We start from the raw sequence: 121,896 nt of genomic DNA on the forward strand, positions 1-121,896 counted from the left end.
AGGAGGAAGTGACAAATACAAAGGAAATCTTAGTTGGGGGACAGAAAGTCAGGGGGAAAACTTAGAACTTTATCCTAATAATAATGGGCCACATGTAAATGATGGGGGAGTTTGGGGAGAGTAAAATGACAAAAGGAGTTTTCATGTCACTATAATGTTTTTTTAAATGAGTGAAGGGACATTTGCATGTTTTTATGATTATTGCTTGGGACTTCCTTCACATAATCTCACAGTTGACTGAACACTCCCCTCTGACCTCTCCCTCCTTGGGGACCAACTCAGGTTTAATTTAAGCTTTTGTTTCTATCTCTGCCTTTGACAGCTGAGAGATTAGCAGGGACTTGGCTAATTAGTATTTAACTGTTCGCTAATGTTCCAGTGGGTTTGTCAATCACAATCTAGTTTAAAATGGATTCAAAGTTTTCAAAATCTTGAGAAAGGATGCTGTGTCCGAACTGATTCAATTTAAGGATTAAAGGATTAAAGCAAGAATCAGATCTACCTTTACCATCTTTTCAGTCACATTCCCGCACAAAATGATATTTTGAGTTGGAAATATGCCCCAGTCCTCCTTAAATTCAGGGCTATGGAATGGGAATAAAGAATGACTTGAAGGGTCTTCATGGAGATATGCCTCTGAGGGGTCTCTGTTTATAGTTAGGCTCCTGTGACGTGCTCCCTTAGGCTTCCCAGGTAGCTTCAGAGACACACCAGCAGATAAGCCTCATTATGTGATGTTTAGCCCCTGAAGTTCACTAAGAGATACCATTAAATTGGATTGCCTTTTATTCATTCAGGCAGTTAGTCATTCAATAAATACTTCCTTTTCTTGTGCCTGGCAGTGAACTGGTGCTGAGAATAGAGATGGAAGGATTTGGCCCCTAAAGAAGCTGACATTCTAGAAGGGAGTCAGGCACATAAACAATTACCATGCTAAGCACCATACACAAAAATAAACTCAAAATGGATTAAAGACCTCAGTGTGAGACCTGAAACAAGAAAAATCCTAGAAGAGAACATAGGTGGTAATTTCTCTGACCTTAGCCATAGCAACATTTTTCTAGATTTATCTCCTCAGGCAAGGGAAACAAAGCAAACATAAACTATGAGGACTACATCAAAACGGAAGGCTTTTTTGCACAACAAGGGAAATCATCAACAAAACAAAAAGGCAACCTATTGAATAGGAGAAGATATATGCAAATGATACATCTGACAAGGGATTAAGATCTAAAATAGATAATGAACAGATAGAACTCAACACACACATACACAAATCCAATTAAAGAATGGGTGGAGAATCTGAATAGACATTTTTCCGCAGAAGACATACAAGCAGCCAACAGATGCATGAAAAGATGTTCAACATCACTGATCTTCAGGGAAATGCAAATCAAAACCACAATGAGATATCACCTTACACTTGTCAGAATGGCTAAAATCAAAAAGACAAAAAACAGTAAGTGTTGGTGAGGTATAGAAAAAGGACACTCATGCATGTTGGTGGGAACATAAATGCTACAGCCACTCTGGAAAACAGTGTGGAGGGTCCTCAAAAAATTAAAAATAGAAATACCATCTGATCCAGTGATTTCACCAGTGACTATCCAAAGAAAACAAAAACACTAACTCAAAGAAACATACGCACCCCTATGTATACTGCAGCATTATTTATAATAGCCAAGATATGGAAGCAACCTAAGAGTCCACTGATAGATGAATGAATAAGGAAAGATGTGATACATGCACTCACATGCACACATACACGTGTGTACATACACACACACACAGGAATATTATGAAGTCATTAAAAAGGTTGACATAATGCCATTTGTGACCACATGGACAAATCTAGAGTATATTAGGCTAAGCGAAGGCTGAGAAAGACAAATACCATATAATCCACAAATAGCATATGTGGAATCTAAAAAAAAAATTAACAAACACACAAAAAGCAGAATGAAGCCTATAAATACAAGGAACAAACTGATGGTTGCCAGAGGGCAGTGGGGGTGGGGGTTGGGCAATAAAAGTCACTGGAAAGGGAATATAGTCAATAGTATTGTAGAGTAGTGTCATATGATGACAGATGATAGCTACCCTTGTGGTGAGCAGAGCCTAAGTACAGAGAAGTTAAAACACTGTGTTGTTAACCTGAAACTAATGTAACATTGTAACATTGTGTGTCAGCTTTACTCAAAAAAGTTTTTTTAAACCAATTACCATGTTATATGTGACACAATGTCTTAATAAGACACAGCCTAGAGAAATAGGAGCAGGGAAGGAAGACCTATTTTTTTTTTTTAAGATTTTATTTATTTATTCATGAGAGACACACACACAGAGAGAGGGGAGGGGGCACAGAGACCCAGGCAGAGGGAGAAGCAGGCTCCATGCAGGGAGCCCGACTTGGGACTTGATCCCGGGTCTCCAGGATCCCACCCTGGGCTGAAGGCAGGCTCTAAACCGCTGAGCCACCGGGACTGCCCTGGAAGACCTATTTCATGAGACAGCTGTTTAGCAAAACTTCAGAGAAGAAAATACTTCCACTGGGTCTTAAAAGATAAGTGGGAATTTTCCAGAGGAAAAGTAGGGCAGAGAATTTCAGGCAGAGGGAATAAATGGTTTCAAAAGTGTAAAACAAAATATAAGACTCAAGAGATAAGCAATAGATAGATCGTGGGTGTTTTGTATGCCATACTAAGGAATTTAGATTTTTATTCTGATAAGGCAATATGCTCTAAAGTCAAGCCATGCTACTTAAGGGGCTGTGTGATCTTAATTAACTAAGTTTTCTGAAACTTAAGGCTTCCAAATATCCAAGTTCCACACATATGGAAGGTGCTTGAATCCTATTACATATAGAAGTAGCTCAAATAAAATAGATGTTTATAGCGCTTCCACATAAAAGTCCAGAGGCAGGCACCTGAGAACTGATACTGCAGATTTTGGGGATGCAGGCTCCACTACCCTAGGATATGGATTCTGTCTTCAGGACGTCCTTATGTCCAAGGTCGCTATCAGAGCTCGATTCATGTCTGAGCAGCAAGTGGAAGGAAGAGCAAAAGGAAGAACCTCCCAGTGAGGTCAACTTTAAGTAGTCTTTCTAGAAGCCCCATATGACCCTTCCACCTTCAGCATACAGCTCTCACGTGGCCATACCTTGCTTCAGGAAGCTTGCAATATGGAGACTTTAGGGGGAGGGGGACACATATTCATACCAAAAAAACCTAGGGCTTGCTATTTAATGGGTTTTTTTTTAATTTTTATTTATTTATGATAGTCACAGAGAGAGAGAGAGAGAGGCAGAGACACAGGCAGAGGGAGAAGCAGGCTCCATGCACCAGGAGCCTGATGTGGGATTCGATCCCGGGTCTCCAGGATCGTGCCCTGGGCCAAAGGCAGGCGCCAAACCGCTGCGCCACCCAGGGATCCCTAGGGCTTGCTATTTAGAAGGGGAGGATGGATGTTGGGTGGCCCCTAAAGTTCACTGCCATGATGTGCAACACGTCTTCATTTGAGCAAAAGATTAGCACAATTTAAAAGGAAAAAGTAAGTTTTGAAGTCAAACACACTTGGTTCATTCTCTAGATCTGTCACTCATTCACTGTATAGGCTTGGGTAGTGATACTCTGGGCTTTAGGTTTATCACCTACGGAATGAAGGCAGTAATGCTGACCTTCCAGGTCGTCGAATACTGGACACACGCAGGGCACTCTGCAGATCAAGATTCTTTTCCTCCATTCCTCTCTTATAACCCCAGCAGAAACATGGGGCATCAGGCCTAAGTACAGCGTGTCAGTCGGCTGTGCGCTTTCCTCCTTGGGAGAGGCACACGGGAGCCAGGATCTTATGAGTGAGCCAAAACCAATGCCAAATTGCAGACTCCAGATTCAGGGTCTGAAAAGGAAGGCAGAGGAGGAGGCTCAAGGTGAAAGGCAAGAGAATGCAAACCAGAGAAACAAGAGCATAGTGAGAAAGTGTGGCAGACAGACTCTAGAGACATTCCCGCCAATGGAGAAGCAGGATGTGAGATCCCACAGGGTGAAGAAACTCTAATTTGAAAAGATTAAGGGGCACTATTAAGGACTAGGTTATATTAACTAAGGCCTGGACCCCTTGTGAAATGGACCCGATATTAAATGTAATTCTTACGTTCACGATCTGTCCCTGGTAAGCTTCTGGGAGAGGGCTGAGTGGCCCCAACACGAAAGCATCTGGTAGTGGCATCCAGCGCCCAGTGACCTTGAAGAAGTCTGTAAACTTGTGTAAACACGGAAAATAAGCAATACACTTCATGAATCTCTTAGTCTCTGTTATTTGGTTGTAAGAAACAGAAGCCCACACAAAGTAATTCCAATGAAAGGAAAGTTTGTGGAACCAGCAATTTCATGGTCACCTAAGATCAGGATGGACTCGGATGGTCTCTTTGGGAATCCCCGAGGCCTGGGCCTTATCAGCTAGGAAGGAGGCCGCTGCTCTGTCTCTCATTTCCTGTCTTTCTCGGCAGATTGCTCTTTTCTGCTTATTCATAACTTGTGAACTCTTTCTTAACCCTAACCGTGTGCAGCATTTCATCGCCATGGTGATGCCTCAGGCTCTGGCTCCACAAGTCTTTTCAGTTCAAGTATCCACATCTCACAGCTACAATTGCCAAGTCTGTTAAATTCTAGAGGTTGCAGGTCTTCTTAGCTCAAGGATTGTGCTCCTAAGGCTGACATCCACTTTGAGCATAATCAACTGTGCCACAGAGTAGGGCAGGGTTGCATAGCTCTGTGGACAGCCAAACCTTCTTCTGTTCTCCTAAATTCATGATATGTGTAAAGAAGAGTAAGCTCAAGACTTAAAGTCGTAGTTGCATAGGTAAGATGTGCCTCCCACTAGCACACCCTACCACAACCCCCAGTATTGCCATCACACCATTGCTGCTAATCTCACCACCATGACTCGCTCCAACAGTACAATCATCCACCATGATCATCACCATAGCCGCTGCTACCATCACCAACACCTCCATTCTCATCCTCACCATTATCAGTACCACCCTTGCCACCATAGTCCCCACCACAATCATTTGCCACAGTTACCATCAGAACCACCACTACAACCCCCCACTACTATTTCCTCCATAGCTAAAACTATCTGTAGCTTCACCACCCTCATCACACAACTGCTACCACCACCACCAGCCCCCTCCATAATTACTACCACCACTATTCCATTACCACCATGACAACTGCCACTAACACCACCTCTGTCACTACCACCGGTATTACCACCACCACAAGCACCTCCACTATTTTACCCCAACCCCACCACAATTATCATTACTATCACCATTAGTACCACTACTACCACCACCTTCAATATTACCATCACCACCATCACTACCACCACCATCATTATTATCCCTGCCACTACCTCCACCACTACCACCACCACCATCACTATCTCTATCGTTATCACTATGCTACCACCACTGCTACCAATATCTGTAAAAAACCTAGGCTGGGAAACAAGGATTCTACTGTGAGTAACATACTCTCAGCAGAGTGAAGAAGTAGAAGCGTGATGGGTGCATATGAATTTTCCAATTATATCAATGCCAATAATTCTCTATAATTATCTAGTCCTGAAAACTTATTGATCTTCTACATCAAATGATCCAAAACTTATCTGATCCTCTATATTCAATCAGTCACTAAGTATTATAGGTTCTTATTCCTAATTCGCCTACATCTCTTCCTACTTTTACATTCCTGCTGCCATCATCCTTCATTTCAAAAATGGGTGATTACTGCTATTTCTTAACTGGCCCTTTGCCTTCCATATATCTCCCTTCCAGAGCATATTTCATGTCCTGCCAAATGAATCTTTCTAAAATATTGATTTCATTGCTTTTTTTACTCTTTCAAAAGAGCCAAACTTTTCCATATAGAACCGAAAGCTCTCAATCCAGATTGTTCTTCACATCTTATATTCTGTGACTCTCCCCCTAAAACTCTGGGATTGTTAGGCTGAGTAACTCATTATTCTTTATTTTTTTTCTCATTATTCCTTAAACCTAACATAGTCATACCCATCTCCACTCTGCCACTCAAATGTGTTCTCTACATGGTCTGCTACAATCTTCTGTGTCTATACAAATTCTACTTTATATAATTCTTTATACAAATTTTCAAAACGGGCCTTAAATCAAATATCTTCCATGGAGTTTAAGAGATTCTTCTAACATTAAGGGACTTGGCTTCAAGATGATAGACTAAATCCCCATGTTAGAAAGTAGTTTGGGAAATTGGAAATATGATTGGCGAAATACAAATTCAATAGGATCAATGAGGCAGAAGTCTAGAAAACCTGTCAGAGCATAAAAAGGGATGAAAAATATGAGCAGGATTGCTTTGACTATTCAAGATCTTTTGTGGTTCCATACATATTTTAGGATTGCTTGTTCTAGCTCTGTGAAAAATGCTGGTGGTATTTTAATAGGGATTGCATTATATGTGTAGATTGCTTTGGGTAGTATAGACATTTTAACAATATTTGTTTTTCCAATCCATGGCATGGAATTTTTTCTCATTCCTTTGTTTCCTCTTCAATTTCTTTCATAAGTGTCCTATAGTTTTCAGAGTACAAATCTTTTTTTTTTTTTTCTCAGAGTACAAATCTTTTACTTCTTCGGTTAGGTTTATTCCTTGGTATTTTGTTTTTGGTACAATTGCAAATGGGCCCAATTCCTTGACTTCTTTTTCTGCTGCTTCATTATTGGTGTATAGAAATGCAACAGATTTCTGTATGTTGAATTTGTATCTTGCGACTTTGCTGAATCCATGTATTAGTTCTGGCAAATTTTTGGGAGAGTCTTTTGGGTTTCCTACATAGAGTATCACGTCATCTGCAAATAGTGAAAGTTTGACTTCTTCCTTGCTGATTTGATGCCTTTTATTTCTTTTTGTTGTCTGATTGCTGAGGCTAAGACTTCGAGGACTATGTTAAATAGTAATGGTGAGAGTGGACATCCCTGTTTTGTTCCTGAACATAGAGGAACTTTGAGGGGAAAAAGGTGTGGATCTTTGGTATATGGCTTTTATGATGTTGAGGTATGTTCTATCCCTACTTTGTTGAGGGTTTTTTGTGAGGAATGGATTCTATATTTTGTCAAATGCTTTTTCTGCATCTATTGAGAATCATATGGCTCTTATCCTTTTTTATGTTAATGTGGTATATCACATTGATTGATTTGTGAACATTGACCCACCCCTGCAGCCCAGGAATAAATCTCACTTGATTGTGGGGAAAAATTCTTTTAATGTACTGTTGGAATCAATTTGATAGGTATCTGGTTGAGAATTTTTACATCTATGTTCTTCAGAGATATTCTGTAATCCTCCTTTTCAGTAGGATATTTGTCTGGTTTTGGAATCAAGGCAATGCAGGCCTCATGGAATGAGTTTGGAAGTTTTTCCTTCCATTTATTTTTTAGAAAAGTTTGACAAGAATAGCTATTAACTCTTCTTTAAATGTTTGGTAGAGTTCCCCTGGGAAGCCATTGGGCCCTGGACTTTTGTTGGGAAATCTTTTTTTAAAAAAGATTTATTTATTTATTCATGAGAGACACACACACACAGAGAGAGGCAGAGACATAGGCAGAGGGAGAAGCAGGCTCCTTGCAGGAACCCAATGCGGGACTCGATCCTGGAACCCAGGACCACTACTTAAGCTGAAGGCAGTCACCCAACTGCTGAGCCACCCAAGCATCCCTGTTGGGAGATTTTGATTACTGATTCAATTTCTTTGCTGGTTATGGGTCTGTTCACATTTTCTATTTCTTCCTGTTTCAGTTGTAGTAGTTCGTATGTTTCTAGGAATTTGTCCATTTCTTCCAGATTGCCCAATTTACTGGCATATAATTTTTCATAATATTCTCTTACAATTGTTTGTATTTCTGTGGTATTGTTTGTGATCTCTCCTCTTTCATTCATGATTTTATTTATTTGGGTACTTTCTCTTTTCTTTGTGGTAAGTCTAGCTAGGGGCTTATCAATTTTGTTAATTTTTTCACAGAACCAGCACTTAGTTTTGTTGATCTACTGTTTTTGTTTGCTTGTTTGTTTCTATATTATTTCTCCTCTAATCTTTATTATTTCCTTTCTTCTACTGGCTTTAGGCTTTACTTGTTGTTCCTTTTCTAGGTCCTTAAGGCATAAGGTTAGGTTGTGTATTGAGGTTTTTCTTGCTTCTTGAGGTAAGCCTGTAATGCAATATACTTCCCCCTTAAGACTGATTTTTGCTGCATCCTAAGGGTGTTGGACTGTTGTCTTTTCATTTTCATTTGCTTCCATGTATTTTTTTTAATTTCTTCTTTAATTTCCTGATTAACCCATTCATTCTTTAATAGGATGTTTTTTAACTTCCATGTATTTGTGGTCTTTCCAAATTTTTTCTTGTGGTTGACTTCAAGTTTCAGAGTATTGTGGTCTAAAAATATGCATGGTTGGATCTCAGTCTTTATACTTATTGAGGGCTGATTTGTGACCCAGTATGTGATCTATTCCAGAGAATGTTCCATGTACGCTTGAAAAGAATGTGTATTCTGCTGCTTTAGGATGATGAAATGTTCTGAATATATGTGTTAAGTGCACCTGGTCAGTGTGTCATTCAAAGCCACTGCTTCCTTGTTGATTTTCTGCTTAGATTATCTGTCTGTTGCTGTAAGTGGGGTGTTGAAGTCCTCTACTATTATTGTGTTATTATCAATGAGTTTCTTTATGTTTATTATTAACTGATTTGTATATTTGGGTGCTCCCAAGTTGGGGACATAAATATTTACAATGTTAGATCTTTTTGAAAGATAGATCCCTTAATTATGATATATTGCCCTTCTTCATCTCTTGTCACAGTCTTTGGTTTAAAACATAGTTTGTCTGATAGAAGTATGGCTACTCTGGCTTTCTTTTGGTGTCCATTAGCACAATAGATGGTTCTCCATCCCCTCACTTTCAATCTGCAGATGTCTTTTGGTCTAAAATGAGTCTCTTGTGACTAGCATTTGAATGGGTCTTGTTTTTTCATCCATTCTGATACCCCATGCCTTTCCATAGGAGATTTTAGTCATTTACAATCAGAATGATTATTGATAGATATGAATTTAATGCCATTGTGTTACCTGTGAAGTTGGTGTTTCTGGTGATGTTCACTCCTCCTTTCTACTCTTGGTTGCTTCTGGTCTTTTTTTTTTCCCCACTCAAATATCCCCTTTAATATTTCTTGCGGGACAGGCTTAGTGATCATGAACTCCTTTAGTTTTTTGTTTGTCTGGGAAACTCTTTATCTCTCCTTCTATTCTGAACGACAGCTTTACTGGATAAAGTATTCTTGGCTGCATATTTTTCTCATTCAGCATGTTGATTATATCATGCCACTTTCTTCTTGCCTGCCAAATTTCTGTGGATACTTCTATTGCAAACTTGATCTGTCTTCCCCTGTAAGTTAAGGATGTTTTTTCCTTTACTGCTTTCAGGATTCTTTCCTTGTCTGTGTGTTTTGTGAATTTAACTATAATATGTCTTGGTGATGGCCAGCTTTTGTTGAACTTAATGGGAGTTTTCTGTGTTTCTTGGATTTCGGTGTTTGTTCACTTCCCAGATTAGGGAAATTTTCAGCTGTAATCTCCTTAACTAAACCTTCTGCTTCTTTTTTCTTCTGCTTCTTGTTCCAGGATGCCTATGTTATGAATGTTATTATTCTTTAAGGAGTCACTGAGGTCTCTAAGCCTACATTTGTGATCCAATGCCTTTCCCTATTTTTTCAGCTTCATTATTTTCCATAATTTTATCTTCTATATCACTGATTCATTCCTCTGCTTCATCCATCCTCTGCAGTATATCTACAGTAAGGGATTCTCTAGTGCCTTCTATGCTATTCTCAAGCCCAGTTAGTATCCTTATAATTATTGTTTTATATTCTGGTTCAGATATCTTACTTGTATCTGGATTGATTAAATCCCTGGCCCATGACTTCTTCCTATTCTCTATTCTTTCTTTTGGGGTGAATTCCTCCATCTTTTTATTTTGCCTGGGCCACTGTTTGTGTGTGTGTGTGTGTGTGTGTGTGTGTGTGTGTGATTGTTAGGAAAACCTGTTGTATTCCTGTTCCTGAGTGTAATGACTACATTAATAAGTTCCCTCTCCCCACTCCCCAAAAAGGAAGCTAGGTCCTACGTGTGTGTTTTGGTCTGCGTTTTTAAAGAAGCTAGGTCCAGAAACAAACAAATGAAAACAAAAAACCCCACAAAAACCCTAGATTCTATTTCCCCTAAAGCTAAAGCTTTATAGCACTCTATAATCAGTAGGCTTGGTGGGCCAGGGGTTTGTGCTGGTCTTCTGGGAGTGAGACCTGTTGTGCTGCTTCTTTGGAGGACTTGCCCTGCAGGGTGCAGGGGAGTGAGACTTGGTGTAAGCAGCCTCCACTGGGTGGTGATGTGTTGCTCACTGAAGGCAGTCAGTGCTGACGTGGGAGAAAATAGCGGTGCCACTCTTCAGGAAGCCCTCACAGAAAAGCAAACAATCACCTGTTTTGTGTCCTCAGCTCTGCCAAATCCCTGCTTTTACTCTGCCTGCATCTGAGCTGTCCACCTGCTAGGTGGCACAGCACTCCTGTGTATCATCTTAGGCATGGGGCTGGGTTTCAAACCCTAAATTTTAGAAATTCCCACAGCGTGGACACCTATACTGGTCCCCATGGAGAATTTCTTGCTGTGCTCTGGGCAGTGCTGATTTGTCCTAGAATTTGGTTGCATGACCATGCAGTGGTTCAGAGTTTATGGTAAGGTGCAGCAGCTGAAAGCCTACATGGAGGTTTGCTGCCCATAGCCAGTGTCTCTGTTTCTATGCCAGTGAATAGGGCAGCACGTTGGTGCCACCAGTTCTTTTGTCCCCACAGAGGTCATGCTGCCATTCCCTTATGCTCTCCAACCAGGGCAACTGTTTCTACCTGTAAGACCCAGAGGATTCTCAGACTGCTGCCTACTTCCAGGTCTTTGCCCTTCTTCTCCACTGGAGCACCACCAAGCCTGCCACGGTTGATACTGGCAATGGCTTGGATCTCCAAAACTGCAAACTGTGCTCTGGTGCTTATAAAAACTTGTGGTAGTCAATCCTTCTCCTTTTTCCCAGTCAATGGTTTTAGGGGAGAGTTTTTATTGAGCAATCCACTGTGAGTGCTTTTGCTCTCTCTCTTTCTTTCTTTCTCTTCTCTTTCTCATTCCTCTTTCCATAATCAGGGCTCCCTCCCCTTCTTAGCACCTGCAGTTCTTCCTTTCCCCAGATCAACTCTCCACAGCTTCTACTTCCCATAAGGTGGTCGTTTTTCTACCTGTCAATATGCAGTTTTGTTATCTCAGTCCTCAGATCAATTTCTTGGGTGTTTAAAATGACTTGATATTTGTCTAGCTGTGTTTGAAGAACAAAGCAAGCTTAGGGTCCCCCTACTCCTCCACCATCTTATCTCTTCCTCAGTAATGGCAGTTTTAAATAATTTTACCTTTTATTTTCTTTTCTTGCTATTACACTGGCTTGAACCTTTAGACCAATGTTGAATAGAGGTGAGAATAGTAGCATTTTGGTCTCCTTTCCAGTCTCAAAGGAGAAAATTTCAACATCTTCCCATTAAGTATGATTTTGCTGCAATGTTTAGATATCATTTATCACATTAAGGAAGAGTCCCTCCATTCTTAGGTTGCTAAGAGGATTTACATGTATTTTGTTGTTTATTATGAAATGATAGTGAACTTGTAAAATACTTTTTTCCCTATGCTTGTTGAAATAATCATATGGCTTTTCTCTTTTATTCCATTAATTGATTTTGGAATGATAAAATTAATTTTGGCATTCCTGGAACAAATCCAATTTTACTGGAATGTATTATCCTTTATTTATTGCTGGGTTCAGTTTGCTAATACTTAGTTAGCATCTATTTTTAAATTTTGCATCTATTTTCTAGAGTGAGATTGATCTATAGTTTTTCTTTTTGTGCTGTTTTGTCTGATTTTGGTATTGAGGTAATGCTAGCCTCATAAAGTAACTTGGAAAGTGTTGACTCTTTTTCTCTTCACTGGAAATGTCTGGGTTGATTGTTCTTATGTTAAATGTATCATAAAATTCTTCAATTTTATTTTTGGAATATTTTAAATCATGGATTCAATTTCTTTAATAGTTACCAGACCCCTCAGGACTATTTAGGTTGTCTTTAAAATTTTTAATCTTGTCTTTTACTTCCTTAAATATATTAGCTTATGAGTCTTACATATAAATTCTGTATCTGATAATTTAATCTGGATATCATGTGACTTTATTTCTATTATAATTTCTCTTAGTTTTTATTTGTATTGTTCAGATATGTCTGTTTTTTTTCTATTGCATAATGGACATTGTATATGAAAACATAAAGGCAATTTAGTCTAAAATGATCCTATTTTCCTCCAGAAAGGATGTTTTGTTTGCCTCTGGTACTTGGCTGTGCTAGGGAAATCTATCCATTTCTAGTACCCACCCCAATGCAATCATTTCATCTAAGCAAGGATTGAAGTTGTTTGAACTCTGTTCAAACAACTGTTATGCTCCTATGTATACCCATCCCAAGGAGAGGAATGTTATGCTCCTATGTATACCCCTTTTAGCTCACATGTTAAAGGCTTTTTGGTAGGTGCTAAACTCGAATTTTGTCCCCCTAGCCCTATGACTCTGTCAAAAGTTCTACTAAGTTTGACAACTTTTAGCTACCTCTGAATTTCCAAAATACTTCTAGGGACTGGTCACCTCTCTGAGTTTCTTTCCTCCAGTATCTAGCTCTGTAATCCTCCACTAAAGCCTTCAAACTTTTTTTTTTTTTTTTTTACATTTTGCCCAGTTTTTTCAAGTCATTCTCAGCGATAGGGTCATTCTAAATCTAGACTAGTATTATTGCAGTGAGAACACTTCCATATTATTCAATTTTTAAACTGTGTTATTTTGATTTAAATCAGCAATGAACACAATGAGGAATCGATTTACAGAATCAGAATCTCTGTGGACAAAAGCCTAGAAATTTACCCTTTAAAAAAAAACCTAACTGATCTTTGTATATAATAAAATTTGAGAAGCATGTTTTTAAACCATCATTATCCACTGGTAGCTAAACACTGTGTTTGTTTCTCAGGTAAATTATTTGGAAGTAAAGCTCCAAAAGTGGTTTGGGTCACAAGAGACAGCTTGGCAATGTAGTCAGGATTCTTTTCAGGAAAAATGGGGATGAGGTGGGGCCGAAGGGTCATGATGAAAGGCCCTAGTGGAGGAAAGACCTGAGTGTCCAGCAAGTGTATTGATGTGTATTTGTATGTAGAGAGATAGAAAGGGCTGTGCTTGTGGTAAAATGCCCCAAAAGACCTAAGTCATGGAATGAGGTCCTGTTCCTAGGGAAATGAAATCTGCTCCCTGTTACACTTGATACAAAAGTCTGTACGGTGGTAGTTGGTAAAGCATTCTACACTGATAGGACAGATTAGTTCTCTCCAGTTAACCATGATTCCTTATGTATATATTTATTCAGTGGCTCCAATAAAAGGTCCATGACTAGTTAACAGAAACTAAGTCCCAGTTAATGACAGTAACTCATACCTCACAGATGGGACACTACAATAATGAGGTTTGGCAGGGAGTGAGAACCACACCAAAACAAGACAAAAATAAGCCTACACCCAAAATAAATATTGGACACCTTAATAAACAGAACAGAGGGCATTTTTGCTGACAGCCCCCAGAACAAAGCTCAGGGCTACTGAGATAGAAATGACTACTTTTTCACTGCTCCCTGGGCCATGTGCCATATTTGGAGCTAGCCCATTAGATCTGCTTTTTTCTTCAAGAGTCCTGCTCTCTCCTGAATATTTGATTTTGCTATGACTCTCTTGGAAACTGGCATTTTGTACTCTCACTTAGAAGCACACCATTGCTCTAACTTGGTTCATTCCTCTCCTTGGGATGGGGGAGAAGAGGGATGAACCAGTTTTGATGTTACATATAGCAGGAATTAGGTGTAATCACACTTGGTGTTTTTTTCCCTTTTCTTGCCAGGATTACATACAGGGAGGAGGTATGGAGATAGAATAAATATCTATCATAAAAATCTTATTGAATTTTTTAAGCTGTATCTTTCATTCATAAGCAAATACATCCTCATGCCCAGAGACTGAGAGAGAAGAAAATTGCTCTGTGTGCCACACAGCTACTGGCCTGCTTTAGCATCTTACTTGCAGACTTATAGAACCCTCGTGGGATATAGAAGGTAATAGACACAAGATGCTACCTGATTTCACTAATACTTTTGGGTGCAAAATTTTAGCTAAGGCTGGGAACATCTGAACTGCTGTGTCCCTTTATTTCCCTTCTTTAGTTAGCTAACATGCCTATTTTGCATACCTACAGAGAATTGTGGAAATAAACAGGATTACTATACTAAAGCAATGTCTTAAGCTCTATCAAAAAGCTGGCTGAGAGAAACAGTATTAGTGACTACTGCATGAAGAATATGCTCTATATTTATTCTTCTGGATATTCTTTAAGTTATCCTTGAATTAAGCTATCTCACAAAAGAGAGCATTTGAGCATTAGTATATAGCTCCCTTGTCCCCACCTACCCTTATGGAACCACTCTTGCTGAAGGATCCCTTTGTTGTGCAATGTGATTAGCCTATAATGAGGGAAGAGTATCCAAAATGGCATCAAGAGTAATGTGGTCTCTCCTTCAATGATGATGTTCATTAAGCAACACTGCATTCTATTTCAGAAGAAGTTCTTTTCTGGTTTTAGTATCAGGAATAGTTTATACTAAATTGTTTTATTGTCCTGTTACTAACATTGAATTAACTAATCTGGTTTCCGTTTTCATTTTGGTTACCAGAAAGCTTAGGTATAAATTGGAGGTCCCAAGGCACAGAGGATAAAAGCAGAGACTTCTGGAATTGGGCTGCTAAATGAGAAGTAAGTCTCCACCACTTATTGGCTGTGTGATTTGGGGTCAGCTACCTAACCTCTCTGTGCTATTCCATCAACAATAAATGGGAATGATTATAGATCAAACCTTAGAGGGTTATTACAAAGAGCAGTGACTGGTATATACTATAGTTTGTTAACAAAATAATTCTTCACTATGCACCTCTATATTAACCTCACTCATAGCTTCATTGTATGTCCTTATCTTTGTTTTTTTTAAACAGATTATTTATTTATTTATTTATTTGAGAGAGCACAAGCACGGAGGGGGTGGAGGCAGAGGGAGAAGCAGGCTTCCCACTGAGCAGGGAGCCCAGTGTGGGGCTCGAGCCCAAGATCCTGAGATCATGACTTGAGTCAAAGGCAGATGCTTAACCGACTGAGCCACCCAGGTGCCCCTGTCCTTATCTTTGTTTTACCCTTTTGTTTTGTCACCTAACTCCACCACTTCAATACCTAATATGCCATTATGAAAACAGTGATTTATAAAAATAATTTCTCTATTATTGGATCTTTAAGTTGTTAATAATGCTTCTCTATATTTCATTGCAAGTGGCACCTTTGGACATAACACTTTTGTATTTCTGGTAATTTCCTTGGAGTAGAACGCTCAGAACTGAGATCACTGTGTCAAAGCATACGAATGCGTTTAAGGTCTTTGATTAGTATTCCCAAAATGACCCCCCCAAAAAAATTGTATCATTTATTTTTCTTCTATCAACAACAAATAAAAGTGCTGATTTCATCATATTCCCATCAATATTGAGAATTATCTTTAAAAATAATATAAGATCAGAAGCTATATTAAAATGAGATTTTCTTCTAGTATGGTCAGTGTTAGTCCTCAACTTTGGAAATTCCAAGGTCCAAAGGATTTGGAACTTTTTTCCCTCACCAAAGAAGATATGTATAATGCAAGAACACTTACAAGGGGCTAGAAACTCAAAGGTGATGTTATCAATTGCTATTTATGTTACAGTTTATATAACTTTCATGTTCCTGCTATTTTCTAATAACAGTAGATTAGCATTTTCCCAGGTTAATATAAGGATTTGGGGGAAAAACTCATTGATATAAATGATATAATATCTTACCTTAGTCCTTAGTCATTGCCATATTGCTAGTTATTAAAGCTTGTCCAATGTTTTGCTGTCATAAGTAATGCTGCAGCAGATGTCTTTGTGCATAAAGCTCCTCCATAATCTAGGTACTTTTCCTTAGACCAGATTGCCAAAAGTAGAATTAGTAGGATAAAACATGAATGCTTTTGGGCTCTTGATTCACTGTCAAGTTGTACAAAGATCATTTGAAAAACATTCTTGGAAACAAAATAATTTGGAATGGAAAAGTTGTGTTTTCATGTTTTTAAGAGGAAAACATTCCTACAGAGGTAGATTTACAGTGAAACTAATGAAGCATGTCCTGCAGAGCTCCTCATTTACACAGGCTCCCTCCCAGGCCTTGGACAATTACCAGTAATGTGCTTATATGGTCATATGTTGCTTGATTGTTTTTAAGTTGTTAAAGTAAGACATCTTAACCCAATTTTCAAGATTGTTGTCTTTCTCCACTCCATCTTCTACTTTATTACACCTCCCACCAGGTTGGTGGTTTGGAAATGTCATTTTGGGAATATGCCCAAGGGGAAGTTGAATACCTAATTTTATTTTTATATTATATAATTTTTTTCCTAAAGAGAGCCCTTAAAAATTGTACCAGATTTCAAGCCTCAAAAAACCTGCTTCTGACCCTGGATTTCTACTTAACATAGGCAAGTTGAAAAATGCCAGTATCCATATACTAACCCCTATGGAGTTCATATCAAGCAGAGTTGGTTTTGAGAAAAGCCAAGAGCTGTGCTCTGGGCCAACTCTTGGATGCAAGAGCAGGATAAAAGCTCTGAAAGCTGTATTTGTTGAAAGCTGACTTTCCTGGACAGATGGAAAAGAAGTCTGCCAGTGGCTGGGCCTTTGAGAGGAAGAAAAGACTCCATCAGGATCCTTGCTCTGGATTCCAGGAACAGGATCTGAATTCCTTTCATCTGGGTGGTTGTGTTCATAGTCCTCGGCACCATTCCAACTATCAGCCTGCAAGCATGGCTCACTATGGCACTATGCCGGGGCTAGAACTCAGTGGCACCAAGAATGCCAAACAGAGATCAGGAACTACCCTAGAAGTGACAGGGATGGTTAAGACCCAAGAAATGGTCTACTGCCACCCACCAACTCCATCCTTTAGGCCTTGATTAGGGAAAGCGAGTAAAGAAAACTTGTATCTGCACATGTAACTCTATCCCTTATACAAAGTCATTTGTTTTTCCTTTGCTTTTACAGGATCGTAGTTATAGGGATAAAGATAGATTAAGGAAGAAAAATGATGATGGGAGGGATATCTGAGGTCTCTTAGAAGTGGAATACAGGGAAGAGGTATCTAAAGATAGCCAAAAGGCAAACATATGCCCTTGATTTGGGGTGAACATTCTCAATTCTTAATATTTCCTACTATTGTCTTGATTTAGAGTTCTGAACTGATGGAACAGGTCTCTCTGCCTCTTAGAGCCCCATCTTTGCTACAAAAAATAAAGGGGGTCATAAAGAAGAGAAGATAGGATCTGAGTTTGAACAGAAAAGGTAGTGAGAGAACTAAGGGGGCTGAGGGCTTAAGAAAGAGATTACAATCTTCACAGAGTGCAATGACAAAGCCAAACCTTCTGGTTCTTGAATTTTGATTCACACATTGAAGCAAAGAGATACTTCAAGTCTTTTAAGTCCGAACTTTGCACATACCATAATAATCAATAAACAAAGCTTTCCAGGGACTGATTTCAAAACCCTATTGGAGAGCAGCCTCCCTTGTCTCCTGTAGCCTGCTCTGCCCATGCGCCCCAGAAGCTGGACTACAACACTACACTGCCACATGTGAGGAAGAATCTAACCCAGACTTGAAGGACGCTAAATCTCTTCTAGTCCATGGAATGTAATTATCATTAAAGTTGAAAAACGAGGGCGATGAACAGTAGTGGCAGGTTTTTTCAAGTTTATATAAACACTGGCTGCAGGGAGATGGCTGGAACATTGGAATCAAAGCATCCTTGTCACATCAGTGCTTTAAATCTCTAAGCAACTCCTTGAAGATCATTCGGCCTCTGTGAACATAGCAGCTGATAAAAGGCCCCTCTAAGCTCACTTCTTATCTTCTCCCATAAGCACAGACTGCCCTAAAGTAGCATCCTAGGGAACCCAGCCACCCAATGTTGCCTGGGAAGTGCCTTCAAGCTACAAGACTGGGGCAGTTCCAGAAGCATGTAGGTGTACTGGGCTCGGGAAGGCTTCCAGACTGTGAAGTTGTCCCACAGTAAATCATGCTTCAACCTCCTCCTAGGCCACATTTATTACATTTGACCAAATGAATTCCTAGGCTACCAACAAGAAGCAAGAGGGCTACATCCTACTTGAGGAAAGTGAGGAGGAATGTGTCTGTGTCCTTTGTCTTAAAGATCAGGAAATCTGTGACTTGAACAAAAGCAAAAACTGGGCCCATGAGACTTCTCCAGGTCTTGTCCACCAGGGAGTTCTCTGAAATCCTCTCATCTTTAAACAATAAATATTGATGTGAGCCCAGCATTCTCTCTGTCCCTTATGCAAGGGCCCTCTGTAGGCCTTGTTTGGTGGCTAAGCTCCCTGACACTGCTCTTGAGTATGACGTTAAATCATGAAGATAAATATGAAAGGGGAGGAGAGGTTTCTTAGCCTCAAATCAGCAAGGATCCAATAACCAGTAGCCCTGTAGATAGTTCAACTGAGTAATTTCAGCCAGCTAATCTAATTTTCCCTCAATTAAAGGCCGTTTCAAAAAAACAAAACCATTATAAATTGCCTATATAGTGCCAAGCATGTCATGGTCCATCAATAAATGTTGGTTTCCATTTAACACCTGCCCTGCATTTCTTCACTGTGGATGGTTCCTGAATCATCTATGCTCAAAGGAAGATATGGTATACAGAAAAGCCGTGCCAGGATATGAAGTTTTACTCCAGCTGTTAAGATTGGTATTATTAGATCGGTTACTAAAATTAATCTTGGGAAATTTTCTAAAAAATGAAAAGAAGTGAAAATCAGAAGTAATTTCTTCACAATGGTATGGTGTCTGTTATTCCTAATAAAAGAATGCGAAAAATTTCTGATGACACGAGCAAAGCAGAATATAGATGGCATAGATTTGTCCATGAATCTGAGACAACTTGACAGATTCTATTTTTGCTCTATGACACCCATCCTTGACTTTGAGATATTAAATTTGGGATTGTATAAGGAGCCTTACTTGGACCATTTTCTTATCTTCTTTACCTTCTTTAAGAACTACACCAAAGCCATACCAAACACTCTTAAGCAAACTACCATTGTAATTTAACCTACTAAATAATAAAAAAGCAATGATCATAAAAAAAATTTGAACTGATTTGTTTAGTCAAAGCAGGCAACATTGATTCATTTGTTCATCTACTGCTTTATTGATTTAATATGTTCTAGGAACAATTTTAGCTTTTGGGCATAGAAATAAATAAGACACAGTCTCTAACCTACTGTCTCCCACAGACACACAAACACAGACACATACATCTAGAGGACACTACAGTCAAAAGGGGACACATTCCTATAAAGAATGAATCACAGTACCAATCTGTTAAATAGCTTAGCAGAGATTTATCTGCCCAAAGTACTCTAAGATCACAGGAGAAAGGATTGTCAACCCATCCAGTCAAGAAAACTTTACTGAAGAAGTGAGCTTCCTGATGGTCCTTAAAGCAATCAGTCTGGTTTGCATGTCTAAACACCTATTCAATTACCCAACAAAACTGACCAACACCTGATGTCCAGAGGGAAGCTCACTTCTTTTTTTAAAATTTAATTTAATTATTTTTTGGGGGGAGAGCTCACTTCTTTGTGTCATGTGAATATGGTGACAAAAAGAAAGAAAAGAAGAGGAAGGCAAGTCAGAGAAAATGTATTGTCATTTTAAAAGTACCTTCTAAGGTACACTGCTGACTGTACCTTCTTTGGAGATACATCAAGAAGAAAAGAAAAATTTATTGATGAATAAAGGAATGGATAGATACAAAATAAAGCAAACAGAGTTAAATATAATTGTCAAAACTAAGTGAGTATATGGGTGTTCACTATTCAATTCTTTCAACTTCTCTCAGTGTTAAAATTTGTCATGGGTGCCTGGGTGGCTCAGTCCATTAAACATCTGCTTTCAACTCATGTTCCTGGGATCGAGCCCACATGGGACACCCCGCTCACCCAGAGTCTGCTCTTCTTCTCCCTCTGCCCTCCCTCCTGCATGTGCTCTTGCTCTCTGTCAAATAAATAAATAAATAAAATTGTTTGAAAAGATTTGTCATATTTTAATGCTAGGGAAAAGTCACATTGTGTAAAATTTTCCTGAACTGTGCAGTTTTAGATTTTATTGTCCACTGCTATTTTAATTAGTCCGTGAAAATATTTTTTATTTTTTTATTTTTTATTGGTGTTCAATTTGCTAACATATAGAATAACACCCAGTGCTCATCCCATCAAGTGCCCCCCTCAGTGTCCGTCACCCACTCACCCTCACCCCCCACCCACCTCCCTTTCTACCATCCCTTGTTCATTTCCCAGAGTTAGGAGTCTCTCATGTTCTGTCTCCCTTTCTGATATTTCCCATTCATTTTTTCTCCTTTCCCCTTTATTCCCTTTCATTATTTTTTAGATTCCCCAAATGAATGAGACCATATAATGTTTGTCCTTCTCCGATTGACTAATTTCACTCAGCATAATACCCTCCAGTTCCATCCATGTCGAAGCAAATGAAAATATTTTTTTTTGAAAATATTTTTAAAAGGGCTTTATTCTAGTTCTTTCTCCTGAAATCCCCTAGAGAGTGGATTAGAGATTTCATTTAGAAACTAAAAGATAATTTAAACTAGAATCTACATAGTGGTGGCAGCTTCCATTTGATTAGCCTATAGAAACCTTAACTGTGAATGAAAAATAGGTGAAGACTTTTATTTTAATATGGCAAGCTAAGCATACCTGTTTATCTCCACTCTCTGTCAAAATCTATTTTAGATGACAAAAAGTATATAATATGAAAATGAATTTATAACAATGTGGAAAACAGGAAAGGACACCACCAGTAGACCATATAGTTTAGAAGATTTCTAAAAGTTTAAAAACTAGTAAGATCAGAGTGATAGAGAAACCAGAATAAACTATAACAAAAACAGAAGGAAAAAGCCTGCTGCAGAGCTGTTCTTCCCCCAAAATAGCTCTTCAATTTTCAAACTGAAAGATTATAAATACAAAACTACAGGACACCCTGGCCATGGGGCAGTTCTCAGGACAATTAAGTAAGGGATTGCCTGCTGAGCCCCGGGGTCTGTAGTCTCCATTCACCCCTACATATGAACAGGGAGGCTGGTCATAGTGTTTGCTTCCAGGACAAAGCCTTGAGAACACTTACCCTGGTTGCAAATCTTCCTTTGGGGGCTGAGAGGACAAGATGTCCTAACATTTTTGACCTGAAAATAGAGAAAAGTTGAACAGAACTTAAAGAAATTCTAGTCCTACATAATGGCCATGCAGAAAAAAGTGGGTAGGGAAGAAAGGCAGCTCTTCCAGAAATGAAAACACTAAAGTATTCTAGTAGCAGGGTAAAGTCTTCCTCACCTTGGCAAGGTTTTAGGACCCCACACTGCCTCCATCCTCCATTCTATAGAGAAACATGCATGCCAGCAGGCCCTTCTAGTTGGGGAGAAACCTGTTATGGACATGGATACACATAAAAAAGGAAATCTATACCAACTTCAAACACTCCTCATCAGTATTTCATTTATAAAAACAAATAAGTGTTAAAAGATCACCAAACGTTTGAGAAAACCAAGAGTGACAAAGAGCAAAGATAACGAGGCAGAATGATCAATTTTGAAGAAAACAAAAGGTAGGAAAAACGGAAGAGAAGTTTTAAAATATGAATTAGCATCCTCTAAAACTTTTAAGAGGATTCATGAAACAAGAACTAGAACTAGGTGTTATTTGCAAAGTAGAAGTAAAAAAATAAGGAGCAATTGCTCAAAAGAAATGTTAAAATTGGAAGCAATTAAAATTTGGCCCCCTTTAAAAGCCAAATTAGAGACCTGGAATATAAAGCAAAGAAATGTCCCATATAACAGAACAATAAACAAAGAAATGAAAAATATGACACAAAAGACTTAGGGCATATATTTAGAAGATCCAACACCCACTTAGTACAAAAAAAGAAAAACAGACTGGAGAAGTGAGAAGCAATAGATGAAATAATAGAAGATAATTTTGTTGAGATGAACAAAGATTTGGGATAGACCACTGGCCAAAAATAATGAATAAAGATGTTTATTTAGAAATCCCAGAAAATCTATTAACTCATTCTAAAATGAAAGGAAGAAATTATTTACAAAGAAACTAGCATTTGAGCAATTTCCAACTTTATTTTACAACACAGAATGTGAGAAGACAATGACAGTATCACTAATGTGTAAGGTAAAACAAAACAAATGTATCATCAATTTTCAAAAAAATTATGCAAGAAAATTCTTGAGAAAGATTAAAGAAAAATGAATAAAGAGGAAGGCTTGAAATAAAACCTTGGCGATAAGTAAAAATAGTTTAAAATACAAGGCTAGGGGTATCTGGGTGGCTCAGTGGTTGAGCATCTGCATTTGGCTCAGGTTGTGATCCTGGGGTCCTGGGATGGAGTCCTGCATCAGGCTCCCTTCAAGGAGGCCTCTGCTCCCTGGCCTATGTCTCTGCCTCTTGTGTCTCTTATAAAAAAATAAGTAAAATCTTTAAAAAATAATGAAGTGCATGGCTAAAGGATTTTACTATCGTCATGATCTTGATGCAATTATTATGTAATACTGAGGCAAAATATGAAATAAAATTGAGCAATCTTGAACTACAATTAGATATAATTTCAACTAAAAGAAATTTGTGGTTACAGGGAAAGTAAAATAATCATATTTTTGTAGAAAACCATGTATTTATTTATTCATCAATACATCTGAAAGTGTAATATTTATTAATAACTTTTCCAGAGATATGAATGGACTTTCACTTTTAATGTTTACACTTCCATGCTAATGGAATTTTTATAGTAATTTTGTGTTGCTTTTATAATTTAAGAAAGTAATAAATACATTTCCAAAGATGTTTATTAAAAATTTAGGAACAGTCACTGGAATAATAAGATAATGCTCACCAAAAAAGATCTATAGATAACAAGCATTCGAAAAGACATTCTATATCATATATCATTAGGGAAATGCATATTAAAACAATAATAAGATACCACCACACAACTATGTTAATGGCCAAAATTCAAAACACTGACATAACCAAATGCTGACAAGGATGTTGAACATCAGGAACTCTCATTCACTGCTGATGGGAATGCAAAATAGTACAGGCACTTTGGAAAACTGTTCTGCAGTGTCTTACAAAACTAAATATACTCCTACTGTACGATGCGGCAGTCATGCTCCCTGGCATTTAGCCAAATGAGATAAAGACTGTGTTCACACAAAAACCCACATATGAATATTTATAGCAGCTTTACTCATAACTGCCAAAACTCAGAAGCAACCAATATGTCTTTCAGTAGGTTAATGGGTAAATAAGCTGTGGTACATCCAGACAATAGAACACTATTCAGTGCTAAAAAGAAATGAGCTACTAAATCATAAACAGACATTGAAGAAGCCTAAATGTATACTACTAGGTAAAAGAAGTCAATCTGAAATGGCTACATACTGTATGATTCCAACTACATAACATTCTGGAAAAGGTTAAAGCATGAACACAGAAAAAAAGATCGGTGTTTGCCAGGAAAGAAAAAGGAAGAAGAAAACAAAACTGAAATTATAAACTAGCAATAAGTGATTGTGTTGAATGTATAGGTTGCTCTGGGTAGCATAGACATTTTAACAATATTTATTCTTCCAAACCATGAGCATGGAATGTTTTCCCATTTCTTTGTGTCTTCCTCAATTTCTTTCATAAGTGTTCTGTAGTTTTTAGAGTATAGTTCTTTTACCTCTTTGGTTAGGTTTATTCCTATGTATCTTGTGGTTTTGGTACACTTGTAAATGGGATTGATTCCTTAATTTCTCAACATTCTTCACAGAGCTGGAACAAATAATTCTAAAATTTGCATGGAATCAGAACCCCAAATAGCCAGAGGAATGTTGAAAAAGAAAATCAATCAATCAATCAATGTTGAAAAGTTGGTAGCATCACAAAGCTGGACTACAAAGCTGTGATCATCAAGACTGTATGGTATTGGCACAAAAACATACACACAGGTCAATGGAACAGAATAGAGAACACAAAAATGGACCCTCAACTCTATGGTCAACTAGTCTTTGACAAAGCAGGAAAGAATATCCAATGGAAAAATGACAGTCTCTTCAACAAATGGTTTTGTGAAAATTGGACAGCCACATGTAGAAGAATGAAACTGGATTATTTTCTTACACCATACACAAAGATAAACTCAAAACGGATGAAAGACCTAAATATGAGACAGGAACCCATCAAAATCCTAGAGGGGAACACAGGCAGCAACTTCTTTGACTTTGGCCACAGCAACTTGCTTGACACATCTCCAAAGGCAAGGGAAACAAAGGCAAAAATGAACTGTTGCGACTTCAAGATAAAAAGCTCCTGGATGGTAAAGTCAACAAAACTAAAAGACAACCAACAGAATGGGAGAAGATATTTGCAAATGACATATAGATAAAGGGTTAGTATCCAAGATCTATAAAGAACTTACTAAACTCAACACCCAAAGAACAAATAATCCAGTCAAGAAATGGCAGAAGTCAGGAACAGACATTTCTCCAAAGAAGACATATAAATGGCCAGCAGACACATGAAAAAATGTTTCACATCATTTGGAATCAGGGAAATACAAATCAAAACCACAATGAGATACCACCTCATACCAGTCCAAATGGCTAAAATTAACAAGTCAACAAACAGTAAATATTGGTGAGGATGCAGAGAAAAGGGCACCCTCTTACACTGTTGATGGGAGTGCAAATTTATACAGCCACTCTGAAAAACAGTATGAAGGTTCCTCAAGAAGTTAAAAATAGAGATCCTACAACTCAGCAATTGTGCCATTAGGTATTTATCCCAAAGATACAAATATAATGACCCAAAGGGGCAACTGCACCCCAATGTTTATAGCAGCAATGTCCACATAGCCAAAACGTGGAATGAGCTGAGATGCTATCAGCAGATGAATGGATAAAGAAGATGTAGTGTGTATATATATATATATATACACACACACACATATATATAATTGAATATTACTCCACCATCAGAAAGGATGAATGCTTGCCATTTACGTGAAAGTGGATGGAATTGGAAGATATTATGCTGAGTGAAATAAATTAGAGAAAGATAATTATCATATGGTTTCATTTATATGTGGAACATATGAAACAATGCAGAGGGGAAACAATCATAGGGGAGGGAAAGGGGAATGGAGAGTCAGAGAGAGAGAGAAAAAAACCATGACTCTTAAATATAGGAAACAAATTGAGGGTTGTGGAGTGGAGGTGGGTGGGGAGATGGGGTAACTGGGTGATAGGCATAGGGAAGACATGTGATGTGATGAGAACTGGGTGTTATATACAACTGACGAATTATTGAACTCTACGTACTAATGAGGTACTATATGTTGGTTAATTGAATTTAAATTAAAAAAATTAACTAGCGATAAGTGATAATGAAAACACTACAGTTTGATATCTTTAAAATGTGACCAAGAGTACTCAGAGAAAAATTAACAGCCTGAAAAATAAATAAACTAAGCATTCAATGAATGAAGCTTAAAAAAAACTAAATAAGGAAGAGATCAATTAAAAATAAGAACATAAATTAATAAAATATAAAACAAACTATCCATGAGTAGTTTATTATAAAATCAAAGGCTGTTATTTTTTTAAAGGTCAATTTGAAAGTTAAAGTTCTCAGAGAAAGACAAAAACTGATTTCACTTACATATGGAATCCAAAAAAAAAAAAAAAAAAAAACAAAAAACCCCAAACTAAAGATACTGAGAACAAATTCATGTTACCAGAAGCATGGGGTGTAGGAATATATGAAATGAGTAAAGGTGATCAAAAAGTACGAATTTTCAGTTATAAAATAAATAAGGCCTGGGGATCCAATGTACAGCATGGTGACTGTAGTAATAATACAGTATTCTATGTTACAAAGTTGTTAAGAGAGTAAATTTTAAAAGTTCTTGTCACAAGAAAAAAGTTATGATTATGTATGATGATGGATGTCAACTAAACTTGTGGTAATCATTTTGCAATATATACACATATCAAATTATTATATACCTAAAACTAATACAATGTTACATGTCAATTATATCTGATTTTTAAAAAATTAACTTTAAAAAGTTAAAATTCTGATATATCTAATCAGCAAGGAGAAAATATGCAAAATTTAGAAATTAATAGGAAGGTGGTTAAATTTATTAGTGAATACCATATGTGAATTTATAAAAATATAAATTACTAAAATTGTTGCAGGGTTTGAAACTAGATAATGCACAGGTATAAGAACAATTAAAAAGTGTATTGATTTGAGACAGGGGAGAGACCAAAGTGTTTTTTTAAGCAGACGTTACAATTCTCTAACTATAATATACAAAAAAAAAAAAAAATCAGTAAAAAAGTTATTAGAATAAAACAAAAATGTAAGTAGGTGGCTGGATATAAGAACAAAGTGGAAAAGTTAATAGCTTTTCAATATACTTAACAATTTAATATTTTAAAAATGTTATTTCAATACCAGAATCACACGAAGATATTATTACCAATATCTCCCCTGAATATGATGCAAAAATTTTCAAGAAAACATTAACAAATCAAATCTACAATCAAATCTACAAACAAGATATACACCATGACCAAGTGGGGTTCTTCCCAGGAATAGCAAGTCTGGGAAAAAATCAACTTTGGAAACTATTCAGTGTGATTCATTACATTAACAGATTAAATAAGAAAAAACATACAATTATATTGATAGAGGCCAAAAAAAGGCATTGGACAAAATTCAGCATTCATTATTATAAAAGTCTCTCGGCAAACTAGAAACAGAAGAGAATTTCCTCAACTTGATAGTCTACAAAAATCTTACAACTAACAGTATAATGATGAAAACTTGAGTGTTTTCTCACAAATATATTAAACAAAGCAGAATATCAGCTTTAATTATTCCTTTTCAACATAATACTGGAATGCTTAGCCAGTTTCATAAGGCAAGAAAAGTAAATCAAAGGCATACAGTTTGGAAAGGAAGAAATAAAATTTTCTCTCCTTATAACATGACTATTTATGTAGAAAATCCCAAGGATTCTCTAAAAAAAAAAAAATAAAAAAAAAAAAACACTAGAACTAATTGATTTAGCAAGATTGGAGAATACAAGATCAAAAAACAAAAATCAATCATATTTCTATAGCAGGTGAATGAATAAAAACTGAAATTAAAAGCACAATACCATATACAATCACTCCAAAAATAACATACACGTAAATCTTTTTAAAAATGTGTGCTGAAAATTACAAAAAGTTGATGAAAGAAGTCAAAGATCTAAATAAGTAGATATACCATTTTCATGGATTGGAAGACAATACAGTAAAGAGGTCATTTCTCCCCAGATTGATTCATAGATTTAATGCAATTTCTACCAAAAATCCCAGCAAGATTTTTGTAGGTATAGACAAGCTTATTCTAAAATTTATGTGAAAATACAAAGGAACTAAAACAATCTTGAAAAAGAAAAAATAAAGTAGGAGAAATTCTACTTTATAGATTTACTACGTAGCTACAGTAACCAATAGTATCTCCCTATTAAGAATATTTTGAGGGCTATAAAAGATAATATATGTTAAGAATTTAGGTAAGTATCTTGCACAGAGTAAGTACTTAACATACGTGAGCTATTACTCAAACATTTGACATCTCAGGAAATGACATTTAAATTAAATAAAATGCCCACATTCATACAGATAATAAGTGTTGGAACAAGAATTTGAGCAAAGTTCCACTGACTCCAAGTCCCAGGTGACTTACCACTGAACTATAAACATCACCAAAAAGAAACTACCTTGCTATAGGACACTCCAAACTTCCTACTCAATTCCTATTTGCCTATGGAGGATAACACTCTGAGAGCTCTTCAGACTATCCCAATCTGCAAATATGAGAATCATTTGTGGTGCCAACTGGTCTGCCTATTCAAGTCATTTTTTTATATTAGTTTTCTTCCTTGTGGGGAAGTCAATCCCATGCTTATCCTTGACTCCTTCAGGAATGGGACTTTGATAGATATTTAAGGACCCAAAGTCCCATTTTGTAAAACATAAAATGCCTTGTCCCCTTCCTATAAATTATTCATCACAAGTATTATCCCAACATGCCTATGATCGATAGGAACATCTTCATTTGTGTGTAAATGACACCCGTCTTCTTGGACCAGTGCTTTCTCTCACTCCTACACCTGCAGAAACTAAAGAGATTAAGTGGGTCTTCTCAATACAACCCATGAAATATTGATTAAAGGTCTAGTTGAAATAAGTGTATTAATGTAGACTTAAAGCACTCAAGTGAGTAAGAACACCCCAGGGGGAAACATTTTTACAGAGCAAGTGAGACAAAAATTGGATACTTTGGAAATGGTGAGAATGTTCCTGGGTATACAGATCCTTTTTGCAATGTCACACAACAAAGTAGGACTTTTATCAAATGATCCCAGTGATAAAAGCCTGGCCCTTGGAGAAGAGCTAAGATGAGAGAGAGGAGGGGAAGTTAAAAATGAAACAAACAGGCAAGAAATGACATTATAAATTATTTCTCAGCAAATTCACTTAAAATCAGGAAACTTTTTACTCTCTTTCTGTTTAATCTCCTTCGCATCCCTGTCCCCCCCCCCCCCAAATGCCTATGTTTAGTTTCTTTGGAGAAAATCATTCAAGACTTAGCTTTCTCCTGTGATTTGGGGGTACATTTCATCTCTTTTTTAGAATCCAGGGAAACCATTCATATTTTTTTTCCTTAGAAATTATAGATTCAGTGGATGTAAGAGCTGAGAGAGGTCTTACAGAACTTCTAATCCTTTAAATTTTCAAACGAGGAAAGTAAGGTCTATACAGTAAAAACTTATCTAGAGACTCACAGTTTGGTAGCACTGGAATCGTGCCATCAGATTTTCCAATCTGGGATAGAGGAAGGGAAAATGTTGTCATCCTTCAGAAGGAAAATCTCCTTAGATAAATACCAAAAGTAGAAATACCCCTCTCCCACATCACAGCTCCTCCTCTGCACAGAAGGTTGAGAATCTGCACATGGCCACTTTGCTCCCAGTTACCAGGGATCAGAGAAGGAACGGAACACCCCTCAGGGCATCCTGGATGTCAGGGCAATCAGCCCTGGCATTTGTTGTGTGTAAGGAGCCAGGGTAGATGGCGCTGAGCTGGCTGGCCAGGCATGTTGCCTCTGCCTCCCACCCCTTGTGCTCCCTCAGATAACAGGACTCTGAGAAACAAAAAGGAATGCCTCAGAAGACCGTTTCTTATGGCTTGTTTGGGTACTATCCAGAGACACAGAAAGGAGTTTCTCATACAGTGGTTACAAACAAGTCGTACTGTCTACAACCTCAAAGCCAAGCTGCTAAATTGGGTCTGATTTTTTTTTTTTTTTTTTTTTTTACAAATTTAGCCCTATTAATTTTATTATAATGAATGGATGAAATAGGTTTAAGAAGAAAAAAAACTCAGACTGGGTTTAAGAAAAAACAACAAAAACAACTATATATGGCTTGTAAGATGAACACCTAAGATATAAGGAACAAAAAAGGTAGAAAGTAAAAAATAATTACATGTATAACATAAGTAATATTTTTATATAGTCTATGAAAGCAACAACCACATGAAAGCTGGGGTGGCCATATTAATATTAACCTAGGTACACTTCAGGTCAAAAAAGTTATTACAGACTAAAAATACGCTATATAATGATAAAGATTTGGTTCACCAATATATATACACCTAAAAATCTAAAGAGAAATTTTGACAGAGCTAAAAGGAGAAACAGACAAATCTACAAGACTCTTCTGTATCCTTAGTGACAAAGGTCAGGAACCTGGAAGAAAAGACAGTAACAACATGATTATGTAATCTAACTGACTGACATATATAGAACATGGCCAAATGCATAACTTGAAATCTAAAAAGAAAAGGGGAGGCAACATGTTTGTGATTCTAAGTCATAAAGAAAGTCATATCAAATTTCAAGTGATTGAAATGTGGAGAATGATCTCTGACGACAATGAAATAAACCTAAAAATGAGAAAATAGCCATATTTTTGGAAATTAGAAAATACACTCCTCAATAACTGTGTGTCAAAGAATAAATCGTACTGGAATGAGACATCAAGTTTGAATATAATGATAAAAAAATCTACATTTAAAAAGGCTGTAGGGTGCAACCAAAAATGTTTTTAGGGAGGAAAATTATAGCCTTAAAATGCCTATATTGGAAAATAAGAGAGGCCGCTCTTGTTTTTCTTGATCAGTTCTGCTAATTGATTTCTTAAAAAAAAAAAAAAAAAAAAAAAAAGGTTTATTTATTTAAATAATCTCTACACCCAACACGGGGCTTGAAGTCACAAACCCGAGATCAAGAGTTACATCTCTACCAACTAAGCCAGCCAGAAGTCTCCGATTTCTTGATCAATTTTAATAGTCTTTTCCAAAAAACCAAACTTTTGGTTTTGTTGATACGCTCTATTGAATCTGTGTTTTCTATTTTATCAATTTCTGTTCTCAACTGTATTTCTTCTACCTTTTTTTTTTTTTTTTTTAGTTTATTTTGCTCTTCTTTTTCTAACTTCTTCAAATAGATATTTGTTTAGGTCAAATTGGTTCCTTATCCTCCCCTGAAAATTAAACTGTAGTCTCCAAAGGAAGCCAATTTGAGAACTAGACAACATGTCAACTGGCCAAGTCAAATTAAAAGTGTTCATAAAGAATGTTATTCTTTCCAAAAATTTCTATTTTTCTAAGTTAAAAATAAGTGATATGAAAAGACTAAAAGTAAAGTACCTTCATCAGTCTGAAAAATTTTTAAGTCCATCAGAAAAATAACAGGGACCAAAAAGCCCTAAATCACTAAAAAGTTGAATATCCCGGGGTGGCTAAGTGGTTCAATCGGTTAAGTGTGTGACTCTTGATTTCAGCTCAGGCCATGATCTCAGGGTTCTGGGATGGAGTCCAGCATCAGTTTCCATGGTCCACAGGAAGTCTGCTTCAGATTCTCCCTCCCCCTCTGCCCCTACCTGTGCTCATGCTCTCTCTCTCTCTAAGCAAATAAATAAATCTTAAAAAAAAAAAAAAGGAAAAAACTTTGAGTATTCACAAATAGGAAATAGGAAACAGAATTCACCCTTTCTGGCACAGTGGAGTATACCCATGAGTCTACTACAGTGGCTGGAAGTAGCTACCACATTCTCCCCACCTCCCAATAAATGTGAAAGTAAGATGATTCTGGGGCTCATTTGTGAATTTACGGAGACAGGCCATCCACAGCTTATTACGACTTCAACTTTCAATCAACAAACCAGAGAATCAAGTGGAAAATTCCCCACCTATGCTCCTTTTAGTCATTTTCTAAGCTAATGATAAGAATAAAAGGAATCCCTAAAAACAGATGAGACCATTTTCCCCAAACAGATTGAGTCATATCCCTTGACTCCTGAGAAGTTTCCAGAGGTTGCTAAGTTCTTCCATATCTTCTAAGCAATCAAAAACACAGCTCATTGTACTTTGGACAATGGCTCAGCCATCCATCAGCTGCATCTAAAAGAACAAAAATATACTCTACTGGGAGACAAATTGAGAACTCTTAAGTGTGATCACATCCACATCTGTCAGCTCAGCTTTACAAAAGTTAAGCTTCTCTTCTCTTATTCAATAAGAAAAACATTCCTTGTAGCCTGGAGATAATTTCTGCCTACAGGAGGATATGTAACTGAGAGCACAGACAGGGTATTAGAAATCCTGTTTTCAGCTTTGTCACCACCAAATTATACCAGAAATGTATCAGTCAGGATAATTTCATTAGCTTCTGTAACAAACAACAAGATATTAGTAGTCTAATGCTATAATTTAGCCCATGTCATACTCCACTCAGGTGTCAGCCTTTAATGTAGTATTTTAGGGATGCCACTTCTTTTCATCTTGTGCTTCTATTTTCTAGGATTTCCTAAGTCCCGCATGAGATCCTTTGCCTTCATCTAGTGAAAGAGAGAAAAGGATTGTACCTGGCTCAAAATAGCACACCTCACTTGGGCCCACGTCTCAAGGGTACTAACATAACTCTAATCTAACCACAAGTTTAGTAAATGCAGTTGAAGTAATGAGACAGATGAGCATCTAAGCAGTCTGTCCTAATGAGGAGTCACATCATTCGAATACTCTGGTACTCACTTTATAATGATACATAAAATGAGGTAGTAAAACAATAGAATCTCTAAGTTCACCCCCAGTTTTGGCATTCTGTGATTCTCAAATAGGCGAATATCCCTAGCTTGTGTTCACAGACATGGTCTACACATAAGAGAAGGTGTTTTACCACTCTGCTATTATCTGAGACTTTCCTTCCACTTCTTGATATGACATTTGTCTTTAGCACTTTCAGTAATGTCCAAAAAAGTAAGGGAATGCATGCGATAAAGCTGACCAAGCTATCAACAGCAAATTAGGAGGCCTTCTAGCCCTAACATTCTATAATCCATTATGTCGTGCTCCTCATTTAGGAAAAAGTTGTCCAAGAATCCCTGGGACTGGAACAACCATATGGCTTCAGTAGCAGTTCTTTTATACAGGCCTAGCTCCATGGTTATTGCTATGGTTGTAAGAGAGATTAAGAAGTTAATGATGTTAGTGGATTTAATATGTGTGCATTTTTCTGAAGATCTCCATGGTTGGGAAAGATTGCTGACATGAGCATAAATTAATAATCTGTCATTGACGTGAATCTGATTATTGCTGTCGAGAATTGAATAAGCATTTAAATCAATAATATATTTGAAACAAACTGGGGCACCTGGTGGGTCAGTGGTTGAACGTCTGCCTTTGGCTTAGGTCATGATCCTGGGGTCCTGGGACTGAGTCCCACATCAGGCTCTCTGTGTTTCTCCCTCTGCCTATGTCTCTGCCTCCCCCTCTGTGTCTCTCATGAATAAATAAATTAAAAATCTTTTTAAAAATTTGAAACAAATTGGTTAACTACCAAATAAACCAGCCAGATGTCATTTGCTTTGATGTCTTATATTCTTTGTTTTGCTTTACATTATCCAGATGAGATAGAGAATATTAGTCCTGATGATGTTTTCTACTTTATCATGACAATTAGTCCAGCTTTGTTGTTTAAATATTCTAAATATTTAGAATTCTAAATATTCTAAATATTCTAATATTCTTTGTTTTAATATTCTTAAATATCCAATTTGAAGAAAGGTATAGATAAAATACCACATTTTTCAACTCAGATCTTATGACAAAAACAGGTAAGTGTATTTGTTAACAGAGATCAGATGTGGTGTTTCCACAGCTAGAACTGTAACTGAGTATCAGAAAAAAATATATATATATATCAGTATTTCATTAAGTGGGTTTATTTAAGGAGAATTTGCAAAAATAATTGCTAAAATTATGTTTTTAAAAAATACTATTTTTATTATTTTATAATTTGACCTTAAACAACTTTTTCTATAATCTTTGTTTTTTGTACAATTAATATTTATAAAGTGAGATTTACATGACAGAATTTTCTTCATCAGATCCTCAATGCAGATCGCCTATGTTTTATCAGATTCTATGCATGCATGGCTGAATATTCTAATAGATTAACAGTTGCCTGATATCACCTTGAATCAGAGTTGGGCAATTCAGTTATGTAAGGGAACTAAAGCACCCTGGTATAATTTGGTGAAATTTCCAATAGTACAAATCTATATTGTTTTAAGTGTTTTTGTTAATATATGCATCTAATTAGTCAGCTGAAAGTCAGTAATTATATTCAGCTGAAATTCTCAAATCAATCAAAGCATCATATTATATCATGACCAAGTTACCATTATCCTAAGAATGTAAGGGTAATATTATCATTGAACAGCATTTATTAGTAATTCAAAGACGAAAAGATCATGTGATTATCCTCATAGAAGTCAAAAAGGATCTTCAGAGTCAATAGCACTATCTATAAAAAAAAAATCTTTAAAAACTGTAAGTGAAAATAAGACATTTTCTTAACAGAGTAAAGGACAGCTTACTTAGATTAATAGCCAACATCAAATTAATAGTAAAACACTACAGTGTTTGCATTAAAGTCAAAAGCAAGCCAAGGAGTCCTACTATCACTGCAATTATTCAACATTGTACAGTGACTTTTTGCTAGACAGGACAAGAAAAAAAAGAACTAAGTTTAAATATTAGAAATGAAGAGAAAAATATCAAGTAGGAGAACATCAACACAGTTAATGCCATCTCCTTTTCATTTATCCCCGGTGTTAGAACTGCCTCTTTGGATCACTGATTCATTTAAGTCATAGGTCTAACCCCTCATCTCTGAAGATTTTATACTTGGGATTTTAACTTTTTTTTTAAGTCACTAAGTATTGAAGTTGGAAAATAAAGAGATGAAGTCCACGGGCCTGAGTTACCCAAGGTGATCCTTTGGAGTACTGGCATTAATGAGTGTGATGTGGAAATGGAGTTTGGGCTAAATAAAGTGAGCAAATTCTATATAAAATGGGATTTTTTTCCCCTGCAGGACTCTTCAGAACTGCCATGTGCAGCTCTGTGTTATGAATATACAGCAAAGCATACAGCATAGAATGTTCCCAAAGTACCTGGCCATGGAGACTCTCCCTGCCCTTTTCCTGAGAAGTGTCTCAGGGGTTCAGGATTCCATGAAACACATTTTGAGAAACAGTCTTCTAAGCTTATCCTCTCATTTCACAGATAAGAAATCTGATGTCCAGAAAAGGAAGTGACTTGTGGAAGGTTATTCAGGGACTCCATAGCCAGTCAGGGACTACCAGCCATGTTTCCTCCCCTCACTCTCACTCTCCTAACTCCTACTCTCTGTTTGAGATGCTCCTGTAACTACTCTCTCTCCACACCCTGCCCAGTACAGTTAGGTGCTATATTAGTTTTCTAGGGCTACTATAACAAAATACCACAGGTTGAGTGGCTTAAATAACAGAGATTTGTCTTCTCACAACTCTGAGGCTAGAAAGTGAGATCAAGGCGTCAGCAGGTTTGGTCTCTTCAGAGGCCTTTCCCCTTCTCTCTAGTTTCATCCAGGTCACAAACCTAAGCCACTTGACATGTGTGCACATGTCCATGGCCAATCTCCTCTTCTTAGAAGACACCAGTCATATTGGATTAGGACCCAATTCTATGACCGTATTTTACCTTAGTTACCTCTTTAAGGCCCCATCTCCAAATGCAGTCACATCTGAGTCCTGAGTTAGGACTTCAACATATGACCTTGGGGAGGACACAGTTCAGCCATGACAGGTGCCATTTCTCATGTCTGTAGTGCCCTGTGCTTCCCAGTCACAGCTGCATCTCACTGAGTATAGACAAATATGGTATGTGTCTTCCCTACTCATCTGTGGACAATTTGACAGGAAGTATGTTTGTATTACTGTTAAATGTTACAGCTCCTAGAATACTCTAGATGCTTGGTGAATGTTTGTTGTTGAGTTCATGAATTATGGAGTCAGAGGACCTGACTCCAAGCCTGTGCTCTACCACTTACCAGCAGTACAACTGCTGAGACAAATGGTGATAATAAGCACCTCCCATGGTTTTGGTGAGAATTCAATAAAGTATGTCCCTGGCAAAGTGCATATGGAAGGAGCCCCATAAATGTTAATTGAATCTGAGGTTGTATCTTCTTCCCAGATCTCTATAAAAAACTAATTAATAACAGTGATTGCAAATGCTTAGTAATTAAATTTCTCAGTAAAAACAATAATAATCAGGTGTGCCAATCTGGGCCACATAGACACATAAAGAATGTGCCATTGACAACAATATTCCATAAATTTTGTCTCAAGGGTTAAAGCCAATTTCAAATCTAGGTAATTAAAGCCTTTTAGCCAAGGACTCTGTTTCCTCCTGGCATGGTACAGAAGACACCATGTGACACCTTCTTGGGCAAAGTAATGAACAAAAAAATACTCTCTGGGGGTGGAATATTGGGTCTCTTGCATTTTTGTCAGAACATTCTAGGTCTAGGTGCTACAGTTGGCCAAGAACATTTTAAAACTTTGATGTTATTCAAGGAAAAGTTTCTGTTCTAGTTTTAGTCAGAGACATTTTTAGGATAAAGATAGGTAGAGCTCAGGCCACAACACAATTCTCCAGAGGCATGGAAACCTATTTGCCCCCTGTATGAGTAAGCTATTGTCCCAGTAACGCTGCATAACAAACTGATCCAAGCTGCTCAGACCTCCTACTCAGGGAGTATAACTGAGTAATAGCCCCAGCTGCTGCCCTTCTGGATCCACCCCCAAGTCAGTGAGGCCACACTTCCGATGACAAGCACAGTAGTGGCACTAATGCAGACTCACTCCTTTCATAGTGGACTCAAGGGCTCCCCATGAGGCTGGTCAGAACTTCCGTAGCCCTGTGCTGTAGCCTGGGACTCCACCTACTTACGCCCCCCCTTCCCTCTTTCTTATACACAGGCCAGACCCGTGTCTCAATCTGAAGGATCTCCCTACCTTCTCCATCTCTCTCCTCTTTATCCTTCAACAGCATTTCCTCCAATATATCTCCTGTACATCTACTTGCATCTTGGCATCTGCTTCTCAGAGGATGCAGCCTAACACACACCCCAAAGTTTAATCACTTAAAACAATAAGCATTTGTATTTGCTCGTAAGTTCACAGGTTGGTTGAGTGGTATTTCTGGACCGAGTCATGCTGGGTCGACCTCGGCTTGGCTTGCTCATGCATCACAGTCAGGCGGTGAGTCAGCTGGGCATGGAATGATCTAGGATCACCTCCACTGGGATGCTTTAGCCTTGTTTCACGTGAGCTCCCATCCTTGCACTTGTGCAAATGGCATTCTCTCAAGAGAAGAGTGTAAGTGCTCATGTCTCTTAAGTTCTGGGGTTGGAACTAACATCAACTTATTTCCACTGCATTCAATCAGTCAACACAAGTCAAAAGGCTGGCCCAGATTGGAGGGTGGAGCAGCAGACCCCACCTCTTGATAGAAGGAACTTTCTAAAGGGCATGGCCATACGGAGGGGTAAAGAATTGCAGCCGTTCTTGCACTCAATCTCTCACACCCCATTTACCAGCATTATCCCCAAACACATTGCCATGTTTGTGCCAATAACCGCCTTGGCTTTGGAGAACTATCCAAGCAAACCTGGCGGATAAGTACCGCTGATCTCTTCACTTGGGCTTGGCTGCCCATCACAGAGGCTGGCACTGTCCTGGGAAGAACTCCCCGCTGGAGTGAGCCATGTTAATTGATAAATGCAGCTTCTGGAAGCTGCTTCTAGTGGTCTAGTCTTCCTAGTGGGGAATTTGAAAAGGTTTACTCTGAGTGCAACAAGGAGTCTCTTTCCCGTCTGTTCCCTGTCACCCCGCATCAGTTTCAGGTCAGGAATGCTAAAAGAAAACAGGGCACATAAGCATTTGAACTCAACCTTACTTTCCTGAGGAGCAAACTGACAATTAGGACCAGGACCTGCATCAAAAAAGAGCAACCCAGCATGAAGTCCGTCTAATTAGTCATATGAACGGAGAGCTTCCCCTCCGCTTCCTCTAGAACATACGCTTGTCAGATCTTATAAGGGAGCCTTTGCTTCCTGACAGGCTATTGAAAGCGGGTTGGGTACAGGTAGCTTCACATGAAAACCATGAGTGCCCCCCTCTCCGGGCCACAAAATGTTCTTTTCAAAATTACTTTTACATTTCTTTTTGGCCTTGTGAGCTGCAAATTAATTTGTGACGTGAGGCTTTTAATTATGTCTTGAAGATAGACCTATAAAGAAAACCAAGCCCACAGTCTCTGGTTCAAAACCCCGACCTTTTTAATACCTTGTCTCGTGTTAATGGGAAACTGAGCAAGATGAAGAATTCAAGGTGAAGGCTGGACATGGTCTGCTAATCCTGGGAACTGGATTGTTTAGACTTCTGTACTTTATACTTCTTTTGCCCCTAAAAAGTTTGTGTGCCGCTGAAGGTCACCAGGCCTGTCATCAGAAAAGATTAGAGAAGACATCCACATTGCACCTTGATCCAGGCATTGCAGAAATGACTTTCCTCTTTTGAGAGTCTGGCCAGACCCAGACCTCGAGGAAGACGAGCCCTGCCAGGGTGTGATATCTTGTTGCTGCCTGGATTCGCACAGTGGGTTGGCCTGGCTTTCTGCCGTGTGTCTGCATTTTATGCAAGTGTTAGCTTTTGGGGCAAGTCACATCTCTTCTCTGCATGCCGCTCCTGGCCCAAACACATTGTGACCACATGACTGTTAATGTGATTTGAGTCCACTACTTTCCGTTTGGAGTTTGTGCCCATATGTATAAAACTATTCTCTCTACAGTAGCCATTTGCATATAATCACACTTTTATTTTCTCTTTAAACCATTGGACAGAGATGCATATGGCATGTCTAATAGTGTGGAGAATGAGAAGTGGGACATAAGCTCTGCTGCTTCTGGCCTCCCTTCACGTGCCCAGCTCTTTCCCATCTGGGGAAAAAAAAACAAAAGCAAAAACCTCTTGTTTTATCAATTCTAGTGGCCTCTGTTATTTAGCTGGGTCGTAAACTCCTAGCTGCCCTTCAAGATCTTCTTTAAGAAGCCTTCCTAGGCAACATTCCAACACTTGCCCCATGTTTCTGGTGCTGATGACCTTGCTGTGACTATTCCCTTTCATGCCTGACTCACCTCTGTGTCCTGGAAGACAGAGCCTCTATTGAGCCAGCGCTTCAGCCCAGACACCTGGAAGCTCTCTGTACCTTTGCCCAAGGAAGGAAGAGAGGGGAAACCACTACACATAGATGAGACTTTATCGTTGCAGAACAGAAATCATTTAGCCTGAAGCCTTTCCATAGCACTGCCCAATATTTGGTAAAAGGTAAGCTGCATAGACCTCCCCAAAGAAGGTGAGTTACTTCTGTCTGAAAGGATCTCATGAGAAAGTAGCCTGGTGCTGCGACCCCTTGGATAATAATAAAATGGAGCTCTCGGGCATCAGCATGGCTTTCTACATTCTAAGCATGATGCCTCAGCTGTCCCAGAAGAATGATCCACCTTAGGGAGGGAACTTCTAAAGAGGCAGTTCATACCTGCTGCTCTCATTTGCTGGACACCCAGCCTCACACTCACCCCTGTGATCTGGCCTCAGCCCCAGCTACTTGCACAGACAATTCTCCCAAAGGTCACCAATCACCAAGCTCATCACCAAATCCAACGACCCTTTTCTTTGATGCATTTGCTGTTATCAGACCCTCTTTACTCTCTTGAAATGCTCTGGTCTTGTGAATGTGTCCTTCCTCTCATAGCCCCCTCCCTCAGAGGGCGCTGCTCTGTGGTTTCAGCTTTTACTTCTTTGGGACTGCCTCCTGTGCAGTCATTTTCTTTAAAATACTTCTGTGTATGATGTGCATGTGAGTTAAGCTTAGTCTATACCCTAGGCACTGGTTAGCTAGCAAGTGAAGAGCCCCAATGGGGAATCCACATCCCTCTGTGTGCCTGTGTGACAAGCACTTTTAACATGATTTAAACCTACATTAGAAGGAGTGTTATTTTGTATGAGGACTGTTAAAAATCATTTTAAATCAGTGCAGAGGGTGGCATATATGATATGTAGTTGGCTAGAGGGATTTTATGAACTCTGCCCATACAGAAAGAGGTACAGTAAACTCTCTGGCTGACCCTCCGTTTACCATTGGGCTCACCCTATGCCTATTCCTCCACCCCACACGCACTTAACAGGTGACTCTGTTGCCTGAAATGACAAAAAGATTGTTTGCTCCTGGAGCGAGAATATCCTTGCGTCTATCACATGGAGACTCTATCAGGCAGGGTGCTTGTTGGAGGGCCTAAGGACAGACAGAGCCAGGCTTCTCCAAGCTTGCAGGAACAGGTTGCATATCTGTTCAATATAAATGTTCATAAGTCAAAAGTTCATAACGCAAGTTTCACTTGTGTATAGAAAGCCGTGGGAAGGGGAGAAGGGAGCCCTTTACCTGCCACTAATTCCTAGAAGTTACTCCAAAATACTAACAACTCTTATCACTAGTCCTATTTATGTGGCTTTGCTCTATTCCAGCTCTGGCTGTGGGTCATTTGCACACAGATATTCTGATATTCACAAACTCACAAACCCTGGAATCAAACTCATCGTCTCTTCCCTGACTTTCATGTCTCTATACATAGTAAAGTCATTTTTCTATCTAAGGAAATATAAACATTGAGAATTTTCTGGGACTTCTATCTTTCCACCCTCCCTCTTCCTTCAAACTTCACCCACGCTCCACGAAGACATGTTTGTAGCCAATGGTTATCAAGATCTGTTGGCCCTTCTTTAGAAACTTCCCTCTCATCTATCCCTTGTGTGGCTCCAGGGCCTTGTGTCTAGACCATCAATGGCTACTGTGTGTCCATCCACTATGTCTCCTTTGTCTCTCCCTCCTTTCACCACCACTGGATTGTCATAAAGCCTGCAAGCTTCCCAACTATCCTTTCCTACAGAATAAATCTCTATATGAAAGACCCTCCCTCCTCAATTTGTCCTCAACAATTTGTCCTTTAGCCTTGTAGTGCTTCTGTGATTCTTCTCTGGAATTTCCTTTCCCCCCATATAAATCCTGTTCATCCATCATTTCCAACTGGATCCTCATTTAGGACCTCTCAGCCTCCTCCTATAATTTGGTCACATTCTAATGGGATACTGCTAGGTGTTCAATCATACATCCCCCAAGGGCAGAAGCCAAGTCCTACCCCTTCTTTGCAACCTCAGGTGCCCAGTACATTTGCAATTTATCAATTATTTACCCAGAAAACATGCTGGTACTTGAGATTTGGTTTTATATAATTCATATAATTCCAGATTCATATAATTCATATTCATATTCATATAATTCTTCAAAAATTGACACTGCCCAGTTCTGAATTATCTGGCGGGCATGTCTTAAAGAGTAACAATTTCCATACACTAAGGCTGCTATCATTTTCCTTTCATTAATAAGTCACTGCTATTCATTTGACAGAAGGGGATGGGATGGATCCATCTCATTGTGAGACAAACATTTGCAAGAGAACTTTCTTAGCACTAATTAGCAGCATTCGTGGTATTGCACTGACTGTTCTAAGAGAGCATTTTCCTAGGGAATGTTCAATAAAGGGAAAGGAAAAATCATAATGTCAGAAATTCATTCTGCACAGCTAGCCTGCTTCAGTCTAGATACTGTTGGTAGTATCTATGAAACCAAAATGGATAATAACCTATCTCTTTAGATAGTGGGAAATATTATACATGTAAAAATATTATACATGTAATAAATAGCATAATCCAAAATTATCTTATAAATGGTATTATAGTAATTCTTGTCATCATTAATAGTTACCATATATTGAGCATCTATTGGGTGTCAAGTACTTTATGTATTTATATAATTTTGCTCATCACCACAACTCTATGAGATGTGTTTTATTATCCTCCTTGTATAGATAAGATAATTGAAGTTCAGAGAGGTTAAGTAACTTAGTTGACTAGCAAGAAATGGAACCAGGTTCAAACTCCATTGTATCTGACATCATATTCTTTTGAATGTGTTATTTATCATTGCTAATGATTGTATTTTTTCATTACAGTGTGAAGGCATATTGAATGTGAGAATGGCCTGGCTGGAGTAATTTTTGCCCTGTTGATTGATAAGGTTGTTTCATACAGCCAATTACATTATCATTCAAGATCTGTTGGCGTATAAAACAAGCTTGTTTTACAAAACACCTTTCTTGGGATGCCTGGGTGGCTCAGCAGTTGAGTGTCTGCCTTTGGCTCAGGGCATGATCCAGGGTCCTGAGATCGAGTGCTGCTTTGGGCTCCCCACAGGGAGCCTGCTTCTCCCTCTGCCTGTGTCTCTGCCTCTCTGTATCTCTCATGAGTAAATAAAATCTTCTTAAAAAGCAAAAAACCAAAACAACCTCCCCCCAAAAAAACTCAAAATACCTTTCTTGATCACAAGAGTTGATTTAAAGTACTTATTTACCATGACCCTGTATATTATTTATTTTTCATGACTATGATATTCAACAAAACATATGAGTCTGTCTTAGGTCATATAAAAATAATAATTCCTTTATTTTAAAAAAATTTTTAAAGATTTTATTTGCTTATTCATTACAGACACACACACACAGAGAGAGAGAGAGAGGGAGAGAGAGAGAGAGAGAGAGGCAGAGACACAGGCAGAGGGAGAAGCAGGCTCCATACAGGGAGCCTGATGCGAGACTTGATCCCGGGTCACCAGGATCACATCCTGGGCTGAAGGCGGCGCTAAACCTCTGAGCTACCTGGGCTGCCCAATAATTCCTTTAAGTGATATCTTTCTCAATTTATTCATACTATTGGTTATAGAGAGAGGTCTGGAACTAAGTCAGTAGACTCATTATATTAGCAAGATTTGTTTTTGAATGATATTTGTAATTCTTTTTTGGAAATATACATAGAGTGCATAAATCATATATGTATAGCTCCATTAACTCTACATGATTATACTCCCATGTAATTGTTATCTAAGTCAACACACAGAACATTTCTAGTACTTCAGAAGCATTTCTTATGTCCTTTCCCAGTCAACATACCTCCCCTGCCATCCCCTTTTCCACCTAAGAAACTGCTATATAGACTACTTATTACCACAAGAAGAGACTTCTGCCTAACTTTTCATAAAAAAACTATAGATGCCAGAAGATAAGGAAATAACATCTTGAAAGTTATAAATGAAAAAACTAGTGAAAATCACATTCAAAAAAACCAATGAAACTGTCAGAGCCAGGGAGAGGTTAACTGTGACTATGTGGAATGGAGGATTCTGGATGGGGTCCTGAAAAGAAAAGGGGTGTGAGGTAAAACTACAGGAATCTGGATAAAATTTCAGTTTATAATAACATACTAATAATAATGGTGGTTATATATCAATGTGCATTAATTATTTATAACAAATGTACCGTACTAACATAAGATGTCAATGATATGGGAAACTATGGTGTATTTGGAAACTCCATACTATCCATGCAATATTTCTGTAAGTGTAAAAACTGTTTGAAAACTAAAGTTCAGAAAATTAAATAAAGATGAAGTAAAGACATTTTGGACACAAATAAAAGCGAGGAAAATTTATTGTTAGCGTACCTGAGCTACAAAAAAATGCCAAAGCAAGTTATTCAACTAGAGGAAAGTAACCTCAGATGAAAGTGTAGAACTTCAGGGATGAATGAAAAGCACTGGAAAATACAAATGGGTGGGTTAGTTTTTAAAATATTAGTTGTTTAAAATGATAACAATAGTTATGTATTATGGAGTCTATGAAATATGTAAAGTAAAATATGGTAACAATGGCATAAAAGGTTGGGAAAGGATAAATGGAGTGAGATAGTTATGAAGTTTTTGCATTGTTCAGAAAGATTCCATAGCCACTAGGAAATGGAGTATTGATCACATGTGGCATGTGGTGACATTCAGATTACTTTAGTTATTATATGTGGTTGCTGGTTGAAGGCAAGTCTTTAAGAGATCAAATGGCCACTACATCTAGCCTTTATGGTATTAGTAAGTATAGCAAAGACTGTGGAATGGGCTATATATTTCTAATAGCCCTGGAGAAATAACAGAAACAAAAGTATAAGCACGGTGATTTAACTCTCAACTCAAGGCATGTTCAGAGAATCAGAGAGATTCGATAGCAGCCTTAAAAGATAAAATTTCTTATAGCCACAGGGAAAACATAGTTAATTATCAGATTTGAACCTGTGCTAGGTTACTGAAAGATGAATATATAGCATCAGCAAATCTCTTCTATTAAGGTTAAGATCATAATTTCTCTGTTTGGGGTTGTTTTGCAAGGAGATACCTTTTCCTTGCAAGACCACTCCCCAGTTGCCTCATTGCCTCCAGATCTAGAGATAAAGTCAGATCCCAGCATATCTAAGGAGGAGAATTGTAAAGTTTATTCTGGAAAGATATGCCTTATATACCAAAACATTTTTAAGTTATTGATAGATAATTTATATTGGTAAGAACCTGGAGAGCATATGGGGAATGAATAATTATTAGACCAATTTCATATAGGCTAATTTATCAAGAAGGATATTTACCCAACTTTCTGAATTTAATATGCTGGCCCACCTGGCTGCAAATAGATCTAATATTGTCTAATATTGATTGTTTAGATCGATGAATGTATAGGTTGATGATCTATATCTAATGAGATCATGATGCCAGAACTTCTCTGGTACAACATGGAAGAAGGAATCAAAAAGCTTAGGGAGATGTAAATATTGCAGTAAATTTATTGTAGGCAATTACTCCTGTGTATCCTGGGAAGTGTCAGGACATAGTCCATTATAGAATTTAAAATGCACTGGGGAGGGAAAAACGAGCATCCTTAAAAAGCTCTATGGCAGCCATAGATAGCTGAAGATACTGCAACTAAAAGGTGTGCTGTTTCAGTGGAAATGATGGCGTTTCAGAGAAAGAGTAGTCAAATGGCAGCATGAGGGGTGCAACTGCCATAATGGGTAGCAGGGTTGGTTGAGTGGCAATCAGAGTGTTTAGGCACATAAAGATCTATGATGGTGATTAACTGATCATGGTGCTTCTAGAAATGAAATAGACTGCCTAGCAAAATATTACTTGATTTATTGTATAAGAAAAATTGTAGCTTTAGGAGCATAATCCTAACTTGTGTTCCTACAACAAGAGATAAGGAAAGGCCATTCACCCGCTTCATAAACCTAAGCCACTTGACAGACCCAGAGCCTTTGCTTTGAGAGAAAAACAGGTCCCATTGCCATAGCATGTACTGTAAACCTTTCTCTACACTTTCCCCAAAGGGACCTACGACCACTTAATGAAGTAACAGTACATCAGTATTTACTATTTACAATAGTAAAACTACTATTTTACCAAAATAGTAAACCAAAAATAATATCACATACCTGGAGGCATTGCAAAAGTTAATGCTAGCATATAAAACTTGAAAGATGCAGAGGTGGTGATTCCTACCCTTCTCCATTTTAACCTACCTTTGTTTGGCCAGATAGAGAATTATTCTATTTACAGAATGATAGGAATTATTGTTAAGTTAATGAAGTGGATACTAATTGCAATTGATACTTCAGATGTGTGTATATATATAAATGTAACAGAGTGCCTAGCACTTATTATACAACTAATGATTTGACAAATGCTTTTTCTTCTTTATCAATTAGCAAATGCAATCAGAAGCAGCAGCTGGTAGGAAGAGCAGCATACCTTCACTGTCTTGCCTCAGGGTTATGGTACCTCTCTTGCTCTTTGCCAAGTATTGTCCATGTTCCTGATCATTTGGACATTCCAGAGAACATTCCATGGTGGCCCACCCATTGATAGCATCATGTTGACTGAACTTGGTGAGTGGTAAGAGCAGGTATCTTAGATGTCTTGGTAAGACACATGTATTTTAGCAGGTAGAAGGTAAATCCCACAAAAATTCATAAGCCTGCTGCTTGGTGAAAGACAAGTAGAAACGTTTGGTGAAAATGAAAGACAAAGTGTTCAATTTTTTTATCCTTTGGGTAAATACCTAGTAGTGCAATTGCACTATGATTCAGCAGTTGCACAGAAGATACAAAAATAGAGATTCAAAGGGGGTACATGCACCCCAATGTTTATAGCAGCATTATCAACAATAGCCAAACTATAGACAGAGCCCAAATGTCTATCAACTGATGAATAGATAAAGAAGATGTAGTATATATATACAACAGAATATTACTCAGCCATCAAAAAAATGAAATCTTGACATTTGCAACAACATGGATGGAGCTAGAGAGTATTATGCTAAGCAACATAAGTCAGTCAAAGACAAATACCATATGATTTCACTCATATGTAGAATTTAGGAAACAAAACAGGTGAACATATGGGAAGGAGGAAAATAAAAGAGAGGGACTCAAATCATAAGAGACTCTTATTCACAGAGAACAAATTGAAGGTTAATGGAGGGTGCTGGGTGGGGGATGGGCTAGATGGGTGATGGGGATTAAGGAGAGTATTTGTTATGATGAGCACTGGGTGTTGTATGTAAGTGATAAATCACTGAATCCTGCTCCTGAAACCAATATTGCACTGTATGTCAACTAACTAGAATTTAAATTAAAAAAAAAGAAAATGAAATATAAGTTGTTTCATGTTGCTTGGTGATAGAATGCTTAGTGGGCCTCTTTATATTTTGAAAGCAATAGGCTCCTCATTGGAATTTGCTACTTCAAGTCTTTTATGGAATTACCTGGAAGACTGCTAGTTTTTAGAGACCTTTTAATTTCTCCAAGCTGTGATACAAACAACTCTGCAACTCTCAGATATTCTGACCTTACAGATATAAAAGTGTTTGAAGTGTCTATTGCAAATTGGGATGCTGTATGGGCCCCATGGCAAGGCACAATTGAAAGATTCTACGCAGACTCCTAAATTTTGGAATATACCATATCTTATTCTGCTGATAATTTTTTTTCCCGTTTTGAGAACAGCCTCTGGCTTACTACTGGGCCCTGAACTCACCAAGTGGCTATGCTACAGAATCACCCATATGAAACTTGAGTGTTATTTGAGCCATGAAGCCATAAATTAGGGTGTTCACAAAAATACTCCATCATCAAGTAGGAATTATATACATAAATTTGCACTTGTGCAGATCTTGAAAGCTCAAGGAAAATGCTTGAAGATGTAGTTGATTTAGACTATCCGGGACTATCTTCCATGCATCACCACCTCTCCTTCAATCTATTCCTACAGTCATATGAGGCGTTCCCTATAACCTGTTCTTGAAGGAAGGAAATACTTGGGCTTATTTTACATATAAATCTACATGATAAGTTGGTTCCAACTGGAAATTTTAGCTCATAAAATTCTAATCTGGGGAGGCCTTATACAAAATGGAGAAGGAAGGCCTTAGAAAGAAAGTGAAAAAAATCTTTAAGTGCAACATCTGGTTGTCCATTTTGCCTGAAAGGAGAGAAGTCCTAACATATGGATCTACTCTTATTTATAGGCAGTGTTTAAGGTTGCCAGGTGATCAAAGGCTTGGAAAAAATGAAGCTGACTCTAAGAAAGTACAGGGAATAGGTGGCTGCATTACCTAGAATGGCCAGAGTGAAGATATTTGAGTCCCATGTGAATGCTCTGTAAAGGGTCTCCACTACAGAGAAGACTGAATATTCAGGTGGACAAGGTGGCCTGTTCTGTGACTGACCTCTTTCTATAGCTACCCTGGTGCTTGCTTGCTCGTTCAGTGGGCCTATATGCAAAACTGCCATGGGCCCATGTACAGAATGGCCACAGTGGTATAGGAAGAGGCGGTTCATGGCACTTACCTTCATCCAGTGTGATAGGGATACTCCATGGATTGATTCACCTTCTCTGCTTACAATGTTTCTGTCAACAACACCACCTGTGGAATTATGAAATGCTTAATTCATCATTACATGTCTAACCAAGGAACTCATTTCATGGTGAGAAAAATCCAGTAATCGAATCACTTTCATAGAACTTACTGATCTTACAATATAGCCAGAACTCAAAAGTATCTGGCCAGATAAAATGGGAAATAAATATAAGTAGGAAAGTGAGAACAGATATTGAGTACTCAAAAAGGTAGACTGTGCCAGCTGTTTACTTGCTCTCAGGTCCATTCCCCACATTTCCCCTGCTGTGATTCACAAGGCGATGACCCCAGCAAACTATATTTCCAAGATTCTGTTTCTAAATGGATTCTGGTTAGGTTAGCCTTGGGGGACTAACAGACCATGAAGGCCAGTGGAGGGGACGGAACCACAGCATCCCTCCCAGTTACTCTCCACTGAGGGTAACAACTCTGGAAATAGCTGCTGCTTCTCCAGCCATTTTGCTTTCCTTGTTGTTCTAGTCCCTGGTACAGGACCCTGGTTTCTCCAGTCATAGGGGCAATAGCAGCTTCTCAATATTGCTCGTCTGAGTTGTCTCCCCATTTCCTTTGGCTTTTTAGCTCCCTCTCTGTGACTGGATCCCCAGCTTCAATTCTCTCTACTGAGCTATCCAGCAGGGGCTGTTATCCTGAGGAGAGCCCAACTCAACCATGTTGCTTCTCAAAGGCTCCTTTTCTCCTCATGCCGCATAGTTGCTTCAACTGTGTGCTACGATTTGTCAAAGGCAACATCAAGACCAAAACATTCATCACTGGATTAAATTGCTGTATATGGACATTTTGCCTCTCAAATCCTTATTAAAGTGACAAGTAAGGAAATGTGTGTCCAATAGGCTTTCTTGGTCAAGTTCTCTGAATTTAAGTAATTCCTCATCAGCAGCTCTGCCTCTTTCTCTCCCTATTAAAACTTGTATCTTGTATAGGTTATCTATCGCTGCCTAACAAATTACCCCAAAACATAGCGTCTTAAAATAATGAACATTTATTATTTCACACTGTGCCCATAGGAAGAGAATTTGAGAACAGCTTGCCTGAATGGTTCTAACTCAGGATCTTTCACCAAGTTGCAATCAAACTGTTTGGAAAATAAAAATAAAAACATCTAGAAGTCTGGCTTGGATTGGAGAATCTGCTTCCAATTTTGGTTATTTGTGGGAAAGCTTCATTATCTTATTACCTGATCTTAGAAGTGACAAATACTGTTGGTCACACAGGCCAACCCTAGTACAATATAGGAGGGAACTATACAAGGATGTGATTCCAGGATATGGGTTCATTGAGAGCCAACTTGGAGGTTGGTTACCACAGGACCTACGATCAGTCATTAAGAAAGATCAGCTTCCTTCTCTTTTGGGTATTTTATATTTAATTTTTACTTCAAGAAAGCTGAGGCTAGCAGGGGAAAAGAGGAACATGGAACATGATTTAATGTTAAAATGGTCATGACAATGTTGTTATAGTGTCACTACACCTATCTCAACCATCTGAAATATCTTTTGTTAGGATTTAGAATTTTCAAAGGAGAACTTTATATCCTTTATTTCATTTGTGCCTCACAAAAGTGCCATGAACTTTACCACAAGAAACTAAAAGAAAGAAACATACTGTGAGGAATGTAGGGTAGACATTTTTCTCTACCTTTCATAGATGAAAAAGTCTGAGCCTCGTGAGCTTGCTGAGGTTTACTCAGAAGGAGTCAGGAAAATTCAGTTTTCTGACTTTTAGTCTGGCAGGCTCTTTACTACATTGCTGCTTTATCTTTGAAATGTAAACAGATTCCAAATTCATTTGGGTTTTGTTTTAAAACAACACCTTGTGAAGGACCCAAGGTGGTTGTTTTTACTGGTGTAAAATCACTAATGTAAAATAAGACTCCTAATCGCCCTCATGGATTCTCTTTCCAAAGCAATAGTTAAAGTGGTTATCTCCCTTTTAAGAGAGCTAGTCTGTGTACTTAGCAAATCCACATAATTTATTCTAAGAGGTCTGAGGGGATTTTCATTTTCAGGTTTCTTTTACTCTGTAGACTTTTAAGCTAGAAGACTAATCATTCTGCATTACAGTGAGCATCAGGTCAAGAATGGAAGGCTCTCTGTCCCCTCAGGCCGCAACTCTGACAAGTTATATGGGATTCGAAGTTATTGTTATTATTATTATTTTCTGGTAAGCAAATATTGCTTTCTCTATCATCATGGCTTAGTTAAGTAAGAGTTTAACTATTTAAGAACATTCAACATAGCCCTTTCAAAAATCATGAACTTTTTTTATCTACTTGATTTTCTCTTAAGAAATTCTCCTAATTTAAATAAAAATCAAAACACCCATCAGGATCCAAAGTGAAGCAACCAAAACTTCAATCAGTAATAGATTAGTAGTTCCTCAAGATGCCCTAGGCTTCTCTGAAGCCTCCAAATGCAATGTTCACTTTCACCTATCTCCTCCTTTCCCACTGTCCTATCCTTTCCCCATAAGAAGCAGACAGTACTGACAGGCCTGGCTTGTATGACCACATGCACAGATTGAATTATAAAACTGGCTTTGAATCATTAGTAAGTATAAAACAGAAGAAAACAAGTAGTGCTTTTCCATTCATGTGACCCACAATGTCATAAACGCTGTTTGAACAGTGTATTTGACACATCACATATCACAACGCAGATCCCCTACTCAATTTGGGGCCAGAGTGTTCTATTTCCACAGCTGCTCCATCTCCATCCCTCAGAGTCCTCAGGCTGGCTGCTCTTAGCTGTCTAGGACCAGAGTTTGATCCACATTCTGTAAACCCCAAATCCCACGTCTAGTAAAGTCCTCCATTCCTCTTTTCTTTCTTCATTCTAATATAATAGCTGCATGGTGTGGGAAGTTTAATTCTTCAGAAGTTAGTGAAGTTGGAAATAAAACTAAAAATTCAGGATGCCTGGGTGGCTCAGCGGTTAAACGTCCACCTTCAGCCCAGGGTGTGATCCTGGGGACCTGAGATTGAGTCCTGCATCGGGCTCCCTGTGTGGAGCCTGCTTCGCCCTCTGCCTGTGTCTCTGCCTCTCTCTCTGTGTATGTCTCTGATGAATAAATAAATAAAATCTTAAAAAAAAAAACTAAAAATTCATGATGGATGGAAACCAGGCAAGGAAAGAATCGGGGGAAGATTAAAGAGGTCAATGAAGAAAGGACTTAATGGGGTTTTATAGAAATTTTGCCTTACTACTACATGAAGAATAGAGAAAAACCCAATCCTTGCTCTTTATACCTGTCTAAACATTAATAGATCTGACAGGTCATAAATGCATAACTGAAATGGGAAAAATGGAAGGGGTTTGCCAACGATCAATATGCCTAAATCACTGCCTTCATGTGAAATCAAGATGTGCTAAGCAGTGTTCACTCCCTGGAAATTAACCAACAAAGATACAATCCTTATGCCAAAATAACTAAATAATTAATGACATTTTAAAAATATAATATTAATCCTTTGTTGAACAAAAAACCACCAAAATCCCACCTGAGCTCTGAGGCCAATTATTCAACTAATACCCAGCCCTCAATGAATTTGTTATTGAATCTCTTTAAAGCATCTACATCAATGGTTCTCAAAAAGAATCACAGATTATGTATCTGTTTATCTAATATGCAGATTCCCACCCCCTGCAAAGAAGCTTCTCATTCAACAAGCAGGGGTAGGTGAGAGAGGTCAGAAACCTCTCAGGTTTCTGATACAGGGTATTGGTAGAATAATGAATGAAAAATCCTCTGAATGTGGTCCACTCCTGAACTTGTTGAAATGCAGACTCTCTGGACTAACCCAGACTTACAGAATCATAATTTGCATTTTCCTAAGATCCCCAGGTGCTTTGCATGCAAATTAAAGCTTGAGAAGTACCACTCCAGAGTAAGGGTAAGCAAATTTTTTTCTGTGAAGGACCAACTAGTAAATATTTTAGGCTTTGTAGGCCATGTGGTCTCTGTCACAGCTACTCAGCTCTGCTGCTGCACTGCAAAAACAGCCAATAAAAGACGGGGTCTGCAAATTGGGCGGAATCTAGCCAGTTACCTGTTTTTACACAGCCTGCTAGCCAAGAACAGTCTTTACATTTTAAGTGGTTGGGAAAAAAAAATCAAAGGAAGAGTAATATTTTTTGACATGTAAAAATTATATGAAATTCAAATTTCAGTGTCTATAAATAAAATTTTAATCAGAACACAGCTACATTCATACTTTTACATATTGCCTATGCTGCTATTATGTTACAATGACAGAGTTGAATAATTGTGACAGAGACCACATGGCCTGCAAGCCTAACTGTTTACTATCAGGCCCTTTACAGAAGAAAGTTTGCCAAAGCCAGAAATAAAACTTTATTTGTGGACACTGAAATTTGAATTCATAAAATTTTCACATGTCACAAAATCTTATTTTTCCTTTGATTTTTTTCCCTAACCATTTGAAAATGTGAAAGCCATTCTTAGTTCTGGGGATGTGCAAAAACAGGCAACATCTGAAGCCACCTGTATTCTACTAAGCTTCATGTGGGAAACATAAGCCAGGTTTCCTGAAAAGAACAAAAATCTTCTCAAGCAAAGTTTCTGAAGCTCCAGGATGCCAATGGTAATCCCATTTCTCCTTAATGAAGTCACCCCTTTGCTGGTCTTTGAGCAGCCATGTTTCTAGAGGACTTCTTTCTACTATCCCCAAACTCCATGGGTGGATGGATCCCTGATTTGGTTAAGCCATTCCTTTGATCATGGTCAAGACACATGATCCTAAACCAGTTCCAATGAATGTAAAGATACTTCCTGGACTCATTTCTCTATAGATGCTACTGAAGGAGAGAGACCCTAATGGGTGCAAACAAGTCAGAATGTAGCCATGATAGCCATCTTGTGACCCCAGGAGAAAGAAAGCCTGCCTGAAAATAGAACTAACAGTATGAAGCCTAGAGATGAGAAATGGAGACTTCCTTTGAGCCTTGGATGGCACTTCACCAGAAGCTATATCTAAGCTATTTAAATGGGTGGGGTAACAAATTTCTTTTATTGTTTAAACTAGATGGATAAGGTTTTCCCACTGTTTGAAACATAAAATCTTAATTGATGCACACATTGTTTCAACCCCCTTTTCTTAAAATTTTGTTTCAAATACTTTTATTCTATCTGGTCATATGTAAATCTGTCCCTGCCCCCCTAAAAATCAAAAGAGCACATGGATCCTGCAGGTCAGTCAACCTTAAAATCCAAAGATGACTGTTGTGTAACCCAGATAACAAAGAACTCTTCTGAAGTGAAATCCTTGGTGCCAAGGGCAAAACTCTTCCCTGCTCATGGCCAAATGAAGCCATGCTGTAGAATTCAGTTTCAATTCTTAGAGAAGTTGTGTGGTCTTCACCATCATCCCCCAAAAGCCAGATATGCATGGGCCACAACTCAGAAAGTGTAGTTACATCAATCAGGAAACCAATAATAGATAATGAGAAGGCCTTTCTTCTCCAAAAGAGAGCTCCTGTCAAAGGGGTCATCATTAATTCAAAGTCAGCCAACCTGGGTTCAAAGATATATGGCCAGCAGTGTGATTTTGGGCATGTCACTTTGTGACTCAAGTTTCTTTCTTTCTTTTTAAAGGTTTTATTTATTTATTCATGAGAGACACACAGAGAGAGAGGCAGAGGGAGAAGCAGGCTACATGCAGGGAGCCTGACACTGGACTCGATCCTGGGTCTCCAGGATCACGCCCTAGGCTGAAGAGGGCACTAAACCGCTGAGCCACCAGGGCTGCCCCATGACTCAAGTTTCAATTTTCGATTTCCTCATCCACAAATAGGGAAAGAGGGGGATTTTAGTGACTCTGCTTGTCTTTTCAAACATTCTGAAATGACCTGGTCCCTGTCATTCAGCAATCCAAACTAAAGACCTCACCTCCAGCTTGGCCCTCTCTGTAATGTATTTGTGTGTGGGAAGGATGGGACTTGCTGATGACTTTTCCTTTTCCAAGTTGCACAGAATCAGTCATGTTTTTCCAGTGTTCACCTCTGAAAAAAACAACAGACGTATCAGAACCAGAAGCCACCCTTTCTGATTAACAGTGTGGTGGGAAATCATAAAAGCTATAGGTTTCAATGTAAGCCTTTTTGATTATTCTAAGAAGAGATGAGAAGTCCTTGTTTCTCTTTCACTCTGGTCAAATCTAAATAAAGCTAGATGTGGCCAATAGGAAGACTGGAGTGCCATTAAGACATAAAGAGCACTAGTTGTTCAAAATCTTGTTGGGGTGCTTGATTTAGAAACATATTCAACTCCACCCTTCTACCTCACCCCACCTCACGCTGATAGGCACCAGGGGTTCTGAGTCTAGTCACTCTGGATGAAGCCAAGAAATACACAAAATTCTTTTATTTTATTTTATTTATTTATGAGAGGCACAGAGAGAGAAGTAGAGACATAGGCAGAGAGAAGCAGGCTTCCTGCTGGGAGCCCCATGCAGGACTTGATCCCAGGACCCCAGCCAGGATCAGGACCCGAGCCAAAGGCAGACGCTCAACCACTGAGCCATCCAGGCGTCCCCAAAATTCTTAAGTGCTTCAGATTCAGGTAGACTTTGAACCACAGATTGAAGAAGATCACTGTCCAAAGAAATGTATTTTTTTTCAAAATGCTTAAAATAAATAATAGTTCTAATAAGCTCTTATTTTTTAATATTTCCAAAGATTTGGCTCATTGGATCATCACAAAAGCCCTGCGAAGTAGGCAGTATTTATTATAAAATAAAATTTATGAAATTTATTTTACCACAAAACTATGTACCTAAAAGCATCTACCACAGGCTTTGGTACACTAGGTCTCACTACAGTCATACACACTGTAAGAAGCATGCAATCATTTAATAAAAGAATAATCGTGGCTCAAAGGATAAGAGACTGATAAGAAGTCATTCTGACTAGTAAAGGCTCTCAACCCCCTATCAGATATTGTGGCCTGTACTCCTGGGTGCTTCCTTAGAAGCAGAGAACATCCTGAGGTTGGTTGGTTTGTTCGTTTTCCTCTAGACTCACTGAGTTGTCATCTTCTTTGAAGGGCTTTTGGAACTGGAGAAGAGTAGAGACCAAAAGAGCTGGGAGATGGAGACATACCTTTAGGAAAAGTTAGACGAGAATTCCAACTTATCACCACCTCTCAGCAGTGTGATTGATAGTAAGTTTCAGAACCTCATTTTGCCTTAGTTTCCTTATCTGCAAAATGGGGAAGATCAAATGAGATAGTACAGGTAAGGTAGCTAGGACATTGCCAGGCACATACAAGCACTTGAAATGAGTTAATCATTATTATGAGTCATTTGTTTACACACCAGAGGAAGAAAGTCAATCCAAAAGCAGGACTAGGCTTTGGGGGAAGCAAGAGAGCTGGGGCCAGCACTGGCTGAAGCTGAGTACAAGTCCTTAAGCATTGGGCTCTGTGCCCAAGCACATCCCACTTAAGAACCATTTACAAACATTCACTACTTGGCTGGTCACTTTAATAATTAGTCTTGCATTGCTAATTACACTTTACTGATTAGAAACGACCTGACGACACTGGGTTTGCTGCAAGTGCTAATTTTTTAGCAGCCATCTGAAAATAGTAGTGACTGATTTTGCTGTCTGCCTTTTATCTTAAATGGACAGTGTCAATAGGGCATTGTGATGGGACTGCAAAGAGGAAACTCTGGAGGCTAGAAGACACTGTGCAGTGATTCACAGTCCCTTTCCCTGGCATTTCCAGCCTGATATTCAGCTCTGAACCTGAGCCTGCCACCTCTTCCCCTCCCCAGAAATATCCCTTAGGATCAGAAGACAGTTTTACCTGTTATAGGGAGAGAGAGAGAGAGGGAGGGAGGGAGGGAGGGAAGAAGGAAGGAAGGAAGGAAGGAAGGAAGGAAGGAAGGAAGGAAGGAAGGAAGGAAGGAAGGAAAACTGGTTTATAAAAATATTTTGCTAATAACAAGTAACACCCTGGGATGCCTGTGTGGCTCAGCATTTGAGCGTCTCTGCCTCCTGCTCAGGGCTTGATCCTAAGGAGAGTCCCAGTCCCCTACAGAGCTCCCTGCGTGGAGCCTGCCTCTCCCTCTGCTTATGTCTCTCCCTGTCTCTGCATCTCTCATGAATAAATAAATAAAATCTTAAAAACCAAAAACCAAAACAAAACAAAAGACAAGTAACAACCTGTGCCAGAGGAGCCTACTCCCCGCTCAGCATTCTACAGGCCTGAACTCATTTGTGTGCACAACAGTGCAATAGTGCAAGTGTTAGTACTTCTTCCATTTCACAGCTAAGGCAAGCGAGGCACAGAGAGATGAAATAGAATGCCCAAAGTCATATCCGTTATCCAGTGATACAGGTGAAAGCTGGAACCCGGTCAGTCGTGAATAAAACCAGCAAGTCAGGGACACCTGGGTGGCTTAAGTGGTTTGGTGCCTGCCCTCTGCCCAGGTGTGATCCCAGGGTCCTGGGATCGAGTCCCACACTGGGCTCCCTGCATGGAGCCTGCTTCTCCCTCTGCCTGTCTCTCTCTCTCTCTCTCATGAATAAATAAATAAAATCTTTTTTAAAAACCCAGCAAGTCTGTAAGCAATCTTGGACTTCTTTGACACTTTATTCAACCTTGGTCTCTCTCTTCCCCTCCTTTTTAATGAAAAAAGAGAAAAGGGGCTTAAAAAAAAAAAGAAAGAAAGAAAGGCAGGCACATATCTAGTGTAACAACAGTAGTCACACCGTTCCCGCGGGCCAGGCCGTCCACATAACACTTAAAGAGGTGTATCATCCTAGTTACTCTTGACACAGTGAATCTTCACCACGACCTGGAGACAAGGATCTTTCCGGACCCATTTTACAGATGAGAGACCGAGGTTCGGGGAAGTGCGGTGCTTTTGCCCCCACGTCCCAGAGCCAGGAAGGGTGAAGTTGGGCGCTGGGAGCTGGGAGCTGGGTTGAGACGGCCTGAGCCAGACCCCGGCCGCGGCCTGACTCCTGACTCCCAGCGCCCCAGATGCCCTGCAGCTGCGGCCCGACAGGCTGCGATCTGGGGGCCCAGCCTCCACCCCGCCCTGCGCTAATGGGGGTAAAGCTCCGCCGGCGCCATCCTGCAAGCCGAGTCTGATAATGACCCTGATTACAGGGGGAGCCCCCGCCGCCGCCGCCAGCGCCCCTCGCCGCGCCGACCGAGCGGGACCGGCGGTGGCGGGGCTCTCACTCGGACGTCTGGGTCCCGGCCCCGGGCGGCGGCGGAGCCCCGGGGCGCCGTCTGCGGCCTCGCGCCCGGGCTGGGAACCGCGTGCGTGGGAGCAGGGCCCCGGCGGAGAAGCGGGTCGGCCGGTCCGGGCCAGCTGTTCGCAGGGACCCCACAGCCTGGCCCTGGGGGGAAGGGCCTGGAGGGGCTGGGATCCGCCGCTAGGTCCCCAAGTGGTGGGGCCGAGGGGACCCGGCCGTGCAGCGCCGCCGTCCCCTCCGCTCGGGTCTGGCCTGGCCCCTCCGAGGTCTGGGAGGGGAGGGGCTGGGCTGGGCTGGAGGGAGAAACCCGCAGAGCGCAGCCTCGGGGGAGCGGGTGTGCGCCCCGCAAGCCCCTTGGCTGGGTGCGCGTCGGCGCTGCTGGGGCGCGGAGAGTCCCCGCTCCCCCCGTCTCGCCCCCTAACCCGGGGCGCGGCCCCCGGGGCGCTCGGCCAGCGCCCGGCACGTGCGAACCCCTCCCTCCCCTGCGGCGGACACTGAGGCTCAGCGCAATCCACGCAGCCCAGAGCGCACGCACCGCAGGCGAATGACAAACCCGGCCTCGAACCTCCAAACCTTGGCAGTCTGCCTCCAAAAGCTGGGGGTTGGGGTTGGGGTTGGGGTGCGGGTTAGCAGAGCCTGCTCAGGCTCGGGCCCAGCAGAGCGCGGCCTCCCCGCCCGCCCCGCCTCCCTCGCGACCCCCGCGACCCCGCCCACCGCCACCGCTGCCGCCCAACCTACAGATTACTCGGTAATTACCCCCAGAAAAAGAAAATTACCGAGGCCGCCTGGTCCCGCGGTCCACGCGAGACCCCGAAAGCCCTTTTATGTGGCCCGCTTTCCGCTTTGCGCGCCTTGGGGGCGGGCCGTGGGCATGCGGGGCACCGCGGCCCACGCGTCCATGACCCACGATCCCGGGCGTGTCGGGCGGAGAACAAAGACATGCACGTGTTTCCGGGCCCTGGGGCTGCTATTTACAAACAGCCCAAGAAAATTGAGCCCTTTCCTCCGAACTGCCTCGGCCTCCAGAACAGGAAACCAACCAAGTTAGTGGTAGAAGTCGATACGGGGTAAAGGTGAAGATTGAGGAGAAATCGGGTCACACAGCCCGGGGTCGCCTCCTGCTCCACCATGAAATTATCCGTGTGCCCTTGAACAAGTGAGCTAGTCTTCCGAGACTCATTTTCTGCAACTTCAAAATGCACACGATAATGCTACCGATTGATAGTATCCACAGTCCACGTTTCTTGGGAAGCCTAGTGCCACTCCTGGCACATACTAAGCGCACAACAGAAGCTCTTTGTAATGCATTGGAAAACTGGCTTCCAGGACTTGAAATGTATGCAAAACGCCTTAAAACTAGGTGAGTTAATGGAAGAAAATGCAGCAGAGAGGCCGACTGTGGGCCTCCAGCCTTTCTAGAAAGGGCGTTCACAGTAGTGAGGCTGCGTGTCTGAGCATCTGCCAAGATGCTTTCCTCCTGGTTGGCACATGGGCTTTTCTCCCACAACGGAACTGGGACCCAGAGCCTCTACAGACCTCAGAGACAAAGCTGTTTCTTACATTATTTGAGTGGAGGGTGGAAATTGGGGCTTTTGAACACATTTCTTGATCACATTTAATCTGTATCATCCCTAAATCGGCGTGGAGGTTTTTCCCAAGATCCAGAGTTGACCAGTAGGAATGCCTATGAAGTCCTTTGTCCTCACACCAAACCAATATTACACCATTTAATCTTTACATCCAACTCTCAATGTAGATGTTACCATCAGTAACCACGTTTCACAAGAGTGGAAAAGGAGTCAGCACAGCTTGCTCCAAACCAGCGTTTCTGTTGCCAGACCTCAACACTTTTCTTCTGCCAGGATTTTTTATTAAAGTTGTTTATTCTGCTTTATTTTATTAACATTAAGACATTATGCCTCTTCATTCTAAGAGCTCAGGGTTGAGGAGAATGTAATATATATTCTTCATGTTGGTGCTTTTTAAAAATACATCTCTAGCTGGGCTTTGAAACCTGGAGGGACGAGGACGGTATTCGAATTGTCCAATGCTAACCTCACCCCAACAAGCCAGTGTCTGGTCCAGGATAAATGAATGCCCACAAGTAGATTGGATTAGTGACTTGTTTCCTCAAGTCTTTGTCACAATTTCTATTTCTTATGGCTTTTATATGCTTATTATTGATGTCTCCCACCAGACTGTGAGTTGCATGAGGCAGTAATATTAGGGTTCTGATTACTGGTCACTTCCTAGAACCCAGCACATTATCCAGCCCAGAGTAAGTACTAGGCAATATTGGATGACTGAACAAATATTCTGCATTCCTTATCTTGTGTTAGATGCATACATCTTTGCTCCCTGGCATAGCATAGACTTCAAGGCTTCTGGGGCATGCTCGCATGGAAAAGGAACCGAGATGCTACTGGGTATATTTTGCCCTTTACAAAGAATAGGATGAGTTACCGTGGATGGCTTTTGGGGTGACTTGCAGTGGGAGCTGGTGGCAGAGACCTTGGAGGACTACTTCCTGCCTGTGTCTTCCCCCACCTCGGTCTCCCAAACCTCCCGACAAAGACACTGATAGATTGTCACCAAACAGACAGCTCTGGTTCCTGAAGAGGGAAGACAGGGCGTGCTCTAGCAATCACCAGAGGGGTCTGGGAGCACTTGGTTGCTGGAAGGTTGGATCATCTGAAATGTGGCAATTGCTTTAAGTGTAATTAGGTGACATCTTCAAAACTGACGCTGCTTTGTGAGAGGAAGTGCTCTGGCAAGCTGTGGTTGCTCTTCTGCGGAAGTTGTCTCATTTAGTTTTGAGTTTGTCTTCAAACACCTAAGAAACGGAAGCCCAGGAAGCTCATTGGGGCCACCTGTCTGGCTGTCCCCACAGGGTTCATGAGTCTTCACGGGCCGACGAGGACACTCAGTCACCAGGACCTTCACCCCCAAGCGAGGGACTGTCCTCTGTTCGCTTTCCTCCTCCTCCTAGGAGTTCCCGCTTAATCAGTCCCAAGTGCACCGTAGTGGTAGTGGCGGGAGCAATGCTTTCCAAGCTAGAGATTTGCCTTGGAATCCCCGGTCTATCGCTGAAATCAGTGTAATTTGGCTCAGATTCTTAACCTTCTTGACAGGGCTGGGAGTAGGGTGAAAACCCCAAATGTAAGGGTCGACCAAAAAAAACCCCTCAGTAATCGAGAAATGATTTTAATGCAATAATTTAAGACATCAGAATCCACACACAAATTCATGTACAAAATTTCTTAGCTTTATATAACGACAGGATCAGTCTGCAGCCAGGCGGTTGGGTGCGACCTGCCCAGGAGGAGCATTGGCGCGCAGGAAGGCGCGAGCACTCGTGGAGGAGGAGAAAGGAAGGGGGGGGGAGAGTCTGGATTCCTCACCCCCGCCGCCAGGAGAAATCTGTGTTGGTCTTAGGATCACGCTGCGAGTTTTGCGCCCAGCTCTAGTGCACGGGTTCTCCTCTGGTCGGAGGGAGACCTGGTGGGGAGGGGGTGCCGAGGCCCGGGCCCTGCAACTGCGAGCTCATGGGGGACCACCGGGAAGCGAGCGGTCCCTGGGAGGGTCCGGAGGGTCGAGGCCCTGAGGGAGCACCCTGTGTGGAGTCCTTGAGGCCCCACGCCCGACCTCTGGCCCGAGCCTGGGGTAGGGGGAGCCGCTTGGTGAAAACCGAAGTTGGGGGAGGCCCGGGGTGGGCAAGAGCGGCGGGCACCCACAGCTGCAGGCCTCTGCTAGCCTGGGTGCGGCCGGGTGACGTCCAGTACCACGGGCCCCGCCGCAAAGGTCCTTTCCTTTCGCCACCCTAGGACGCCACCCGCGATGGGCACGTCCGGCCGTAGCCCACGAGGCATCTCTTTTCTGGGTCCCACGCGCGGATGCAAGTGTGAAGTCCCGAACCAAAGCGCGCACACGCACAGCACCCGGGACCTCGGGCCGCACCCCTGGGGGAGCTGATCTCTGCCCAGAAGTGGGTGAGGGCGCCTGGAGCGCGGGGCCCAGGGGCCTCCCGGGGGGGCCCCCCCCGAAGGCCTGGACGCCCCAGGCCCATCCCTGGGGCCAGGGCCGGAGGGGGCGCTTCAAGGAGATCCTTTGGGTTCCAGAAGACGTAAACCCGCCGGGACTCGCGTCTGAGCCAAGGCCCGCGCTTCTCCCAGGAAAGGCTCGGGCTCGCAGCCCTGCAACCCAGCGGTCCAAGTCCGAGGCCTCGCCGCGCGCTCCCTAACCCGCGCGGGGACGCGCGCTGCTCCCCCTGCCTGGGACGTGGCGGCGGCCCCCCGAGAGGCTGCGCTCCCCGCCCTGCTTCTGGACTTTGCTGTTATGCAAACCGACTTTAGAAATCCGAAGGCAAAAAAAAAAAAAAAAAAAAAAAAAAAAAAAAGAAGAAAGAAAGGAAAGAAAAAAAGGAAAGACAAAAGAAATCCAAAGGCACCGTTACTGTCGCTTTTAAAGCATTTACCAGAAAAATTGGAAAGGAGGATGGGCACGCGATCTCGGGCCAAGCTGGCGAGTCGCTGCCCGTTTGCCCAGAAACAGGTCTCTCTCCTCACCTTCTCTCCTGCTGTCACCCTCGGGTGCCCGGCGGCGCTCTGGGTCTGGCACTGGGTCCCGAAGCCCTGGCGCAGCGCCCGCCCCCGGGGTTGGCGGCGGGCGACTAGACCAGCGGGGGACGGGACGCAGCGGCTGTCGGCGGAGGGTTCTGCGTTAGCATTCGTTACGCCGGGAGCTTGGGCCAAAAGCGGGAAACCAATGACTCCTGGGCTCTTCTGTGAGACCACTGACTTTTGAGGTCTGGAGACTACAAACGGGAATTTCAAAGTGGGGACTGTATAGGGAGACCTCTTCTTGTCTTCCAAACTCCGTACAACCAAACTCAGACGTACGTATAACCAAACTATTGACTTCTTAGGCTCCAAAGTTTAAAGGGATGTAAGGAATGGCTCATAATCACCATGTGACTCCACTCCTCTGCGCACATTCCAGAACTGTCTAACCCCACAAGCGTAGGCGAGAGATAGATGCAGCTCTACCACCGCGAAGTTGCAGTTCAAAATTTAAATAAAATTCTGTACTTATGTTTGACATACACTGGTGTGTGTTAGTTACGGTTTAGGGGCTTTCCACATGGCACCCCATGAATCCACAGAGCCATCTTCCAGGTAGGAATAAATTATTGGTCCCATTTTATTTAAAATTTTTTTTTTAAATTTTTATTTATTTATGATAGAGAGAGAGAGAGAGAGAGAGGCAGAGACATAGGCAGAGGGAGAAGCAGGCTCCATGCAGGGAGCCTGATGTGGGACTCGATTCTGGGTCTCCAGGATCACGCCCCGGGCCAAAGGCAGGCGCCAAACCGCTGTGCCACCCAGGGATCCCATGTTGGTCCCATTTTAATGGAGATGGTGAAACTGAGGCTTTGAGAGGTTTAGAAAACCTACACACAGTCTCAGGGCTAAAGCGGTCTCAAGTCCAGATTCGAAGCCTTCCCCAAATCCCGTCGCACGTTCCCGCATCGCAAAGCAGCCCCCGCCCGCCTGTCCTCAGCCTCAGCAAGGCCTGGAGGGAAGTGCTAATGGGATTGCTTTGTCCCAACCTCTGTGACAGTGGCTTTACCTGTTAACCCGCGCTAACCCTGAGGTTTGAAGGGACCTCAGAACTTCAGCGCTCTCCGCTTCCGGAGGGCTTTGAATCACCCTTTGACAGCACCTCTCTGCCAAGCACCGGTTCCCCGTTTTTATAGCACCGTATTGATTTGCAAAGGCAATAAATCTAAGAGGAGGGACGGGGTGCCCCCCGATAATTATGTTGTAGTATACATTTTACTGCCACGGTTTCAACACCCACAAGATGCATAGCTTGTTAGGGAGCCCCATAGCTTGTTAGGGAGCTCACCTCTCCCGCCGGAATTTGTTTCAAGTGGCTTTTTCAATTCTTCTGGTTTGCCGCCTGCCTCGGCGCACTCATTTAGCTTTCTGTGCTTTCTGTTTTACCTTTAAGAGGATGAATAGTCGGAGTTCCTGCCCACAAGAGACCCAGAGCTGGGCTACCACCGTGGCAATTGGAAAAGGAAGTGGAAGCTGATTGGGGGCAAGTCAGCTTTCCCCTCGCTGGGCCCTTTTACCCAAAAATATCCCTGTCATGAAATCATTCAAATTCCATTCTAAACCATTAGGATAATTACAAAAAGAAACGATATTTCTTCTGTGCAGAAATGTAATGGCCAGTTTTACAAATTGAGGAATAATTCCATAAACTGTTGAAAACTAACACCAGTAAAAAAAGATCTTCACCACCCATTGGAAGCATGTATTAAACTCTAGACTAACCATGACATCACCCTGTCTCCGATAAAAAGTTAAAAGCAAACAAAAAAGCCCCTTGTCAGAAATCTTCCTTTCTGAGATAGGAGAGGAACCAGCATGCGCCTTACATTGAAGAGAGAAATGTCACTGCTGCATTGAGATGGGTATGTGCTGGGTTGGGGATGAGGTGTGTGCTGGGGGGCAAAGTGGTCTCAACAAAACACGTAGGGTCTGTGTTGTCCCCAAACAGCAAAAGACTAAAGGCTCAAGAATGGAAACTGATCCTTAGGCACATCCGGTGGTTTTGCCTCTATTCACATGGAGGTTTAATCCGAGAGCCCTCTGCTTTCAGCGGGAGGGGGGGTGGGGAGTAGCTCTACTCTCATCTGGGGCTGAACAGCCCAGGTGCAGCTGCGGTAGGGTCAAGGTGTGACCAGCTGGTGGCCTGGAGTGCGGCTCTGACGCTGGGGTCTCCCTCTAGCTGCCTGAGCCGACTGGAGAGAAGATGTGCCCCTGCAAGCCGTGCCTGGGGTTTCCCTCTCAAAAGCAAAAGGAGATAGACTAAGGACAATGTTAAACCCCTTCCAGCAATAGAGCCTACGATTTTACGAATTTCCCCAAATATTCGCAAATACACACTTTGTACCTGGAGGCTGATAGCAGAATGCATTTTTTTTTTTTTTTTTTTGTCACCTGCATGCAGCACCTTGTTAGAAACTATTGATTGGCAGGAGTGGCTTAAATCGCGACTCTCCCAGACGTCACCATTCCACTTTCCTAAAAGTTCTCAACTTTTGGCTTTTAGCTTTGCCCTCGTACATTTATTTCAGGAGGCTGGGGCGGCAGGGGGTGCAGGGAAGGGAGAAAGGGGCTGGTGGGAAACGGAAGCAGTTTTCTTTTTCTTTAAAGTTCTCAGACCCACCAAGAGGCTCCTAATCGCCAGAACGACTGGCTGGAAAGGAGCGCAAATATTTACATGTATAGCTTGAGTGTGTGTGTCAGCCTGAGTTTACACGGCTCCGACTGAAGCGGATTACCCTGCGAATTCGGAGAATTTGAGTTATTCAAGCAGAACAAGGCCAACAGGACGACCCCCCCTAAGGCCGTGGGAAGTCCTGGGGGCAGCTCAGTTTGCGAAGGCACGAGAATCCCAGTCTCCGGAGCTGCGGCGCTGCAGACCTCGCGCTCTCCCACTGAGTGTCGCGTGGTCCCCGCAGGGTGCCGCGCCCCCCGGGCTCCGCGCCCGCCCCCCGGGCTCCGTTCGGTGGAGGCCCCACCGTCCGGAGTCCCTTTCGGGAACGGGAACCCCGCATAAGTGGCGCGCTGGCTGGAGCGCAGCAGAAGCGCGGTCGCCCTGAGAACAGCATCCTTCGCCAGATGCTCGGAGGCCTCCCTTAGCACACCCCGTTCAGGGCCGCGTCTGTCCAGTCCCGCTGTCAGGCAGGCAGGTTTGGAGCCCAACCGGGCAGGGACCAGCCCTGGAGCTGCCCCGCGAATAGGCTGTGGCCGGTGCGCGCTGCCCCCGCGGCGCCCCTTTCCGCTCCCGACTTTCTTTTGGAACTTGGAGCGGCGGCAAGACAAAGGATGGAAGGAGCAGGGACTTCCCCGGGGCGCCTCGGGTCTGGGTCCCCGCACTGGGCCCCTCCCAGAGGCCCGCGTCCCACCCGCTCCACCCGCTCGCGACCGTGCGCGCGTCCCTTCCGCGCCGGGACCGCGAGGCCGGGCGGGGGGTGCAGCGGGGGCTGGGCTGGGGGGCGGCGTGCGCGGCCCGGACTCTCGCCGGAGCGGCGCCAGGTTCGCGGCCCGCCGCGGCGGAGGCCGGCGGTGCGGGCACGGCGCCCGGGGCGCGCCCTCCCGGCCCGGCCCGGCCCGGCCCGCGCGGCCCCGCCCCCGGCGGCGGAATCAGGAAGCGGTGACGTGGGGCGGCGCTGACTGGCTGCGGGCCTCCGGGCTCGCCGCCGCCAGCAAATTAAGGCGCGGGGCTGCGAGCGCCCGGGCGCAGAGTCGTCCGCGCCGCGCGGGGCTTCGCACGCCTGCGCTCCCCTCCCGGCGGCCGCCCCCTGTCGGCGGCGCTGCCCCGGCCGTCGGCCCGCGCGGAGGGGGAGCGGCGGGACCCCTGCGCGGGGCGCGGCCGGTGCTCGGCGCCCCCTCCCCGCGGCGCAGCCCGAGCTCCCGCGGAGCGCCCCGGCGTTCGCGCGCGCGGTGGAGCCCGCTGCTGGGCGCCTGCAGCCCCGCCCGGCTCGGCGGCAGCGTCGGCGGCGGGAGGGCCCCGCGGTGAGGGGCCGAGGCCGGGGCGCAGCTGCGGGGAGGTTGCCCTTGGCGGCCTCGCGCCGTGCGCGTCTCGGCTGCGGAAGCTGGACGGCGGCGGCTCGGCGGGCGCGGTCGGTGGCCCGGGGCGCGCGCTGGGGGCCATGGAGTTCACGGCGTCGCCCAAGCCGCAGCTCTCCTCCCGGGCCAACGCCTTCTCCATCGCCGCGCTCATGTCGAGCGGCGGCTCCAAGGAGAAGGAGGCCGCCGAGAACACCATCAAACCCCTGGGTAAGTCCGGCCGCCGGGGCCGCCGTGGGCAGGGCCGGGGCTGCTGCGCCCCGGTCGGTGCCCCCGGGCCCTGGGCGCGGAGGCTCGGGGTGGGGGGCGCCTCTCCCTGCTCCCGCAGCGTCCGGCAGCGTCTGCCGCTCAGGCCGGGCCCGACGCCCGCCCGGGGTGGGAGCCCGAGTTTTCTTTGCAGGCTCCGCGGACTGGCGGGTTCCGTGTGGTCCGTGCCTAGCCGCCGTCCCTACCTGTTGGTCCGGAAGCCCCGGATCAGGTCGTACGTCCGACAGCCTGTGACTTGTCGGGATACGCGCAGTCAGGGACTAGTGATCGGTAACCCCTTTTAAGGCTCAGCGGAATTTAGCAGGCGTGTTACACCTGCGTGTGCGTAGGATGCCAAAGGGACTCTAAGCGCCTCCACAAGAAACTAGTTGCATCTCGTTTTTTTTTTTTTTCCTTTGACTTCAATCGGTTAAATAGGATCGGCTCCTTAAAAACCACTGTCAGGGGCTGTAGACTTAGACTTAAGCCAGCTCCCCCCCCCCCCCATTTCTTTCACAGAAGCTCCAGACTTATCAGCGAGACATCGTTTTATAGCTGCCATCGTTTTCAGTGGAGGTTGGCAAAAACATTAGCCAGTGACCATTTTCCAAATTCCTCAACTTTTAGCTATACTGTTTATTCAACAACCTTTACCATTTATAGAAGACACTAGGCTCAGAGTAAAGGGAAAAATAAGGATTATGTTCCCCTTAGCACAAGTGAATTGTGTGGGAAAGAAACTGCTGGACTTGAGTGTTTCGAGGTCCCTTTCTAATTGACAGGGAATGAAGTGTTATCATCCCCTCTTGGGTTCCCTGGGAAATAGTTATTCCACATCCTGATGGTCTGATGGCCCTAAAATGGTGAGAAACATCAAATAGCGAACTTAGGGTACTATTTCTTTCTTTTTTTTTTTTTTAAAAAAAAAAAAAAAAAAAAAAAACCTCTCCCCTGTGTTTTCTTTCTTTCTCCCCGTCCTTTCCAGTACTTCTCACATCCGAAATAACAACCGTAGTAGGAAAGACAAAGTGTTAAAGAGGACAACTAAGAGGACCGGGCAGAGAGAAAAGAAAGAGAATCCCCAGAGCAGCTTAGAGCCAAGGAAAAGGAAACCAGAAGGTCTCCAGAAAATAGAATATCAAGAATACTCCCCTCGAAGGTTTTCACTCCCTTTTCCTGGTTCTTCCCACCTGCCCTCCTATGGAAATCTAAGCTTGCTTCGCCCCAAAATGGAAACAACCAATGAAACAAACCCCAACTGTTTACAAAAATGTTAGCCACCAATTTCAAAGTTACATTTGTGGGACTGCCCAACGTGATCCACTCCTATTTAGAGGGCCTCTGAATTCTTTATAAACACCCCCATCACAGTTTGGTAGCTAGCAGGAAAAGAGCACTTGGGGTTAAAATTCCTGTCAGAATTACAGACAGCAGACTGGGAAACATGCCATTTTCAGCTCATTTCAGTATCACTTTCTTTTCTGTTTCTTTTCCTGAGAATGCTCACCTTCTATCTAAATTCTAAGCTATAAAGCCAGCCCCTCTTCCCCACTGCAAACACACACAGTCTGTAAAATGAGCATCCCTCCTTTGGGCTTTTGAGACAAGCTCTGAAAGAACCAGAAGGCACTCTTGTCTTTTCCCCAGGCCAGTTCAACAGAGCACAATAAGCCGAAGATTGCTGCAAGAGAAACACCTAGAGGTTCTGCTAGGAGAGAATGTGGTACTTTGAAACAGCAGAGAGACGTGGAAGCAGCTATGGGGTGGGAACTCGAAAGTGTCTCATGCTTGCCCATTTGAACATACTAAATCTATTTAAAAGAACTGCCTTAGGCCACTAGAATATTTCTTAATTTTTTTTTTTTTTTTTTTTTTTAGTGAGATACAATTGACATAAAACGTTGTATTAGAGCGATTCTGTATGATTTTCTTCCTTGCCTGGGGCTTAGGGACTTTTGCCTTTTTCAATTGATAGAAAATAAAATTTCTTTTTTTTTTTAAATAAAATTTCTGAAGTTACTTGTTGATTCCCTGTAAAGACATTATGTGAACGTATTTCTGAAAATGTTCGTTACAAGTACGATTGTGCTGTGGCATCCTTCACTTCTTTGCTGAGGCTAAAATAATTAATTTGGTTCTTCTTAATTTAAAAATGTTACAATGAGTTGGATTGTTATTTTAAGAGAAAGAAAGATCAAAGTTGCCCTTTTCCTGCTTGTCTGCCCCAAGTCCAAGAGAAATATGGGAAATAAAATACTTTATATGATATAAAGCATATATATGTATATATCTACATTTAGAGCTTGTTTCAATTCCTTGAGGGCACTCAGAACAGAGTTGTTTAGAGATCAGTTTCACATTGCAGATTCAAGTAGTTTCTTTTTTAAGGGATGCAAGATAATTGGGACAATTACAGAAGTCCCCCTGTATTCCATCAAAGTGACTGGTGTAGTCCTAGGCCCTTATCAGCTGTGGGGGAGAATGTTTGGTTCGTAGGCAGTGGTATTCCAGCCTGATGGTGGATGACGTTCTTCCCACTTTAATACTCTGCTAGCCTGGGGTCGGGGTTGTTTTCCTTACCTCCAGGACCTTTTTGAGAGAAAGATATGCACACTGCCCTCAAGCAATTGTTTCATGCGGGTTCCCAAAATGACCTAGAGAGTGTACTTCTGTGATATGTTGGAGTCTTTCATAAGGTCTCAGGCTGGGAGGGATGTTGTAAAAATGTCCTTGTATCGAAGCCTAGAAAACTGAGAGCCAGGCAGAGAAGTGAAGTGACTTAATTTTTTTGTTTTAACCACATCCCCTCTTTTCTCCACATCGCCTCCACTTTCCATTTTTTCTTATGGAGAGAAGGCTCAGGTTGGAAGGGACAGTTTCTGTCAAAGTAAGGGAAGGTGCTGATTTCTTCATTCCCTTGGTCTCCCTGGAGCAAAATCTTTCCTCGTCGTCAAAAAGGCAGCAATGGCAGCAAATCCCACAAGCTGCCAAGTCTGGAACTTGGGAGGGATAGCGACAGAAATAATTGCTTTTCATTCTTTCACGATCACTCCCTTTCCCATTATCCACTCCTTATATTTTTAGTACCTAAAGTAGCTTTCATAATGGTATTAATATTAGTTCTAGAACTCAGTTGGTTCAGGAAGGAAGCATTGGGTATGCCGCTCCAGGGAATTTATATAGTGATGGGTTACCACTGCCTTCCTGGAGTTTCTGAACTTAACTTTTCCAAAGTCCAGAACCTGTTTTAGTTCTGTTGTTCTCCTTCCTGTATCTTTGCTTGACAGCGTTAGCTGTCATTCTCTGTTCTCTTTGCTTGCAGAACAATTTGTTGAGAAGTCATCCTGTGCCCAGCCCCTGGGCGAACTGACCAGCCTGGATGCTCACGGGGAGTTTGGTGGTGGGGGCAGCAGTAGCAGCCCTTCCTCCTCCTCTCTGTGTACTGAGCCGCTCATCCCCACCACCCCGATCATCCCCAGTGAGGAAATGGCCAAAATTGCCTGCAGCCTGGAGACTAAGGAGCTCTGGGACAAATTCCACGAGCTAGGAACAGAGATGATCATCACCAAATCGGGCAGGTAGTGATGGGCCTTGGCGTGTGAGGAGTGGGGTGGTGAGAATGGGGCCCCGGGTGGCCTAGGGTGTTCCCAGGAAATGGGTGAAACCCTACTAATCCAGAGCAAAGACAGGAAGGTTTGATTAATGATAACTTCTTTCCACTGACTTGCTTTGGGAAAGAGCTGCTGAGATAGACGTCCAAGCATTTGCTGTCTCGAGATCTGGCCAAGGAGAACGCCGCCATGGCCTTGATGAGAGGGCACAGGGACTGGTGATCTTGGGACCCTGCAGTCTGGGAAGGCTTTGGGCTTCAGGTTTGGCAGCTGGAAGGAAGTGGGAACTCATGCTGGGAGTGCAGGCCGGCTGCTGGGTGTTTGGAGGGAGGCAGGTAACTTCCCTTTTATTGGCCTCAATTTGCAAAAGCCACCAGCTCCCGTTAAAAACTTAAAATTAAAGCCGGTGCAGAAGAATGAAATTTGAAACGACCACACTCTGTGCTGGTGCTGCGGGCCTCCTGGTGCTGTAGCTGGGCAGGCAAGGAGTGTCCGGAAGCCACAGGGTGCAGGCAGCTCCCCAGGCCTGGGACAAAGACTCTAAAGGTCCATGGCCCCTGCCAGGCCTGGTCATCCCAGCTCTCTGGACTCTGGGAAATACCCCCAGGGTCTCTGGAAACACCACCCCACTCTAGATTTCTCTGGCGGGAGTGAATTCTCTCCCTGCAACCCTAGAGGGTTGGGCTACCCGGGTCTGCTCCGTGACTTGGGAAAGTAACATAAGATATCCCTAATCACGGATCTTTGGGTATCAGAAAACAAAACAAAACTTTTCACATGGCAATGAGGACTCCTATAAAGGTGACACCTGAAATTATCTATGCTTGGGAGAAGGAAGGTCTCCGAATTCACATCTCTGTGGAAACAAAAAGGGTTTCGGGGCTGGGGAGGGAGGGGAGTAGGACCTCCCTCCGGAATTCACTTGGCTCCTTAGGCTGTTTGAGCTCCTGCAGATTCTCTTTGTTTCCCTGTGTCAGGAGGATGTTTCCCACCATCCGAGTATCATTTTCCGGCGTGGATCCTGATGCCAAATACATAGTCCTGATGGACATCGTCCCCGTGGACAACAAGAGGTACCGCTACGCCTACCACCGGTCCTCCTGGCTGGTGGCTGGCAAAGCAGACCCGCCGCTGCCAGCCAGGTTTGTGCCTCCAGATTTTCTGGCAAAGCAAAATGCTCATTAACCCTGGGAGCAGAATGTCTCTGGTTGGTTGACTTTCAAGCAGGTCTGCGTTCACAGTGGTGAGCTCTGGTAGGGAGCATTCCAAGCCCAGATGCTCGGAGATTGACTATACAAAATCTCTGAGAAAGGCAGAGTTTGCAGAAACAGAATGTTGTTAATTTAATTTTTCTCATCATTCATTTCCACGCTTTCCTAATTTCGGTTAGAATATTCATTAGAAATCCAGACTCGTTGCAGAAGGCAACTGTCAATTCTCGTTGGTTACTTAACACCAGACTAAATACACCTACTGCTGAAGTGGTTGCCCTAAAATCCTTTTTAGAAGAGTGTATTTTAGTAAAGTGGTTGTTTATAGTAAATATTTTAAAATAATATGGTTATGCCTGCACACAAAAAGGTCATTTTAGTGAAATGTTGTTTTTGCCAATAAAGGACTCAGACCTTTTAAGTAAGAATAGCTAACCCTTTTTTCCCTTTCTGTATAGTGAGTTCAGTAGATGCATATAATTCAACATCAGATGAATATTCTCTTACGTGAAACATTATTATGTTAGGGATCACATATATTTATTTTTGTGCTAATTGGTAATAATGTTTTTCAAGGAGAACCCTGTTTAAAAAATCACAGGCTGTTTTTTTTTTTTTTTTTAAATTGTTGCTGCTTTACCCAAATTAGCTTTCTAGGGGGAAAAAAAGAACATGTATTAGTTTACGCAAAAAGTAGTGGCTGAAGTTATAGGAACCTAACTGCATACTTTAATACAAACAAAGGATATTAGGAGATTTTACATTTAAGATTCTAAAACCAAGCCTCCTTACTGTTTTTTTTAAGTTGTTTTATGACTATCTAATTTTTGTAATTGGTTAGAAGTTCATATCAGAATTAAGAATTAATTTATGTGTACAAGTTTAGGGACCTTAAAGTTACGGCTCATCCTTTGCAAGTATCTAGTCTGGAGTTTTCGTCAAGGCACAGAACCAACATAGACAATTTACACATACTAGTTCAGATCGAATAGTAAGCTTACTTAGTCCTTAATCACATTACTGAGCTTACAGTATGCTACATACACTGGAGAAGAAATTAAAAGAAGCCTCTCCAAGTTTTCCATTCCCACAGGAGACTAGGAAGGACATCTTCCCAACCCTTCCAAATCAGCATATTAAATAACAAATAACAGGACTAAGGACTTTTTAAAAAATATACACTTTTTAAAAAAAATTGAGCAAGATTCACCAATTTATAGTAGTTTAATTATTCTTTACTATTTTTTGTTAAATAGCTGATTCACAGTACTCTCAAGCTTCCTTCCAAACTTTGCAAAATCTTTTTAAACCAGAGAGAGAGAGACAGAGAGAAGTATTTTAGCAGATTTCTAATCATTTTTACAAGCAAATCCTCTCCCCACCCCCCAAAGTCTTTTCCTTTAAGGAGTTAATCGCTCTTATTTAGCATACGTTTTCTTCCTATCTGAAGGTATGGGGAACTGGTGCAGGCCAGCAGGACTTTGGAAATATGACATGCCTTGTTTATGTTACTAATCTGTTCTGGTTGGAGAAGGAAAGCACGTACCAATACGCTATCTTAACTGAAGCATGTTTAAGCTATTGCTGGAATTTTAAGTCCGGGGGACTTGAGAGAGGAGGGGCTTCCTGTATGCTTTTTCATTCATCTTACTTCAGTTTATTTATATTGATATTAGATAAAAACGTTTAGTGTATTATAGGATAGAAATATGCTCGATAATTTAAGCAAATATCCTTTATTAGTATTAAGAAAGCAGTGCTATATTTCATAGCCCCATACGGGAAAGGTGAGGAATATGGGAGGTGATCATTTTTGTACTGATGATGGAAATTCCTTGTGGTTCTCCTTGAAACGTTTTAGTTTAGACAGAAATTCAACAGTTTTTCCTAATCAGAAGAAATAATACTTGACAATATCATTTGATCTCAACAATGGGCAAGACGTGATACATTATTTAAAATAATGTTGTGTTTTCATATAGAACATTTTGTTGTCTTTCAAGTAACTGATATTAATGTATTATTAATACATAATTATTAATATTAATGTGATATTAATATCAAGTAACTGATATTAATATTAATTAGACTTTATTAATGTGATTACACATGTTGAATTGATGAAGAGGGAACATTTCATGAGCTTCTAGGAGTTGAAATATTTTTGAAACTTTTTTTGGCTCGGTGGGTGTGAAGTGGTGCTAGTCAGTAAAACAACTGCACCTGTAAAGTTAGAGCCCTGGAGGGGTATACTTGAAACGCTATTGTGGTTGTGTCATCAAAGAATACTTCCAACTGAACGGCATTTTTAAAAAAGATTTTATTTATTTATTCATGAGAGACACGGGCAGAGGGAGAAGTAGGCTCCCTGCAGGGAGCCCAATGTGTGACTGGATCCTGGGATTTCAGGATCGTGCCCTGAGCCGAAAGCAGACGCCCAACCACTGAACCACCCAGGCAGGGATCCCCCCTGAACAGCATTTTTGAACACTCCTCCAAAACAAGCAGGCAGACACACACACACCTAAAATTCCTCTGTTGGTTTAGTAAGAATTTCTAGTGGTGTTAGCCTTTTTTGTGCTTTGCTTCTGGTGGGCTTTAGTGTGTCAGCATGTGCACCCAATTCTTCTTAGTCCTCTGTGTGACAAAGCATGGCACAGACTTCTTGGGTTTTCTTCCATAAAAACTGCAGGGGAAGGTTTTGTGACTTTTTCCCCTTGACTTGGCCCCAACCATAATATTTATGTTTTATTAAAATTATAAGGATCCTATATAAAATTGAGATACAAATAACCTGTCCAATGGATAAAGGGATTTGTCCTATTAAATCAGGGGTATTTCCTTCTCTTTCACGAGTTCTATCGTCTCTCCTGACTTCAGAAAAGCTTATGTCTAGTGGATACCAGGATTAGAATTTACAGAGTTGTACTTTGTATGATGCTTGTTGGTAGAACAGATGGCCTGCATTTAACTATGAGTGGGTAGAAGATCACCTTGCACGTAGCAGGTGATCAGTAAATGATGAATACTTGATAAATATATTTTTTTCCCATCAAAGCTTTTTTACCCCCCATAAGCTATTTATGAACAAATACACTGAATAATTCGAGGTTTACCCAGCTTATTTTCACTCTGATTTAGTGGGCATCTAACTAGATGAAAGTAGTGGTATTTAAAGTAGTGGGAGGAGCAACAGACTATGATCTGTTGACTATTGAATTAGGTTGCTGTATTAAATTTACTTTGTCTTGGGACGCCTGGGTGGTTCAGCGATTGAGGGTCCGCCTTTGGCCCAGGCGATGATCCTGGGGTCCTGAGATTGAGTCCTACATCCCTACATCAGGCTCCCTACATGGAGCCTGCTTCTCCCTCTGTCTGTCTGTCTCTCTCTCGGTGTGCGTCTCTCATGAATAAATAAAGAAAAATCTTTAAAAAAATTACTTTGTCTTGCATCTATAAATTTCAAACTGAATAATCTTTAAGTGTAAATGAATGGATTCTCTAGAATTGTTTCCTCTTAAATTCTTTATGCCTTCATTGCTTTTTAGCAGTATTTATACTAGGAACTTATTATACAGTTAGTATAAACTAGTCTCTCTTTTGAAAATACCTGCAACAGTAATAAAATTTCATATTTTACAGAAATAGACCAATAGTTGATTAGATAGATGGAAAAATATGCACCTTTTTAAAAATGGCTTGCTGAGCAGACAGTAGAAAATTTATTAGGTATTGTACCTTTTATTTTGTTTTTAAAGATTTTCTTTATTCATGAGAGAGACACACAGAGAGAGAGAGAGAGGCAGAGACACAGGCAGAGGGAGAAGCAGGCTCCCTAAAGGGAGCCCGATGTGGGACTCGATCCCAAGACCCTGGGATCACACTCTGAGCCAAAGGCAGATGCTCAACTCCTGAGCCACCCAGGCATCCTGGTATTATTCCTTTTAGATCTTTGGTACATGAAGAAACATATTTAGATGTTTTAGACTTATTTTGATACTGTTATAATAGTAAATTTGAGATTATCTGAGGCAAATATAATTCACCATTTATGAGAAGTTTTTGTGTTTCTTCGGAATCAGAATATTTTATGACCCTCAGAGAACAGATTTGTAAAAAATGTCTCAACATTCTCTCATAATTTTCTTAGGCTGTATGTACACCCAGACTCTCCTTTTACTGGTGAGCAGCTACTCAAGCAGATGGTGTCTTTTGAAAAGGTGAAACTCACCAACAATGAACTGGATCAGCATGGCCATGTAAGTATAGTGCCTTGGATTAATTGGATTCCCTGGGATGGAATGGAGAAGTCACCCAGAACTTCTTCCCTCTCAATCTCTTCTTCCTCTGCCTTTCCCCATCCTGTCCTCCATCGCTCAGTCATTCTATGAGAACATTCATGCACTGTTCAGGGAACCTTGACTCCTGTTCTCCAAGGGGTCACTTACAGGGATGCTGCTGTATGCCATTTCTGTGCAAGAGAGTCTGGGACCTTCTGCACTAGGAATTTCCTAAGATTGCAACTACTTTATTACCTGCACCAACTAAACAAAGGGAATGTGCATTTTGTCACCATAATAGTTTGTTCTGAAAACTACAAGAAAAGATTTTTAGATTCCATGTCAGTCAGCCAAGTTCTTTGAATTAGTTCTGAAGAAGCCCTTCTTATAGGTGGAGTTTTCATTTTATAACAGGAAAATTTTTCACTTCAGGGAATTTATTTCTACAGTGAAACAAAGTTGACATTTGTATTAGTGTTCCTTAGCCCCATGAAGTCTTGAGCAGAGAGTCAAGGAGCCCTGGGGGCTGAGATTCAGTCTGAGGTTTGAGTCTCTCTGGTACCCCTTTCTGAAAGAAATTGACCTTGGGATGGTGTAAGTAGGGGAGAGGGGACATTATTTAAAGCTTAGAGCTTTTTCCTCTGTGTGTGTGAGAGAGAGAGACAGAGAGAGAGAGAGAGAGAGAGGGAGGGAGGGAGAATGTGTGAGGTTGCAACTTGTTAGTATAACATATCATAAATGCCCATGTTTTTCTTATATCTGTATTAGAAGTTTACTTTCACCACTTTGAGCTTATTCCAGTTTTATGAATAAGCATAAATATCTTGAACTCCCTGGAAAGAACACATTATATAAAGAGATGACTTTTTTTTTTTTTTAAAGTCTATTTCAATTCATTTGAAGCTCTCATTTGTTTTAGTTATTCTTATTCAGGTTTGGGACCATAAAAGGATGGCATGTTCAAAATTCAGTGCCAGATGCCAACTTTAAGCTGGCTTATATCTCAGCACAGAGAGAGACTAATTCTACGTTAATCATCCCACAGTGACTAGTATTTACCTCTCTTAAAGTTACTAGCCAAAACGCTCATCCACCACACCCTTGTTAGCCAAGAAAAGAGGGGAGCCATTAGTGCAACAATGCTGCATGCCATTGACCTTGCTCCTGCCATAGTATGTATCGCATGCCCCCCTGAGAGCCAGACTCTGCTAGGCCCTTGAGACAAAAGGCATATGGTATAAGCACTATTATAACAGGAGGGACATACCCCATTCTGCAGATTTAGGTAGCTGAATGGCAGGGGTGGGGAAGATGTGGAAAAACTTTTATATCTGAAAGTGAATTTTGTTGCTCAGATTTCATAATGGCAAATCACTATATTTTATTTAAAAGATTCATGAAAAATACTGCCTTGTTAACCAGGGTAGGTTAGGTGCATGATGTCTAAGTACTGGGCAACTTTTACTAGCTATAGGATGGAAACCAAACTGTCCTTCACGTTTGGTTTGTAACTGGAAGCCAGGAATCAATGAAGCTGTCAGAAATACAATTGACAATAATGAAAATGTTCATGTTTCCTGAGCACTTCCTATTTGCTATGTAATTCATAGATTCATACATCTAATCCTCTCCACAACGCTGTGAGATTAGTATATTTTTGTATTTGAGAAAACAAGGCTGAAAAGGTGAGACCAGTTGGCTCAAGACAAAGGAACTAGTGAAAGTAACAGATTTAACACTCTAACCAAGGTCTGTCTCATACCACATAGCCTTTCTTAATTCTTTATAACCCCCCTCCCAACCATAAGTAACAATCCATCTTCCTAGAATTTGGAAGTTCTTACCTTAGAAAATTTAGACATACATTCTTTGGTCTAACCAGACTAACAAAAAATATTTTAAAAACCTTATTAAAACAACAACAACAAATCAACATCCTTCAAATGACTTTCCCCCTCTCATTTTAGAAAAGGACCCTTGAAACAACCTGTATTGTTTACAGTGGTTTTGATAAAATGTGATTTCACAACTGTGACTCCGCATCAACTTGTGAAAATGATTTATTTGCTTTACAAATGGAAAGGGTCTATGATAATCTTACAACTGGAATTCGAAGCTGTGGATTTTATGGTTCTTTCCTTGCTTCGTTGCAAATTTGGCCTGTGTAATAATATAAATATTTAAAATTCAGTATTTCCCATCTCTTCATTGTAGATAATTTTGAACTCAATGCACAAGTACCAGCCACGGGTGCACATCATTAAGAAGAAAGACCACACAGCCTCATTGCTCAATCTGAAGTCTGAAGAATTCAGAACATTCATCTTCCCAGAGACCGTTTTCACAGCAGTCACTGCCTACCAGAATCAACTGGTGAGTTCAGCATTCACCATTCATTTCCTACATAAGGGAAAGATTTAGCAGCTTCTTTCATTTTCTTGGACAGAAGGGGGCTATCCCAGTACTCAAAATCAAGGTTCACTCTGGCGAGTGATACTGAGTATCAGCCCCACCAGGCCCTCAACTGTGTTGAGTGGCCATGGCTCACAGTTACGAAGTTCTGTATTACACCATCTTTTCTAGAATCTTTATACTCTTGGTCAGGTTGTCCATTGCCCACTCTTCTACCCAGACCTCCCCCTTCTGTCTTCTTGAGAAAATCACCTGTTTCCTTTTTCTCCTTCTGGCAGAGCCTCATGATGTATATAACCATATACTCACAGATTCACAAAATTTAGAGGTTCAGTTTTTCTGCTAAATTAACACATCTATTCCAGCCAACTACCCAAACTACTGATACTTCAGAAATTTTGTGAAGCTTATTCAGCTGTAATTTAAGGTAATTTCTGTAGGATTTTAAATGTCTCTTTAAATAATAAACTGTAGCATGTAAGGAGCGTATATTTAATTAACTTCAAGGTATCTAATGTATAACATTAACATTGGGTTTTATACTTTCTACTCTTTGTTATATGTTGGATTTCAAGTTTACACACTTCTTCACCCATAAGGTTTAATCTGACTCAGTAAATAACTATCAAAGTCTTACTGAGGGCTGGGTGCTGCTAAATACTTTCCCGTATATTTTCTTCTTTCCTGGTCCGCATAATCTTGAAAGCTGGGGGTTATAGGAACATTCTGGGGTGAGGATGCTGAAGCAAAGAGAGGATAACCAACTTTTTGCGGTCAAGAGGACCAGAAATAGAATTCCTTTGATAAACTTCAGCGAAAGGAACTCATTCAGTTTACTTGACAGATTTGGTTGTTTGTAGCCTCTCTTCGTCTTTGTACCTTGCTTTTTTATTTGGTTGGTTTTAAGGTAGCCAGGGCTATTACTCTCTTCTTGTTTTGACATTGTTATATTTTGAGTTCTGAGTGAGTAACTGGAAAGTCCTGCCTGAGAGATGGCTCAGAGACCAGAGTGGGATGAGTCAGCCAGAGGAGATACTGTGTGTTTTGTCTCTCGAGCAAAGTAAGAAAGTGAAGCTGAGAGCCCAGCCCTGTGCACTTGAGGAACTGGGAGCCCAGGGAAGGGATATGAGCAAAAGGCACGAGTGGATGTGTGTCTGTAAGGCATAAGCACCTCTAATTTCCATCTGCCTTGGAGTAGATTTTTCTTCACCACTGTGCCTGCCATTTTCTTTACCTGTTAACTGGAGCTAAGAACTGCCCAGAACATCTTGGGAATTCCTGTGAGGATCACATGAAGTGCTGTGTATAAACACGCCTTTGTAAACTGTCAGGCACCCTATAAATAAGGCATGTGGCTACTATTGGACTGTCTCTGGAGTGTTCAAAGAGGATCTGTCACTTTTTTGGATTCTAAAATGTTAGTGGCACATTTTTAAAATGAGATAACTGAGATAACAAATGTTATCATACTTACCATCTTAAAGTAAAAGCCAACTATTAAAACTTTTCAGTTATCTCTAAGGTAACAACACAAGAGTAGAAACTTTCAGAGAATGCCCAAGCTAAAAAGTTGGGTATAGATTGAAGCCTACAGGGCTGTAAAACACTAACACTGTTTCACTGAGAATCTGAAACATTGACACTAACTCTCCCAGTTTTTAATCTGAGGACGTAGGTAATACGGTTATCATAGATTCAGAGAACATTCCTGAAACCTTCATTTTACACAAATTGGATTTACGGCTTTTATACTATAAGGTGTTAGGTTTGTACTTCCACAAGAAATCTGTTGATGTTTGAAAATAAAACAGAAACCTGTCATGTGAAAATTTTATTGCTTTCATCAGAATTCTCTATGCAGAAAACCAAAGTGAGAATAGGTGAATTGTTTTTGTTTGTTTTTAGTGAAAATAACAGACTGAAGAAAATTGAAGGAAAGTTTCTCAGGATAACACCTTAGATTTAGTTTAATAAGTGAAGGAGCAATCCTGATTAAATGTTGGCACAACCTCTCGGATCATGAGAGGAATAGGAGGTTTTATCTACATAATTGTAATAACAGCTGATATTTAGGTACTTACTATGTGCTGGGCACCATTTAAAGCACATTGTCTGATTTCATTTTCACAAGGATATTATGAAATAGGAACAAACAGTATTTGTATGTAGCATTTATAGCTGGGAAAATTGAGGCATGAGGTTAAGCTCCCATCACAGATTTAAATCCAATGGGTTAAATTCAAAAGTCAGTGTTCCTAACCTATAAGCTTGAGGTACTTGGTTCCCAAGAAAACAACTTTACCTCCTCTCAGCTTCTGACGCTGATGGACTTGGAGACATCCTTTTTAGAGGATTTCAACTATTTATTTTCTTTTTTTTTAATTTCAGGAAGTACGCATTACTTACCTGCTGTGTGCAGAGCACTGTTCACGCTGCACAGCCTCCAGTGTAATGAGATAGTAATCATCCTAAACTAGCAGCTAATAGGAACCATACATTTTAATGTCATTATCTCATTTAATTTTTTTCACTGAACTTTTTATTTAGAAAAATTTTCAAATACCTAAAAGTTATATGTACCCAAAGAATACAGAAATACTAATTCACAGGAATACATGCACCCTGATGTTTATAGCAGCATTATCGATGATATCCAAATTAATGGAAGCAGCCCTAGTGTCCATCGACTGATAAATGGATTAAAAAGATGCAGTATATATACACAATGGAATATTACTTAGCCATAAAAAGAATAAAGTCTTGCCATTTGCAATAACATGGATGGAACTAAGTATTATGCTAAGCTAAATTAAGTCAGAGAAAGACAAAATTGTATGATTTCACTCACATATGGAATTTAAGAAACAAAACAAATGAGCAAAGGGAGAGAAAAGAGAAGCCAAAAACCAGACTCAAACTGGTGGTTAGAGAACAAACTGATGGTTACCAGAGAGGAGGTGTGGTTGGGTGAGTCTGGGTTAAATAGGTGATGGGGATTAAGGAGGGCACCTGCTGTCATGAGCACCAGGTGATCTATGGAAGTGTTAAATCACTATATTGTAAACCTGAAACTAGTAGTGCACTATGTATTAACTAACTAGAACTTAAATAAAAACTTAACCAAATATCCAAAAGTTAAATAAATGGTAAAATGAACTCCATGTACTCTGTACCCAGATTCAATAATTAACATTTTGCTGGACCTTGTCTGCCCTATTTCTCTGTATCATTTCTCTCTTTCCCTGTATCATTTGAAACTAAGTTGCAGACATCATGATACTTTACCTGTCAATAATTCTACAAATATATACTGACAATAAGAATATTATTTTAGTAAGTACAATATCTTTATCACAGTTAAGAAAACTAATAAGTGATTCCTTAATATCTTCTAAAATTCAGTTTGTATTAAAATTTCCAGGATGGACCAACAGATGTTTTTTATAATCTTTCATTTTCTCCCTCTGAACTAGAATTCAACTAATGTTCCCTGCTTGGGTTTATTACTTTTAATTTAGAAAAAAATCTCTACATTTCTTTTCAATATTTCATTTAATTCTGACACTAGTCTGCTGAAGAAGGCTCCAGGAGCCCCATTTTGTAGAGAGAAAAAAAAAAAAAGGCTCAGAGTAGTTAATACATTTGCCAAGGCCATGAATCTGGTAAGTGATAGAACAATTTTCTGAGTCTCAAAGCCTCCCTTGGTGGCATCATGCTAACTAGGCTGCAGGCCCAAAGAAGTGTGACCACTGACCGTGTCAAGGTTTGAAAAAAGAATTTGAAAATGTTGCTAAATAAAAATAGAGTCAGGTACTAATAAATACACATCCTAACATTAATTGTTCTTCTGGCAAACATTTATTTCTAATTGAGATTTTAAATGAGCTCAAAATCTAGTTACCAGTTTCTAGCTATCATTCACTGCATCATTAAGTGTAAAGATTAATATGATTAGTGTATCATTTCATTGCTAAACAACCTACAATAGAAGTAATTAAATTTGGAACTAATTTTCTCAATAGATCCTGCTGTATCTGAGTTTATTTCTTTACATCCACCTTTAAACAATAGTTCCCATGTTATACATATATTTGAAATTCAGATAATAGTCAAAGATTTCATAAGCCAGTTTTCTAAATGGTTTCTAAACCTCATAAGACCAATCAAAATTCATGTTCAATAAACATACGTGGGATGAATAAATCAATTTGGGGATTAGTATTTTCATTAGTCTTAAGCAAGTTTCTAAATTTATCCTTGACTCCTTCTGAAGCCTCCCCGCATCTGCCACTTTTTCACAGCTGTACCTGTGCTTATGTACTATTTTCCTAAAACAGACATATAATAAAATAAACATACAGATAAAAAGCATGTACTTAGCATAAGTATTAGAATTCTTGCATGCACAAAGAACAGAAAGAAAAAAAGGAAGATTTAAAAGTTCACATTTAGGATCACCTTCATATCTCTTAAGCTTTGGATAGGACTGTTATCTTTTATCTATTTTAAAAAAGTGAAATCAGTTTCCAACAGAATTTGTGAAAAAGCTTCTCATTTATTGTGGCTGGTAGTTTTATTTGTAAGTAGTGAAAATGGGACATTTTTGGCTATTTTCTCTCTCTCTCTCTTTTTTTTTCAAGGAAATGATTGCATTTCTTTACATTATTAGATAAAACCTAAATACATTACACTTTCAACAAACTATTTTATAATTTAAGATTTAAAGGTCATACATTGTTTTTGAGCAGGCTGTAGAGTTGAAGCGTAGGTCAGGTTTCATTTTTAAATGCCTTTGGACAGATCTTTCCCTGATAATTGGAGAAATGGTCTCTGAGGACCAATTTCCCCTTGTGGCAGGGAACCCCAGATGGATTCAGAGTCCAGTGATACCACATGTCATAATAAGCACTGGGAAAGGTCTCCTCCTCCTCGGCCTAGCTAGCAGTGTCAAAATCTGCTCTCCAGTTTTGCATACATTTATTATCTATAGATAAAGGAGACATTAAGACTGAATTTCTTTGGCTAAGAAATGCATTATGTTCCATATTATGGAGATAACAGGTGAAAAAACGGGTGTGTTTTTGCCTGAATTAGTCCGTGATTTGCATGTATGCAGCACACACCAAACTGCAGGATTTCATTCAAACATGCAGAGCTGCTGTTTACTGCTTTTTCCTCACCAAAATGACAAACATTGTCGCTTTTAAATTTTGTTTTTTGAATTATAGGCTGTTCCTATAGTTTCATATGTTTGATTTTTTTTTTTTTTTAACATACTGTTTGTAGTTGGCTATTTTGGGATCCTTTTGCAGTATCACCATTGACATGGATGATATTGTTCAACAGTGTTACAGGTAGTGGCAGGGATTCTATATTAGGAAACTAATGAAATGATGTCCACCTGAGATCACTTTCTGTAATGTGGGTCCTTTCTCTCATCAGTTCACAGATACATAACTTTCTGAGTTATCCCAAATAGCATAAAGGTATATAAAACTGTATCTTCAGAAATGAATTTTTTTTCAATGTAAGTACTAGTTTTTATTGAAATATCCAGGGAATAAAATGTATTCCTGACCTTTTAAAAATACATGATTACCTAGAATGTTAAAATCTTGCTATTTAAAAATTATTTTAAAATTAGAAAACAAAATGAGATGCTGTTTATGTAGGCTCAAGAAGAGTTTTGCTAGTCCATAACTGGTAAAAAGATGAGCTCATATTTCTGATTGCTTATCCTTGAAGCAAACTTCAACAGACATTTCTGGACTGCTTATTATTGACACCCCAGTAAACTCAGAGACTAGAGATATCACAGTAAGCACAGTGGGTGTATTAGTGTGCTGCTAATCACTACTCCATAAAACCTGTTCAAAATTGTACTGTTAATCCAGGGCCCCCATACAATTTTAGTAATTAGACATTTATTCAGCTTTGTTTCTCCCCTTTAAATTCCAAGAACAATTATTTTCCCTGGAATTAGACAAAATGGTCTATAGAGAAAGCAAATAGCTGGTTACTGTCTTAAGCTCCATTTCTAATTAGCACACTAAAGTCAAATCATTGCTGTAACTAGTTGGTAAATCTAGGTGTATGAGAGTACCTCATTCTATTCTCAAAACTTCCCTATAGTTTGAAATTATATTGAAATGTGAAGAAAAAGAAAAAAAGTTACCAGTGATCTGCTGGATATTATGAAAGAAAGTCTAGAAAGATATTGGAAATAGAAAATTCTGATAGTGAAAGAAAATTCCAAAGAAATCTGAAAACTCATTGAATGTAATTCTCTTCTTGAGTTACGGCAGTAATAGATATGGTGACATCCTGCTTGAACAAACACACACATATTGAGACTATTCTCTGTGACAATCATGACATTCTGAACCATTAGTCTTTACTTTTTGGAAATAATGCAGAAAAGCAAATATAATTTTCAAAATCCTTTACAGGGACAAAGCAGATCAAAAGTCCTTTAATCATTACAACAGACAGATAATATTTTCTATTCTTTTAGTTTGTAAAGACTCAAACAAAGCTTGATATGGTTACATTTTAGAGGAATCGTTATAAAAGACTCCTTTTAAAATTACTTTTTCTATCAGATATCGGCCACTGTCTCCATAAAATTTTATCTATTCACTTTTAAATTTTATTAATTAGCTTATAGGAATTGAGCTTGAAAAGCTCAATTGAGCTTGAAAGAAGACTTAGCTTTATTGTTCTCCCTCCCAGTTTTACTTTGAAATTTTCATCTGGATTTGGTTCACCCTTTCCATCACTAACACTGCATTGGATGTGGTGCCACCCTCTTTAGTGGCATGTAAATCACTTTCAGTCCTAGTAAGCTATGTATCCCTCTGCTTGTACCTTGCAATTTTAAGCTCCATTAGGGCAGGGACCATGTGTTCTTTATCTTTGCACACCCAACACTTAGCATAGTACATGATAAGTAATCCTCATTTAAATATTTGCTGATGAATTACTTTGAAAGCATTTTCATGAACTATAAATAAAGCACATTGTAATATTTATATCATGAAATATAAGGCATATTAACTTATAATTATTCAATAGAAAGAGACACAGCTCCTATCTGAGGATTTAAAAGTCTTGTTGGTGTTTTATAATCTTAGAACATGCTAATTGCGTGTTAGAAGAAGGTTTACAGTTTATTTGAAACAAATAAACATTTTCTCCTGCATCTGGAAAATGGATCTTCAGAACTCAATCCTAGTTTGAAAGATGACTGAAACAGACTTCACCCCTTAGAAACCGATGGCTATAAAAGTGGTGGCAGTGTGCTAGAGACGGTTCTCTACAAACTGGATGGCTACGTGTTAGAGGCAACCTCAGAGGTTCCTGCATATTTCTTTATATGCAAGCTTAAATTAGCTGTTGTTTTTCACTAAGAACAGTTTTCTTCCTTCCTTCCTTGTTTACCATGTCCATAAGCTGAAAAGGAAATCAGTCTTTTTTTTTTTTTTTTGCTGCACTAGAGTGAAAAGGTTTGCAGTGAGCATTTGTGAGACACTGTCATATACTCTTATAAATTAATACTGTCAAATAATCGATCTTCTTCTAACTTGCTAGTGTTCATGACAGAGAAGGGGAATCTCTGTTAGGACAGAGATCTGGGAAGATATATTTTAAGTGATAGCTTCTTTGCAGTTTGTATATTGGTTAGCTCATATTTAGAAAATTCAAAAAAGGGAAATAATGCCTTTATTTTGTAATGAAAAAGGCAGTTCTTTAGGTGTTAATGATTTAAAATGAATAGCAGATACACTCTGATCAGAGAAGAAGTTGCATTTTGGTGAAAGAGTATTTCAGGCTATTTTGGTTGTGTGGAGGACATGCCTCAACCTATTAGTTTTTCTCCAGGTTAAGACTATTTTGTGCATCTCTCTCTAAAGATAATGTGGGTTCTTGTTCTGGTACCAGTGAGCTAGGACTCTCTTTAAAGGTGTCTGTTGTTCTAATTCAGATAGTGACCAGCTGTGTCTTGATCCTTCTGGCTTCCTTTTCAGGAATTTTACAAGTTGAGTATCTTTTAATCAGTGTTTATTTTGTGGCTTTGTAACCTGATGTCTGTTTCTTTGGAGGTGCAGTGCATATGATTTCATGGATCTTTTTCCAGTAATATTAATACTGTGAAAATTATGCACATTTAGATATTAATACTGTGAAATTAGCACATTTTAGATACTTAACACTTCAGACTATGATTCTTATTAGGGAGTATTTTTTCCACTATAAGCACAGAGTCTATAAATAGCATTGTATGAAGGATAACAAAAGACTGATTGATTCTAATTTAGTCAGATGGAAAGGGGAGCAGGGATAAATTTATACTCTGAAAGCTTTATAACATGTATCTATGTCATGTATTTCAATCCAGTATTGAATATGAAGCTATTATTGGCCATTTTATCTTTTTCTCCATTATGTTATATGATGTGTGCCCATAGGATTCACAAATAATGCTGCCAAGTCAGCAGGAGGCAACATTTTTGTTTTTATTCCCCATTCATTACCCACCAATGCCCGCCTTCTAGACACCTCTCCCATTACCCAGGCAAGCTGTAGCCTTTCACTGCTCTCTTCACAGTGTAGCCATATTGAGAAAGGCTCCTCTGCCCTTGACCTTCAGGCTGTTCTCTAGGACCAGCCGGTTCTCGAATCCCTCCTCTATGAGGGCCTCCATGACCAATGGTTCCACTGGGCTGTGAAGCTGTGATCCATCCCTCCCGTGAACTTCTCTATCACTTTCTACCCTTCTCACGATCCAGAGAGACCTTAAGTATTCTTGGGGTGGCATGGAAAACAAGCTCTCTATTTCAGATTTTACTTCCTTGACCTCAGAAATGATATCGTTCTGTTACCCATTCATTCCTTTCCAGATAACCAAGCTGAAAATAGATAGCAACCCTTTCGCCAAAGGATTCCGGGACTCCTCCAGGCTCACTGACATTGAGAGGTAATGAGAATTTTCTGTTTACCTTTTTGTCCAGATAAGATAAAGAGAAGAGGGAGTTTGTAAGAACTATTCCTTTCAACACCAGAGCACCATAACCTTCCTGTGGATAATCTCCGATCCCCTACCCCACCTTCCCTTCCACTAGAAGCCTTGTAGACCTGCAGCTGCTTAAGCTCTGACAGCTGCTGCACCTGCATCTGTTCTGTGCTGTCTCCCAGGAAGTGGTTTCTTTGGTCAGGACATTGACTCAACTGTAAAAAAAAAATAGAGTTTCTTCGTTATCAAAGACTCAATCCTTTTGATGATAGTAAGCTTCATGTCTCAAGTGGCAATTTGCAGTGAAATGAAATCTTGATAGCCTTTGCCTTCTGGAGTGGACATACTTGCTAGCATGAAGAATTTGAGTAGTTTGGAATTTTGAAGTCAGGAGATGTAATTTAATTCGAGGCACATATTTAACATACTGTGTAGACTGCTTATGTTTCACAGGAGAGATATCAGGTCTCAAGACCTTTAAGAAAACAAGTGGCAATCATGTGCTTACAACTTCATTTTTTTGCTTAATTAAAATGATTTACATGCTGTGAGACCATCTATACGATGAGTGATGACTATGTTGAGATCCATAGCTTGCCCATAGGAATGTAAAAAAAAAATGTGTTTTTTTAGGGAGAAGATTTTTCAACCTAACCGATTATTTGTATCCCTTATGTAAACATACTATATAACTTTCTGTACTTCTTTTTTGTGTGAGAACATTTAAGTTCTACTCTCTTTGCAGATTTCAATGATACAGTATCGTGTTACCAACTCTAGTCACCATGTTGTACATTAGATCTTTAGACTTTATTCATCTTCTGTACTTACCCTTTTATGTGGTCCAAAGTCTTTATTTGACAGGTAGGTGTACTCTAGCCACCAGCGCTCTGGTGTATTTTACCTCCAAATCTTTGTGTGATTTCCTCCTTACCAACTGCTCTACATTTCTGTCACACTCTTTGTTACCTAACACGTGGTCACATCTCCTGACCTCAACACTTCTCTCCAAATTGTCCTGGAAATGCAGATGAAGGGGGCATTCCATATTTTATTTAGCAACATCTCTCTGATTCTTCCCTCAGGCCTCCTAAGTAGCAGAGCATGGCAGGGTGGTTTTGATTTGGAGGAAAAGATAAAGCGGCTCAGTGGGGAGGCAGACAAAGCCAGCAGGAGAGGCTGAAAGTGGAGCGAGTGCTGTGGGATTTGAGTAGAAGAGAGAAATTAAGTAGTTGGAGAGCTTGATAAGTGGTCGAGGCTGCTGAGAGGGAAGGAAACTTAGAGCTTGTGATTGAAAGTCCACTGCAAACTGCAGAGGGACACCAAGTGGCTAGCTCTCTAGTGAGGCGGGATAGAGGCATGCAGATAGGCCTTGAGACCCAAGGCAGTGAGACTGTAGTGCCAGCAGTGTGGGTGACAAATAAGTCCAGTTACAAAGGCTGCTCTCATTCAGGCATGATCTTTTTCATCTTTTATTTCTGGAGTGGCAGGAGCAATGATTCTGAGCGGATGTAAACAGGTGGGATGATAAGTGAACTCTGTTTCAGTCAGGTAGCAGGTAAGAATGAGGACAGTGGGTGGCGCAGCGGTTTGGCGCCTGCCTTTGGCCCAGGGTGTGATCCTGGAGACCCGGGATCGAGTCCCATGTCGGGCTCCCGGTGCATGGAGCCTGCTTCTCTCTCTGCCTGTGTCTCTGCCTCTCTCTCTCTCTCTCTGTGTGACTATCATGAATAAATAAATAAAATCTTTAAAAAAAAAAAAAAAAGAATGAGGACAGTGGCTCAGTGGGGGCAGTGGTGGTATGTTTCTGTACTGGGCACTCTATCTTCTGTCTCAGATCAGAGGGTGAGCATGATATCCTGGGAGACAAACGCATGAGGTAGAGTCCTAGCTTTGCCTTCCACTGACTGAGTGATCCTGGAAAAGTCTCCTAGCCTCTGTTCCCGCATCTAGAAGATGGGAAAAATAACCTTGCTCCTTCAAAGGTTTATTAGGAGAAGCAAAAAAGAGGACATTTATAAAACACCTTATAAATCTAAAAATGTGAAATAATTATAATTTTTTTGCCCCATCTGAGTGTACTTCTAATAGTCTTAATAAACTACTCCTAGAGTAAAAATAGCCCCTTATTTGCATGTGTGCTCACGAGGTACAAGTCCTCAGACTAACTGCCCTTTAGAACAGCAGATTTGATAATGCATGCAGGCACATTTTTCACTTATTGAATAAGCATCCTGATGTGGGGAGCGCTCACATGTGCATGGAGCTGAGTAGCTTTCAATGGTCTGAGGGCAAAGAGAGCATCTTCTGTGACCAGCTGAAAGTTTGCAGGATGACCTAACTAGTGTGAAATTGGCCAAGGTTTTGGATTTCATTTCCAGGTATTTAAGTCTGAATTTTCCCTAAACAGCCTTTGGGGATGGGTCAAATCAGATCAATTGATCTTTAGAGACCTAAAGAAATTAAATTAGTCTGGAGTCAGTTACTGCACTAAACCATCTAGTAATTGAATTGCTCCTTGTAACTGATTGAAAACAGCCCTATCTGTAACAATATAAGGGACTTTTCCTTATAAGAGATCTGAGACAAAAACACATCTTTTTATGACATGATGACAGAAATTGCACTTTTCTAACCTAATTGAATATGATGTTATAAATATGTGGCCTTAATGATTTCAAGTTTCCTGTTCCAGATTTACAACTTCTATGTGGGACACCAAAACAAAAATGCCTTTGGGACTGGATCTGTTGTTAGCCTTACACCTCCAAACTCATTGTATTATTTCTTTGACAATTGCACAAGCTTTTGGGATACTGTATAAGGCATTACAGTTTTCCTGTGCTCATTTTAGTAGGTTCCATTCAGACACTTGAATGTCTCTCCTGCTCCATGTGTATGTAGCCTTACTTTTTAGCGACATTTCCTTCATTTGTAGAAGGAAACCCATCTCAATACAAAAGTACAAAGCACTTTCATTATACTTTGCACTTATACCTATAACGGACAGCTTAGAAGCAAACCCAAAGCCCAAAAGGATTTCTTAATATAACTGAATTTAGTTATTTAGTTCAGGGAAAGAATTATCTACTGGTCTGTCAGATAATAAATAATAAACAGACTGTCAGTTGGTAGGGTTTTTTTTTTTTGTGGGGGGCAGAGGGGCACTTTGTACAGTAAGTAAAAGCATATTGTTACTTTTGAGAAAGGAAAAATAACTAGTTTTTTTTATGATTTCTTCAAAATTAAGTTTCTTTTGTTAGTTTTTTTTTTTCCAAAGCAAGTTCATCCTCATTGCAGAAAAAATACTAACAAGTAAGAAAAAGAGCATAAATAAGTAACAAATCCCATTCATTTAGAGATAACCACTGGCAAAAACTTGTATATTCCTCTAGATTCCTCTGGGTGTTTCCTATGCATGTACATTTACTTCCTTTAAAGTTTACGCACATACTATTTTTAACCATTTCCCCTAAATGTCAGTAGACATATGTCTGTAGTATACTTTTTAATGGCTGCCTAATTTTCCCCTGTGTATGATCATTTATTTGACCAATCCCATAAATTAGTTATTTATGTTTCCTACTTTTTATTATTATACACAATAGTAGGAGGAAAATATATATCTTTATCCATATTGTTTATTATTGCCATAGGATAAATGCTAGCAAATAAAAATACTGGGTCTAGGGATATATTTTTCTTTTATTGTTAAAAATTTGGGAAGGACCTAAATATTCACTAATAGGAAAATGGTTTAATAAATGTTAATAGTCATACAATGGAATTTTTAAAAATCATGGTAACATATGTAACATAAAGTTTACCATTTTAATTATTTTAAAGTAAACTGAAAATTCTGTGGCATTAAGTATATTCACGGTGCTATATTCATATTCATGCATATTCTATGCAGCCATCACCATGTTCCATTTCCAGAATGTTTCTATCATCTTAAATAGAAAATCTGTATTCATTGAACAGTAACTCCCCATTCCTCCTCCTCCAGCCCCTGGTAATGTCTATTCTGCTTTCTGTTTCCATGAATTTGCCTAGTTTAGGAATCTCATATAAAAGGGAAAGATATGGGCAGCCTGGGTGGCTCAGTGGTTTAGCGCTGCCTTCAGCCCAGGGTGTGATCCTGGAGACCTAGGATCGAGTCCCATGTCAAGCTTCTGGGACTGCATGGAACCTGCATGGAACCTGCTTCTCCCTCTGCCTGTGTCTGTGCCCCCCTGCCCCCCTCTTTGGGTCTCTCATGAATAAATAAATAAAATCTTAAAAAAATAAATAAAAGGGAAATATATACATGTTTTTAAGGCTTTTTATACAAACTGCCAGGTTTTTTTCAAGAATGATTATCCATGTCATGTACCCTTCCCTGTCCAACATAATCACCATCTTTTCATCTTTGCCAATTTGATAGGTGAAAATGTGTACTTTCTTTTGTAAATTGGCCTGTTTAAGTCATTATCTCTTTTTTTTTCTCTTTTGAGTTTGTTCATCTTTTCTTTTATTGATCTATAAAAGCTACTTATGTATTGTTAGTATTTTTTATTGTTTGTATGTATTGGAACCATTTTACCAATTTGAAATTAGTTTTTTTATGTATGTTTTTGTTAAATAGAATATTTTATCATTAAATCTGTTTTTCTCTTACCTTATGATTTCTATCTTAAGATGTTTTGTACTCCTAAATTCTATGAATATGTAAATATTCAACTACAGATTTCTGTCACTTTATTACTTTTTAGTTTTTTATTTAAAAACTCATGCAGTATTTATTTTGGTGTAAGATATAAAAAGACATGTCACTGTATATTTTTTACAAGTGGTTCCGATGCCATGTATTTACTAACATACTCCTTTCTCAGTTATTTATTTATTTATTTATTTATTTATTTATTTATTTATTTATCTTTCTCAGTTATTTATAATTCCCTCTATCATATACTAAATTTTTGTCTGTAGTAGTGTTTGTAGTCTCTTTATTGATCTTCTGGTATTGTACTATTATAATTTTTGTAAATTGATAAAATACATAAATATTTGATGATACTTAGATATCTGATAGCGCAAGCTCCAAACTTTTTTACTTGTTATTTTCAAATTTTCTTGATATTCTTTGACATTTATGCTCTCAGTCTTTGGAATCATTTTGTCAAGTCTTTCCCAAAAAAGTCATTGGAATATTGACTGGGCTTATGTTCAATTTATAGTAATTTGAGGGAGAAAACTCGTATCTTTACAATATTGGAACTTCCTTCTAGGAATATGTCATATGTTTGTCTTTTTACTGAAAGGTCTTCTTATTTTCTGTAGAAATTTTGATATTTGCTTTTCTTTTTTTAAAGAATATTTTATCTATATTTATATGAAAGATGCACAGAGAGAGGCAGAGACATAGGCAGAGGGAGAAGCAGGCTCCCCAAGGGGAGCCTGATGTGGGACTCGATCCCAGGACCCCGGGATCACGACCTGAACCAAAGGCAAACACTCAACCACTGAACCACCCAGCTGCCCCTTAAGAAGTTTTGATATTTTCAAGTTTATAAGCCCTACCCATATTTTCTTAGGCTCATAGCTAAGTCTACTGGAGCTACACTCCAATTTAATCAGTAGGCATTGGCCACAGATGGCTAGTTAAGGACTTGAAATGTGACTTTTTCACATTGAGATGTGCTATTAAGTACAAAAAACAAACCCCATGATTTTGAAGGCTCCTTGAAAAAAGAATGACAATATCTCAAGAATAGCTTTAGAATACTGTTAGATGTTAAAATAATATTTTGAACATATGTTGGGTTAAATAAAATATATTAAAGTTTTACCTATTTTTTTAAAATGTGACACCTGGATTATTTAAAATTACATAAATTGCTCACCCTACATTTCTACTGGATGGTAGTATACAAGAGTTTTTTTGGGAGGAGGGAGCTTCCTTCTGAAAGTAGAATTTTAAATTAGAAATCTACCTACTATAGTCTGTAAAAAAGCAATTGATTCCTATATGTCTTTGGCATCCTGCCATTTTATTGAACTTCAAAAAAGGTAGTTTTAATAATTTTCCTTTTAGTCTCTTGGGTTTTCCAGTTAGATTGCTATGTAATTTGCAAAAATGATAATTTTATCTTTTTCTTTCTAATAGCTATGCTTTTAAAAATGTCTTTTCCTTGTTTTATTACACTACTAAAATTTTCAGGACCCTATTGAGAAGTAATGATGATAGTTGGCATTTTTCTCTTGTTCTTGTCTTGTTTAACAACGCCTCTGTTTAGTCATTATATAGGATTTTCATTGGCTGTGGGTTTCAGGAGGATATTCTTTATCATATTGAGGCAATACCCATCTATGCCCAAGGAATTTTTTGTTACCCTGTTAGTTCAATTATATTTAATGCTCCTTTAACATCTGAGAGAATTTTAATTATTTGCCTACTTTTAAAAAATATTAATTATAGTGTCTATGTTGAACTGTGCATTTATTCCTGGAATAAATCCTGTCTGGATTTTATCTGGGTTTCTTATAATAGATTGCTGGATTGAATTCCCCTGTATTTTTATCAACCTTGGTAACAGATTTGACTTTGTTTTTTCTTTCCTTTTCTGTCAATTTTTGGTATCAGGTTTCTGCTAGTTTGTTCAAATGTTGAAATATGTTCCTTCTTTTTATTGCCTGGATCATTTTAAATAGCAAGGAAGTGATTTTACAGTCTTGCCCATAAATTCATCTGGATGGAGTACTCTTATGGGGAAGACTTATTTAACTACTTAAGTTCCATAGTTTATCAGGAAATATATAATTAGCTTTTATCCCATTTAATGCTTTTTGTCTTTTTTTTAATTTTTATTTATTTATTTATTTATGATAGTCACACACACACAGAGAGAGAGAGAGAGAGAGAGAGGCAGAGACATAGGCAGAGGGAGAAGCAGGCTCCATGCACTGGGAGCCCGATGTGGGATTCGATCCCAGGTCTCCAGGATCACGCCCTGGGCCAAAGGCAGGCGCCAAACCGCTGCGCCACCCAGGGATCCCTGCTTTTTGTCTTGAATTCCACTTTGCCTAGTCTTCTATTGTTATGCCTTTCAGATTTTTGCTTTCTTTTATTTGCCTATTAATTTTTAAAAATCTTTGTCACTACAGCAATATACCCCCCTCTCTCTTGCATCATCAAACAAATATCCTGACATTTCTTTCATTAAGGAAAAAAACAACCTTCTGTGGATCCCACTGTATCTTCAATTACTGACTCTCCCAGTTTTCTGCTCCTTCTCATAGTTAATCTCCTTAAGAGTTGTGTGTATTTTCTTCCCTTTGTCTTTCCTACTCTGCCTTTCAGAATTTCACCCCCTTCACCATTATTTTACCCATGTCAAGGTCACTGATGACCTCCTCATTGCAAAATCCAATGGTCAGTCGCAGCCCTTATCCTCCCTGGCTCGTCAGTCAGGTTTGACACTGTTGTTCATTTTCTCCTTTCCTCCTGGCTTCCAAGTCCTCTCACTCTTCCAGTGTTTATGCTACTCCATTGGCTGTTCTTTCCTCCCCGATCCCAGTTCATTCTTCCTCTTGTCCTCCATCTTTAGACAGTGATGTGTTCTGGGCCTTCATCCTGGGACTTCTTTTTTTCTGTCTGTACCTACTTCCTGGATAATTTGGCCCAGTTTCATGACATGACAGTGCTGATCACTATCAAATTTACATACTTGCTTCTGGTCTCTCAGAGTCAAAGATCTGACCAGCTACTTCATTTACTTTTCCTTCTACGCCTTGCACACATATCTGAAATAGGGATGCCCAGTTATCCTCTTCCACACCTGCTCTTCCCTTACTCTTAGCATCTCTGCCGTTGACAGCTGAGCTGCATCCTTCCCGTCGCTCTGGCCAGAAGGCTGGCAGTCAACCTTGGCTCTTCTTTTTCTTTCACTTCCTACATCCAAACAGTCAGCTAATCCTTCAAACTGTTCATAGGAATCCAACTGCTACTTCTTATCCTCTGCACTGCTACCACCCTTATCTGCGATACTGTCATCTCTTTCCTAGATTGTTAAATTAATTTTCTGATGGATCTTTCTACCTCTGCTCTTACTGCCCTCAAGTCCATTTCTAGTACACCAGTCAGAATGATCTTGTCAAAGAAAGGAAGTTGAACCACATCAGTCTTGCTCAGAGCTCTGTAATGAATGACTCACCTTCTCAATGATAGTAAAATCCCAGTTCAGATGTGGCTTGAAAGGTCCTATGGAATCTGACCCCCAACTTCTAGGTTCTGTCTCTGAATTCATGTACCTTTCTTTCTCTTGCTCACTTTTCTCTCAGCATACCCAGGCCCATGCTCACTGTAGGACCTTTATATACTTTTACCCTCTGCCTGGATTGTGCTGCCCCCAAAACTGAATGGATCTGAGGCTTTATCTTTTTTTTTTTTAAGATTTTATTTGTTTATTTGAGAGAGAGAGAGAGAGAGAGAGAGAGAGAGAGAGTCAGTGCATAAGCAGGGAGAGGGGCAGAGGGAGAAGCAGACTCCCTGCTGAGCAAGGAGCCCGGTGCAGGACTTGATCCCAGGACCCTATGATCATGACCTAAGCCAAAGGCAGATGCTTAGTTCACTGAGTCACCCAGGCATCCTGAGGTTTTGGCTTTTGATTCCTATTATATCCCTAAGTTCTAGAATAGCAGCTTGTGCATAAACTCTTACAGTTTTGTTGAGTAAATAATAATGTGTGTCTTTTTTAAAAATAACATACAGAATACCTGTATTTTTAAAACTTTTGTCTGAAAGTCTTAGTGTTTTCATAGAAAAATATAATTCATCTTCCAATATTATAATAACTGGTATGTTTGCCATTTCTGCTCTCTGTTTAATTCAGCTCTTTACATTTTATTTTCTCTTCTTGTCTTTTGTTATATTAAGTTTTTGTCAGGAAGTGGGCTATATGCTTTACACACTTGATTTTAGTCACTTGTCAAAATAATCCTACACTAAAGAACCATTATCATCCCTATTTGGTAGATGAGATAGCAGAGTTTAGGGGGACTGATATTTTACTCACACAGCTTGTGACAGCTCAGCCTCACACTCACTTTAGTTTGTCTGAAGCTAAAGTCCTTTCTCTAATGTCAGTTGTATTTTTAAAAAATAATTATGCTTTCAAATTCTAAAAGACATAATTATAAAACTGATATTTCTCTTATTGTCAGAAACTATACATTTTCTTTTCTTGTAAAGTGAGGGATATTTAGTATATGACACTTCTTTTTACTCCCCCTCCTTCAACCCATAATTTTGGTTTAGATAATCTGGGATTTTAAATCTAGATCTTTGTATCTTCTTTATCTTCTTCCAAAAAAATTTATAAGGAGCGCAGTGCATCAACTACGACCATTTAAATTGAATTCTACTGATTTCATTGTTTACTGCTCATTTCTCTATTTTCTCCAATGCTTGCAACTGTGTTCTGACCTTACCCTCAGTTGTTGGTAAATGTTAAGTAATTGGTTGGGAAAGGATATATGGCTCGTTTCCTTTATGAGTTGTTGCTTATCTGAGAGGATCTGCTGTCATTATGGTCACTGTGTTTTTCCTTGGAACTCCCTCAACTGCCCTTTGCCACCTGTCTTTTAAATACTGTGGAATAAAAGCTGGTGCCACTGCCTTCCCTCTGTGGGAAACTTACCTTTTTTTCTGTCTGGATAAAATCCTTTCAGAAAATTTTCTTTGAAATTAAGAAGTTGTGCCAATATTTGTCCAGTTGTAGATTTGTAAAAATGAAGATATGCTCTATAATTAAACACTTTAAATTGAAAACTCAAGTTGTTTTTCAGCTCAAGCAGATCTTCTTGTTCTTCTTTATTGCTTTCTCTTTTTGCTTCTAAGCGGTCTGCTCTAGTCAGACCTTCTAAAACTCCTGGCATATCTGCATTACATCTCCCAAATCTATTCCCCCTTTTCTCTCCTCTGTTTAATAGTTTTCATCTCCTTACCTTTTTACTCTGGTGTTGGGAGAATTTCTTATATAAGACTTTTAACTTGTGTATTTTGTTTCCTGTGGCATCCAGTGTTCTGGGTACTGCGTTTTTTTAGGATGTGATGATTATTGCTTTGCCATTTCTGAGTATACATTCCCATCCAGATGGCTTCTTTTTCATGCCCCTTAGTGCCTAATTTGTTAATATATGGCATTAAACCTTGCTGAAAATTTGAAAATATAAATTAGAGGCTTAAAATATCTCTCCTTGTTTCTTAAAGCAACTCAGTTTCAAAAGAGAGCACTTGTTCTGCTTTTTAAAATTAGTTTTCTTCTTTCAAATTGCTGAATGTTGGGCAGCCCAGGTGGCTCAGCGGTTTACTGCTACCTTCTGTCCAGGGCGTGATCCTGGAGACCAGGGATCGAGTCCCATGTCAGGCTCCCTGCATGGAGCCTGCTTCCCCCTCTGCCTATCTCTCTCTCTCTGTCTCTCTCTCATGAATAAATAAATAGAATCTTAAAAAAAAACAAATTGCTGAATGTTTCGTTAATGTCCAGTTACTTTCCCCTAGGTCATCTATAGAATGGGGTATCTGTTTCCTTAGTATTAGAAGCTGAGATTTATTATTATTATTATTATTAAGATTTTATTTATTTATTCCTGAGAGACAGAGAGGCAGAGACACAGGCAGAGGGAGAAGCAGGCTCCCTGCGAAGAGCCTGATGTGGAACTTGATCCCAGCACCCTGGGATCACAATCTGTGCCGAAGGCAGGCGCTCAACCACTGAGCCACCCAGGTGCCCTGAGATTAATTTTAAATAAAAGCACATGGATCTTTGTTAAATCTTTTAGGTGCAGACCCAAGAATGGGGTGGCGATTTAAATTTGTTATAATTCGCCACTGCAGAAGTATAATTATTCTGCTCGGGGTAGGGAGTGGTGGCAGGTGGGTGGATGAAGCCTTGGAAAGAGAGTTTTCACTGTGCAGTGACCCCCCTCCCTTTTCAGTTTGCTTAAGCAGCTAGAAATCAACTGCACCACACCTCCCTCCAGCCAGGCAGACAGCCTGCAGCCCTCCTCCAGGGCTACCATGGTCACAGACCCACAGCCTCCACTACACCCTAACCACTCTGTGCTAGCTGAGAGCACTGCTGTGGGATTCCCTAGGCCTAGCCTCCAGCAGCCTGAGAATCTGCTCCCGAAGACCTGCCTTGATTGTTGATCTCTGTTGCACCAAGGTGGCGTTTAAGTAAAGCTGGGCCAGAGGCCTTTTCATTTGTTCCCTCCCCAGCTGGCTTTCCCCGTGTGCAGTGCTGACCGGCACACTGCTTGATGCTTTCCTCACTCCTCTCTTCTCCTGTGGTAAGCGTGCAGTTGGCTTTCTACATGATTTTCTGAGTTCCTCTCGTTTTCTCAGTCATGTCACTGAGGCAGAGAATTAAATACATAGGCTTATCTCACCTTATTCATTCAGGATTCGTACCGAAAGACTCTATAAAATAAGTATAAGATCCCCTGGCATCGAATAAAACTTTCAGACACTTGAAATTTGGACAGGAGCCCAGTAGGAATCGGGTCTTTTTGCTCAGAGCTCAAAGCCACTCTCTTCATTTAGATGAGGAAGGAAACTCCAGGAACGTTCGAATCTAATATTCTGGGAATTGATAGAAGTTTTATCTGCATCAAGCCATGGAACAGCAAATGTTTTGGCAACTTTGCTAAAGAGGTTCCTAGTGTATGGATAATTTCTAGACCTTTCATAATGACTTACAGGCTGAACAGGAGTGTTTGGTTCTCGCACAACTTTTTGCTTGCTTGTGGAGTTTCTGAGGCAGTAAGGTGTGCGGGGCCTACGTCTAATCAGATAAATAGCTTAGAGCAGGGGTTGGCAAATGCTGTCTGCCACCTGTTTGGTAGAGTCCACCATGTAAAAATGGTCTTTTACATTTTTAAATGGTAAAAAGATAATTCTTTGTGACATGCAAAAATAATATGAAACTAAATTTTATTGTCCCTAAGTAACATTTTATTGGAGGACAGTCACATTTTTTCAGTTCATGTGTTACAAGTGACTGCTTTCATGTGCTACAGTGACAGTGCGAAGTGTATCCCACAGAGACCATGAAACATGTGAAACTTTGAACTTTTACTGTCTGGCCTTTTTAGAAACAGTTTGCTGATTCCTGGCATAGAGCTTCAAGTGGCCATGGAGATACTGACAGCAAGGAGAACTCCTACCCAGCAATTTTACGTCCATAGGATGATTCTTCCTCTTTCTGGGTTAAAATGAAGAAACTCAAAATTTCATTTTGAGCTTGTTGACAAAGCTGGCAAGATCTGATCTTTGCTAACACTTATTCTTCTTGTCTTTATAGTGGCGGTTGAGGCATGCTCGTAGGGTCATGTTAGCACTGTAGCTGGAGCCCTACACATTTTCTACCTTATTTTTTTCACATGACAAGTATATACCACATAAGTATAAAATATATATGTAATATACAGCTTAAAATTTGAATTCAATTGTTTTATTTGTTTTATTTATTATTTAAATAGATGAATAAGTCTTTTATGTAAATAATCTCTTACTGTGTAGTCTATCTTATTAGCAACCTTTTTTTTTTAATACTATCATTTTTTGGTATCTAGCAAGGTTTGTACTCTTACTCTCTTTTCCTTTACAGTAATATCTTTTTAAAACTCCTAGTTCCCTTTTCTGATTTTCTTTAAGTTCCCTCCTACTAGCAGAATTGAAATTAATTAATAACTTCTTTTTTTTCATCCTCTCACTTTCCTTGCTTTTAAGCATTTTAAGCATTTGAAGTCATAACCCTATAATCTCAGTAACTAAATACAGATACTCGACAATCTTGTTCTAACCATCTTCCCTCCTCCCACTAACCTATCCTCCTCCCACTCTTAAGAATTGTGTTTGATTTACCTTGTCAGAGTATAAACTCATCACACACATACTCTTTCTTATCACTATGGTTTAATCTTAGTTCTTAAAGTAAATATAGATTTAATGCCCACTGATGCAACTTATGTCATCTGTCTCCTCACTTTGGTTATCTGAAGCTCATTTTCTACTGGATGTCTCAAGAAACATGGGGCATTATTCCTTGCCTTTTGCATGACTATGACAGTTTGTGGCTTTTATTTGCAAAAGTCAGTTTGACCTGATTGATAATCCTTGCCTCACATTTTCTTTCCTCCTTTCCTGCCATATCTTAACTATGTTGTTATTGTCTCCTGATATAAAGTGTGGCTGTCACACTCGGATGACAATCTAATATTCTTTCCCATTTAAGTGACTTAATCTTTTTTCTGGAATGGCCAAAAGATTTCTTTCTTTTTCCTTTGTTCTTCTTGTCCTTGTTCAAAGGACAGAGGGGGAATCCCCAGTTCCCAGAAGATTACCTGGACTTGTTATGTCCCTGTTTACTTCACTCATGAGTATTGTTGAGGGATACAAAGAAGGTGGCCTCTAAAATGTTACTCATTTGCTCCCTTTGTACCTCAAGCTTCCTTATACTTCCTTATACTCAGTCCTGGGAGTAAAATCCAAGACTCTCCCTACACTAAGCTTCCCAGTGAAATCATTTTTGAATTGTCAAAACCTCTGGTGATAACTTTAGAGGCAGAGGGATAGAAACTCATGGGTGAAGTGAAATGTGAGGATTATGTGGATTTCCTTTCTCTATGTCATGGGTCCTCTCTAGACACCTGGCACTTGCACCATTTTCATGGACTTCATGGTAGAATGGAATATGGCATGCTCAATACGTTCTCCAGATATCTGATAGTAGAGGTATTTCTTTAAAAATCCTCCTCTGCCTTTGAATTTTGGACATAATAGTTATCTTTTTCTTGAGGTTTGATCTGCAGCGAGGCTTCTGCAGTATACTTTTGTGCACTTAGTTCATCTTTCCTTTCCAACTTCACTTCCCCTTCTCAGGATACCTGCTGATGTGTGGGCTTTTTTCTAAGCATTTGGGCTAGCTTTGGAAAAAGAAAACCCTGACCTTCAGGGCTCCTGACGTCACACATTTCATGAGGTGTTTAGTCACACTTAATAGTTGTTACCCAGTTAGCTAACAACATAAGTTCTCATATTACTCTTATATCCTATCTTTGGAGAAAAACCAGCAGAATAGATTTAAGCAAAGAGAGAAGTATACATATTGGGAGGAGGGGACTATACAAGCTGAAAAAATAAGTGGATTACAGTTCACCCAAGTGAATAGAGAAATAGTTATGGCTCCTAAAGTTTGCTAATTCCCTTAATCTTTCATGACTACAGTGATACTTGAGTGTCACAGAGACTCTTACAAAGTAGATTATGCAGTGTCTGTAATGAAGTAAAACTGAAATATAATTTCAGTGAAATCTGCTAAAACCAAGCTGAAAAACCTTCCTTGGTTATTAAAGGCAGTGACTATATGAGAGGCAAGCTACTTGAAAATACATGTGCTAAAGATAGCAAATGGCAAAAGCTAATAATGACAGTCTGTGCCCTTTGCATCTGCCCCTGCTCCCTGTGACCCACAGTGTTCCCCTGGGACCCACTTTCTTTGACAGGGGCCACAGAGCAGGACAGGGCTTCTGCAGTAGGGGAGGACAGAAGACCTCTGTATCACCTCTGCTTGGAGTGACATACCTACTGTGAAGTTGCTCAGAATGAAGAGACAGAAATCAAAGAGCTAAAAATGGAATTTTCTGCAGATTATTGAGCAACATATGATACTCTAATCTTGTATAAATGAAAATTATTTTTTAAATTATTGGTATATAGTTCTTTAAGTACAAATTAAAACATAAGAAAATATTTTATTTTTTTAAGAAAAAATATTTTAAATGATACTGTGCATACTTAATGTGCCCTGACATTTTGTGGTTAATTTTCCCCAAAATACCCACTGATGCCAAGCTTTCTAGGGAGCATGTATTTTGAGGCTGGAATGACTTGGGGGAGCCATCCAATGTATCTATAGTCATACCAATGAAGCAGCAAGGGCCTAGAGGCTACAAGTGATTTGCTCAGGTGACACAGTTAGTAGAAGTTATACAGCTGAGAACCCAGGGTTCTTTACAACTAGTACTGGACTTTTTCCAAAATAGCGTTTTTTAATTTTTCCTTTTTATTTGTTTAAGGATTCATAAATCATGAGCACCATATGAATCTTAGACATGATATAATCCAGCCCACCAATTGCCTACCATACCTTCATTTTATTTTATTTTATTTTATTTATTTTATTTATTTTATTTTATTTTATTTTATTTTATTTTATTTTATTTTATTTATTTTATTTTTATTAAGATTTTATTTATTCATGAGAGAGACAGAGAGAGAGGCAGAGACATAGGCAGAGGGAGAAGCAGGCTCCCTGCAGGGAGCCCAGTGTGGGACTTGATCCCAGGACCCTGGGATCACGCCCTGATCTAAGGCAGACGCTCAGCTGCTGAGCCACCCAGACATCCCCACACCCTCATTTTATAGAAGAAATCAAAACCCAGATACAGATAAGGAATCCGATCACACAGCTTCTTAGGAAAGAAGCATTTTTAAAAATCATCTTCAATGAAGAGACTTAGTATAAGAGCCTGCATGCATAAAAGGAAAGCAATTTGGTTTGGTAACTGGATTAAAATCTGCTTTTAAATATAATCTATAGTTGAATACAGTAAAATAATCTGTGGACAACACTCTCCTAAAGGAAGGGATGGCTTTTAACAGAATTACAGTTGCCATAATATTCCTTTAACTAGCAAGCTGTGTTTCTGTACTAAAAATGTTAACTCATTTATCCACAGCTTATAAGAGGAACCATTTATTTTACAAAGTGGTGTTAAACCGGTAAGTCAGTCTGGTAGTTAGAGTAGCAGCAAAGTTATTCACAATTGGCTTATACTTGTAAATTGTCCTCCATTTTTTTCTGCTTATGTCGTTCTATCTGTGTGTGAAGGACGTTTGTTCCCTACCTCACAGTTTACTAAAGTTTATTTAGAGGCTGAGTGATCTGTACCTTGCTTAAGAGCTTTCTTCTAGTTGCCACAGCTGTTAAGACTTAGAAACTAAACATACCAGTTTTTTTTTTCTCAGTGATACAGTTTATTTATTTAAGTTGCTAGTGATAATAGAAAACCAGAAATATATATTACCACTGAAAGGAAAAACCAGTAGGATTAAGTGAAATAAATAATAAACTGAAGTCTAAAAGCTTTTAAAAAAATTAGAGTTATTTTGCTTTTCCAAAATGGATTGTATTATGTATTTTAGTTCTCAAATTAAAATTAATGATTTATAATACATCTCAAAGTGTATTATCTAAACTTTTCATTTATTAAGTACTTTGTGGAAGCTACACATATTGATGTATTGTCTTCTTGTAATTTATAACATTATCTGCATAAATCTTTGGGAAAATATTGTGACAAGGAGTTATTTACAAAAGCTCAGGAAAATGATGTAAACTTGAACAAATTGATGAGCAGGAACAACTTTAAATAATTTTTTTCTTATAAATTAGAATTGGTTCTAATGGGTTTGACATTTTCTCCCTAAACAGTTTTTTTCCAGGCCTGTATTTAGGAAAGTTAGAATATAAATTGAAATCATATTTAATTTTCTCCCCAATATGTATAGTGTATGATGGTTTAAATGAATCCAGTTATAGCGACTGGAAGTCCCTAGTTTCATCTAAAATGGTCATGATTCTGTAACTAGCTTTAGGAACCATGATCTTGATACTGAATAATAACAGCAAGAATTTAATTTTATCAAGAAACATTTGGTGAATGCTTATTATATCCCAGGTACCAATATAAGCTCTCTATGTGTTAATTCACTGAATCTTAATAATAACCATAAGAGATAAACCATATTAATCATTAATTAATGAGAATATTAATATTCTCATTTTACAGATGAGGAAACAGGCCTGGCAGAGTGAAGTAATTTGCCCACAAGCATGTAAGTGGCAGAGCTAGGATTCAAGCTAAGCAAGTGCCAGCAAACATACTTGTAACCATGACACTAGGGCAGTGATTCTCCACATGTGGTCTGTGTCAGCAGCATCAGCATTGCCTGGAAACACACAGGAAATCACATTCTCAGGCCATACCTCAGACCTACTGAATCAGGGTGGGGCTCAACAGTCTTAGTGTTTGACAAGTCCTCCAGGTAATTCAGATGTACACTTTCTTAGTCTGTTTGGGCTGCTATAACAGTAATGCCACAGACTGAGTGGCTTAACCATTTGACCTTTATTTCTCACGGTTCTGGAAGCTGGCAGATTCAATGTGTGATAAGGGCCTGCTTCCTGGTTCATAGTGGGCACCTTCTCAGTGTGTCCTCACATGGCTGAAAAGCAAAAAGCTAAAGCAAGCTCTCCTGTCTCTTCTTATAAGGGTGCTAATACCATTTATTTGGGTTCTACCCTCAAGACCTAATTGTCTACCCCACCTCCTAATTCCATCACATTGGGAGTTAAAATGTCAATATGTAAATTTTGTGGGAGACACAGACATTCAGTCCATAACACACACTAAAGTTTGAGAACCACTGCCCAGATTAAGTAGTATTCTCTCCTTGTTCATAGGTCAACAGTATAGTAGTAGAGAGAGTCATGCAAACACATGATTGTGATGAATCTAAGTACAATACAAGAGGCATATATTAAGTACAGTGGTGATACAAAGGAAAAAGTGAGGGAAGAAGGAAGGTTTTGCATTCTGCATGCTGAGAGATTTGCACTAGTTTCAGAGATGATGGGCAGTCAGTTCCAATACTGATAGAGAGTGTTGGTTTTGCTTATCTAGAGTTTGAAAGTCACTTCAAACAGGTGTGAACATTTTAGCAAGATCAACGTAATTATTGTAGCTACCCTTACCTTGCCCACCTTCTGGCTATGATAGTGTCTCTCGCATGTATATTATTCTTGGAATTGATTTACATAGTATTCAAAAGAAATCCTTTAAAGATACCTAAGGTAATAATGTACTCTTTTGCCTAGAAAAATAATTTAGTGTTAGATATTTAGAAAGGCCATTAATGGTACTTAAGTAACGGTACCCATTTTATTGATCTACTAAATCCAAAAGAAGCCTACTAAAAAGCTACAGTCTCTTGCTATAGGATATAAGAGAATTGAGCATCACAAGACACTGTCATGGCTTGTGATACCTAAATCACTTAACCCATTAGGTGAGTCATCCCTTATTTTTCAGGGTACAATATTTTAGAAGTCCTTGCAATAGGACTTCTAGGCTAAACAAATTCTTTGCACTTTTCCTTCTGCTAGAAACAGGGATCAGACACAAAGTAAACAATGTGGGCTGTCTACTCTTCGCAACATCTTCAAAGAGATGGCCCTGATATTGCACCACTGTTTTCAATCACTTAAAAGGCAATAATTTGATTATGCCATCCTTTATATAAGAACTGCCATTGCTTTCAGTTCACTTCCAAGCCTGACACAAGTAAATCACTTCGATAAAATCCTTTTTTTCTCCCTCCTAGAGACGAGAATAAGTAATGATACCAGTGATCTACCAAGGACAAAATGGATATAATGTATTTCTTATAGAAAAACAAGATATTCCATAAGCCAGTGACTCATTATGTTATTTGGGAAATGATTTATCTGGGTGTGTATGTGAAAGATGTTTAAGTGATTTTCTATAAGGGTACTTTTAGAGACGCAAATGCTACATTTTGTTTTTGAACTTAAATGTTTGGTTTGAGTAGTTTATGTGCATAGGATGGGAAGAGGAATATACCTCAGAAGTAGACCATCCATAATGGGCTCATTGATGACCATTCCTTTATAATTATACAAAAAGAAAATGATTCCTAGGGTAATTGAAGCAAGTTCCTTTCTCATGTGAAAATAACCATCTAAGTTTATTTTAAATTTTAACAGTATGACACACGCTCAGACTAAAAGGACATCAGCTTGAATGTATGTTATAGTTTTTATTTTAGTAAGGGTTGCTAAGCTTACTTGACTGTTTTCCTAATAATCTGAGTTACCCAAAGACAGTCACTCTCTAATATTGTAGTGAATTAAGTCCTTGTGTTAGTGACATCTGATGTTAAGGCTGTGGGAGTTCAACGTTACCAGAATGTGGGCATATAAAGGTTAAAATACAGGGCAGTGGGCAAATTGATTTTTTTTTTTTTATTTTTTATTGGTGTTCAATTTACTAACATACAGAATAACCCCCAGTGCCCGTCACCCATTCACTCCCACCCCCCGCCCTCCTCCCCTTCTACCACCCCTAGTTCGTTTCCCAGAGTTAGCAGTCTTTACGTTCTGTCTCCCTTTCTGATATTTCCCACACATTTCTTCCCCCTTCCCTTATATTCCCTTTCACTATTATTTATATTCCCCAAATGAATGAGAACATATAATGTTTGTCCTTCTCCGACTGGCTTACTTCACTCAGCATAATACCCTCCAGTTCCATCCACGTTGAAGCAAATGGTTTAGCATCCATGTTATGCCGAATTATCCTTTCCATTAATTTCTCCATTTCATATATTTACTGATGCTTCTTAGTAAATGATAAACTATTTTCATTTCAACAAATCTAACGCAGAGGATTCAACAAGTCTGTTCGAGAGATTTTTAAGAATAGGTTACACTTTTAAACAAGTGATATGGATTTGGCTTAATCTTAATATTTTCTCTTTTATGATAGATATAATTTTATTTTATTTTTAAAGATTTTATTTATTCATGAGAGAGAGAGAGAGAGAGAGGAGGCAGAGACACAGGCAGAGGGAGACCAGGCTCCATGCAGAGAGCCCCATGTGGGACTCGATCCTGGGACTCCAGGATCACACCCTGGGCTGAAGGCGGCGCTATACCGCTGAGCCACCGGGGCTGTAAATCTTATAGTAATCTTATAGTAAAACTGTAAATAACACTGTAGTCAAGTTCTCTGCTGACTTTAATATTCTGTCACCAAGTAAAATCCTCTTGTTTGGATCTCATTATTCTGAATTAGGATTATTCAGATGGGTAGAATAAATTGGAGACAAATATAATCTAAGAGAATAAAATATGTTTATCTGCTTTAGACACACTTTTATAGGTTACTAAGTACCTCCTATGTGCCGGACACTGTTTTGGCCAGTTCAAATGCCTTATCATAGTTAATCCTCACAGTTACAGTTCTTATCATTAGTCCCTGCTATATTTTTTTTTTCACAGCACTATTATCATCATCTAATATGCATCATATTTTTCATTTTTTTTCAATCTCTCTCTCTTTTCCCTCTAGCCTCCTCCCCTGTTGGACCAGGATTTTTGTGTTTTACTTATTATTATACTTACAATTCCTAGAATAGTGCCTTATTCATAATAGGTACTCAATAAATATTTTTTGGATGAATTAATGACCCTGTAAGGCTGGTATTATGCTCCTCAATTTACAGATGAAGAGATATTATGTTCGGCATAACATGGATGAAAATGGCTCTGGGTGGTCCATCTACTCATCCATACATTCATCCATTTGATAAATGACTTTGAAGCCCATGATTTTTCCAATATACCATTCTACTTCCAATACATTTACTATATAAAAAATCAGCATGATATTGACAGTTTTTTTATCAATTCATTATAAGAAATTTACCAAATATTGGTGTTAGTTCAGCAGTTCTTTTTTGTTCATTGGTAGGATATTATTTTCATGACATTTTTATAATTTCTAATTAATTTTGAATAAATAATACATATGTCTAAAGTTCAAATGGTACAGGGGAGTATATGGTGAAGAACATTCATCATAAATTTCTCCTCTTTTCCTAAACTTGCATGCCCATTGGAATCACTTGGGGAGCTTTAATGATTACTGAAGCCTGTGTATCACCCCCAGAGATTGTGGTTTCCTTGGTCTCTTGGTGTGGCCTCTATTTTCAAATGTTTAGAAGATCCCCAGGAGGGACTTTGCTTCAGGTAAAGGTAAAGTAGCAAGAACCAAGTATACTCTATTGCCTTGAATAATTAAGAAACACATGAAAAACACAAAACATCTCTTTTATGATATTGGACATTAGGCAACAGAAGACAATAATCCCCATGGGATGGGAATCAAATGAGGTGAGCCCTATGATGGTGCCACCATGTAGTCTGAGAGTGTATCTAAGCCTTGGCACAAGGATAGAGAATACGGGTAGAGTTTGGCAGATCTCCTGAGTTTAGCAATCAGAGCTGGGAGTCTGATAAGACTAAAACAGAATCCACAGGACAGACTACAGGATAGGAGAACTCCAGAGATCTTTAGGGGATCCCTCTTGACTGTTCAGCAGAAATCTGATTAGTATATGCGTCCAAGAAAACTACCAGAACCTGGGGAGAGAAAACACCTGAAAACATTAGAGAAAACAGTGCCTAGTATTTAAACAGGAGTGGGAACAGTGCCTGTTCTGACATCTAACAGATGGACTGGAAAACCTTGTGATTTGCAGGGCATTTGATAGAAATCTCAGAAGGTTTTTGCTTCGGTAGTGAGGAGAAATTAATCCTAGACTAAACATTGTTCCAGTCTTCCCTCAGATATCTTGAAAGCAAGACCCAAAAGGATCAAGTTATTTCCAAGTAACTTAACTATATCCCAGAACAAAGCTCAAGAATATTTTAGGAATACAAAAACATCCAGCACCCAAAATATAAAATTCACAGTCTGGCATCTAATAAAAAATTATCAGAAGTACAAAGAAGTAGGATAATATGACCAATAATGTGATACATTTATCAACTGAAAATAAAACTGACACGAATATTACAATTACCAGACAAGGACAGTAAATTATCATATCTATATTATATATTCAGAAAATTAAACAGACACATGGAAGATATCCAAAAGATTCAAATCAAAATTCTAAAGATGAAAACTACAATGTTTAAAATGAGAGATACACTGAAAGGGCTTAATAGCAGAGTAGACATTGCAGGTGAAAAGACTGCTAAACTTGAAGACACACAATAGAAACTATCCCAAATGAAACACAGAGAGCAAAGAGAAATGTTTAAAAATGAAGAGTATCAGTGACTTGTGGGAAAACTTTAAGCAGTCTAATATATATGTAATTGGAGTCCCTGAAAAGTAGATGGGAAGTGTAGGAGGTGGGGTAAGAATTATATTTAAGTAATAATGGCCAAAATCTTTCTACATTTAATGACAACTGAAAACATACAACCCAAAGAGGCCCCAAAAAACTCAAGCTCAAGAAGCTTGAAGAAATAACACCAAGGCACATCATAATCACATTGCTCAAAAGTATGAAGAAGAGAAAATATTGAAAGCAACCAAGAAGTTCCCATAAAAGGAACAAAAGGATGACAGCAGATTTCTGGTCAGAAACAAGGTAAATGGGGGGGGAAAAAAGAGAGAGAGTAAATGAAACAGTGAAGCACCATTTTTGAAGTACAGAAAGAAAGCATGTCTATCAACCCAGATAGACATTAAAAAAAAAAGTAAAATGAAGACATTTTTCAGATATATGAAAGCTGAAAGAATTCACCTTCAGCAGACTGTACTACAGATATGTTAAAGGGAGTCCTTTGGTGGAAGGAAGATTAGATGTCGATCTGGATCTATACCAAGGAAAGAAGAGCAGTGGGAATGGTAATTCCAAGGATAAATAGATCAGATTTTTTTCATATTATTTACATCTTTTAAAACATAATTATTTAAACAAAAATAACAATGTAATGTAGGATTTATGTAAAAGTAAAATGTTTGACAAGGATGGCACAAAGGATGGCAGGAAGAAATGGAAATGTATTCTTATAAGTCTTAGAGTATACCTGAAGTCATATCATAGCATTTGCCTAGTAGATTGTAGTAAGCTAAGAATATTTTCTATAATACTAAATCAACCACTAAAATAACAAAAGTCAGTTATAACTAATAAACCAACCAACAAAAGAGATAAAAATGAAATAAGAAACCTAAAAGAAGGCAAAAAAAGAGAAAAAGGTAAAATAGCAAATGAAAAGGTAAGAAGCAAACAGAAAATTCAACCTAGCCGTATTATTAGTCACTTTAAATAGAAATGCCCTAAGATCCCCAATCAAAAAGGAGAGATTGTCAGTTTGGATTAAAAAGCACAATATAAACTGCCTTATAAGAAATGCACTAAATATAAAGACAAGTTCAAAGTAAGGCCATGGAAAAAATATACCATATTAACACTAGTCAAAAGAAAAACTGGGATAACTACCTTAATATCACAGATTTCAGAGCAAAGAATTTGCCATGGATAAAGTAGATCATTTCATACTGATAGAGGCATGCCACATTTTATCACTGTATTGTCATTTGTGGATACTGTATTTTTAATTAATCAATTTTTAAACTATTTATTTGAGAGAGTGAGAAAGCATGAATGGGGGGAACATCAGGGAGAGGGAGAAGCAGGCTCCCCGCTAAGCAGGGAGTCCCATGTGGGGCTCGATCCCAGGACCTCGGAATCATGATCTGAGCCAAAGGCAGATGCTAAACCACTGAGCCACCCAGGTGCCCCTTTAACAATGAAATATTTTTAAATTAAGGCATACACATTGTTTTCTTTAGATATAATACTATTTATTGTATGCTTTTTTAAAAAAGATTTTATTTATTTATTCATGAGAATACACAGAGAGGAGAAAGAGAGAGGGGCAGAGACACAGGTAGAGGGAGAAGCAGGCTCTATGCAGGGAGCCTGACGAGGGACTCGATCCTGGGTCTCCAGGACCACGCTCTGGGCTGTAGGTGGCGCTAAACCGCTGAGCCACCCAAGCTGCCCTATTTATTGTACACTTAATAGACTACAGTGTAGTGTGAACATAACTTAAATGCACCAGGAACCAAAAAATGCATTTGACTTGCTTTATTGCAATATATACATTATTGTGGAACTAAATCCACAGTATCTTTGATATATGCCTGTATAGGGTTTAATTCATCAGGAGAACATTCAATCCTACATATTTATGCACCTAATAGACCTTCAAAGTACAGTACATGAAGCAAAACTGACAGAACTGTAAGGAGAAATAGTAAAAGAAACAATTAGGGCACCTGGGTGGCTCAGTGGTTGAATGTCTGCCTTTGGGTCAGGTCATGATCCTGGGGTCCTGGGATCGAGTCCTGCATCAGGCACCTTGCTTCTCCCTCTGTCTATGTCTCTCCTCTCTCTCTGTTTCTCACGAATAAATAAATAAAATCTTTAAAAAGAAAAAAACAATTATAGTTGAAAAATTCACTGTCCCTCTCTCAAAATGATAGAACAAGTAGACAGAAAAATGAGTAAAGATCTAGAAGATTTGAGCAACTCTGTAAACCAGCTTGACCCAATTGACATTTATAAAATGCTCTGTCCTACATCAGCAGAGTATACTTTCTTTTCAAGTGCACACAGAACATTTACTAAGATAGACCATACCCTGTGCCAAAAAACAGGTCTCAGTAAATTTAAAGGCATTCAAGTCATACAAAGTATGTTCTCTGACCACAGTGGAATTATATTAGAAAGCAGTAATAGGAGGATAACTGGAAAACTCCCAAACATTTTGAAAACTAAATAACATATGTCTAAATAACCCAGGGTCATGGGAGATATCAAAAAGGAAATTAGAAAATATCTTGAACTGAATGAAAATGAAAAAAGAGCCCATAAAGACTATAGGATGCTGCTAGGCTACATTCCCACTTTTTAAATTTTATTATTATTTTTAAAGATTTATTTCTTTGTTTGAGAGAGAACAAGAGTAAGCAGGAGGAAGGGGAGAGGGAGAGAAAATCTTAAGCAGACTCCACACTAAGTGTGGAATCCGACGCAGGACTCGATCCCTCGATCATGAGCTGAGCTGAAATCAAGAGTTGCTAAACTGACTGAGCCATTCGGGTGCCCCTACATTCTTATTTTAGAAATGAACAAAGATTTCAAATCAGTGACTTCATCTTCATCTCAAGAAACTAGGAAAGAAGAGCAAAGTGAACTCAAAGTAGGTGGGAGGAAGGAATAATAAATATCAGAATGAAACTAAGTGGACTAGAAAACAGGAAGACAATAGAGAAAATCTGTAGGACCAAAAGCAAAGACGCTTAATAAGATTGACAGTCCTCTAGCCAAACTGATTAGGAAAAAAAAGGAAGAAGATAGAAATTATCACTGCCAGGAATGAGGGGAGAGAAATGCCACTGCAGATTGTACAGATACTGAGAGTAAGGATAATAAAGTAATATGATGAACACTTCAGTTTATCATTTCAGCAATTTAGATGAAATGGACAAATCCCTTGAAGACACAAAATACCAAAACTCATAAAAGAAGAAACAGGCAACCTGATAGTTTTGAATTTGTAACTAAAGACTTTTTTTTTTTTTTTTTTTTTTTTTTACTAAAGACCTTTCTGCAAAGAAAACGAGATGTCAAAGCATATGTCCATTAAAAAAAAGTATACATGAATATGGGTAGCAGCTTCCTGTGTAACAGTTAGAAACTAGGCAAATGTTGATCAACACAGGTAAACGACAGTATATCCTATAGTTCGCACAACAGAATGCTACAACTATTGATATATATTCAACATGATAGAGCTCAAAGTAATTATGTGGAGTAGAAAGAAGCCAGATTAAAAAAGAAAACATTAAAAAAAAAGAAAACATAAGATATGATTTCACTTTTATACAGTTTAAGAAAATGCAAACTAATCTGTAGGAATAGAAATCATTTCAGTGGTTTCCTTGTTAAAACTTGTTGAGACGGAGGCCAGGAAGCACGAGGTAACTTTGGTCAGCGTTAGGTGTGTTATCTTCCCTGTGGGGGTGGTGTCACTGGTCACAGAAGCTCAAACTGTACACTTCAAATATGTACCACTTATTGTATATTAATTATAACTCAATTTAGCTTTTCTTTTTTTAAGAGCCCTGGGTGACTCATGTGGATTTGGGACATCTGTGAGAGTCAAGACAAAGTGGGAAATCATTATTCCAGCTCCTCAAGTCCCTGGTTCCGTCATACAGAGATGACCTATTCTAGGCAATTTTCTGTTCTGAAACTGGAACATTCCAGAAATCTTATGCATATACAGACATACATAGTCCTTGTTTTAAATTCACAAATGGAAGCATACTATTTGTGTATGTATCTTCTGTACTTAACTTTTTTTCACTTCTTAAAGTTCGTTCCATATCAAATATGGAATGGTTTCACTTTTAGTTTTGTTTTGTTTTGTTTTGGAATGGTTTCACTTTTTAAGACAGCTGTATATTAATCTTTTAGATAAAGATCCCAATCCTTTTGACTACATGAAGTTGGTAGTCTTATTTTAAAACGTTTTGGGAACAGAGAGAGACGTAACTTGAATAGTTGCTACAATTAATTTTTCTTCTAGGCTTACCCTTAAGTCCTCATTTGCAAGCTGCATAATATGACAAAATGCTTTCATTTCTGTGAGTATACAAGTTTTCTAGAATGCCAAATTCACTATGTTAGTATTTTTTGGGCAGTAAAGTTTGTATATTTATGTGAAATGTTGACAAGTGTTACATTTTGAAAAGTTATGATGACATTTTATTTGCTTTCCTTGTCCCCTCAATGTGAAATTTGGTGTTTGATTTGTTCTTCATTCAACACAGGTTTCCTATAATTTTCAGTCTTAAAGCAACAGGAATCTCAAAGTGTACATTATCCAAACTACTCCTATTGTCATATGCTCTGTGCACTTGCTAGGTTTACTAGTGAACATGGAGTCTTTTTATGACTAACGATATTCTGAACTTCTGGCCAACATTTCATCTGATGTTGAGTAAGTGTAGTTTGTATCAGTCAAGTATTTGTTTTATGTTCGTTAGCCGATGAAGTCAGAAGAATCATTGTAGCTTCTCAGGACATTCATTCAGTCATTTTTTCAAATCATTAAACTCTACATTCTATAGTCTGCTCCATAGCTCCTTGTTCACCGCTTTGTCCTCCACGTTGCAGGGTTTCCAGGGATTGTCCCTATCCTATCCAGTTGTGTTTGCTTGTATTTCAATGCCTGAGGTCACGTTTCCAAGGAGTCTACGGTGGCAGAAATGTACATGTTTTGAAAGTCGTCTTTTCCTGAAGTGTGGGGCTCTTCGGGCTGAGAAAATGGTTTTACTGACTAGTAATTTATCTTTCAGGCCCATCTCCATCGCCAAGTACATTTTAGTTAATTTAGAATGTGTCATTCTCTGACCTAGGGAAAGTGTGGAGAGCCTGATCCAGAAGCATTCCTATGCCCGCTCACCCATCCGTACCTATGGAGGAGAAGAGGATGTGCTGGGGGAGGAGGTTCAGACAACACAGAATCGAGGTAAGACAGCTTCTGGGCTATATGAAGTGCTGGGAGCAAGAGCACCCTGAGCAAGAAAGAGGAAGGTAGGTGATGAAACTTCTAGTCCTCAGGGTGCAGTCTGCCCCAGAAGTATTTTAGGAGTCTCTTGAGGAAGGGACAGCCCCTGCGGCTGATTTTCATACAGCTCTTTTTTTTATTAATTATTTAATTTAATTTAATTTAATTTAATTTAATTTAATAATTCTTTAAAAGATTTTATTTATTTATTCATGAGAGACACACACACACACACACACACACACACACACACACACACACAGAGGCAGTGACATAGGCAGAGGAAGAAGCAGACTCCATGCAGGGAGCCCAATGTGGGCCTTGATCCCAGGACTCCAGGATCACGCCCTGGGTGGAAGGCAGACGCTTAAATGCTGAGCCACCTAGGCATCCCTATTATTTTATTTTTTGAATTTTTTTGCCTCTGGGTCTTAAGTGATTATTCTGCGTGATGGCTTCCTGTGAATGGTTTTCTAGTGAAAGGACATCAAGCCTCTGAGTCAGGGCTCAGGAGTTACTTCTCCATGATCTACCACCAAAAAGCTGTTGGACTTTGGGGGCGGTCCTTTAAGTCTTTCTGAACCTCAATTTTGTAATCTGAAATCAGGGACTGTACTTATCCCCTTATAAGATAGTTCAGGAATATCTTATTAGGATCAATGGCTAAAATGGAAAACACTTTTAAAAAGAAGACTTTTTCCAGTGAAGGGTATTATATATAGGCAGGGGCCCCAGTGGTGACAGTAGGGGAGAACTGAAAAGTTCCTCTGTCCCAGAGGCTCACAGAGGAGCCCTCTGTACCTGGGAGTCCAGAGGGTGCCTAACCCTGGGCACAGGGATGTTTGTGTGGGGAGAGGGCCCTCTGTCATATTTTTATATCCTTTGTATAGAATAGCATAGCCTGTCAAATTATAGGACATTTCTTATAACTAAGTCCAAATGAGCTACTAGTAATTAATTATACAGTTGGAAAATTCAGTGTCAACTTCTGTTTAAACTCGTGGATATGTACGAAAAGCTTATTACTCTTGCAACTTGTCAAAAATTTAATAAAAGAATTATGGAAGCTAGAAAAAAAAACACTCTTGTGGATTTCCACAGTGCCCTTAGAAACCAAGTAACTTTGTTGAGGCTTATATGTCCAGCCTTCCTTGCAGGGATGTTGTAGAGGTTACGATAGATAGATACTAGCTATTTGGAGTTCCTTTAGTGGGAATCCAGTTTTTTTTTTTTTTTAGGCAAATTTATAAACTATTGATTAAGCATAAAAAAAATGCATGCAAGAAAAGTAAATGATTAAATATTAATGCAGACCACACATTCTTAATAGTGATATTAAATTTAATTTAAGCTATAAGGAATATAAATATTGTTAGAATAATTGAAAGTAGGTTCCTGTTTTAGATGGTAAAATGTTGCAAAAATTTAGAGCAACCTTACCTACATATTTAAAATTACATTCTCCCAAAGCAACTTTATAAAAATAATTTACAACTTCTCTTTTTTCAATTTGCAGAACTAGGACACAATATTGATGATTTTATAATCAGTGAGAGTAAACTGTAAAACTGGAATCACCTATGAATCCATAAATTTTTGCCTGGAACCATGATTCCCTCAACTTTCTCTTTTTTAAGTTTATTTTTATTTTTTATATGTATATTTTTTATTGGAGTTTGATTTGCCAACATATAGTATAAAACCCAGTGCTCATCCCATCAGTGCCCCCTTCAGTGCCCATCACCCAGTCACTCCATCCCCCCACGCACCTCCCTTTCCACTACCCCTTGTTCGTTTCCCAGAGTTAGGAGTCTCTCATGTTTCATCACCCTCTCTGATTTTTCCCACTCATTTTCTCTCCTTTCCCCTATAATCCCTTTTGCTATTTTTTATAGGGAATCCAGTTATTACTCTCAGTCAGGGTACTAGTGTTTTGGCCATTCTCTGGGGGTATGTAGGCCATCGAATGAGCTAAGTCTTTTTCTATTTAGTAAATTCTCTCTTCCATATATGGTACAAATGATATCTGGAAAGGTTGACATGCTATCTTTTTAAATTGTCAATCTATTACATATTTTAAAAAATAAATCAGTCCTTACAGATAATGTAATTCTTGATTTGCACACTGAAATAGTTTCTAGTCTAATGAGTTGTTTTTCCTTTCAGGGTCAGCCTTTACAACGTCTGATAATTTGTCTCTCAGCTCCTGGGTATCATCTTCATCCAGTTTTCCTGGCTTTCAGCACCCCCAGTCCCTGACTGCTCTTGGCACCAGCACAGCATCCATAGCAACACCCATTCCTCACCCTATCCAGGGTTCATTGCCACCATATAGCCGACTTGGGATGCCTCTGACACCATCGGCCATTGCCAGCTCCATGCAGGGTAGTGGCCCGACGTTCCCCTCATTCCACATGCCCCGGTACCATCACTACTTCCAGCAGGGCCCCTATGCTGCTATCCAAGGACTGCGCCATTCCTCTGCTGTGATGACACCATTTGTATGACTTCTAAACCTAGGAAAATCCAGATCCAGAATGTGCAAATGGGTATGGAAATATGGGACAGGGTTGGGTGGGTGGGATGTGGGATGTGTTGGAGCAGGAGCTCTCCAGGAGACATGGGACCTATTAAAGAGGAGAGCTGGACTCACAATAGAACCTACCGCTGAGGGAGTGCACCACAGACCAGGAGTCATGTCTAGTTTGGGGACAGCTCTTGGGTTCGAGAGAGAATCAGTATAAAGTTCTTAGCCAGCCTAAGTCCTGCAACCAATAGGATACTAACTTGCCCAGGAAATTGAATAACACAAAGCAGATGAATTTTAAGGTGCATTATACCTAGCGGTTAAAAATGCTGTGTCAATGCAGTAATGTATAAAATCAACATGTAGAGGTTTTCTTTCTGCTTTCCACAGGTTAAAAGAATCTTCAAAGAGGCAATATATATAACATACCAACTGTAATGCATAATGACTAACTTAAGTCCATTTCTCTCTGTAGAAAATGAGAGCCAATAGAGAAATATTTGTAGTGCTGTAGCTTAAGCATGTTTAGTTTTTCCTTTGTATTAGTTTGCTGAGGAAGGGGCTGAGATGATGCTAAAGCATCCTATTTTGTGGATGAATAGGCGGTAATGACTTTCCAAAGTTCTTTTTGTGATACTGAAGGGCCAGTACCTGACAAGCTCTGTTTCCCAGTCTTGTCTTCTTTCTTCCTAATTTTCTTTTTCACAATTACTTGCCATTTATGTAGGAAAAACTTTCTAGATACAGTTTTGAAGCCAGAGGCTCTATGTGTTACGTGGTGAAACAGAGGTTTTATTTTTTTGGGCTGCATTCTAAGTGCACTATGACTGACTTGCTGAGGAACACTTCTCAAGCTTCTCGGTGATGACACAGGGGACTTTCTCTCAGTCTGCAATAACAAGACAGCTGCCCTGTTCTGAAAGGAATTTCTCTGCCAGGGATACCAAAGACCCTTTCATTTTTACTTCAGCTTTGGGAGACCTTTTGGATGGTAAAATGCCCTGGGCCAAATTCTCATTTTTGATAAATCTGCTTTGTTATTAGATTAGCTGTTACCTCTCACTGATTGACAAGGATTCGTGAATGACATTCTGAATGCCCACATAGCCACCATTTAATATATGCTCACAAGGAGTTATGTGTTCTTCTTTTACTGTTCCATTCGGTGACTCCTTTACTATTTTTCTAGTCCATTATCTAAAATCCTGTGTCAACTCAGTGACCCCCTGACTGAAACACTGGCAGTGCTTGCTTTATTGTAAATGAGTCTAAAGCATTTATCCTCTTTATTTTGTGTCCTTAATGTCTTCTTAAGCCTTCCTTTAGTGTCTAGTAATTAATGATATTTTAGTGATATATAATCTCTATATTTGGGGGGGGGCAACATATATCTAAGCATTGACAGTCAGGGTAGTATGTTTGGCATTTTGCAACAGTTTGTGTCCCTAACAACAGAAATTTAGTAAAGTTTGTAGTCCTTCAACATTAAAATATAATATGTTCTAGCTATAAGATATAACCTGTCTTCTTTACAAAGTTCCCCAAAACTCTATGTTAGCCTAATTTAAATGTTGTATCTACTTTGTCCTGATGGCAAAAGTATTGAATCTGTTAGAGATGGGAGATGTCACTGCTGAGAGTAGAGGTGGGAGTAAATGCAATATACTTTTCACATCAAACTGCATGGGATTTTATTTGGTTGTTCTGTTAGGCTTTTCCATATCAAATGCCTTTCTGGGGCATTTCTAGTCTATGAGACGAGGCGTAATGGCATAGCCTGTCTGTGTGATGCCATTGTTGTTGGACTTTGCAATTTTTTTCTCCACTGTGTCCCATAGTTTTCGTATGGAGAAGCATCAGCTGTGCTAACCAAGCATCTTGAAGTCCTATGGCAGACACTGTAGGCCAATTTCTAACTTCTTGCACGTTATGCTATAGTATCCACAGGTAGTTTGTTTTCAAACACAGCATAAATAATGTGTTTCTTTAAAAGAGCATCTATGAGTAATGTTTAAATATCCATCGTAGAGCTTAGGATAGGGATTTGTTACTTAATAGCCTGTTGCCAGTGCTCCTCTTAATACGCAATACTGCTGCTTACAGCAGGAATAACAAAACTAGATGCTATTTAACATGATGTTACTCAATATTCTGGTAAATTACTGGTCTACTAAAGTGAATCTGTATCTGAATTTTCTTCTCAATGAGAATGAAAGGATCATTTTAATATTATTCAGACACTTTTCCCAACTGACATGTCTTAAAGTAGGTTTGTATGTTTTTGGTTAAATATGGTTTTACACCAGTATTTTCTGGCTTCAAAACTTGATTTTGTAATTCAGCAATGTAAGACTAAAAATAAGTAGAGTGTTTAGAGAAAAACAAAGACTAAGATACCAAAGCATGCTCTTCGGGAAGAACACCTGAAATTCTAAATTAGATATATTTTTGAAGTACTTGGCATTATTTGAACCAGAAGTAAGAAGCACAAGGTACATGGAGCTTAACCTGATCAAAGTTCACCCTAGCCATGAGAACCAAGGCTAGAAATTTACTCTAATCCGAGTCTTTCTAAACTATTCTGGCTCTTGATTCTTACTTAATAATCTCTTTGAGTATTTAAGATTCTAAAGTCAAAAGCCTGTCCTACCAAAAGCAATTGCAAAAACTAGATAGTTGGTGGGAAAGCCAATTGAATGATTAAAGAGCATGAGTGACAGTATATTCAGAAGAAATTCAGGGTTTCCCCCATCAAGGTATATTACAGTATCAGAAAACATGGCTAACGTGCAGTGCTGCTAAAGAGGCCCTTCCAGAACTGGTTTACCTAACCTGAAGGGATTAATTCATATCCTAGTAGGTTCTGCATACCTGATTTGTTTTTAAAACATTTATCAATAATGCTGAATAAGGTCAGTTATTTCTTTTACTTACCAACTCTTCCCCCTCCTTTGTCCACTTTTAACAGTATATAGGTAAAGTATATCCACCTCGTGTCAACATTTTATCACAAATTATTAGGTTGCAAGTTCTACATTAATGAATTTAGGTTGCACTGCTGGTCCTTTTGAATTTTTGTTATTCCTAGGAGAGGGGCACAGGATGGGAGGTATTAAAAAGATAATAAGAAAAAACCCCTGTATGGGGCTGTACTATAGGAGTTACATGAACTTGTGGGGTGTTCCAAGATCTCCCCTCCCTCACTCTCATTCATATCTGCCTTTGCACTTCTCCAGCCACAATATCCCTAGACTCCTGTGCAAAAAAAGAAAAAGAACACTCTCCAAAAGCCCAAGAAAAAAGTATTTTTAGAAGAAGAGGATCCTCATTCCCATACTTCCTATGACTTTTTCAGATAGATGTTAGTATATTTAACCATTTCTAAATTTCTTGCTAGTTTTTCAGGCTGTCTTGATAATATTTAGCAGAATTATATAAAAAAATGAGCTTCAAATAAAATGGATAGAATGACTTTGTCACCCCACTAAGTATGCAGTCAAGCTTACCCATGACTCAGCAACTAAAGTTCAAAAAAATCCAGTTATATAATGTGCAGGGTCACATACTGCAAGAAAAACAATATTTTTACTCAGTTTTACATTGACAAAGTAAGGATACTGTTTTCATTATTAAACGTGTATGGAATTGGTAACTGTTACAAACAAAACTGTATTATACCCTAATCTAGAGTAGAAAAAATAAAGCACTGGACAGAAAAGATTATCAGCTGGCTCCTTTAGACAGCTTGGTAGAGGATGGATTTTACATGTTTTTATATTATTTCAGAATGCAAGGACGTAATAAGCAATGGGAAGATACAAATTCTTAAACCTTTAGAAAATATAAAATAATTTCTTCACTGATACTCCATGCCAGTTATAAAATATCCTAATATTTATCTTTTTTTAGCATGCTTAAATATGCAAACGTTCATTTATAAATATTTGATAGGCAGATAATCCATAAGTATTTTCTGGCCCTTCTTTCTCTATCTCTCCCTCAATTCCAATCCCCTCCCCTGATAATAATACAATTAAAAGATTGGTAAAATAATACATCTGGACAAAAAATACAATTTGTTGTATTTTACTTCTGATACATTAAAATATGTATTTAGTTTTTTTCCCTTATTTTCAGAAACCTAAAAGAACGTCTTTTATTTCCGGAAGGATAAAATTGGATATAGCCTCTTTAGTAGACTCTATCACAGTTCTATTGTTTGCTGTGTTCATTTGCTTAATGAATTGCGTGAGAACAGTCACTGTAACGAAGTGTGTGTGTTGGGGGTGGGGGGAAGGGCATGGGAAATGTTTTATGAAAAAAGAAGTTATAAGCCTAATACTATGAAGTAACATCTAATGAAGTTCTTTTTAAGTGCAATATATTTATTTCTGCTAGAAATGTATTATCGACATTATGTAATATTTGAAGCATTACATGTTATTTGTAAACAGCTTAAAATTATATAATACCCAAAATTGTACAGAAGTACAAATGTGTGGATATTAATTTCTTTCATTAAAAATGGTGTGTTTTGATATATATGCACACATTTACACCTTTCATTATCTTACACACTTGCTTTGTGAATTTTGGTACCTATTTGTTCACCTGGAAAAAAAGGATTAGGTAAGATTAGAGGTCATAGCTGGGCACCCCAGCACCCCTAGACACTGCTAACGGGATTACTGTACAGAGTCTGGTTTTGTCTTTAATTGTATTTGGAAGCCTCTAGAGAAGACATTGCTCTCAAGTCCCCACAAGTTCGCATTTTCCTACACCTGTCCCTTTCACTCATTTACTCCACCCGATGAACTCTTAGAATCATGGGACTTTTCACCTCTCTGCACAGAATGATACTGAAGACTCCATAAAGCTTAAAGAACTACCTCTCTTTCCAGCCCTGAACTCTTGGATGTACTGTAATGATATTACACAAGGCAGGCTAATACAAAATAAGATTAGCCAAATTCAGTCTTAATCCTTCCACATGACAGTCCTTCAGAATATATGACGTTATCATACCTTCTGTTTTCAGAAGTTTGCTCCATTATCCTTCATTTTTTGTGCATGCCAAACACCAACCTTTTAAAAACCTTTTATGTGGAATAATCCCAAGCTTACAGAAAACTTGCAAGGATAGTATAAAAAAACACTGTATCCTCTTTACCAAGGTTCATCTATTGTTAACTTTGTGCCCCATTTGATTTATCATTTGCATTCACACTGAGGTAATGCATGCACCACTCCTCTACACACATAATATATACAAATTGTGTTCCTCCATTTGAGAGTAAGTTTTACATACCATGCCCCACTATCCCTAAGTCATTCAAAGAGTACTTCCTAAAACCAAGATGACTCCATTAAATAGCTACAGGAGAGTTAGTAACTTGGGGAAATGTAACAGTGGTGAAATACTGTGATCCACCCTGTGTATTCCAATTTTGTCAAATGACCCAGTGAT

At 39.6% G+C, this 121,896-nt stretch overlaps 1 protein-coding gene across 1 annotated transcript; it reads left to right on the forward strand.

Annotated features, from left to right (window-relative positions):
* Positions 1 to 65,773: 65,773 nt before the first annotated feature.
* Positions 65,774 to 120,969, forward strand: TBX20 (T-box transcription factor 20). The gene is made up of 8 exons (XM_077856215.1): positions 65,774 to 65,980; positions 69,339 to 69,594; positions 70,605 to 70,769; positions 74,989 to 75,097; positions 77,333 to 77,491; positions 86,431 to 86,507; positions 113,751 to 113,863; positions 116,069 to 120,969. The coding sequence occupies exons 1-8, from the start codon at positions 65,854 to 65,856 to the stop codon at positions 116,407 to 116,409; spliced, it is 1,347 nt and encodes a 448-aa protein (XP_077712341.1). The 5' UTR covers positions 65,774 to 65,853; the 3' UTR covers positions 116,410 to 120,969.
* Positions 120,970 to 121,896: the final 927 nt, after the last annotated feature.

Source organism: Canis aureus, chromosome 18, assembly GCF_053574225.1.
Source record: "Canis aureus isolate CA01 chromosome 18, VMU_Caureus_v.1.0, whole genome shotgun sequence".
Taxonomy (NCBI): domain Eukaryota; kingdom Metazoa; phylum Chordata; class Mammalia; order Carnivora; family Canidae; genus Canis; species Canis aureus.

Coding starts and splice junctions, on each gene's coding strand:
- TBX20 (XM_077856215.1), top strand. CDS start 65,854: ATGGAGTTCACGGCGTCGCCCAAGCCGCAGCTCTCCTCCCGGGCCAAC. Junction 86,508..113,750: donor AGGCTCACTGACATTGAGAG/GTAATGAGAATT, acceptor TCTCTGACCTAG/GGAAAGTGTGGAGAGCCTGA. Junction 113,864..116,068: donor TCAGACAACACAGAATCGAG/GTAAGACAGCTT, acceptor TTTTCCTTTCAG/GGTCAGCCTTTACAACGTCT.